The 113,113-nt window shown below is 38.3% G+C and overlaps 3 long non-coding RNA genes across 3 annotated transcripts in view; all 3 read left to right on the forward strand.

Annotated features, from left to right (window-relative positions):
- Positions 1–20,786, forward strand: part of LOC136886400 (uncharacterized) — a 31,393-nt gene extending 10,607 nt beyond the window's left edge. The window contains exons 2-5 of the long non-coding RNA XR_010861790.2: positions 1,268–1,300; positions 5,642–5,668; positions 19,417–19,437; positions 20,568–20,786. This is a non-coding gene — a long non-coding RNA (uncharacterized lncRNA). The remainder of the gene's footprint in view (positions 1–1,267; positions 1,301–5,641; positions 5,669–19,416; positions 19,438–20,567) is intronic.
- Positions 20,787–38,343: 17,557 nt separating this feature from the next.
- LOC136886029 (uncharacterized) lies at positions 38,344–109,823 on the forward strand. Its single transcript, XR_011019017.1, has 5 exons — positions 38,344–38,420; positions 43,808–43,840; positions 76,824–76,850; positions 108,511–108,537; positions 109,602–109,823. It is a non-coding gene; the product is annotated as an uncharacterized lncRNA (long non-coding RNA).
- LOC137503047 (uncharacterized) lies at positions 48,209–59,869 on the forward strand. Its single transcript, XR_011019021.1, has 3 exons — positions 48,209–48,312; positions 58,501–58,527; positions 59,649–59,869. It is a non-coding gene; the product is annotated as an uncharacterized lncRNA (long non-coding RNA).
- Positions 109,824–113,113: the final 3,290 nt, after the last annotated feature.

Consider the following 113,113-nt stretch of genomic DNA (forward strand, 5'->3'; position numbering starts at 1 on the left):
CTTTTTATCGCTGGCATGTGAGGAGTCGCGCTGCGACGCCCGAGTGCGCGAATTTCGATTTACCTGTATATAGCCTAGATTTAAAATGATTTGAAGGAATATGACGATGTTCTAATGGATGAGACATGCCATTCCTTGTTCATTAGTGTGTAATTTTACAAGTTGGATATAGTGTTGTATGTATTATATACAATTTATTTATTTTTTGGCAGAGACTGAAAACATGTATAGTTACATTTCTTCTTCTTCTTCTTCTTCTTCTTCTTCTTCTTCTTCTTCTTCTTCTTCTCAAACTGCTTACCCCCCAGGGTTGGCTTTTCCCTCGGACTCAGCGAGGGATCCCACCTTTACAACCTCAAGGGCAGTGTCCTGGAGCTTCAGACTCTGGGCCGAGGGGATACAACTGGGGAGGATTACCAGTACCTCGCCCAGGCGGCCTAAACTGCTATGCTGAACAGGGGCCTTGCGGGGGATGGGAATATTGGAAGGATAGACAAGGAAGAGGGAAGGAAGCGGCCGTGGCCTTAAGTTAAGTACCATTCCAGCATTTGCCTGGAGAAGTGGGGAACCACGGAAAACCACTTCCAGGATGGCTGAGGTGGAAATCGAACCCACCTCTACTCAGTTGACCTCCCGAGGCTGAGTTGACCCCGTTCCAGCCCTCGTACTACTTTTCAAATTTCGTGCAGAGTCGGGAATCGAACCCCGACCTCCGGTGGTGGCAGCTTATCACACTAACCACTACACCACAGAGGTCGACAAAGTTACACTTACAAAGTAGAACTAGAAAATACATCTTCCTTCTTAACAAAATAATGCTAGAATAATTCAAATATTCGAAAGGAATTATCGTATCAAATTGTTTTGAATTGCTAGTGATTCCCATGTCACAGCGGACATTCTTCAAATAAAATACTTACAGCACGTATTTATACAAATAGAGCAAGTTAGGAGAAGGAAGGTGGCAATACAGATATAATCTTGTGACGGGTTTTGAACCGCTAGAATATACATATATATATAGATCAAGTTAGGGCAAGAAATGTGGCAAAATGGCACTGTAGTACACATTTCTAAATCTTTCCACCTGTTTTGCTTCCGATCACTTCAGTTCCAGTTTGCTGGTTTGAACAGGTTCAGTCTTAATCGCATGTTTTTTCCAGTCAAGTACTCTCTTTATTTCTTGGTTTGAAAGGGAATTTGTAGTATTTTGTCAGTGGAAAAATATTATAAATACCACAAATATTTCTTTGTTTTGTTATTTCAGGCAGTTGCCACGCAGCAGAGTTATGCAAAGCCGGTAAGTACAGTTCATCCATTATGATAGAAATCGACACAGTTCTCAGACGTTAATACATGGCACACAATGAACGGAGATCAGATGTGAAGTAGAATGTTACCAATACATGAGATCAGCTTATACATACAAATTAAAATGCAAACTCAATGTGAATCTACCTCTTTCAGAACTCATAGCGCGGGTTAAGCAGATAATTTATCAAATATGAACTTTGTTCAGAAACGTACTGATCGCATTTCAAGGGGGAAAAACTACGTGTTTAAACATATCCCGTCTGCACCGACCATGTGCAGTCCTTCTGCGTCCAGTTACTAAACATGTCTAGGTGGAGCCCACCAAGTGTAATTCTCCGGCACACTCACTGAGAAACACGTGTTACTCCAATATCCGAAGCTGCCACAACACACAGGGCGTGTAATACTCCGGCACACTCACTGACAAAAGACCTGTTACTCCAATATTCCCCGCTGCCACAACCCGCAAAGGCGGATCTTCCTCTCCCTCCAGGACGGAAAGCAGACGTCAGAAGTTGTCTGCGCTAATCTCTGAGGCAGAAGACGGGGGATATTTAGACGTATGGCGCTGACTCTTTTGTGGCGGGGAAATGGTACGTTTTCTGGTAAGTGCTCGTGGACAATGCATTATCTGCGCACTTTTTAGCGGTAGATTTACAGCCTAGTGCTGAATCGGTCGACCTCGGCAATCTTCGAGATTCGTACTGACAACCTTTGTAACACAAACTATGAATCGCTTATGCATCGCTGTGCGACATCTGGAGTACACTTTACGTACTGATGCTTGTTATTTTAAGGGATGTAACATCGAAGGTCATCGGCCCACTTTACGTACTAGTACTGTTGTTATTTACACAGCAAAGTCAAACTATAGAATTTACTCTAGGAATACGATTCGTATCGAGAAATGTTGTATAATATTATATAATGTGTGTGTGACACAGTTGTTAGCGTAAGATAACAAAGGTTTAGAAAATTCATATCGATCGGTGATTTGATCGATTCACTTCAGATTTCATTTCCATTCGTTTGGTAGTCCTACCAGCACCGAGAGAGCTCCCTCCTTACTCCTCAAATACGGACACAAATCTGTCGCTAAAAAGTGTGCAGATTATAGTATCTACTCGGTCTTCCTATAAGCCTTTAAAGTGTGTAATAGGAATTTTAGGGCGTACCTGATTTAATTTTAACGAATTTCACACACGATAATCCTGAAAGACATAGAAAACATTTATATGTAGCAGCGATAAGATATGTCTCTTTTAGAGAAAATAAGGCCATTGGTTCTCAGAGCCATTCCCTTAAAGCAAGAATCAACTTTATTCACCTACTTCTTGGAGAATCTGGGGGTTACTTTTGAACTGTGTCCTAACAGCAACGTTATTCTTCTCTAAATCCATATCTCTAATGTTTCCAGTTGCTGTCTCCTGTGTTTCCCCGGTGTGCAGCTTTAATATTCATATGGAAGTACGCTCCAAATGTCTACTTGTTTCAATCTTTAGGTATTTGCCGCCTTGTACATGTTCCCTTGGTTCTGAAGGCTATCTCTTTCTCATATCATGGATACATCCGTTGTGAATGGCGAAGGCGCTTCCAAGATAATAAAGTTCGCTAACGTGATCATTTCTAGCATTGCCGATATTTTTTCTTTTACATGAGTTATATATAACCTCCCTTTAGACTTTACTTTGAGGTTTCTCTTAGAGAGGATTTCACCAAATATTGTCTTCATTGTCTTCGCAGTGTCAGCAACTATTAAAATTTCATTTGCTTATCTTAGGCAAATCTCCTGTTCCCCATTCATTTTATTACTAATTGATTTTCTTTCAACACTGCATTTTCCTCAACGTGGTATAGTCGCTCCAAGTTTCATATGATCCTCGCATTTTTATTTTATCAAAAATTAAATTATCATCAAAATATAATTCACCAGCCCAGTGGATACGCACAACAAACTTTATATTCACAGGTTCACTTGTTCTTGATACAACTTTTACTACAACGTGCACTAATTAACTTACTGAGCAACTATACGCTACAATTACTAGCTGCAGTACAATAATATGGAATGTGCAAAGTTATCTAAATCCCCAGCTAATTTCCGCCAATATTCATCCCTGTTATTTTCCTCGACCCACACCAGCAATCCCATTTATCGGAGATGAATGGCAGAAGAAGAGACAAATCGCATCACCACAATGGTCATTGTAATATTACTGTCGATCTGTTTTATGAGCTCTCGTTATTGTACCCTTTAACATTTCGTTTTCTTTTGACTGTGTTATATTAGGGCATCTAAAGTAAAGGCAGTCCTTCCTTCTTTGACGACTCTCTCTTGTATTATCGTTCACGTGATCGTTCCTTAATCATTTTTCCTATTATTATAATCAATTTCACAATTTCCCTTGCCTGCAGTATATGGACCGATGACCATGCGATTTTACGCCTTAAGATAATCACGACAAATACCATCGCCAATTAACATGACTGAACAATATTTCCACGTTAGCAATACTCGGAGCTGATACGGACTAACCAACAAACGTCTAAATTCATTGAATTATCATAGTTGGTATGTTAAAACTGTATGAGATATAAATGATAGGAACACAATATATTCTCTATAACCTTTTGTTACGGTAATAATACCTTTCAATAGGACCAATAGCGTACGCTTTTAAACAATTAAATTTTAGGCACCTTCCCCTAAATTACATATTCACCCGGCGTAAATAAAATTATTCATAGCCTAAACTCTAGTACCTTATTTCCAGACTTTACATGCAAAAATTTCATTAAATTCTATTCTCCTATTTTCTGGTGGATCGACCTCAATATGGACTTAAAAACAAAAAAAAAAAAAAATTCATTAATATCTCTGTTATCATAGCCGGTATGTACGAGACATAAATGATCAGAAATGTAATTGTAGGTAACTGTAGTTAGGACCACTAATAACATCAATATTTGAGAATTACATTTTAGGCATTCCCCTAAATTACCATTTCACTCAACATGAATAACATTATTTGTATCGTAGATTGTAGTACATAATTTCCCGACTTTAGATACCGATTTTCATTACAATTCCCTTCAGCCATTTTCGCATGATATCCGAACATACATACGTACAGACAGACATATGACGGAAAGTTAAAAAGTGCATTTCATTGAAACTGCGTACACGGCCGATACAACAATTCTGATTAATGTACAGAAACGCTTTCACTTTATATTTATATGGAATTAAGGTGACAGCCTTCCGGAGCATCCTTGTTTTGGTACATTTCTTGCATCAGATCTCCTTAGCTTTAATTTTCTGTTGTTTGCACGCATTCAGTACAAATTATTGTCCTTCAAGTGAGATGCTACCGCTTTTAAGTTTTGAAAGAGAATCTTACAACCTGTGACAATTAAGTTCGGTTAATGAAGTCAGAAGGGTCGATCCGGCAACACATGTGACACACAACGCTGCACCTGCGTAGCAGCAGGTTTTGACCACCTGCTCCCAACGTTATTCAGTTGAGCATCGTGTGTGTGCCGTGTATGATCTGTTTGACCCAGTGCGTGTTTAGTACGTTGGTTCTGAACTGCGAACAGGTACATGAACGACCAAAAGATCATTGTACAGTTTTGTTTTAAACTTGGCAAGATACCGAAAGAAACGCATGCGACCTGGTATGTGTTTATGAAGATCAAGCACTGCCCTTGATGTGTGTGTACGTGTGGTTCGCCAGTTTTCAAGGAGGCTGGGAAAGTGTTTCTGGCAACCCCCGTAGGGGAAGACCGGCGACCGCCGTCAGTGACGATAACATTGAGAAGGTGAGGACATTAATCACGAACGATCAGCGATTAACTATGCGCATGATAGCAGATGCACTGCAGATTAACCGTGATTCCGTGCGGAAAATCGTTACCTTGAAGTTAGGGAAGAGGATAACATGTTCTCGTGTTGTGCGACATCACTTGAGTGACGATCAGAAGCAGGCACGTTTATAGGTTTCACAGGATTACCCACGACTCAAACTCGCGTTGAAAGGAAAGAGATTTTTACGATGTTCCTTACATCCAACGAATCGTGACGATGCTTTTGAACACCATCCCAAAGGAAGCCTTCTTGCAAAGTTTCCAGGACATGTATCGCCGATCTCAGCAGTGCATAGTTATGGGAGGGGAATATTTCGAAGGACAGTAAGGTCACTGTCGTGCATTGTTCACCTATGTTGATAGTACAGGACTATTCACCGAACTTTATTGTCACAGGTCGTACAAACCAACGTCAGTATGAAATTTAGAAATAAAATGTTTGTTTGTTTTAATGTTTCAGGAAGAGTCTGCGAATCCTGGTGGCAATGTAAGTACAACGCAACAATTACAATAAAAATCGTACTGTAGACTAAACAGAGTGCTATTCCCGTAAGTTAAGGTATGACGCCCAAGAAACTAGGTTCAGAACTGAAGCATAATGTTGCCAGCGTATTAGAGGGCATTTATTAGACTCATAAATTTTTGGCATTAGAGGAGTATCAAGATAGGCACGTGGCAAATGACACACATGAATCCACACAAAATTCACATTCATTAAATCACAAAGCAATACTATTACTTAATTAAAAATTAATGGCTGTTAATTAACTTTTTGTCTTTGAAATCACACCTGTACAAATTTTTCATTGATTTTGTCGTCGATTCCTTTCCCCTTGAATTTCCATGCGACAGATTACGAACTGGAATTCAAATTAAAATTGCATTTATTGGATAGTAACCTAAATAACATATTAAGTTTCCTTAAGATTCTAAATGCTTTTGATTTTCATCAAAATTTGTTAGCTTTCTCAGAAATAATGTCTCAGTTCATCACAGCATGATGCTTGACTGTATCAGAATTAATAAACAAATTAAATCTTCGATTTTCCACCGAATCATTCCTAAATTTGAAATTTGAAATTTAAATTTATCTATCTGATATTATTAATATGCCTTTGCTGGCAGGACCTAGTGTTTACAGTGCACTATGTCTTCTGGTATAGGCTAGAGTAATTTTGTTACTTTCATAGATGTGTCTCTGTGTTATCCTTGGCTTTGACAATATGCAAGTGACTGGGGTGTGAGCGATATTAGTAATTCCAATCCTTGTGCAGCCAGTCCCTGCTATGAATGGTGTTAAAATGTCGCTCATAGGGTCGGTTGGAGTATGCATTTCAGTGGGCTTTGCAGAATGATATGTAATAGCAACTCTGTCTCGGTGAGGAAAGCAACGGGAAACTACCTCACTCCTCATTTCCCTAGTACGCCTCTTCAGTGATGCCTAGGCCATCTATGACAGCTGATGGCATGGCTTTTGAGGATTCCACCAGCGTTAGCGCTGACGGACTGAACATACATACATATTATTAATGATATAATTTCACTGATTTTCAAAATTGTACATTAAATAAATCGTAGTTAATGGTTAACATCACAACTCATATTTTCAACATTCATGAATTTATAATGTAATCTGTAAATTAATTCTTAATTAATTAATTGAATACTATTGCCTATTTCTTATTTGTTAAATTTTATTTCACATGATTATCAATTACATATTCTAATATTTCTTATACTTACGTCAATAGTTAACGATCGGTGTTTATTATCAAAATAATCAATTAAGAATTCATTATTTCAACGAATTATATTAGCCCAATTTATCTTAATTGATTATTAACCTCTCTAATTTTCTTGACTTGATTATTAATCTTATTTCGGCGAATAAAATTTTTATATTAATGGTCATTACCACCAAATTTAATACAGGCTTCTCATTACCTTCACTTCATTTCATTCTAATAGGAATATCGTCTTAAAATAGCATTGCTTACTAGCGATATCCTGGTTTAAATAATACGTGGTTATTAATTTACATTTTCTATTACAACTATATAAGATTTATTTTTTCTCATTTTTCATTGCCTTCACCTTTGTTTTCACTGCACTGTAACACGGTATTCAAATGCTCTCAACCTTACATCTACAAACTCTCCATCAGTGTAGCTATGCAATGTCCATCATTGGAATGCAATCAATTTCTTTTACCTCCCAAAAATTCCTATCTTCAACATGATCAGAAATCTTCCACCATGTCAGAACAAGTGAAGTTGAGAAATTCCACATAAGAACACATGGCAAATGCAACAACTGGTTATCCAAAATCAGCACACTAACAGCATTCATTTTGCTCATAGGTTCGGAAGATGCATGCATTTCAGTGGTCTCGGCGGATTGATCTGTAACAGCAACTTGTGAATCGGCGAAGACAGCAACGGGAAACTACCTCATTCCCCACTTCCCTAGTACCCCTCTGTAGAGATGCCTAGGCCATCTATGACAGCTGATGGCGGAGCTGTTGAGGATCCAAACAACCGTAGGGCTGACGATCGAACATACAATAGTATTCACACACAGACATGCAAATACGCATATATTAACGGACTATTTACTTGGACACTGGTTTATCTTTTTTATTTATTCATTGATTTATTCTTATTATTCCAATCTGACGATCTTAAAGATGACAATAACTTTTGTATACCTTAGTAGATTATTTAGACAAATCATCTTGTGACTGATTTCTACATATCATTCAGTAGAACTAGTCGTTGAATCCCGAAAACTCTGACATAGGAATTTATGAGGAGAAAATCAATCTCCTTTCCTTGATCATCATACAGTTCTTCGGGATTAAATATCTTAAATTATTTATACTTTTCAAGCAACATACTGTAACAGTAAATTGTCGTACTTTGTCTATGGCGAGCATAAGACCAGACGCAGGACGTGTATGGGTTCTGAATGGAGTGCTTACAGAGGGAGAGAGGTTTTCTTGAAATGATTCTTAAGTTCATTTAAACTTTGAGTTTATTAACAAAGTTCAAAATTCATATCATCTCTGTACAGATGATATACTGGTAAACGTTCTTTCCTCGTCCTGGGCTGGTGATGTACTCGAAATCCGTCTGTTCTCCTCGTACTACCATCAGTCTCCTCTCTGCACCATGGAACCACGATTTCTCCCACGATGGAAATTCTAGAGGTTCTCCAATATCTATTGTACCAGGAAAAGTTTTTGGTTAAAGGGCATGAGTAGGACCTCAGGGAGTGGAACTTGGTTTTGGAGCCGATACAGAGTAGGATAGGCTCGCAGAGCGAATAATAGATGGTTTAAAAAAATTTAAAACAATTTATTAATTCTTCACCCTGCAATATGATTATTGGACTCAAATCTGGCATTGAAATTAAAAGTTTGAACGTAATCTTCCTGAATTCTGTTCATGAAAATTAAATGAATATCACTGATTCCAAAGTCTTTCATATGTGAGAATATGAGGTATTGAATTTCCACCTAAAGTATTTCGAAACATAAGCACACACTTGTAATTGCAAATTGATATGAGAAATTAAATTTCTGTTAAAAGTTTTCAGTTTTCAGTTTGTAAACCTTGATATATAGCACACTTGAAAAGCCTAAAGTCTTTCTATGAGATATGAAAATTAAATTTGAAAATTAAATTAATCACTTCTGAGAAATTATGAGAACTCTGAAATATTTGTTCACACGCGGCACTGAAGTTTCCACTGTTCAAAACCAATGAGAAAATTTTAGTCAGTTTGTTACTACTCACTTACTGAAAGAAATGTTGCTACAAATGTCGAAGGATGGACATCTGGAATGTTCCGTGTAGAATCAGGATCGGCGATGTTCCCTTAACACACCATGTTGACGTTCCCCGATGAGGTGATGATAGCTGGAACTGGATCGTGTAGAATTTCAGCTCGTTGAGGTGATTTTGCACACACGAAGTATTCACTTGGTGCGAGTAGTTATCACTGACACTGTCATTTACTGTTGAACACAGTTGAACTTTAAGACGTTAAATGAATAATCACAGTCCTTTCTGTATGAAATACTACTCAAAGTCGTTACTGAAAACGTCCATAACAACACAGTTCACACTTGAAAAAGGCAAATCATAGTCTATAATCATAGCCTTTGAACACGGTCCATTAAGTCACTAAGTATTATTTTCTGATTAGCTGGTTATTATAACGTCATGTTACCTCAGAAAAAATTCTTAGTATTCACCCAGATTACTACTGTAAGTTCTATATTAATATGGCATGAACACTATGTGAATAAAGAAACACAGTTCGATGCTCGAAAAGAAATGAGTCCTGGTAATTCTACACATTAGGTTCTGTTCATGTTAGAAGTTCAATATCATGTGAAGTAAGCTAAGTCTACACGTAATGATATATTCTGTGAACGTTAAATATTTGGTATTTGCACTTCAATAAATTCACTCGTATTACATTCTCAAATGTCTTTAGAATTAGACCGTAGTCGCGACGTGAGATACTAAAGACAGTGCGACGTCTTTTATAATTTTGTCGGCGATATAACTTCGTGTTCCGGAAATGCGACGGCAAGTACTTTCACCGTGACTGCGCGGACATACTGTACGAGTCGGTCGCTAGTCTGTCTCGCTCACACACACATCTGTGTACTCGTACTTGTACTGCCCTGCTCCGCTTGTTCTGGCGCTGGGAGGGGTGGTTTCTCTTCTCCCTGTGACCGTGAGTGCGTAATTTCTTTTGGACTTTAAATTATTATAACTCAACAACCATGGGATGGATTAATTCGAAATTCACAGGGATTAAGTTTTATGACGTCCGCTACAATTCAGCGTTTGTCCCATTGAAATTGGTTCAGGCGTTGAAAACTTGCGAAAAGAAAATTATTTTCGAGAAATATCTCTAGGGGAGGTGAGCTTCGAACGACAGGTGACGTCACTTGACTCCGCCTAGTGCACTCGTGGAGTCTGGCACATACTGGAACATTCTTTACTTAGATGTTCGTACGTCGGTCGGATCTTTTATGCTGGAATAACGTTTCTTTCGATTGATATGGACCAGGACCTAGACTTTCCTGGTACACTATATGACCTCTGGGAGATCTGTACGTCGAGACATTGTTGTAGGAAAAATGATTCATGAATGCATACACTTTAAACTGGGACGTGCTAACACGGAAAGCGGTTTCTGCACAGAAGAAAGGAGACTTAGTAATGGGTTCAAATAAGGTTGAAAACACAAAAAATGGCTAACTGAAGAATTATCACACGGTAGAATGTTTACTAAAATCTATCCCGTGTTTTATCATTAATCACTTGAACTGAGTTCTGTGAGACACGACATACGATTTTAACACCTTGGAGATAATTCAACACAGTTGAATGTTAAAGGAATCGAACTCATAAACTAAAGAATCACTTGCAATTTAGTGTCATCAAATGTCAATAAAATTGACTAAATAAGTTTGGAAAATGTGACACTTGCAAGAGTCTGAAATTATTACACACGAAAAAAGTCTAACATTCTGTGAAATTTAAACTCAATCACTTGAAAAAAAAATGAAAATCTTCCGGAGGTGCACATGACTCTGAGGTTCACTCAGCCTACACCATAAATGAGGACAAGGTTAATTCCTGGGGGCAAAGGAAGCCGGGTGTAAAGCTAACCACTCTACCTCATCAAGTGTCGAGGTTACATTTCACCCCTCCAAGGGCCTTCAGGGGCTGTACGGAGATGACCTTGCTTCGCTTTGCTTTGCACTGCACACATTACTTCATCTAATCAGTGCTACACAAACACACTCTAAATTACCATCACCAAGTAAATATTAAGAGAAAAGGAATACTAGTCTTCTGCAAATTAACAGAAAATATTACTTGTAGAGACAAGATCATACAACAGTGTACTAAATTTGAAATAGTATGGTACAATTTGTTACTTATTCATAGCAAATGGGTTTCGATTTTCTGTCGGTCTTTCCTTGTGTGAGTTGATCATAAAATTGCTCCAGATACATGGCTGTGTTTGGTTCGTTGCTGAATCTGGTCAATCCGCTTCACAGACTCGGCTGCGTATCCATTTAGTAGGTCATCGGTAAAGCAATGTCCTCACGGTAAGATCCAGTTGTCCAATAAATGCTCCAGTCGATCTGAACATGGTATTCCTGCGATGACGTTGGTTATATCGAACAGATTTCACAGTTTTAATCACGTTCATAGCTGAAAACGACAATTGATTTGCACACTATTCAAAATGAACTTCTTGATTGCATGTTGAGCATGTGCAGACATGAAATATCTAATGAGATTCATGCCGCTCATTATTTGGCAGTTATGGCTGATGAAACGACAGATGTTTCTACATTGTAAGAAATGGTAATTGTTCATAGATATGAAGTGGGAGGGGTTCCGGTTGAAAGGTACTGGGGTTTTGTCAACCCAAAAGCTCAAGACGCGGAGACTATTTTTGGAATTGTTCATGCAGAATTAGAACGCCAAGTGGGGAGTCACAGACAGAAGGGTATTGGACAATGCTACGACGGAGCGGCAGTATTAAGTGGGGGTAGAAAGGGGTACAGCTAGAATAAGAGAGATTAACCCCCAAGCGTATTACATCCATTGTTATGCTCATCAGTTTAATTTAATTTTACAGAAAGCAGCATCTATAAGTAGTTCGTGTAGGCACTTTTTTCCAACTTAACAGCCTTTCCAGCATTCTTTTCTCGATCAGCGCAGAGAACGAAAGTTTTGGTTTCGTCGGTAGAGAAGAGGCTTCCAAAGACTATAAGCACCAGATGGAATTTCTCAGGTCGTTTAGTTCAAACCGTATATGAGAACACGGACAATTTAATAGAATGCCTCGAAGAAATTCGAAATTCATCTCATGTTGACGATGTTACGAAGCGGGAGAGCTTCGGGCTTCTGTACAGTTTGAGAGATACACAATTTAGGTTTTGGCTACAATTCTTTCACTGTTTGATGCCACATGCCGACATTCTTTTCAAATCACTAAAGCACTGAAATATCGATGCAGTTAAAGTGAAAGAACATATTTCAGAATTCCGAAGGCATGTTGAGAAAGTCAGGGACGGCACCACGGACTTGGACGCTGATATATCCTCCAGTGATCAACTCGCTCAAAAGAGGCGAAAAAACTCAGATAGTGCAGTAGCTGCTAAAGAAGTATCTGATGTAATAACTGTTCACATGGAAGAACGATTTTCATTCCGTTCTCACTTACTGGCTCCTAGTCTGGTTGGTGTGCGTGCGTTTGGTGTGTATTCATACTCTTTTCCAGAAAGAGAACTAAATACAGTGGTGCATATGTATCCCTGCCTAAATAAGACACAGTTGAAGACTGAACTAGAAGTATTTTATATGAGAAATGACTTTCAGAAAGCTGATCGGGCCATTTCCATGTTGCAGTTTCTGCTTGACAATGAACTAGAAAGGGACACATTTCCACAAGTATGCGAATTACTCCGAATTGTTGTCACAACTTCAATGAAGACAGCGGAGCCTGAGATGTGTTTTTCTACTTTGAAACGAATTAAAGCGCTTCTGAAGAACAGCATGACTGGAGAACAACGCGCTGGCTATGCTTGCTATTGAGAAGAGATTTGTCAACATCAGTGACTTCAATCGTAAAGTGATTGAGAAATTTGCGCGATTGAAGGACAGAAGGATTGCTTTCCTGTACAAATAATCAGCATTTACGTGAGTTGCTAATCTAAATCCTATCATTTAAATAAGCATGATCTAGTGTTGTTGGTTGTATTGCATACTAAATCGTTTAGAGTAGTGGCTATAATTTGCAAAATGAGAATAATTACCATGTGGTACAGTAGAACCCTGACTAACCGAGATAATGTGGAGACTTTTTGGGTCAATTCGGATATAATTATTTTAAAAATTTTCCGGTAAATGCGGCACACATTCCTTCTATGCTTCTCGTCATACCCAGCTGAACTTTGTGCTGTTTAAAAACCAGGAATAGTGCTCGCATCCTTCAGTGTTCGCAGTGCAGTAAAGCTATTATGAATTTTACTATTGTTCTACACTAAGAACGTGCCTACCTCTTACCCGGAGGCCCCGGGTTCGATTCCCGTCCAGGTCATGGATTTTAACCCGGATCTGAGGGCTGGTTCGAGGTCCACTCAGCCTACGTAATTACAATTGAGGAGCTATCTGAAGGTGAGATGGCGGTCAAAAAAGCCAAGAATAACGGCCGAGAGGATTCATCGTGCTAACCACACGACACCTCGTAATCTGCAGACCACCGAGCTGAGCAGCAGTCGCTTGGTAGGCCATGGGGTTTGGTTTGGTTCTACACTAACACCCAGTTGAACTTCGTACTGTTCAAAAACCAAGAATAGCGCTCGCATCATACAATATTCGCAGTGTAGTAAAGTTATTGTGAATTTTACTTTTCTTCTACGCTAACAAATTAGTCTCGTATAAAACTTATCCTCGGTTACAGGGGTTCTACCAAATTATTTGTGAAGAAGGAACCGTACAAGGAACTGTTAGTGAAATGATTTATGTATCTATGTTACTTTTTTGCTGATTTGAGACATGAACAAAAATGTTGTTGTGAACCCCCTAAAAATTCTGTCATGAGCCGCCACTGCTGTCACATGAGTATCAAAAATATAAAGTAGTATGTGAAAACTGCACAAAAAATTCCCCCATTCAATGAGTCTAACTCAATCTAACCCATAAATATAGGAGATACGAGAAGATTTCATAGGACCAACCAATTAGAACACTGAAAGAGGCGTCTGATGGTGAAGTCCGTTTGTAGATATGTCGTACAGTTTCAAAGCAGTAACTCTCCAAATAAAAGTCTGCACTTCTAGAGTGTGTCTGTACACTGACTGTTTTGGCTAAATTTCCGTACAGTTGTCAGTTTCCGTTGTAATAATGACCATCTAATATTTTTAGCTTTGGTGTCTGTTTGTCTGTGTGTTTGTCTATAACTTGGAAAATACTGAAAATATTTCCACCAAACTTCATATTTAGAATTCACCTGTCCTTGGTATATTTTAGGGCAAATATTTTTTTCTAAATCCCTGAACTGACTGGGTTTTATACGAAACCGAAACCGTGATTTTTCACTCCCTCAAAATATACACAATCAAACTTAATGGAAATCTACCTGCCTTAATGGAAATTAACTTCTAAACCTTTTTCCTCATGTGCATCATTTCGATACCAGGATTAATAAGTGAGATATCGTTAACGGACCATTTTTCGGTACAAGTCCCACCGGACTTAACTCAAGAGCGGGTGCGTGTAAAGCGTATTTCTTACAACTTGAAAACCACTAAAAATATTTGAATCAAACTTTATATTTAGCAGCCACCTGTCCAAAGGTGTCTTTTAAAGGTCAATAACATTTCATGTTCCCGGAATAGACTGGCGATTTATAGGGAACCGAAATGGTGATTTTACTCTTCGAAAATATATACAGCACAAGACCAACCTGACGGGAAATCGACCAAAATTAATGGAAATCCATTTCTAAAATTTTTTCATGTGCATTTTTTCGACAAGAGAAATAATAAAGATGTCATGAATGATCGTTTTGCAGGTTAAATGCATCGGAAATAGCCTAAAATGTGCTGTACGTGGAGCAGATTCCTTATCTATCTATATAAACAAAATCGTAACGACTGTGTACATGTACATTGTCTATTTTGGCGAAATTTTCGTACAGCTACCCGTTTAACGGATAATAATGACAATCTGCATATTTTTTGGTTTAGTTTCCTGAAAGTCCGAATTTTTACCCTCCTCGCCCAAAATCCAGATTGCGGCATAATCTGTCAGACGAACAAGAAAGTTTAAATTTGACAAAATTATACGTTTTAGCCTGTAACGGTCGGAAAACTTCCAAGATCTTTAAATTTTTCTCTTTTTATCCCCGAAGAATATCGAAATATGGAGGCAATTTGAATGATGGTTCAGACCTTCGGGAAGTCCTATCACATAACGGATGGCACAGTCCCCGTTCAATTTGGAGTGATCTACAACCTTGGTCTTATGACTTTTTGTCGTATCTGTATCCCTTTTACATTTGATTTTTCTCTATTTCTCGATGGTGAGTAAATTTGGACTTTCACATGCATAATTCATACTTTCAATCACTTATAGGAAAGATAGAGTCATCAAACTCTACACGAAAATTGGCCCACTCAGTAGCCATAAATGAGCCAAATGCTATGTATGTAGCTGTCACATAATTATGTGAAAAGTAAAGCAATGTGAGATAATCTTACAAAAATGTTACCCTATTCAACGTTTCTAATTTATTCTGACCCATGAATAGATGAGATACTATAGGACCAGCCATTTAGGCCGCTAAATCCGGCGTCTTATGGTACAATACTTTGTCGATATGACGTACCGTTTTCAGCAGTTAATCTGTAAATGAAGGTCTGCAATGTTGTAAACATGCATATACTTTCGTATGCCCATCTATATATATTCAATGATGTCGATTTGTAGCGATCGTGAAAGGGTGTGTCTGCTATTGTAATCAGTACTCCCCACACCGACATTCACTCGCAGTAAGAATAGGGTCCTTCTCCAACTCCTGTCTAACTGGCATTAGTAAGGAAGTTCTACCATTGTAATGAATAATTCACTTCTCTATTTGACATGCAGAAGGCAAGGGAGCGTGCAGTTTTATTTAAAACTCTCTAACCCGCTTGTGTTTGGCTGTAGGCCAGGGTGCCCGCCATTATGAACAAATGTGCCCATCTAAAATGTGACTGGCATTAGGCATAGTGGCCTGCTATTTTGATGTGAACTCACCAACTTTATGTGACTGTCAGCAAGTTGGCTGGAAGTAGGAAAAGAGGCATGTCATTATAATGATAACTGCACAACTCAATTTCGACTGGTAGTAGGAAAGTTGCCTGGCATTATAATAAAAACTCGACTGTATTCTGTCTGGAAGTAGGAAAGGATTCCTCCCCAAATAGATTGTGACCGCGCAGTAGGCAATGGAGCCTGCAATTATAATGCAAACTTCCGAACTCGATTGTGAATGGCAGTAAGCAAGTGAGCCTTCTGTTATCATCACAAATCCGTAACAAACACTTTGCATTGGAAACGACGTATGGGGACCTCCCCATGCTGTTTCCCAGATAACGCTAAGAGACATGCAATTTTAAAACAATCGTATTTACTGCATGTACAGTATTTACTTCGATATTCCAATACATTATAGAATACCGTAGCGAAGCTAGTTATCTTAATAAATGGACTATAATTATGAACGTTTCAATTTTTTGTGGAAATAAGTTGCGATAACATTTTCGACCAAATTTATGAAAGTTCAATAACAATATTTGAACATTTCTTGACATAGAGTATTTTACCAATTATCACGATTATAATCTAATTTGTACCTATATGCTGTGGGTAGTGCGTGTAAACAAATTATTCACGTCACTGGAGTAGTTTCAGAGTTTACCCTAGCTTAGAGTGTACTTGCGTCACAAAATCATTGCATGGAATTAGCTGTCATCAAAAATCAACAATAAATTTTAACCAGTAACTAATAACCTAAACCATATTTTACAATGTTAATTCATTGCACATTTGTACCTTTACTTAGTCTGTTATTAATTTCAATCATTCAATACTGATCTGCATTTAGGGCAGTCGCCCAGGTGGAAGATCCTCTATCTGTTGTTTTCGTATACTTTACTTAAATGATTGCAAAGAAATTGGAAATTGGAAATTGGTAAGTTATTCCTATCCCTAACTCCCCTTCCTATAAACGAATATTTGCCCCAATTTGTCCAGTTGCATTCCAACTTTATCTTCATATTATGATCTTTCCTACTTTTAAAGACACCACTAAAACAGATTCGTCTACTGATGTCATTCCATACCATCTCGCCACTGACAGCTGGGAACACATCACTTAGTCAATCAGCTCTTCTCCTTTCTGCCAAGTTTCCCCAGCCCAAACTGTGCAACATTTTTGTAACGCTAATCTTTTGTCGGAAATCACAAACAACAAATCGAGCTGCTTTTCTTTGGATTTTTCCAGTTCTTGAAACAAGTAATTCTGGTGAGGGTCCCATACACTGGAGCCATACTCTAGTTGGGGTCTTACAGAGGCTTATATGCATTCTCCTTTACATCCTTACTACAACCCCTAAATACCCGCGTAACCAAGTGCAGAGATCTGTACCCTTTATTTACAATCATATTTATGTGATTACCCCAATGAAGATTAAAACTGAGAGGACTTTTCCTATTTGTGAAACTCACAACCTGACTCTTACTCCGTTTATCATCATACCATTGCCTACAGTCCATCTCACAACATTGTCGAGGTCACGTTGCAGTTGCTCACAACCTTGTAACTTATTTATTACTCTGTACAGAATAACATCATCTGCAAAAAGCCTTCTTTACACACATCATTGATATATATATAAGAAAATATAAAGGTCCAATAATACTGCCTCGAGGAATTCCTCTCTGAATCGTTACAGGGACAGACAAAGCTTCGCCTACTCTAATTCTCTGAGTTCTAATTTCTAGAAACTTAGCCACCCATTCAGTCAGTCTTTCTTCAAGTCCAATTCGACTCATTTTAACCAGTAGTCTTCCAATACATTGTACATTATGTCCATCACCATTTCCTTTATACACAGCAATACTACAGCAACTCTCCATTCATTTGGTATAGCTCCTTCCTGCAAACAATAACCAAATACTTACAATCACATGAATAGAACCAGATGTTGGGTGGTTAAGCCGTGTGCATTTTGCAGAGTTTCGCCCAGACGTGCCATTTGTCTCATCAGCTGAATTGGCACGCCTCTCCAGGACTCTACTTAGCAGTGGCAGACCAAGCGTATGGTCTCGCCGTGTTAGCAAATAGGGATTGCTAACCTGCTAAAGGAGAATTGAATTTTCCGTTTCCAAAAAAATTTTACCCCCATGGAGTTAGAACATCATAAATGGCTTTCATGGTCGCATATCTTATAATCACATGAATAAAACCAGCTTTTCGGGTGGTTAGGCAGTGCGCATTTTTCAGAGTTTCGCCCAGATAATCAAATAAATACTTTAGATATGGTACTATATCCCAACCCATTCTCTTTAGTATATCCCCCAAAACCTTATCAATTCCTCTCTGAATCGTTACAGGGACAGACAAAGCTTTCCTACTCTAATTCTCTGAGTTCTAATTTCTAGAAACCTAGCCACCCATTCCAACACTCTTTTTTTCAAGTCCAATTGCACTCATTTTAACCAGTAGTCTTCCTTGATCTACCCTATCAAATGTATTAGACAGGTCAATCGCGATACAGTCCATTTGACCTCCTGAATCCAGGATATCTGCTATATCTTGCTGGAATCCTACAAGTTGAGCTTCAGTGGAATAACCCTTCCTAAACACAAACTGCCTTCTATCAAACCAGTTATAAATTTCGCAAACATGTCTAATATAATCAGAAGGACTGCTTTCCCAAAGCTTACATGCATTGCATGTCAAACAGACTGGCCTGTAATTTTCAACTTTATGTCCATCACCCTTTCCTTTATACACAGGGGTACTACAGCAACTCTCCGTTCATTTGGAATAGCTCCTTCCTGCAAACAATAATCAAATAAGTACTTTAGATATGGTACTATATCCCAACCCATTGGCTTTGGTATATCCCCGAAACCTTATCAATTCCAGCTGCTTTTCTAGATTTTAACTTTTGTAGCTTACTGTAAACGTCATAATTGATTTTAATGTGATAATTTGTATCAACCTGAAATAATTATTTTGTCCAAATTATGTCCAAAATATTTTCTTCTACTTTACTGTGGTCTTCACAACCATGTGACCTTAATATTTATTCAGAATTATATTTAAGTATCATGAAAATCGAATTCACCTCTCATGTGGACAGAAACAAGAAACATTATATGTATAGGTTCACTTGTTCCTTATATCGTAGAACGAATACTACATTGTCCGCTCATAAACGTATTGTGCGATTATATACTGTATATATTGAAAATGTAAGCTGACAGATATCTGGCCTGTCCTCATTTTGTTACTTCAACTACTACTCATATGCCATTCCATTTATGTTCTACACTTTCATGGTTTGAAAGAGTATTTCCATGCCCGCCGTCAGAACAAATATTTATAACTAAAACACTTCTCTCTTTCTTGTTTCAGATTCCAAATTGTGGTTCCTTTGTAAGTACACTACGCCAATTACAATCATTACCATAAAATATATAGGGTGCCTTTCTTGTAAGTTATGACACCACACCAAAGAAACAAAACTCAGAATGGAAATAGAATGTTACCAATACACCGTTCCTTATAAAATAAAGCTAATCTTTGCATGCTAAGCAACGTTACCATATTCGTTCATGTCGCATTATGTTATGAATCATATGCTGTATACAAACACCTTTAAACACAATGTAGATATGCATCTCGTGAGCACAGTGAATTTGCAGACTCAAAGTAAATCTTTACACTTCATAAAAACTTCAGAAAGTATCTTTATGGAATTTAACACACACACACACACACACACACACACACACACACTGAAACAGGCTTCAGTGGTCCAGCAAGAAAAGATTTTTTCTCTGGAACCAATAGATTTTCCAATAAAGTCTCCTCCTTCAGCGGTCACCTCACACCGCGGTCAGCGGTCAAAGACATTTCACAAATTGAGCTGAATTAAGCCGCCGGTCATGACCGCCCCGAACACATTGTTCAGTCCTGAGACAGACTATTACAGTCAACCGTTTTCACATCTACCCATCAAAGCAGTATGCAGTTCTCTTTTCTGGTCCATTATAAATACTTTCCTCGGCTTTATCCTACGTTCTCCATAGCCCAGCAATAAACAATGCTGTAAATTGAGCGGGGCCGAATGGGTGCCGTTCTTGATAAAAGTTCTCAAAAGCGAACAAATTTAAAGATAATTTGTTTGGAATAATGTTCGAAAAATTAAGGCCCGTACCTTTCATCGCTAGTACGAAGAGAATACAACCTCGCATCTGAATAGACGTTTGTCATTGTTTGAAACTTGTGTCACTAAAAAGAAACTAGAAAATACTGCAATAGAAACCACACTAAATATTGTCCAGTATAGTTCTAATATACCTAGAGTACAGTATCGGCACACACCGGGGTTTTGTATCTATTAAACGTAATGCTCGTTTTATTGTACGGTAGGCCCTACTATTTATGTATTTCATTATTTCATTAGTTATTAATTAGTTCATTTATTTACTCATTAGTTATTTAATGATTACTGATTAATTTATTTACATACTTAATAATATTCTCACTGTTCTTCTTTCTAGGGTGATTGGGGATGCGAATAAAACTAAATGGATCCAGTACTCTTGCAAGTATCGAAGTGTCTAAAGAATGATCCACTACTTTCGAAGAACTTTCCTATACCTACTAACATCATGATTTATGTTGATTGTTTGCACTGGAGAAGAGCTTTGCTTGTATAGTTCTTCAGTATAAAAGAAAATTGTGCTTATCTTAACGAAAAATAAACAAGAATTTAAAAATATCTATGTTCATATAATACCTCTATTTACATAGTTTACCTAGCACCGCGTAATAAAACAAGCGCTTGGAAAAATTACTGTGCCTTTAATGTCACCCAGATCCACTGTCTGCCATAGTGGTGCTCAAAAATGTAATTAAACGCCACAAACCTGCAATGAGCTGCAGCTACTACTGAACTCTTCGTTGTCTGCTTATTACATAACATATAATTATATAATGTCTATAGAATATATCTATTAGGAGGCCATGACTATATCATTACATTTATGAGAAGCTCTGTATTAGTACTATTATAGTTCTGTTTTTTCTGAATTGATATAGATTTGATGCTGTTGTTATGAAACTTAAAAGTCATCTTTGTAATATACACTTACTGGTGTCCTGAATTTTATAGTAGTTTTTTGGGAAATATGAAAATTATGGTGCTGTGAAGGATTAGTGACAGTTGCTATGGTTATTATAAATAAGTCCTTTATATTCTTTGAAGATTGAAGTTTCCTTATACGTGAATATTTTAAAATTTTGAAATTTTATACACTTTATATGTTTTTATCTATACCATGAAGAACTTGGCATATTAACCTATTTGTTATTGTTCTGTATATTATCCAAAATTAACTTTATGTGGAATACATAACCACTCCTGGCAATGAAAATTGCAGTGAAATGGACAAACATTGGAAGAAGAAAAATACTCTTAGATATGCTACCTCGAATGTACAAGGTATCTCACACAAAGATGACAGGCTGGAGGACATTTTAATTGCAGCAATTTCAGAAACAAAAGAAAGCTTCAGGGATCAAAAGAGACAGTAAATTATTTACATTTTTCAGTGGGGTTGACAGAGATACTAGAGCACAGGCGGGTGTACTGCTCATGGTACACAAAAGATTAAGATCAACAATTGATAGCTACACTTTTTGGAATGAAAGGATTATCCAATTGACTAAAACTATTAAGGGGTTATCTTACAGTTATAGGGGTATGCGCTCCAGTGGAGGGCAATTCAAACGAAAATGATGGGTTCTATAATGATCTGCAAAAGATAGTCAATAAAATTAACAAGCAAGATATACTGGGAGATTTCAATGCCAGAGTTGGCAATGAGAAAATTCAGAATCACATAGGAATCCATGGAGAAACAACCCGTAATAACAATGGAACGAAATTAATAGATTTCACTGTCTTCAATCAGTTAAAGATTAGGAACACAATGTTCCCACACAAGGACACCCACAAGTATACGTGGTCTGCACGAAATCAGAAATCGATTATAGATTATATAATTTGTAATGGTAAATTGGCAGATTTAGTCTTGGGTACAAGAGTCTATCGAGGCCCTGAACTGGAAACTGATCACTGTCTATTAGTAGCACCTATTCGCCTGAGGCCTAGATGGTATAAAACAAACAAACAAACAACACAAGAAATTAAAACTTCTTACAAGGTTAACCTATTAAGAGACCCCAGTATAAAATGGCTGTACCAGAACAGACTTAATAATCTTACACAGATGACACCAGTTAGTGACAACGTGCAAATGGAGTGGTCTAATTTGTGTTCAGTTTTAAAGCAGTCTGCTTTTGAGAGTTTGGGAATTAAGAAAAAATGGCAGAGGAAAAAGCGTTTAAGAATCAGGGATGAAGGGATGGAAAAGTTATTTCAGACAAAAGAAATGCTTGTAAAATTTTTTTGTCAACTGGCAAATTAGAAGATAAAATAGAGTATCACCACAAGAGAACAATAGCAAAAAGGGAAGTGCGGAAAAAAGCACAAAAAGATTTGGGAAAACTTTGTTTCACAACTGGAAACTGATATAACAAGATCACAACCACAGACCTACAAAATACTCATGAAACTGAATAATGATGTAAAAGAAGACATACGCATTAATGCAATACCTCTAACGGAGTGGCTCATTTATTTTTGGAACCTTTGGAGAGGTTCAAATATTGAGCCATTTCTTCTGCCAACATCTCCTAACAAGTCTTCGGAAACCATTACACTCGAAGAACTGGAGCTAATACTCAGAAAACTTAGAAATAGAAAAGCATCTGGAGAAGATTCAATAAATGCAGAATTATTCAAGTACTCCAGTGACATCTTCAAGCAAGGATTTCTCAAATTCATCCATTTAATTTGGAATGGCAGCAGACCACCAGAGAATTGGCAAGAAGCTATAGTTATTCCTCTTCATAACAAGGGCAGTATGAAAGATTGTGGAAATTACAGAGGGATAAGTACACTCAACTCAGGCTACAAAACTTACTCTAATATTGTCAGAGAAAAATTATTCAGTTATTATGAAAATGTGATTGGAAATGAACAACATGGATTTCGAAAGGGGCGCTCATGTGCTAATGCTTACTTTACCTTGAAAATCTTAGTCGAAAAACGCAGGGAATATAACTTGGAAACTCACATAGCATTTGTTGATTTTAAGAAAGTCTTTGACCTAGTTAACAGCAACAGATAATAGCTTAGCAGAAGATAATATCCTACAACACTTAATAGAAAACATATACAACATGTACAGTGACAACCTTATTGCAATAATGTTAGGTAATCATCAGACTGAATGGAAACCGATCAGCAGAGGTGTGAGACAAGGTTGTGGACTTCCTCCCTTGTTGTTCATAATCTATATGAACAACATAATACAGGAATGGAGGCATGAAAGGCATGGATCAATCTCAGTAAACATATATCTCACACATCTAGATGCCATACTCTTTGTTGATGATGTTGCATTGGTAGCATCATCAGAAGATGATCTTCAGTGGTCAGTATTAATCTCCAGAAAGTCTCTTCAAAATCCGACATGATCATTTCACCACAAAAGAGCAAAATAATGGCCTTTAAGGGGAAGGACCCTATCCCGAGTAAAATCTGTTTAGATAATAAAATTTGGAAAGAGTCAACGAATTCAATTATCTGGGATACAATTTATCTTACCAAGGGGAAATTGATATCTCTGTAAAAATAACCAAATTTATCAGAACAACAGGAATCATAAATCATATCATGAAGCCATCTCTTGTCCAAAAACACATTCGCTTACGTCTTTATAACACTTTAGCCAGACCAACCCTTTGCTACGGCAGTGAGGTATGGACAATAAGAACTCAAGACATTTCCAGAATTACAGCACGTCAAATGACGTTCATGCGCAGAACAGCAGGCTATACGAAATGGGATCGTATAAGAAATGAAGATGTGCTTAAGGGACTGAATGTGAAATCAGTAATCAATTACGTCTATGATTACCAAGAAAACTGGAAACGTCATGTTCAAAAGATGGAATTTGGAAGACTACCAAAGGAGATCCTACGCTATCAACCAAGAGGACATAGATCTATAGGACGTCCAATGAAGCGATGGAAAGAAAATAAAGACCGTAACGGGCCACATGGCCCAGTACTTGGAAGGATGATGATGATGATTATTATTATGACATAACCTCTCTTGCCCAAAGATGAAAAAACCTGTTCCCACAGATGAAGCCCTGTCGACAGAGTCACGGCGGTATTACCGTTACATCCTTTATGGAGGAAATGCTGTAATTTCAGCTAGTTCATTAGCTGAGAGATGGCAGCCCCACCAATGGTCTTACTTCCTTCAGGCTAGCAACCCGTCGGAAGGACATTTGATTGCTATCAAGTCTTGCAAAAAGTAAAATACAAGACCGTAACGGGACACATACCCCAATACTTTGAAGGAAGATGATGATGATGATGATGATGATGATTATGATGATTAATATTTATATTTGTGAAAGTATAATGAACAGCTTACCTTAAATTAATCAGTGTATGGGCCCTATACTGAAAGGCTTGCACTTAACTGCTAATTTAGTGTATACTTCGCACGATACAATTAGAGTATTGAATTATTCTGGCGATCATTTCCCTTTTGTGGTTAATGCACGGAGACGAAAGGTTATAGACATGTAAACGTGTGGACACAGGTTCTTCACGCAAACTCTTGCCAGCTTGCACTGACAATGCTCCCCTTCAAGAAATATTCAGCTACAGATAACGATTTATAGAAGAATTCGCTTGTTTAACAACTCAAAAAATTCGTTTGTGGAACATTAGAAAAAACATTGTTGTCAGGATGGTACGGGATATCTGCACACATAGAGCACGCTACAAATTTCTTATAGCCTTTTGTGAAAAATCCTATTCTCCTCCTTCTTCTTGTTGTAGTGCCTTCTCCATTATTGAAGGTTGGTCACAATCAGGGAAGTCTTTACGATGCTTGCCTGTCCTCGTCAGTCTAGTCGAATCTAGTCCAGTACAATCCCGTGAGCCAAGTGTGCGTCCTTCGATCGCGATCCCTACGTCCAAAAATTTTACCCTGCATAATCAATAGAAACACAGTTAGAGGAAGAACAATATGGCTTTAGACCGACTAGATCAACAATAGACTAGATATTTACAGTGCGAACGATAATGGAAATACATCTGGAAAGGAACAAGAAAATAATCTCCGTATTTTTAGATTTGGAAAAAACTTATGATACAGCTTAGGAAAATCATGTATGGGAATGACTACTGAAAAGGAATGTACCAAAATCATTAATTAACAAGATAAAAATGTTGTATCATGAGAGTAAAAGCAGTGTACAAGTGGCGAGTAAATGACTGAAACATGTTATACAAAAAAAGTTCTCAAGCAAGGAAGTGCACTGCCGCCATTATTGTTTACTATATTGTTGGACGAAATCATAAAACGTGTAAAACAGAGTATCAGTAGTGATGGAGTGAATGCTTTGGTATTTGCAGATGATATTGTGATTTGGGGAAAGGGAGAAAAGGAAGTACAAAGGAGACTGGACATTTGGAATGACAATCTGAAGGAGTTTGGAATAGTAATTATTAAAAGAAAGCGAGCTCGATAGCTCACTCGCTTATGTGTGACCATTATCTAGTAATGGGAAGATGGTGGGTTCGAACCCCACTGTCGGCAGCCCTGAAGATGGTTTTCCGTAGTTCCCATTTTCACACCAGGCAAATGATGTGGCTGTACCTTCATTAAGGCCACGGCCACTTCCTTCCAATTCCTAGCCCCTTCCTATCCCATAGTCTCCATAAGACGTATCTGTGTCGGTGCGACGTAAAGCAAATAGCAGAAAAAGTAAAAAGAAAACTGTAGTCATGCACTGTGGAAAAGAGCAAAAAGATAAGCCAAGTGAACATGGACGGAGAACGGTTAGAGAATGTAGAACAGTTTACATACCTGGGTAGCACTATTAATGGAAGTAATGAAATCAATCCTGAAACTAATATCAGACTAAGTAACGGTACAACATCTCATCATCAAGTGAGAGAGCTTTTATGTGATGACAAAATACCCAAGAGAACGAAATTAACATTATATAACTTAACGAATATTTCGTACAATTGTAACATACAGACTAGAAACGCTGGTAACTAATAAGATACAAGATAGTAAGATCCAAGAAGTAGAAATTAATTTTTTAAGAACATCGGTTAAACGACACGAAAAAATAGAATTCAAAATATTAAAATCAGAGAATAACTAACTATAGAACCGTTAATACAGAACATACAGAAAGCAAGACTGAGATGGTTCGGATATGTAAAAATAATGGGAAAGGAACGGCTATCAACAAGTGAATTGGAAAGGGAACTTAAGGGAAAAAGAGCAATTGGAAGACCAAGATGTAGGTGGAAATCATGGAGCAGGAAAAGTGGAAGGACAGAAAGGAGTGGAGGAAGCTTGTTAACCACACGCGGGCTACTGGAGTGGGACATTGATGATGATAATGATGATAATCACTTTTAGCATGTTGTGGTTTTCGTTCCTGATACTATGCCCAAGGTAGGCTGTTTCCCTTTACTTGATTGTACACATCAACATTGGTTCCCTCCTCATGCATCTGAATACGACAGCACTGGAGACGTGGTCAGTTCACAAGATCCGTAACATCCTTCGGAACATCCATATCTCGAAGGCATTTACTTTCTTAATGATGTTACATTTTAGAGACCATGTTTTAACGCCGTGCAGAAGCGCTGTATATACTTAGCATCTGACGAGTTATGACGTGTCCCCAACCTGAGTTATCTGCCACACAGTGGATTCCTCCTTTACGGGAAGCTAATACGAGCCAATTCTATACGTGCACGGGTCTCTAAATCCGGATCTATGTCCTCAGTATTCCAGCTGCCAAGGTGCATAGATTTCCGCACTAGTTCAACATGTTCCCCATAAATATTCATAAGATTGTGCATGATACCAGTTCTGGAAATTGCCATCACTATGGTCTTGTCGCTGTTAATTCTGAGTCCAAGTTTACCCCCTTCTGATAGGATACTGTCTACCAGACGTTGACGACCTTCGATAACAGTGTCATCTACATACCTCAGATTGTTGGTCAGCCCACAGTTAACTGTTTTCCATCTTACGCCACTTGAAGAGCAGCTCGTAAGTTCTGCTCAGAGTACAGATTAAACAGCAGGAGAAATAATACACATCCTTGCCGTACTCCCTGTTTGATTCTGACAGCGCCTGGCTCGCAGTTTCCGATTCTTTCGCAGGCTGCTTAATGTTCATGCAGCTTCGCAGACTTCGTAGGATTTCGGCATGTTTGACACAATCGAATGCTCGGATTTCGAGCGTGGGTAAGAGAACGAGAAGGTTCAACATTGACACCATGGGAGATGAGGTGGTCAACTGCTGCTGCGCTGGTGAACTGGAGACGGATTAGGTAGGTGGGGCCTTGGGTGTTATAGATGCGAAACGCCCTCCAGATGGGTATGCCTTGACAAGGAAGTTGATGGTGAACTTCCGTTGGCGAGATGAGGGGGTCGACGCCGCGATCGACGCAACTGAACATTACGGGTGGAGTTGATGTCGATGGCATTGAGCGGTTGGCGGCTGCTGCAGGTGCGGTTGAAGATGGTGGTAGCACTGTTGATGGCGGTAACGGAGGTTGACGGGCTGTTGCTGATGACACTGTGGATGGCGGCAACGAAGGTTGACTGGCTACTGCTGGTGCGGCTGAAGATGGAGTTGGCGTAGACAGTCGGTAGATGCGCTGAGGGTCGGGGAGGAATGTTGACATAACAAGCGATGGATGGGACGATGTAGTAGTGGTGAGGGAATGGGAAGAGTAGGTGTGATAACAGAAGGCTATGGTGGTGGTGATTGTGGTTGTAGACATGGTGTTAAGGTATTAGGGAGGCTAACGTCCAACGAGGAGTCGGCCTATATGCTTTGTTGCCTCGGCGCGAGCCAATAGTATAGATGTGTAGCCACCTGGCCGATCAAAAATAGCAGGAGAATCTTTGGCGACGAGTTGTGTGTCCACTTGAGAGACGTCGATGAAAGACCTCCGAAGGTGAACTTATCAGATGTCCATTATAAGAGGCACAGTCTGATAACTGCATACGAGAGATAAAACTCCACAATGGAATTAATGCCCGCCTAGCAATTCCGAATGGAAATTCTTGATTCCCTTGGAGGGAAATAGATATTTTTTCCACCAATAGAGTATATAAAAATCAGAATGAGGATACTTATATCTCAAAGACTAAGATGTTACAGACGTGAAAATCGGTATTTTTAATCTCCTTTAGAAATAAAGAAACCTTTTTTTCCCTTTTTCGACTTGAAAGAGGACTGTTGCTCACATTAGAGTTCCTTGTCGCATGTTCCAGATTTAGCTCTGCCAGTAGCCTGGACATCTTAGCCCCTGAAGGCAATGCCACAATCGTGGTTTACAAAGAGGTTCTGGGGTAAATGAAATGCTATTTTTCGGTGAGGTTTTATCTTTAGAGATTTCCAGATAATGTCTTAGTGCAGTAAGAGGAACAATTAATTGTTATCAACTTTCCAAATCCTCGCGAGTGAAGCCCCGGGTGACAGCTAGTCTTGGATAAAATATGACCCAATGACAGTTGAATTACTGTATGATTGAGATTATATGTTACACAGGTTTGTTTGTCTGGAGTATTAGGATTCATACGTGCTCGAATCCATTTAGGACATACTCTTGAATTAGCTGCGTGTACTATGTCAGCAGCAAAGAGCATCCGATAGTGACACAACTTCATAGTATTTCGCTCAATAATAAACTGTTTAAAAGGTCTCCTATTCACTTGATTTCAAAGCATATAATCATAGGTTCTATGTAATTATTTTAACAGAAAGTTGGACAATGAGTAATGTGAATATAAGTAACCATGGCATGTACAAGTTGAATACAATTGGAGGGGGTAGATAAAAGATATGATCGTGTTGTATTATTAGTTTAAAATGGTTAGGACCATGAAATGGTAATTGTTGACTATGATGACTTTAACTTTATCACAGATGTAAAATTAACTATGATAGCAAGAAAGTAGCTATTACAGGAGAATGTAAATAACAAACTGTAGCTCCTCGGTGAGTTTTATTGTTATATTCTTGCGAGATGCCATGTTGAGACTGAACTGATAGAAGGGGACACAAATATAGACGTCGAAAATCCACACGACTGTGAAGAAAATCTCTTAATTTTGCAAGCAAACAATATTCTGTCCTAAACATACCATACCAGCACAGCAACGGGTACAAGAAGAATAATCTGGTCGTTTTAATCCTGTCTTGATCATGCTCTGATTAAAAGTAGATTGAGAAATGATGACATTCTCGCCATCATCTCTTTAAGTAAAATTTTTATCATCATCCTATAATAGTAATCCTCAACATTCAACATGCCTTCGTCTCACGTATTATACAAAATTTTCGACTTAACTCTTTCAAAATAGATCATATATTGCTAAAAATAATTTGAGTAAAATAAAATGGGGAGACATGTTTCATAGTAGTGATTTAAATATTGAAATTGATAAATTTTTTAACACGATTAGAAGATTCATGAGCCTGTGCACTCTACAATTGAAATCAAAGCCAGTTGAAAGAACAGAATAGATTTCTTACAGTTTGGTGAAATCTATTCACACAAGAGCCCGACTTGATCAACAATATTTAAAAAATTAATTGTACGTAAGTGGATCAAAATGTTAGTTGCACTAACGCGATGCAGCAGCGCGCTGAGTGTCACAAACGTGGGCACAGCAGAGAAAAAGTCAGACACTGCCCTTACGCCTGTTAGGCAGGTCGCTGTGGTGTCTCGTCTAGTATTGTGTGAATAGCGGCCAAATGCAATGGCGCGTCAACTGGACGTTCACTCCAAATATGAGGTGCGTGCGACAATCCGATTCCTATGGGCCAAAAGGAAGAATTGCACGGAAATTCATCGTGAAATTAGTGATGTGTATGGGGAGCAGGCCATTTCCCGGCAAGGTATCGTAAAGTGATGTCAGCAATTCGAAGCCGGACGCACGGATATCACGGACAACCATCGCGAAGGCAGGCCCGCAACGTCCAGGACCCGTTCAATGGTCAACAGTGTGAATGCGATCATTAGACAGAACCGGCGCATTAAATTGAGAGAAATCCCGACGCAGCTGAACATGTCGTATGGCAGTATGTTCGCCATTGTTCACGAGGACCTTGGATATCGTAAGCTGTGTCAAAGATGGGTCCCACGTCTACTCGCCGATGAGCACAAGGGACAACGTTTCCAATCCTCCCTGGCATTTTTGCAACGCTATGCTGCAGACGGCAACGGGTTACTGCGACGAATCGTCACAGGCGATGAAACGAAGAGAACATCAATGGAATGGGTGCACCCCTCATCACCACAATGGAAGAAGGCCAAGGTTCAACCTTCAGTCGGTAAAGATATGGCGACAGTGTTCTTTGACATTGAGGGTTTGCTGCACGTAGAATTCATGCCGAAAGGAACGACGATCAACGCGGCGTCGTATTGTCAAACGTTGCACGGGTTGAGTAAAGCGATTAAAGAGAAGCGCGGGGGGAAATTGAGCGCCGGTGTGATTTTTTTGCACGATAACGCAACACCTCACAAGGCCCGCCAAACCAAAGAACTGCTGCAGCGTTTCAAGTGGGAGGTCTGGCAACATCCACCCTACAGTCCCGACCTAGCGCAATGCGACTTTCATCTGTTTGGTAAGCTCAAATCCTTAGCCTACAAGGAATATAAAGCCTACCCAATAGCCATTCATAGCTGTCCGCCCTGTGGATGCTATTCTTGCCGCTAGAGGCGCTGCAATTCAACCTCACAAGAATACCTCGGTTGGCGGTTTTTCTACACGTTGTATGCTTACTGGTGACGTCTACTACGAAACTTGAATGTTAATACCGATAGAAATAATTAAACTCAATAATGATTTTGTTTTGTCCGAATCCTTGGCTGAATGGTCAGCGTTGAGGCCTTCGGTTCAGAAGGTCCCGGATTCGATTGCCGGCCGGACGGGAGAATATAATCATGTCTAATTAATTCTTCTGGCTCGGGGACTTGTGTTTGTGTTTGTTCCAACACTTTTCCTTTCATATTCAGACAACACACAACACTTCCAACCACCACAGGATCTTGATATAGTGATTACTAGACCTCGGAATTTTAGGTGGTAAAATGTTATTTTAGCTACCTAAAAAGGCTCTCAAATAGGCTCTACTGTATTTTTGGGCAGCTGCCGTTTATTATTTTACTAGGAAATGTGCCCGTGCTTCGCTACGGTACTCTACATTGTATACGGATATCGAAGTAAATTAGTGCACATTAAGTGAATAAGATTTTTAAATTGGGTTTGTCTTGGCTTTATCCGAGAATCAGTATTGTGAAAACCACAGACGTTGTTTCCAATGAAAGTGTGATTTGGGGAATTGCGATGATAACGGCAAGTCCACTTGTTTACTGCAATTCACAACGAAGAAAGTAATTTTCATGTAACGGCAGACCCCATTGCCTAGTGCGCGGCCAAAATCGATTTGGGGACGTTTCATTACAATGGCAGACCCCATTTCCTACTTCCAGATAGATTACAGTTGAGGAACTTTTATTATATTTGCAAGGATCTTCCTTACTGCCAGTCAAAAGTGAGTTGCGTTCTTATCTTTATAATGGCAGACGCATTTTCTAATGCCAGTCAGCTTCCTGCCAGTCACACCGAGTGGGTGAGATTCCATTATAATAGCAGGCCACTATGCCTATCGTCAGTCACATTTTAGATGGGTCAATTTATTTATAATGGAAGACACGCTCCCTAGAGTTCTGCTAGTCGAATCGAGAAGGGACTTATGCATTAAAATAGTGCACAAGAGATGTAGGACGACCCCATTCTTATTGCCTGTCAAAGTCGATGTGGGGAGGACTGAAAACAATAGCAGAAGTCCTCCTTCTGACAGTCACTATCGATTTGCAATGTATTTAATACCAATGGCAGACAAACCCTTTCTAGATTGCTACAAATCGACGTCAATGAAAGAACATAGCCGTCATACGGAAGTATAAGGATGTTAACCATCATTTACAGAATAACTCCTGCTAAACGGTACATCAAATCGAAAAACGGATTGTACGATAAGACGAATTTTCTGGCCATATCTTGGGGTCATCAGTTTCCCCCGTACCAAGTTTCAAATTTCTGAGATTTCTGGAAGTGCCTCATTAATTCACGTCCTTTTTCATTTTTAAATATTTATATATACATCGCTCCAGCCCGACTTGCTTTTATATATATAGATGACGGATAAGCATGAGCACGTTGAAAAGTGCAGACTTCCACTTCGAGATTCATATCTCCTAAACAGTTTATGATATTATGAAACGGTTTGCGCCATCAGACGCCCTATTTATCGCCCTACATGTTTGTTTCTAAACCATATCCTCGTATCTCCATATTAGGGGGTAAATTGAGTTCAAATATTGAATAGGGTGAAATTTGGGTACATTTATAACATTTTACATTACTTTTTGCCTACTTATGTATAAGCTAGAATCATGAAATTTGGTCCACATATGTCCCTTAATAGTAAAAATGTGCGCACCCAACGTGATGATCCTATCATTCTTATAAGTGTATCAAACAATGAAATATACTTGTAAAATTCACCAAATTTACGAACAATCCAGAAATACGGCCAAACTTAACGTATAAGGGAGAGAGATACGACAAAATGTCACAGGAGCAAAGTTGTAGATCACTCCGAATTGAAGCGACATTGTGCCATCCGTTTTGTGATACGACTTACCGTTTATCCAAAAAATAGCTCAAAAGGAATGTCTGCACAGTCATTAAAATTGCCTCTATATTTCGATATCTTTGGGGGTAAAAAGTGAAAAATTTGAACATCTTGGAATTTTCCCGTCGGTTAGGGACCAAAAGCTATAATTTCACCAAATTTCAATTGTCTACCTCGTCTGGCAGGTTGTGCCGCCATCTTGATTTGGAGGATGGGGGATAAAAATGAAGAAATTCCCGAAAATTTTTAAGCCCACGAAACCTATAGGTTATCGTTTTGGGTATACTATACGACTGTGTTCTTATGCTGAGCCCAACAATTGAGTCCCCCCAGCGTGCCCCCTTCAGGGAATTTTGAGTATTTACGATGTTTCTAGGGATCCTGGGGTCATCAGTTTCCCCCGTACCAAGTTTCAAATTTCTGAGATTTCTGGAAGTGCCTCATTAATTCACGTCTTTTTTCATTTTTAAATATTTATATATACATCGCTCCAGTCCGACTTGCTTTTATATATATAGAAATACCTTGTTGATTTTGCTAAATTGATAATCATTCGTTATGGGGATATATAAAACATGTTCCACTCACCTCTGTGCTGCAAACGTCGTAGAATATAATTATACCATCCGATGTGAAACGGGTAAATTCTTGTAAATTGAGGATGAATTGGAACCTGACAATTTCGGCTTATTTCACACACTGACCAAATGGGAAAAGGGTATTGTTAAACTACGTCAATCATATTACAATGGTGTACTGTTTCGTACCGTGCTGTAAACAAGGCTCCAGAAATAAAGTTCCTGAAACTACAGTAGTTTCCATGAATTCCCTTGCTAAGAGCCAACTAGGGAATTATGGATTAAAGCAAGTGGCAGACAAGGTATGGTACAGTAAATACGCAGACCATGTGACGGCAAAAATTATGTTGCTTACAATATTATTGCTCCTGTTCTGATGATAATAATATTATCTTCGATGTAAATGTCCTTGCCCGAGAGACGGTGCCACCGTCTAGGAAACCCGCCTCCCTCTTCAATGTGAGGAATGAAATCATTTACTAGTTACATGATCCGTCATCATTAGCAGATTATTTGGGAAAGTATAAGAGCAATGCCAGACACCTTGGGTGCCATGGCAATCGTATTTGGCACAAATATTGGAGTAGGTACCCCAGGACTTGAAGGCTCTCTCATACTTTCATTATTTCCGTGGTATACTCTACATGAAACTCACATTGAGAATTGCCAGTGTCGAAACTGTGATTTGAACCTTGGAATATTCGAAGAGTGCAGCTGCCCATTCTTAACACGGAGAGTAAGTTTAATGTGCTCGTCTATGCAAGAGGAAAAGAGGAATAGTTGTGGAACGTAAAGTGACATAATATGTAAGTAGTTCCATTTTACCTTTCAGTTTTTGTGAAAAATAACCAGAAAAGCCATAAATGGTCTCCTATAAGCATCTAAATGGTTTTCTTCCAATTTTTCGGAACAAAATAAATAGAATGTATCTTTCCCAAATTTTGCAACCGATAGTTAGTGAACAAATCGCACACGCGGACGGACTGGCAGGAACGAATCCTGGATTAGCAAGAAATTTTCAAACACAACTGATAAGGATCGAAAAGGAAGCCGAAGGAGCACGCACGATGGGTTTCTACAGTATATTGTGTGCTGCAATGGCATATATTGAAGGGTATTTGGTAAGAGTTGTCGAAGACCACATACCATGTCAAGAGTGTGGATAAAATGAGAAGTATTCAGAGTCCACCTCCAGTAACGTCATTAATAAAAATCAAAGACAGAGATGGTCTCAGGTATTCAAAGCCAAGTTTTGTTTCACTGCTGATGAAACTGGGTCAAGTAACGGGCGAAATTAAATCGGTAACGCTGGGAAAAACATTAACCGAAATACTGTTGTCACATGTTGCTAAAACACCTATACTACAGTATGGGAAAAGTGATCATCCTGTGGAACTAGGCAGAATAATTCTGCAGAATGAAAATTAACAAACAAAATTAGGCCTTTACTGCCTTAAAAAAATTAAAGTATTTAACTGAAAGACTTCAATAAAGGTTTGTACAAAATTTGTAGACAGCTTTCTCGCTTATTATTCCACAGAAAATTTGCTTAAGGCTTCATGAATTGATAATAAGCCCAACACGTGGTCAAAGTTGAATTCTGATGAATCTCAGTATTTAAAGTGTATAACATTCATTAATAACACCAGTAGAAGCTTTAGTGAAAATCGAAATTGATTCCAAAATGTTATTATTATTATTATTATTATTATTATTATTATTATTATTATTATTATTATTATTATTATTATTATTATTATTATTATTATTATTATTATTATTATTATTATTATTATTATTATTATTAACAATAATCCCTAACCTTGTCTGTGTAACATCTTGCTTTATCATCACACAAACGCATTTTCCAACTAGCGTATTTCACTAAGTAATCCTTATGGCAATTATAATTCACATTTTAAAAAAATAATTTTTCTTCAATTAATTATTATTACACATTATCACTAGAATTCAAGTCTATTATGTCACTTGTAAATATTTGATTGTATCTTGCATAGCATTCAAAACTTCAAATTATTTTGAAAATATTTCGGAATTTGTATATTGTATTGAAAAATTTATTACCCACGTATGAGTTAATTGAAAATTAATTTACAAATCGCTTGCCCTTGCGGAAAAATAACGAGACGATCTTTTCCTTAAATCTTAATAAACAGCAAATTAAATTCTATTCTAGTCTTACTTGACACTAATCTTATTAAACATTTCCTTAAGGTGGGCAAAATAAATCTTTAAGGGGGCAAACAACGTTGAACAAAATCTGTGCCGTTGCCATAAATGCACGACCAGATTAAATCACATTGAATAATCAAATGACACGTAAAATATTCATATTTACAACACACACACACACACACACACACACACACACACACACACACACACACACACACACACACACACATTCATACAAGGTAACGCGTATTTTTTTATATACATTATTTTACAGCGAATCCCGCCTTTTTAACTTTACCCATTATTTTAAGCATGGTCACATCGATGGTTTCCTGAAGACGAATTCGTGTACAAAAATACTCTTTCTTCAATAGTGGCTAGTGATCGAAATTCGTGATATCACTTAGGTTGAAATATTGCTCAAACAACGATGGAGATTAATTTACATTTCTGAAATTTATTTGAAGATTCCACAATCATCACCATCACATGGGTTACAAGTCGCAACTATCGCGTTCGTGAGCCTCAATCGCATTACTACTATTATTCCTTATTCGTGAAATATAAATACACAACGTGTGCTCCACCAATAATAAATCTCATTGTGCTCCCACAAACACAACAACAAGTTATTCACCAATAATAAATTCTCCACTTAATAAATTACTTAATTATTATCCCGCAGGATAGCCGTATTCCAGGCACATCATGAACTGAGCACATTAAATCTCACATATGAGGAATCTAAGGTAATTTATAGCTCACGACCGTTTAATTCCATTTTAACCCGATCTTTACTTGATTTCATTATTATTAAAGTGATTATTATATCTATCAATATTCATGAAATATCGTGAAATTAGATGACTCGATCCTAAAGAATACAAGTGATCCTAAAATGACACTAGGTTCAATCCTATCTCACAAATTTTACACGTCCCTTCAATCCAGATTAATTCCAATATTACAGGTAAATAACTAAAGTTTATCGCGTGGTCAGTCATTTTAGATATAAAACTCCTATGTATGGGAACTCCCTCAAAGATAGACTACACATCTAATCTAATAGGTTCCAAAATTCTGTCACACACACGCATGTAACTCGACTACCATGACACCTCAAGAAAATGAAAATGAAATGCTTCTATCTACAACAACTAATAGAGGTACGATTTAAAAATCCTCTAGTTTTACAAAGATGAGAAAGAAAATATACTTTTAGATGGTATTCACGATGTTGGAGCAACAAGTACACCGCTCCACTGCGCAACGCATAATTATAAAATTTCTTGCTCATGAAGGAGTTACAGCGGCGGAAATTTGCCAGAGATTGACTGTACAGCTCGGTGATCAAACATTTCAAGGACACATGTGTTTGCCTGGGATAAAAAGCTTAAGGAAGGACGAGAACATGTGGAAAATCAGCAACAGGATCGCCGTCCTTGGACCAGCATTACAGATGAAAAAATTCGTGCGGTTGGAGACATTATTGACGCACAATCAATGCTGCTTACTATTGCGAGCTCTTGAACAAGGCGAGGGTTGCATATCGCCGCAAAAGCGAAACCAACCGATTCGAAAGGTCAACATTGTCCGCGACAATCCTCGGCCCCATACTGCAGCCCATTTGTTCGGACCGCTTAAAGAAGCTCTAGGAGGGCAACGATTTGAAGATGACGAGAATGTGGAAGACGTCGTGCGCAACTGGCTAGTGACACGACCCTGTTCTTTTTAACGGCAGGGCATCAAAAAGCTGCTCATACGCTGGGATAAATGCATATCCAAAACAAGAAAATGTGAAGAAAAATAAATTGTAATTGCCATGTGTTTTCCAATAAATAAATTTAAATAAAAATAATATCCCGTTTATATTTGAATCCACCCCACCCGTCGTAATTGACGACCATCGGAAACACGCCCTTCTTCCGCTCCATCCAGTTCTGTATCGTCTCGGGAATCGATTACAGGAATGAGGGATACCGCACGATGGACATCTCACGTCGACAAGAGTGAGTTTCGTTGTATCACCGGTGGACTTGAACGTAGCGAACAAACAAAAGGACACGCATAATCTGCATCGCCATGTTATGGATATGCTCGGGCTTCACTCCGCGTCTGCGTCGTCAACGAATTTCAATCGTAGCCATCATAAACGGAGCGCCGTGCTCGGTCGTGAACGTACGCGGTTCATCGAGGTGGGTACTTGGGAATGAATGCTATTCCGCACCGTTCGTCGTACAACACACTGATCGCTTTCCCATGCCGGGTTCGAGTTCTGAATAATTCTCTACCATCCACAACGGAGTGGTTTCTTTGCGAGAAACAATTTGCGTAGAATTTCGCTGTCGTAGAATTTTGCCTTCTTATAGAAGCGTATATATGGCGCTCCTAACAAGTTGTACTTGGACGACGACAACCGGTTGGCGTGGTTTCAAAGGCCTTGGAAAGCTGACGCCACTACTTCCAGATAGAACCCCAGTCCAGGCGCCAATTAAGCTGAGGAAAAATAATTAACTACATGTTCAAGCAATTTCCTAATCTTTTCTTTTTCTTTCAGCCTTATCGACATATTTGCATGTGAGCCTCTATTAACACTGCACGAACTCGATAACAAGTCTCATGTTGCAATAAACATTCAGGTATATATTAATCAGGGGAGCACCAAGCATTGTCAGAATACGCCTTGTATCAGTATGAGGATCATCGTTGCCTTCTGTGTCCTACTGCTCGTGCTGGTAAGATTTTTAACTTAGTTCCTTGTTTTTCAATTTTCTGGCCACTTTTCATAATTTTGCACTGTACTAGCTCCAGTACAAAGTTAACTCCCAAGCTAATTTCGGGCAATATTCAGGCGGGCTGGTTTACTCATCTATAGGAGACGAGTGGCAGCAGAAGAGACAAATCACAACTCAACAAACAATGGTCAATATAAAATTACTGTTGATCAGTTTTATGATATTTCGATATTTTAACCCTAATTCCATTTCACTAGAGCCAAGAAGGGCCTTGGTCTATCAAGCGAACGCTGTTCAGCCCGAAGGCCTGCAGATTACAAGGTGTTGTGTGGTCAGCACGACGAATCATGTCGGCCGTTATTCCTGTCTTTCTAGACCGGGGCCGCTATCTCACCCTCAGATAGCTCCTCAATTCTAATCACGGGAATGGCCAGGAATCAACCCAGGGCCACCGGCTAAGAGGCAGGCACACTACAAATACGCCATGGGGCCGGCTTTCGATATTTTAGGGCTTCACATTTCGTTTCCTTACGACTCCGTGACATAAGGGCTTCTAATACAAAGCGAATCCCTCCTTGTCTTGTCTTCTCAAGCGATCGTTCCTTTTACGATTTTTTCTCACTTTGTATAATCATATTCACAATTTTCTTTGTCGATACCGACCGATGACCAAACAGTTTTGCACACAATTGAACAGTATTTCGCTGTTGTCCGGCCCCGTGGTGTAGAGGCAACGCGTCAACCTCTCACCCGGCGCCCCCGGGCTCGACTCCCGGGCGGGTCAGGAGTTTTTAATTGTAAATGATTAATATCCATGGCCTGGGGACTGTGTGTTTGTGTCGTCCTAAACGGTCCTTTCCTCACATTCAACACTTTACACGTCCGCTATTTCCAAATACACGCAGTTTCCTCACATATGGTGCAGGTAGGGGCAAAAGACGTTTCTAGCATTAAAAAGAAAGCTCGGTGATGATATAGATTGTCGTACGGTAAAAACTGTATAAGTCATAAATGATCAGAAACTTTATTCTCGATACGATGTTCGATACGACCAATAACAAATGTATTCAAAAGATAAATTTTATGGACCCTCCCCTAAACTACCATTTTAGCCAGCGAGTATATAATTATTAATAGCCTAGACTGTACTGCCTTATGCCCCGACTTAACATGCCCATTTTCATTAAATACTGTTCTCACATTTTCTCATAGTTCGGCGGTGATATGGACTTAGTGTCTGACTCGTTGGCTGAACGGTCAGCGTGATGGCCTTCGGTTCAGAGGGTCCCGGGTTCAATTCGCGGCCGGGTCGGGGATTTGAACTTGAACCTTAATTGGTTAATTCCAATGGCACGGGGGCTGGGTGTATCTGTTGTCTTCATCATAATTTCATCCTCATCACGACGCGCAGGTCACCTGCGGGAGTCAAATAGAAAGATCTGCACCTGGCGAGCCGAACCCGTCCTGGGATATCCCGGCACTAAAAGCCATACGTCATTTCATTTCATGGACTTAGCAACGAAAATTGAATTTTATGAACATCTCTGTTATCATAGACAAAACCGTAAAACTGTATAAGACATAAGTGGTCGAAGGTTTTATTTATTTATTTATTTATTTATTTATTTATTTATTTATTTATTTATTTATTTATTTTTCATAAGTCTGTACAGAGATTCTCCTCCATATTCAACAGACAATATGCGTATGGCTACATGAATGCATGAATGAGTTCATTAATGAATGATTCCATGACTGAATTGTCATCCATGAATGAATGAATGAACACTTCTCGCAGGCACGGATAACCACCAACTGAGGAGAGAGCATTCGTATGGAAGGGTAAATGCATGGGTGGATTTATGACTAAATGCATGAATAACTTTAAAATCTACATTAATATGTGACTCCTCATACGGGCGGAAAACCATTCCACATGGAAGGGCCACACCTATAACTACATGTCCTTACGATTTTACATGGCTTCATAAATTAATGACGAAAGTTTAATTCTATATAATTAATGTAGAATTTTTCGATAGGATCGTTAATAATATAGATATTTGGGAATTACATTTTAGGCCTTTCTCTCAACGATCACTTCACTCAGCCTGAATAAAATTATTTATGGACTAGATTGTAGAGCCTAATTTCCCGATTATACATAACGATTTTCTTCAAATTCTCTTGAGCCATTTTCTCACGATGCGCGTACATATATCCGTACACACAGACAGACAGACAGACAAACAGACAGACAGACAGACATGAAGGAAAATTAAAAAGTGCATTTCCTTGTTACTGTGGACATGACCGATACAGAAATAATAACATTCTTTATAAATTCTGAGCAATGTACAAACAAAATGTTATTATACATAATTATAAAGATCTATGAGCTCTACCAGTAGAAATGCTGACGAGTCGATAATTTTCCTTGTTATATGAATTCCTCTAGCGGCTAGTTAACGAGTACTGTCTCACTGCAATGCGATTTTGAGTGTTCAAGCACTGAAGAGCCTGTCGATACTTAGAAAACGATTTAACTCCTACAATCGTGTGTTTTAGTTATGTTCTAAATATGGCTATGACAGTATGAAAGTTTTCAGGTAGGGGTGGTCTTGAGCAGAACTACGCATTAGTGCTGCAATAGCACTTCTGATCAAGTGAGGAAGCAAAGGGAAACTCTCCTATACCTCATCTTGCCTAGAATACCTCATAGCATAGGCTTAAGAGGTGCTACTTGAGGATCCCCCAGCTACCAGGCTAATAACCAGACAGACACAAAGCTATCAGCAGCTAGTTTAATTTAATACATTACTTAAAGGGAAGGCATCGAATCTAACGCAGCCGAATCTTGAAGCAAATTGCGTTTTGTTATCCCCAAAGAGCCAGGGAAAATGGAGAGAGAGCATCCTCCCCTTATAACCAAAAACGATGTAGTTAGAAATAGATCATATTGAAAAATCCAAATACCGTCTAATACTCCCAATAGTAATGATAGCGGGTGAGTTGGCCGGGCGGTTAGGGCTTCGCGACTGTGAGCTTGCATCCGGGAGGTAGTGGATTCGAACCCCACTGTCGACAACCCCGAAGATGTTTGTCCGCGTTTTCCTATTTTCACACAAGGCAAATGCTGGCGTTATACATTAGTTAAGGCCAAGGCCGCTTCCTTCCCGTTCCGATGCTTTTCCTATCCCATCGTCACCATAAGACATATCTGTGTCCGTGCGACATAAAAAATTTCAATAATAATAATAATAATAATGATAATAATAATAATAATAATAATAATAATAATCATAATCATAATCATAATAATAATAATACAGTTACTCCAAACGATGTTGTTGGCTATGTTTATTGAAGCAGAAGCCTGTTGCGTAGACACAGTCTCGGTCACAAGCAAAATGTGACCGAGAAGGGTCGCAGGTAGTTATCTGGAAAAGAAGAAAGACACACACTCCACTGACTTCTACGTCTGAATGTGCTATTGCTAACATACCGATGCCCGATGAGGAACGGAAAGGTGTTTCACTTCATTCATTAGAAGAAAGACTTTGCTGAGAAAAGCAATGACAACTGAGAAGTAAGAACGCGCTGTCTGTGACAGAGAGGCAAGTCCGCTCAAAAATCAAAACAGAAATCAAAAGTAACTCTGTTTCGCGCTAATCAAACGTTACGCTGCACGAACAAGTCAAGCTACTTGCTAAATGATGCTGGTGTAACTTTAAAGCATCTCAGTGTATCGAAAATAATGATGTAGCATACCCGTAAGTAATACACACTATTAAAACAAAAATGATATGTTTCGTCCTAGAACAGCATCCTCAAGATATATCAGATCGTATGTATGTATATACACTATTGTATACGTTGGGCGTCTCTACCTCTCAGTTGTCATTACAGCTTCCTCTGTGGATCAGCGGTAGAGTGTCGGCCTCCGGATCCCAAGATGGCGGGTTCAAACCTGGCAGACGTAGTCGGATTTTTGAAGGGCGGAAAAAAAGTCCATTCAACACTTCAGGTTGTACGATGTCGGCATGTAAAAGATCTCTGGTGACACATTTGGTGTTTACCCGACAAAATTCATTAAATCTCAGCCGCAGACGCCCAGGAGAGTTTCGGTTTACTCTGTCTGTTATCTAGTGGGCCTAGAGTAAAACGGAACGTCAAATTGACGAGCAGAGAGCCAGATGGCGTCAAATTGAAATGTCTGCACACGGTAGCTGAGGCCATACAATTATTATTAAGTTGTCATTATATTACTCAGAAATGTCTTAATTCTATTTACTGATGAGAAACACCTTTCTCGTTCCTCAGTAGCATGTTGCGTATATTTGGTGAAATTTTGAGCAGGTTACTGCAACTGTAGAACGGACGCAGTTGCTGAAGGTGACGGACGATTGATCGGCAGCTTGGACAAGAATAGAAGCTTTTCTGTATATAATACGGTGACAATCTTCTTTTATTACTTATTCATAATATCTTCAACTCTCAATCATTAACAATTTTACGGAACGTACACACACACACACATATATACATGCTAGATTTAAAATGATTTAAAAGAATACGACGACGCTCTAGTGGATGAGACATGCCATTCTTTTAGACATGATACTGTATAGGCGTTTGGGCTTATGCCGTGTCAAAAGAATAACGTGAAATTCTTTACGTTTCGCAGAGAACTGTGCTCTGCGTCATCAGAAGAAAATCTCGACTGTCCACGAGAAAGGCTTCTTAAACAAAATTCTCTGCGAAACGAAAAGAATTTCACCTTATTTTCTTGACAGCCATAAGCCCAAACGCCTATACAGTATCATGTCTATAAGTACGGGCCGTGAAAGCTACAATGGCAACATGCCATTCTTAGTTTATTAGTGTGTATTTTTACAAGTTTATTATACTGTTGTATGTGTTACAATGTATTTATTTTTTGTCACAGACTGAAAACATGTAAAATAACCCTTACAAAGTCGAACTGGAAAATAAAGCTTCCTTCTTAACAAAATAATGCTCGAAAAATTCAAATGTTCCAAAGGAATTATCGTATCAAAGTGTATCGAATTGCAAACACAAAATTGCTAGTGATTCCCATGTCACAGCGGACATTCTTCAAATAAAATACTTACCGCACGTATATATACATAGAGAGTAAGTTAGGAGAAGGAAAGCGGCAATGGTACTGTCGTTCATATTTCGAAATATTTGTACCTCTTTTGCTGCCGGTCACTTCAGTTCCAGTTTGCTGGTTTGAACAGATTCTGTCTTAATCGTCTGTTCTTCCAGTCAAGTCCTCTCCTTATTTCTTGGTTTGAAAGATTATTTGTAGTATCTTGTCACTGCAAAAATATTACACATATTTCTTTGTTTTGATGTTTCAGGCAGTTGCCACGCAGCAGAGTTATGCAAAGCCGGTAAGTACAGTTCATCAATTATGACAGAAATCGACACAGTTCTCAAACGTTAGTCTATGACACACAATGAACGGACATCAGATGTGAAGCAGAATATTACCAATGCATGAGGTCAGCTTATACATACAAATTAAAATGCATATACAATGTGAATCTACCTCTGTCAGGACTTATAGCGGTGTTCAGTAGATATTTTATTAAATATGAACTACGTCCAGAAAGGAACTGATCCCATTTCAAGGAAAAAACCACTATGTGTTTAAATATATCCCGTCTGCACCATCCATGAGCAGTCCTTCTGCGTCCAGTTACAAGAACATTTCTGCATGGAAACCACCAACTGTACCTGCTTGTAGTACCTCGGCACACTCACTGAGAAACACCTGTAACTCCAATATCCGCAACTGCCACAACCCACACTGAGCGTTTAATACTCCGGCACACACATTGAGAAACACCTGTTACTCCAATACCTGACGCTGCCACAACCCACACAGGGCGTGTAATACTACGGCACACTCACTGAGAAACACCTGTTAGTCCAATATCCACCGCTGCCACAACCCACACAGGGCGTGTAATACTCCGGCACACTCACTGAGAAACACCTGTTAGTCCAATATCCACCGCTGCCACAACCCACACAGGGCGTGTAATACTACGGCACACTCACTGAGAAACACCTGTTAGTCCAATATCCACCGCTGCCACAACCCACACAGGGCGTGTAATACTCCGGCACACTCACTGAGAAACACCTGTTAGTCCAATATCCACCGCTGCCACAACCCACACAGGGCGTGTAATACTACGGCACACTCACTGAGAAACACCTGTTAGTCCAATATCCACCGCTGCCACAACCCACACAGGGCGTGTAATACTCCGGCACACTCACTGAGAAACACCTGTTAGTCCAACATTCGCCGCTCTCACAACCCACACAGGCCGTGTAATAATCCGGCACACTCACTGAGAAACACCTGTTACTCCAACATTTGCCGCTGTCACAACCCACACAGGGGAAACTTCCTCTCCCTCCAGGACGGGAAGTAGACACATGACGTCAGATGTTGTCTGCTCTACTCACTAAGGCAGAAGACGGGGGATTTTTAGACGTGTGGGGCTGATTCTTTGGTAGCGGCGATGCGGTACGTTTTATGGTAAGTGCTCGTGGTCAATGTAGTATCTACTCTGTCTTCCGATAAAACTTTAAATTGTGTAGTAGGAATTTTAGGGCGTACCTCATATAATTTTAAGGAATGCCACTAAGGATATTCCTGAAAGACATAGAGATTATTTATTTGTAGCAGCGATAACAAATGTCTCTTTTACTGAAAATAAGAACATTGGTCCTCAGAGCCGTTCCCTTAAGGCAATAATCAACTTTATTCGCCTATTTCTTGGAGAGATGGGTGTTACTTTTGATCTGTGTCCTAATTGCTTCGTTATTCTTCTGTAAATCACTATATCTAATGCTTCCAGTTGCTGTCTTCCATGTTTCTCCGGATGCAGCTTTAATATCCATATGGAAGTTCGCCCCAAATACTGTATCTACTGTACTTGTTTTAATCTTTAGGTATTTGCCGCCTTGTACATGTTTCCTTGGTTATGGAGGCATTCTTTTTCTCACATCATGGATACTTCTGCTGTCAATGGTCAAAGCACTTCCGAGATAATTAAGTTCGCTATCCTGTTCATTTCTCCCATTGCCGTTTTTTACTTGAGTTATATATAACTTTGCTTCAGTGTTTACTTTGAGGTTAGAATTAGGGAGGATTTCACCCAGTACTCTCTTCATTGCCTTTGCATTGTCAGCAACTGTTACAATTTAATTTGCTTATCGTAGGCAATCTTCCTGTTTCCCATTCATTTTGTAACTAATTGTATTTTCCTCTTCTTGGTTTAGTCCCTCCTGATGTTATAGGATCCTCGCATTTTTATTATTAAATTATCATCAAAATATAATTCACCTCTCATGTGGATACCAGCCCAGTGGATACGCACAACAAACTTGGTATTTACAGGTTCACTTGTTCTTGATACAACTTATACTACAACGTGCGCTAATTAACATACTAAGCACCTGTACGCTACAATTACTAGCTGCAGTACAATCTTATAGAATTTGCAATGTTATTTAAATCCCCAGCTACTTTCCACCAATATCAGGCATGTTATATTACTCGACCCACAGCAGCAATCCCATCTATCGGAGATGAGTGGCAGCAGAAGAGACAAATCGCATCACCACAATGGTCAATGTAATATTACTGTCGATCTGTTTTATGAGCTCTCGTTATTGTACCCCTTAACATTTCGTTTTCTTTCGACTCTATTGTATTAGGGCATCTAATGTAAAGGCTGTCCTTCCTTCTTTGACGACTCTCTCTTGTATTATTCTTCAAGTGATCGTTCCGGTACTATTTTTCTCATTTTTATAATCATTTTCACATTTTCCCTTGCCTACAATATTTGGACCGATGACGCCTTAAGATAATCACGACAAAGATCGTCGCCAATTAACATGACTGAACAATATTTCCATGTTAGCAATGCTCGGAGCTGATACGGACTATCCAACAAACGTCTAAATTCATTGTATTATCATAGTTGGTATGTTAAAAATGTATGAGATATAAATGATCAGAATATAGTATATTCTCTAGAACTTTTGCTACGGTAGTAATACCTTTCAATAGGAACAATAGCATACGTTTTTAAACAATTAAATTTTAGGCACCTTCCCCTAAATTACATTTTCAGCCGGCGTAAATAAAATTATTTATAGCCTAAACTCTAGTACCTTATTTCCAGGCTTTACATGCCAAATTTCATTAAATTCTATTCTCCCTTTTTCTCGTGGTTCGTCCTTGATATGGACTTAGAAACAAAAAAATAAATTAATTAATATCTCTGTTATCATAGCCGGTACGGAAGAAATTTATAAGACATAAATGATCAGAAATGTAATTATAGGTAACTGTAGTAAAGCAATATTTACTGATAGGCCCACTAATAACATAAATATTTGAGAATTACATTTTAGGCATTCCCCTAAATTACCATTTCACTCAGCGTGAATAACATTAATTGTATCGTAGATTGTAGTGCATAATTTTCCGACTTTAGATACCGATTTTCATTACAATTCCCTTCAGCCATTTTCGCATGATATCCGAACATACATACATACGTACAGACAGACATATGACGGAAAATTAAAAAGTGCATTTCCTTGTTAATGCGTACACGGTCGAGACAGCAATTCTGATTAATGTACAGAAACAGCTTTTATTTTATATTTATATGGATTTAAGGTGACAGCTTTCAGTCTTTTCCTTGTTTTTGTATGTTCTTTGCATCAGATATTTTTAGTTTCAGTTTTCTGCTGTTTGCACGCATTCAGTACAAATCACCTGTCCTTCAAGCCTGATATTACCATTTTGATGTTTTGAAAAAGAATCTTACAACCTGTGACAATAAAGTTCGATGAGCGGGGCTGTACCTTAATTAAGGCCACGGCCGCTTCCTTCCAACTCCTAGGCCTTTCTCATCCCATCGTCGCCATAAGACCTATCTGTGTCGGTGTGACGTAAAGCCCCTAGCAAAAAAAGAAGTTCGGCGAAGGGGAAGTCAGAACGGTCGATTCGGCAACACTGGCGACAAACAATGCTGCACCTGCGTAGCAGCAGGTTTTGATCACCTGCTTGCAACGTTGTTCATTTGAGCCTCATGTGTGCCGTGTATGACCTGTTTGACACAGTGTGTGTTTAGTGCGTTGGTTCTGAACTGCGAGCAGGAACATGAACGACCAAAAGATCAATGTACAGTATAGTTTTAAGTTTGGCAAGGCACCGAAAGAAACGCATGCGATGCTGGTTCGTGTTTATGAAGATAAGCACTGTCCTTGAAGTGTGTGTACGAATGGTTCGCCCGTTTACGAGGAGGCCGGGAAAGTGTTTCTGACAACCCCCGTAGCGGAAGACCGCCGTCAGTGACGAAAACATTGAGAAGGTGAGGACATTAATCACGAAGATCGGCGATTAACCATGCTGTCGTCTTGTACCACATCACTTGACTGACGATCAGAAGCAGGCACGTTTAGAGGCTTCACAGGATATCTTCCTATTCCCACGACTCAAACTCGCTTAGAAAATAAAGAGATTTGACGATATTCCTGACATCCGACAAAATGTGACGAGGCTTTTGAACACCATCCCGAAGGACGCCTTCTTGCAAAGTTTCTAGGAATGTATCGCCGATCTCAGCAGTGCATACTTATGGGAGGGGACTATCTCGAAGAACAGTAAGGTCACTGTCGTGCATTGTTCATCTATGTTGTTAGTACAGGACTATTCACCGAACTTTATTGTCACAGGTTGTACAACCCAACGTCAGTATGAAATTTATAAATAGAATGTTTGTTTGTTTTAATGTTTCAGAAAGAGTCTGCCAGTTCTAACGGCGAAGTAAGTACAGTGCAACAATTACAATAAAAATCGTACTGTATAGTAAACAGAGCGCTATTCCCATAAGTTAAGGTATGACACCCAAGAAACTAACTTCAGAACTGAAGCACAATATTGCCAATACATTATATGGCATTTATTAGAGTCATAAATTTTTGGCACTAGACATGTATAAGGATAGGCACGTGGCAAATGCCACACATGAATCCACACAAAATTTACATTTATTAAATAACAAAGCAATACCATTGCTTAATTACAAATTAATGGCTGTTAATTAACTTTTTGTCTTTGAAATCATCGTGTACAAATTTTTCATTTATATTGTCGACGATTTATTTCCCCTGAATTTCCATGCGACAGATTTACGCACTGGAATACAAAATAAAATTGCATTTACTGGATAATAACATAAATAACAGATTACATTTTCTTAACATTCTAAATGCTCCTGACTTTATCAAAATTCGATATCATTCTCATAAATAATGTTTCAATTCCTTACAGCATGATGCTTGACTGTATCAGAACTAATAAACAAATTAGATGAATACTTTTGAGCGGTGTCTTTAAAAGTAGGAAAAATCGCAATATGAAGATAAGGTTGGAATTCAACTGGGACAAATATTCGTTTATAGGAAGGGGAGTCAGGGATTGGAATAACTTACCAAGGGAGATCTTCAATAAATTTCCAATTTCTTTGCAATCAGTATTGATTGATTGATTGATTGATTGATTGATTGATTGATTGATTGATTGATTGATTGATTTATTGATTGATTGATTGATTGATTGATTGATTGATTGATTGATTGATTGATTGATTGATTGATTGATTGATTGATTGATTGATTGATTGATTGATTGATTGATTGATTGATTGATTGATTGATTGATTGATTGATTGATTGATTGATTGATTGATTGATTGATTGATTGATTGATTGATTGATTGATTGATTGATTGAAATTAATAACAGACTAAGTAAAGCTACAAATGTGCAATGAATTAACATTGTACAAAATGGTTTAGGTTATTAGTTACTGGTTAAAATTTATTGTTAATTTTTATGACAGTTAATTCCATGCAATGATTTTGTGACTGCAAGTACACTCCAAGCTAGGGTAAACACTGAAACTACTCCAGTGACGTGAATAATTTGTTTACAGACACTACCCACAGGATATATGTACAAAGTACACTATAATCGTGATAATTAGTAAAATAGTTATTGAACTTCCATAAATTTGATCGAAAATGTTAGAGCAACTTATTTCCACAAAAAACGATACGTTCATGATTATAGACCATGTTTAAGATAATTGTGCACCAAAACAGTGCTCCATATTCATTTAATGGCTACAAAGATAGTAAAATGAATGTTCTAAAAATACACCTTTACAGGAGTGCAATATAGCTCAAAAATATATAAGTCCAGTATATCACCAGGTGCTAATGATAGAACAATGTAATTTGCCAGACTGTTTTGGTGTAAAATTGTCCTAATCGTGAACTACACTCATGAATGTAGCTCTTTATTTATGAAAAATAGGTAATGAAATTTCACAAAATTGGAATAGCCAAATTTGTAATTTTCCTACAAATGCTCTTTTCACCAAATATCATGATTTTAGTGTACCTACATGCTGTGGGTAGTAACTGAAAAAATATAATTCATGTATCGCATTAGAAGTTTCCGTGTTTGCCCTTCCAACAGCTCGGAGTGAATCTCCAGCCTTCAAAAACATCGCAAGGATTAAACCGTCATGAGAATTAAATATGAAGTATAACCAGTAACTAATGAACTGACAACACTACAATGTTCATTCATTGCACATAATAATATCTGTCTACCTACAATAAGTCTTTCCGTCCAAATTATGATGGCAAAAATAGTGATTAATCACAACTCTACTATGGTCACTACAGACACTGTTGCGGTACATTGGTATAATTAAATATGAGTATGTATTTCCAAGTACTTGCAGCAGTCGCTTGGCAAATATCAACGAAAGTTCGATATGAAGGAAGCGAAAGACTCCCAGTAATATGTGCTGGTATGCCGCACAGAGAACTTAGCAAAGCAGAGCGCAGGGAAACGTGTAGCATGGGGTAATGGCACTATTCAAATGTCATGCTTCAAATAACCACAATCAGTACAGATAACATCCCAAGCCATGTGCCGATTACAATTATGGGCCTTTTCCCAAGGGGAATTTCCGCGGTAGGTACATACTAAGCAAAACGAAAAGGAACACAGAAATGAGAACTCCCAAAAGCACAGGTTTAGAAAAGATGAACATATATATTGAAACAACTTCAAAGAGATAACAAATGTTTTCACAACAGAGAGTAAAATTGGACCATTTGATACACCATAGAAAAAGGGAATCATACAAGTTATTGACAGGTCTTATTTTGGTTCATACAGGCACTAAAAAGGGTAACCACACAAATTACAATAAATCTTTGGTATACTCAGGTACGAGATAAGGGCTATAGGAATAAATTAATGTTCTCATTACATTCAAGTTCCAATATGACAACGTTCACATGAATGCCGCGCAAAAACAGCAAGAAATTTTGAAAAGGAACAAGTAAAAATTATACATGTCAAAGGGAACTTTCCAGTACCTAAAATGGTACGCAATAAAACGACATCATATCCCCCAAAAATCTAACACACACTTGTTTAAGACAGGAAGATACTAGAACATTCGAAATGTAAACAGCAGACGCAGTGCGAAATTGGCAGACCACAATGTTACCAAATTTCATTAGCAAATTATGAGAAAATACGAATGGGAGACGAAAAGGAGAATGGAAAGAGGAGCAGGAAAAGAAAACCAAGAAACAAACAGCAGGGAAAGGGAAATGATCAGGCTGTCAAGTCCCACTTCAAAACGAGGGAAGGCAAAGTTCATGCACAACACATTAGAAGTTGAAGGTCACCATAATATCGCTAGTCCAGTACACTTCTTCCTTCACATTTCCACCACAAGTCTAAAGCCAATAGTTTGGCACAGCGTAATTTCGTAGAGTCCTGAAGGGACTAGAGTTCGAAATCCAAGCATTAGCCAAGCCCATATGGAGAAAGAGAGGGCAAAATTGAATGGATGACAATAATAATTATAAAAGTCTGCTCACCCAGTACGTAAAGAAGAATGAAGTAAAATTGAAATGCACACGGTCCAGCCGCGTACACTGCTCAAGCTCCCACCGCCGATTACAACATATCAATCACACCTGATCACCGGACAAGAGAAAGCGGCGAGTATATATACGGAAGCGAAGCGAGCTCGAGAAAACACTGGAACCGGGTGACGTCACGGTGATTGCGCGTGGAGAGGCAACAGTCCAAGCAGTGGTGAGACAGACTTGTAAGCTGAAAGTTCGTGAAGCAGCGCAATATAATGTGCACTAAATCGGAGCGGAGAAGTATGCATAAGGTAAGCGAAGTTGAGCTCGTAACATACTCCCACCACCAGAAGAAATCCGAAGGATTGGTGTCCAAAGTTGACGAGACGGCACGACGAGAAGCTGAGGGTGGTGAAAGCAGTGTTTAGTGCAAAAATTAATGGGAAATAGGTGAATTGCCCATGACGTGTGAGATTGTAATAGTGTCCTGAAAGATCGAAGTAAATGAGTAGATTATTTGCGAAATCCTCTCTAGGTGGAACCTCATAGTCATCAGCATGGCAACCCAAATAACTGGCTCTCAAATAAAATCTGGAATCACGGAAACTGAACACGATAGCCAACATTATTATCTGGTAATTATTATCACTAGTAACCGAGAGGTGAGAAAAAGAACAGACATTGCTAAGAGGGACTTCAAATGCAAGGAAATATCTACAGTGCAGCAAGTACATAAACACTCCAAAAAGGTGTGCATTTGTGTAGGCCTGTGTTTGGAGTGTACTTCAGTGCCAACGTTAAAGCTGCACACCGGAGAAACACGAAAGACAGTGATTGGAAGCACCAGAGTTATGGATATAGAGGAGAATGAAGGGGTGATTTCGAGACAGATCAAAAATAACACCCAGGTTCTCCAAGAAACAGATTAATGAATGTGAATCTTGCTTTAAGGGAATGGCTCTGAGCACCCAAGCTCGTATTTTCTGCTGGCAAAAAAGGAAATAAACCGCATCTATGTGTTTGGGTAATAACCTCTTCTGGCATTCGTTAACATTATTTCAAGCATGCACTGTGTGTACCTAAATTCCTTATGGACACTTCGGCGTCTTATATGAAGACCGTTTAGTTACTATTTTGAATAGCGTAGGAAGCATTGCTAAAAAAGTACCACTTACATACGATTTAAAAATCCGCCACCATAGTTTAAATATCCCTCGTCTACTGCCTCAGTGATTACAGCAGAGAACTTCTGATGTCACGTTTCTAATTCTCATCCTGGAGTGAGAGAAAGATCTTCTTGCCTGGGTTGTTGTAAGGGCGGACGTTGCACTACCAGGTGTTTCTCAGTGACTGAGCCGGAGCATGACCTTCAGCTACAGTGTTTGTATCGATGTGAGCGATTTCCACGTACATACGTTCTTACAAGCTGACGTAGAAACTCAGCATGTGGACGGAGCATACGTAGCTTATTTATTTAAGCGGACTCTGATGTTTCTCTTGTAACGGGAAGAGTACGTTTCCGGACATGGTTTGTGTTGAAAAGAATGTTCTTGGCGCCAGTATAACACCTCATCGTAATAGTTATATATTGTACCCGTCTAAAATGGTACATATTTCATTTAGAAAGAAAATATTACATTTCTTGCATTAGTCATTATTTTAGTAGTAATGCATGATTTCGTATGAGAGTGAGACGAGATGCGAACAGATGGAAGCTCGACCTTGACTGTGTTCGAGGTGAGATAAAACAAGCCCGCTTAAGGCTAGTAACTTTTTGTTAAACTACCTCGCCACAAGCAAGGGAGGAATAATTACGCTACTGATTCGAGCGTGCCCACATGGAAACTAACCAAACTATTCTAGAAATATCTAAGGAGGCCAGCAATGAACAAGTGGTAATTTGGAATTGATTTACTGACCAATGATAGTGCATATTAGTATACACGCCTACCTGTGCTATAGACAATAAAAGACGTGTGCAGGCGAGAATCGCTTTCTGACTCTTATGACTATATACTCTGTGGCTCTACTCTGATATTCTACGTCAATTACGGCGTGAATGTTTACCACGCCGGAAACGCTTGTTGAAGAACATTCTGAAGCCACGTCGCCAAGACTTTCGTGATATTTATGATATTTATACGAGAAACGTTAACTTATGAAGGAATCGTAATACAATAACCGTGTGTTAGATGATGATGATATTCCTATGTCCTATAGAATAGTGCAGTGAAAATTTATGTGGCGATTTGACACTTGATTCATCAGTTATATGTAGAGTATTATGCAATCGACACTCAATAACATATTTTGTTCATTTTATGTGCAAATTAATTCTCAGTCTTTGATATGAACGTGATTAAACCTGTGAAATCTGTTCGATATGACCAACGTAATCCAAGGAATAACATGTTCAGATCGACTGGAGCATTTATTCGGCAACTGGGCGTTACCGTGAGGGCATTGCTTTATTGACGATCTACTAAATGGATACGCAGCTGAACCAAACACAGCCATGTACATCGAGCAATATTATGATCAACTCACACCAGGAAACACTGACAGAAATTCGACACCCATCTGCTATGAATAAGAAACAAATTGTACCATACTATTTCAAATTCAGTACACTGTTGTATGATCTTGTCTCTCGATGTAATATTTTGTGTTAATTTGCAGAAGACTAGTATTCTTTTTCTCTTAATCTTTACTTGGTGATGGTAATTTAGAGTGTGTTTGTGTAGCACTGATTAAGTAATGTGTACAGTGCAAAGCAAAGCAAGCTCATCTCCGTACAGGCCGTGAGGGCCCTTGGAGGCGTGGAAGGAAAAAGGCTTCAACAATCCTTAACCTCGGCACTTGATGGGGTAGAGTGGTTAGCTTTACACCCGGCCTCCTCTGCCCCCACGAATTAACCTGGTACTCATTTTGGTGTAGGCTGTGTGAACCTCACAGCCAATTGCACTTCCGGAAGTGAAAAACTCTTTTCTGAAATTTTAAGACATCCTGACAAATTTCAAACCTCGTCCTTTATCGACTCTGCCAGGCAGCCCCTAGCGTGTGCAGTGATCATCTAAAATGATAAGTTCCTATTATATCGGAAGATAAGTTTCATAATATAATAATAAATTTATTCAATAAATAATAACAGAATTACATTTCTCGAATCACATTGCAATTCTGGTCGTTATTACAGGTTCCATGTCTAAAGGGTTAGCATGCTGGCCTTTGGTCACAGGGGTACCGGATTCGATTCCCGGCAGGGTCTGGAATTTTAACCATAATTGGTTAATTCCCCTGGCACGGGGACTGGGTGTATGTGTCGTCTTCATCATCATTTCATCCCCATCCCGATGCGCAGATCGCCTACCGGAGTCAGATCGGAAGACCTGTACCTGGAGAGCCGAAGTCCTAGGACACATGCCGGCACAAAAGCCATGCACCATTTTTTTATTATTGCATTTATGTTATGTGAATGAATTTCTTCATTTACATTTTATCAATGTATCAACTTATTACATCAGTCGTCTACTAATATCGTAGACATTTAGAGAATAATATTATGGATTTAATAAAAAAACTCATAGTTTTATGTAGGATAAACTGAATAATGCTGTTGAAGTAATGAATGCATTTATTTGATAGAAGTGATTGACTAAGATGCGAAGAGTGCTCAATTCGCGTAGTAAGCGGAATGGCAGAGTCTATTTGAGAATTAGGAGCCTAATAATTTTGGTAGGAATTAGAATATATGAGCACGTGTTGCCATCAGAAACGTTTTCTGTATTAAATGTAAAAAGCATTCGGTATGTTGCTTGAAAACTATAAATAATTTAAGATATTTAATCCCGAAGAACTGCATGATGATCAATGAAAGGAGATTGATTTTCTCCACATAAATTCCTATGTCATGATATTCGGGATTCAACGACTAATTCAACTGAATGATATGTAGAATTCAGCCACAAGATGATTTTTCGAAATAATCTACTAAGGTACACAAAAGTTATTGTCATCTTTAAGATAGCCAGATCGGAATAATAATAAGAAGAAGAAGAAGAAGAAATAAATAAAAACAGAGAAACCAGTGTCCACGTAAATACTCCGTTAATATATGCGTATTTGCATGTGTGTGTGTCTGAATGTTATTGTATGTTCGATCGTCAGCCCTACGTCTGATTGGATCCACAACAGCTCCGCCATCAGCTGTCTTAGATGGCCTACGCATCACTGAAGAGGCGTACTAGGGAAGTGGGGAATGAGGTAGCTTCCCATTATTTTCATCGCCGATTCAGAAGTTGTTATTACGTATCAATCTGCCAAGCTTACTCTTCCGAAACTTTGAGCAAAATGAATGATATTAGTGTGCTGATTTCGCACATCCAGTTGCTGCATTTGACATGTATTCATATGTGGAATTTCTCAACTTCATATGTTCTGACACTGTGGAAGATTTCAGATCACTTTGAAGATAGGAATTTTTTGGAGAGGAAAGAATTTATTACATTCCAATGATGAACAATGCATTGCTACACTGATGGAGAGTATAGAGATGTAAGGTTTAGATCATTTGAATACCGTGTTACACTGTAGTGAAAACAAAGGTGAAGGCAATGAAAATGAGAAAAATTCAAACTTCTGTAATTGCAAAGGAAAATTTAAATTAATAACCACGTGTTATTTAAACCAGGACATCGGTATTAAGCAATGATAATTTGAGACGATATTCCTATGAGAATAAAATGAAGTGAAGGTAATGAGAAGCCTGTATTAAATTTTGGTGGCGATGATTATTAACATAAATATTTATTCATCGAAATAAGTTTAATAATCAAGCCTAGAATAATAGAGAGATTAATAATCAATTAAGATAAATTGGGCTGATATAATTTGTTGAACTAATAATTCTTAATTGTTTATTGTGATAATAAACACCGATAATTAACTATTGACGAAAATATAATAAATATTAGACTATTTAATTGATAATCATGTACCGTAATATAAAACTAATAAGAAATTGGCATTAGTAATTAATTAATTAAAAATGAATTTACAGACTATATTAAAAATCCATGAATGTTCTAAAAATGAGTAATGATGTTAATCATTAACGACGATATATTAAATGAGCAATTTTGAAAATATGTGAACTTATATCATTAATAATATGTATGCACGTTCAGTCCGTCAGCGCTAACGCTGGTTGGATCCTCAACAGCTACGCCATCAGCAGTCATAGATGGCCTAGGCATCACTTAAGAGGCATACTAGGGAAATGAGGAGTGAGGTAGTTTCCCGTTGCTTTCCTCACCGAGCCAGAGTTGCTATTACATATCAGTCTGCAGAGACCACTGAAATGCATACACCAACCGACCTTATGAGCAACATTTTCACACCACTTTACAACATTTTTGTAACGCTACTCTTTTGTCGGAAATCACCCAGAACAAATCGAGCTGCATTTCTTTGGATTTTTTTCAGTTCTGGAATCAAGTAACCCCGGCGAGGGTCCCATACACTAGAACAGTACTCTAGTTGGGTCTTACCAGAGACTTATATGCCCTCTCCTTTACATCCTTACAACAACTCCTAAATAACCTCATAACCCAGTGAAGAGATCCGTAACCTTTATTAACAATCATATTTATGTGATCTCACCAATGTAGATCTTTCCTTATACTAAAACCTAGGTACTTACAATGATTCCCAAAGGGAACTTCCACCCCATCAATGTGGTAATTACAATTGAAAAACTCACAAATTGACTTTTAATCCCGTTTATCATCATACCATTGCCTACTGTCCTTCCCACAACATAATCGACGTCATTTTGCAGTTGCTCACAATCTTGTAACTTATTTATTACTCTGTTCAGAATAATATGAATCTGCAAAAAGCCTGATTCCACTTCTTTACACATAAAATTGATATATATATATATATATATATATATATATATATATAAGAAAACATAAAGGCCCAAAAATATCCTAGAAGAATTCCCATCTTAATTATTACAGGTTCAAATAAAGCTTCGCCTACACTATATCTCTGAGATCTATTTACTAGAAATATAGCCACACATTCAATCACTTTTCATCAAGTCCAATTACACTCACTTTTGCCAGTAGTCTCCCATGGTATACCCTATCATATGCCTTAGATATGTCAATCGCGATACAGTCCATTTGACCTCCTGAATCCAGGATATCCGCTATACCTTACTGGAATCCTACAAGTTGAGCTTCAGTGGAATAACCTTTCCTAAACCCAGACTGTCTTCTATCAAACCAGTTATTAATTTCGAAAACATGTCTAATATAATCAGAAAGAATGCTTTCCCAAAGCTACGTGCAATGAATGTCAAAATGACTGGCCTGTAATTTTCAGCTTTATGTCTTTCACCCTTTCCTTTATACACAGGGGCTACTATGGCAACTCTCCATTCATTTGGTATAGTTCCTTCATGCAAACAATAACCAAATAAGTACTTAGATATGGTACTATATCCCAACCCATTGTCTGCAGTATATCTCCCGTAATCTTATCAATTCCAGCTGCTTTTCTAGTTTTCAACTTTTATAGCTTACTGTAAATGACATAATTAATTTTAATGTGATAATTTGTATCGACATAAAATAATTCCTTTGTCCAACTTATGTCCAAAATATTTGCTTCTATTTTACTGCGGTCTTCACAGCCATGTGTCCTTAATATGTATTCAGAATTATATTTATCATCAAAATCTAATTTACCTCTCATGCGGATACAAACAACAAACATTATATTATAGGTCCACTTGTTCCTTATACAACGTATACAACAAAATGCCCTCATTAACGTATTGTGCGATTATATACTGTATATACGTATATATTGAAAATATAAGGTGACAGATTTCTGGCCTGTCCTTATTTTTTTCTATAGCTACTAGTCATTTGCTATTCCATGCATGTGCTACATTGTTTTGGTTTGAAAGGATATTTTAATGCCCGCCGTCAGAACAAAAATGTATAAACTAAACACTTCTCTCCTTCTTGTTTCAGATACCAGAGGGTCTTTTCTATGTACCGGTAAGTACAGTACGCCAATATCATATCATAAAATGCATAGAGTGACTTTCTTGTAAGTTATGACACCACTCCCGAGAAACAAGACTCAGAATCTAAATAGAATATTAACAGTACTCTGTTCCTTTTAAAATAAAGCCAATTTTTTCATGCTAAGCAATGTTATCATATTCGTCCATGTCGCTTTATGTTATTAATCATATGCTGTATACAAACACCTTTAAAAACAATGTAGATATGCATTTCGTGAGCACAGAGAATTTGGAGACTCAAAGTAAATCTTTACACTTTATAAAAACTTCAGAAAGTATATTCATAGAATTTAACACACACACTGAAACAGATTTCAATGGTCCAGCAAGAAAACATTTTTTCACTGGAATCAATATATTTTCCAATAAAGTCTCCCCCTTCAGCGGTCACCTCACACCGCGGTCAGCGGTCAGCGGCCAGAGACATTTCACAAAATGAGCTGAATTAAGCCGTCGTTCACGACCGCCCCGAACACATTGTTCAGTCCTGAGACAGACTATTACAGTCAACCGTTTTCACATCTACCCATCAAAGCAGTATGCAGTTCTCTTTTCTGGTCCATTATAAATATTTTTTCGGATTTATCGTACGTTCTCCATAGCTCAGCAATAAACAATTCTGTAAATTGAGCGGGACCGAGTAGGTGCCGTTCTTGAAAAAAGTCCCCAAAAGCGAACAAATTTAAAGATAATTTTGGTTGGAATAATATTTGAAAAAATTAAGGCCTGTACCTTTTATCGCTAGTACGAAGAGAATACAACCTCGCATCTGAATAAACGTTTGTCATTGTTTGAAACTTGTGCCACTAAAAATAAACTAGAAAATACTGCAATAGAATCCACACTAAATATAGTCCAGTATAGTTCTAATATACTTAGAGTACAGTATCGGCACACACCGGGGTTTTACTGTAATTTATATCTATTAAACATTATGCTTGTTTTATTGTACGGTAGGCCCTACTATTTGTGTATTTCATTATTTCATTCGTTATTAATTAGTTCATTTATTTACTCATTAGTTATTTAATGATTACTGATTTATTTATTTATTCACTTATTTAATAATATTCTCACTGTTCTTCTTTCTAGGGTGGGTATGTACCCAACTAAATCTAAATGGATCCAGTACTCTTGCAAGTATCGAAGTGTCTAAAGAATGATCCACTACTTTCGAAGAACTTTCCTATACCTACCAACATCATGATTTATGTTGATTGTTCGCACTGGAGAAGAGCTTTGCTTGTATAGCTCTTCAGTATAAAAGAAAATTGTGCTCATCTTAACAAGAAATAAAGGAGAATTTAAAAATTGTCTATGTTCATATAATACCCCTATTTACCTTGTTTACCTAACACCACGTGATAAAGCAAGCGCTTGGAAAAATTACTATGCCCTTAATGTCACCCAGATCCACTGCCTGCCTTTGCGGTGCTCAAAAGGTAATGAAATGGCACAAACGTTCAATGGGCTGCAGCTACCACTGAACCCTTCGTTGTCTGCTTTTTACATAATATTCATAATTAATGTTTATATTTGTAAAAATATAATAAACAGCTTACCTTAAATTAATCAGTATATGGGCCCTATACTGAAAGGCTTGCACTTAACTCCTATTTTAGTGTATACTTGACACGATGCTGGCGATCAATTCCCTTTTGGGTTTAATGCACGGAGACAAAAGGTTATAGACATGTAAACGTGTGGACACAGATTCTTCACGCAAACTCTTGCCAGCTTGCACTGAAAATGCTCCCCTTCAAGAAATATACAGCTACAGATAACAATTTATAGAGGAATGCGCTTGTTTAACAACTCAAAAAAATCGTTTGTGGAACATTAGAAAAAACATTGTTGTCAGGATGGTACAGGACATCAGCACACTTAGAGCACGCAACAAATTTCTTACAGCCTTTTGTGAAAAATCCTATTATCCTTCTTGTTCTTATTCTTCTTCTTCGTGTTGTGCCTTCTCCATTACTGAAGGATGGTCACAATGAGCGAAGTCTTTACGATGTTTGGCTGTCCTCATGAGTCTAGTAGAATCTAGTCCAGTACAATCCCGAACGTTACTCAGCCAAGTGTGAGTACTTCGATCGCGATCCCTACGTCCATAAATTTTACCCTACATAATCAATAGAAACTCAGTTACAGGAAGAACAATATGGCTTTAGACCGACTAGATCAACAATAGACTTGATATTTACAGTGCGAGCGATAATGGGAAAGCATCTAGAAAGGAACAACGAAATCATCTTCGTACTTTTAGATTTGGAAAAGGCTTATGATACAGCTAAGAGAAAACATGTATGGGAATGCCTACTGAAAATGAATGTACTAAAATCATTAATTAACAAGATAAAAATGTTGTATCATGAGAGTAAAACAAGTGGCGAGTGATGACTCTGAAACATTTTATACAAAAAAAGTTCTCAAGCAAGGAAGTGCACTGCCGCCATTATTGTTTATTATATTGTTGGACGAAATCATGAAACGTATAAAACATAGTAGCAGTAGTGATGAAGTGAATGCTTTGGTATTTGCAGATGATGTGGTGATTTGGGGAAAGGGAGAAAAGGAAGTACTAAGGAGACTGGACATTTGGAATGAAAATCTAAAGGAGTTTGGAATGGTAATTATTTTTTAAAAAGCGAGCTCGATAGCTCAGTCGCTTATGTGTGACCAGTATCCAGTAATGAGAAGATGGTGGGTTCGAGCCCCACTCTCGGCAGCCCTGAAGATAGTTTTCCGTAATTCCCATTTTCACACAAGGCAAATGATGGGGCTGTACCTTAATTAAGGCAACGGCCACTTCCTTCCAATTCCTAGCCCCTTCCTATCACATCGTCGCCATAAGACGTATCTGTGTCGGTGCGACGTAAAGCAAATAGCAGAAAAAGTAAAAAAGAAAACTGTAGTCATGCACTGTGGAAAAGAGAAAAAGGCATGCCAAGTGAACATGGACGGTGAACGCTTAGAGAATGTAGAACAGTTTACATACCTGGGTACCATTATTAATGGAAGTATTGAAATCAATCCTGAAACTAATATCAGACTAAGTAACGGTACAACATCTCATCATCAAGACAGAGAGCTTTTATGGGATGACAAAAAACCCAAGAGAACGAAATTAACATTATATAACGAGTATTTCATACAAATTGTAACATACGGACTAGAAACGCTGGTAACTAATAAGATACAAGATAGTAAGATCCAAGAAGTAGAAATTAATTTTCTAAGAACATCGGTTAAGAAGAAACAGAATTCAAAATATTAAAATAAGAGAAGAACTAACTATAGAACCGTTAGTACAGAACATACAGAAAGCAAGACTGAGATGGTTCGGACATGTAAAAAGAATGGGAAAGGAACGGGTAACAAGAAGGGAATTGGAAAGGGAACATCAGGGAAAAAGAGCAACTGGAAGACCTAGAAGTAGGTGGATGGATCAGATTTGGAAGGACATTAGAGAAGCTGGATTGAATGTGTCGGAAATCATGGAGCAGGAAACGTGGAAGGACAGAAAGGAGTGGATGAGGCTTATTAACCACACCCGGGCTACGGGAGTGGGACATTGATGACGATAATGATAATAATCAGTTTTAGCATGTTATGGTTTTCGTTCCCCATACTATGCGCAAGGTAGGCTGTTTCCGTTTACTTGATTGTACACATCAACATTGGTTCCCTCCTCATGCATCTGAATACGACAGCACTGGAGACGTGGTCAGTCCACGAGATACGTAACATCCTTCGGAACATCCACATCTCGAAGGCATTTACTTTCTTAATGATGTTACATTTTAGAGACCATGTTTTAGCGCCGTACAGAAGCGCTGTATATACATAGCATCTGACGAGTTATGACGTGTCCCCAACCTGAGGCATCTGCCACACAGTAGATTCCTCCTTTACGGGAAGCTAATACGAACCAATTCTATACGTGGACGGGGCTCTAAATCCGGGTCTATGTCCTCAGTATTCCAGCTGCCAAGGTGGATAAACTTCCGCACTAGTTCTACTTGTTCCCCATAAATATTCATAAGATTGTGCATGATACCAGTTCTGGAAATTGCCATCACCATGGTCTTGTCGCTGTTAATTCTGAGTCCAAGTTGACCCCCTTCTGCTAGGATTCTGTCTACCAGACTTTGACGACCTTCGATAACAGTGTCATCTACATACCGAAGATTGTTGATCAGCCCACAGTTACCTCTTTTCCATCTTACGCCACTTGAAGAGCAGCTCGGAAGTTCTGCTCAGAGTACAGATTAAACAGCAGGAGAAATAATACACATCCTCGCCGTACTCCCTGTTTGATACTAATAGCGCCTGGCTCGCAGTTTCCGATTCTTACGGAGGCTGTTTAATGTTCATGCAGCTTCGCAGACTTCGTAGTTTTTCGGTATGTTTGACAAAATCGAATGCTCGGACATAGTCAATGAAGCAGATATATACATCTTTACACTGGGCTCTACAACTTTGTAATAGTGTCAGTGAAGATGAAAAAAGCCTCACATGTTCCAAAGCTCTTACGAAAACCAAACTGTGCGTCACCTTTGCCCAGTTCATATGTTTTATGAATTGTGAAATGTATTATATTTAGAAAGGATTTTAGAACTTGACTCACGAGGATAATTAGTTGGTATTGGCTATATCAACTTCCACCAGATAGTTTTTTAAGTGCTTTATAAAAGTTCCCATGAAAACTGACTGTCCATTTTCCTCGATTAATTTATCTGTTGGTGACCAGAATTGATGAGCTCGAGAAACATTTTTGTAGCTGTGAAAAGTAATGTATGTTTCTTTTTTGTATCTTCTTTATGTGACGCCTATTCATACAATTCACACTGCGACGTAGACATTGGACTGGATAGGAAATGATTGCTATGATAATGGGAAAACAGAGAGAATCACCTATAGGTCTGCCTATTATGGAACATCTGCCGAATACAAGCTAACTGTTTCAAAGCTCGATCCACGTAGCCAACACGCTCGGTAATGGGACGTTTATCCTCATTCTTCTGTGTTTCAGTATCAGACTACCGCAATTTTGGTAGCCAGTGAACTGATATTTCTAAAGAATCTTGTCTAAATATTCTTAGTTAAATTTCGCACACAATACATCAATACATATTCTTGGCAAAAGTTCTGAAATTTCTACCGTTGAGTTTGAGTTTACCATAGAAACTGTATTTGTGAATTTATTCGAAACTAATTCCGTCATTATAATTTCACCTCATTTCATTCAAAAATGTGTGCTAATGTTTCTTATTACTTTTTCACTTAATTTCCTGTTTAATTAGGGGGATAATTTTTTCATTTCAAAAAATTATTAACATGGTCTCGGATGTCTCGAAAATCTTACCCCGTCATGTATCTGTAAATTTTGTTTCTATGTAATGGCTGATCACAGGAACTACTGCATCGATTCTAAAAATTATTTCACTAATAGAAAGATACATTATCCTTGAGTGCTACAGACTGGATTTTATTTTAAAAACTATTCGATGGAGGAGGGGGGTGGCGACGTGGTGAGATATGAAAATACTACGCAAATCTAGGCGGAATATCGGATATGTCCTACAAGGACGAGAAAAGACATTCATTTCAAGCCGTTTGACGCAGGAACAAAACTCGGTAAGCCCTAGGGTCCCGGAAACCATTTTTAAAGGCCCTAAAGCCAACCGTTATTGAGATATTGGCACCAAACTACCCCCTGCTCTAGGAATCGGTTAAAGAAATGATCTGCCATAACTATGGCGACGTTAGCTCCAGTATTCTTACAGGAGCAATATTTTCTACAATATATCACAAAAACGTAACATGTTACAGACATGAAAACTGGTATTTGTAATCTCCTTTAAAAATAAAAGAACACAATATTTTTTGTTTTCAGAAAATTCAGTTAAGGGGTGAAGGGGGGAAGAGTGAAAAGAAGTGAGGACGAAGTTGAATTCTTTATATGAGGATACATTCTCAGTAATTGAATATATTACAGAAAACTGGTATTTGGAATCTCTTTTAAGAATAAATGAACCCAATTTCTTTGGGAAAATCCACTTAAGGGGGTGAGATAATAAAAATAGCAGGTGAATTTTTTAAATGAGTACCTTCTTCTTCTACCACTTTCCCCACACCTGTGGGGTCGCGGGGGTGAACTGTGTCGCACATGTGGATTTAACCCTGTTTTACGGCTGGATAATCTTCTTGACGCCAACCGCGTGTGTAGAGAGGTAATTAATATTCCATGTTTCTGTTATGGTTGGTAATGTGGAGTGTTGAGTGAATATGAAGAGGAGAGTGTTGGGACAAACACAAACAATCTGAATTAATCACACGCGATTAAAATACCCGACCCAGCCCGGAATCGAACCAGGAACCCTGTGAACCGAAGGCCTCAACGCAGACCACTCAGCCAAGGAGTGGGGCAGTTTTTTAAATGAGTATATCTACAGTATATCTCATAAACTTAATATGTTACAGACGTGAAAATTGGTACCTGTAATCACCTTTAAAAATAAAGAGACAGGAAGATCAACTTAAGCTGGGGATCGAAAATATGTTAAGGAGTTGAATTATCTTTATGAGGACACTTATATCTCAAAGACTAAGATGCTACATACGTGAAAATCAGTATTTGGAATCTCGTTTAGAAATAAAGAAAACCCCTGTTTTTTACTTGAAAGAGGACTGTTTCTCACATTAGAGTTCCATGTCGCATGTTCCAGATTTAGCTCTGCCAGTAGCCTGGACATCTTAGCCCCTAAAGGTAATGCCACAATCGTGGTTTACAAAGAGCTTCTTGGGTGAATGAAATGCAATTTTTCGGTGAGTTTTTATACTTTAGGGATTATTTAGTGCAGAACCGAGGAACAATTAATTTTATCAACTTTCCACATCCTCGCGAGCGAAGCGGTGTGTGACAGCTAGTCTTGAATAAAATATAACTCAATGTCAGTTGAATTACTGAATGATTGAGATTATATGTTACATAGTTTTGTTTTTCTGGAGTTTTAGGATTCGTGAGTGTTCGAATCCATTTAGGACATACTCTTGAATTAGCTGCGTGTACTATGTCAGCAGCAAACAGCCTCCGATAGTGACACAACTTCATAGTATTTCGCTCAATAATAAACTGTATAAACCGTCTCACATTCACTTGATTTCAAAGCATATAATCATAGGTTCGATGTAATTATTTTAACAGAAAGTTGGACAATGAGTAATGTAAATATAAGTAACCATGCCATGTACAATTTTAATACAATGGGGGAGGGGGGCGGTAGATAATGTGATCGTGTTGTATTATTAGTTTTAAATGGTTTGGACCGCGAAATGGTAATTGTTAACTATGATGACTTTAAATTTATCACAGTAGTAATTAACTATGACAGCAAAAAAGTAGCTATTACAGGAAAAATGAAATGGCGTATGGCTTTTAGTGCCGGGAGTGTCCGAGGACAAGTTTGGCTCGCCAGATGCAGGTCTTTTGATTTGACTCCCGTAGGCGACCTGCGCGTCGTGATGAGGAAGAAATGATGATGAAGACGACACATACAGCCAGTCCCCGTGCCAGCGAAGTTAACGAATTATGGTTAAATTTCCCGACCCTGCCGGAATCGAACCCCTCTGACCAAAGGCCAGCATGCTAACCATTTAGCCGTGGAGCCGGACGCTATTACAGGAGTATATGTGTCGCAAGTAAATCACAAACAGCGGTTTCTCAGTGAGTTACATTATTATATTCTTGCCAGATACCATGTTGAAACCGAACTGATAGTAGGGGACACAAATATAGACCTCTAAAATTCATACGACTATGAAGAAAATCTCTTAATTTGGCAAGTAAACAATTATCAGTCTTAAATATACCACCCCATCACAGTAACTGGTACAAGTAGATCGAACTAGAACAACAAACATGTAGGGAAGCATAAGTGAATATTCTTAATTATACCAGCAGATATGCCTTTACTTATCATCTAGTAAAAAGATGACTCGCTCAAGCTCCTGGTCACCGGTTTGTATGGGATGATCATGTGTCTTACTGGTTGCAAATGTGGATTCATCATCAGAACGTCAGCTTTTCAGGGAATGGTATAGAGTCTCATCAGCGAGAGAGAGATAAATAACTTCACAGTTGTACTACTACCTTTGACGAACGAAGGTAGGTGAGTTATTTTCATTAGACTGCACCTTCCCCAGAAGAGAATGTAAACCTAGCTACAAATAACCCAGTAAACAGTAAGTGTTAGATCCTTAAGCTGGATTCTCAGGCGCCAGGCTTCCTATCTGGGTGAGTTGAGTAGAACAAACCCTATTCCTGTCTGTTTTCACGTCTTTCCTGAAACATACTTTTTACACTGTTCTAGGAAGAAAATAAAACCATTACATTATTCACATGATACAGGTTTTTTGGGCTTATGCTGTGTCAACAAAAATAAGGTGAAATTCTTTACGTTTCGCAGAGAGCTTTGCTCCATGTATTCACAAAAAACTCTCGGCTGTAAACGTGGAAGACTTCCCCAATAATGAATGTTTTAATTCAGCCGTTAGTAATAGGAAGTGGTACGTTCATTCGTCACCAGATGGCTCGCCGTACCATGGCACTGCGCTAGCAATTGAAGTGGTAGTTCACGGTACCATCAGATTTGGTCTTGGAGGGGGGCATATAAGGTGTACATACGTATGAAAGTATGACACTTCCACAAACCTGGAATAGAACATCTGGTGATGAAGAACGTACGAATTTGAAAAACACCGAAACGAAATAACAATAGTGAAAGGACAGGGAAGGGAACTACCTACGTAAATCCTTAATGGTTGGCAACCAAGCATGACTTAGTTGATAGCCAGTGACGCTGTTGAAATTGTTAGGCTTTCTGTGAATTTCCACTGCTTCCCGTATAATTCTAGGCCTGTATTGTTTAGTGTGGATAAGAGCTCGAACATCTTGGAACACGGCAACATGAGCCGACGATAGGGCGTGCTCAGCTACTGCTGATTTGTCTGGCTGGTAGAGACGAATATTACGTTCATATTCCTTGATACGGTACCAATGGACCGGCATTCTTGGCCAATATGTACCTTGCCGAAAATACAACGAATTTTATACACCCCAGGGTGTAATAGTGGGGACAATTTGTCCTCGATTTTACCTAAACTGTGGGCAGTTTAAATGACGGCGCCAAACACGACTTTTATATTGACCTTGCGGAGGACCTTGGACATTCGATATGTGGTATTGTGAATGTAAGGCAGGTGGCACTTCCCTTCACTTCTTCATGTCTACAATTCCGGGTCGTGAAAGCATCAAAGGTAAATTTAAATTTACTGCGCTACACGGAATAGTACAGTATCATGGATATATTTTTGGGATTAGAATAAGATAGAGCGAGCATCCACGTTTGTATGTTCGAAGTTAAGAAAACAGGAGATTTGCTTACGAAGGTCAATCGAATATAAACGGGATTTTTGATCCTGAACAACAACAGTTGGTAGGACTGGCCCACTGGTTCTGCTATGCTTAGGCGGGACCGTTAGGAGTGGGGAGAGCATGATGTTAGATATTACCCGCGTCTTTGTCAGTAACTCTCACGATGTTGGAGCAACAAGTGCACCCCTCCACTGCGCAACCCATAATTATAAAATTTCTTGCTCATGAACCATTGATGAACCATTGTCAAGGACACATGTGTTTACCTGGCATAAAAAGCTTAAGGAAGGACGAGAACGTGTGGAAAATCAGCAGCACGATCGCCGTCCTTGGACCAGCATTACGGACGAAAACATTCGTTCGGTTGGAGACATTATTGACGCACAATCATTGTTGCTTACTGTTGCGAGCTCTTGAACAAGGCGAGGGTTGCAAATCGCCGCAAAAGCGAAACCAACCGATTCGAAAGGTCAACATCCTCCACGACAATGCGCGGTCCCATACTGCAGTTCTGTTGTCTTCATCATAATTTTATCCTCATCACGACGCGCAGGTCGCCTGCGGGTGTCAAATAGAAAGATCTGCACCTGGCTAGCCGAACCCGTCCTGGGATATCCCGGCACTAAAAGCCATACGTCATTTCATTTCATGGACTTAGCAACGAAAATTGAATTTTATGAACATCTCTGTTATCATAGACAAAACCTTAAAACTGTATAAGACATAAGTGGTCGAAGGTTTTATTTTTTATTTATTTACTTATTTATTTATTTATTTATTTATTTATTTATTTATTTATTTATTTATTTATTTATTTATTTATTTATTTATTTATTTATTTATTTATTTATTTTTCATAAGTCTGTACAGAGATTCTCCTCCATATTCAACAGACACTATGCGTATGGCTACATAATGCATGAATGAGTTAATTAATGAATGATTCCATGACTGAATTGTCATGCATGAATGAATGAATGAACACTTCAGAAATCAGTACTGATCTGCATTTAGGGCAGTCGCCCAGGTGGCAGATTCCCTATTTGTTGTTTTCCTAGCCTTTTCCTAAATGATTTCAAAGAAATTGGGAATTTATTGAACATCCCTCTTGGTAAGTTATTCCAATCCCTAACTCCCCTTCCTATAAATGAAGTACTTCTCGCAGGCACGGATAACCACCAACTGAGGAGAGAGCTTTCGAATCGATGAGTAAATGCATGGGTGGATTTATGACTAAATGCATGAATAACTCTAAAATCTACCTTAGTATGTGACTCCTCATACGGGCGGAAAACCATTCCACATGGAAGGGTCACACCTATAACTACAAGATCTTACCATTTTATGGCTTCATGAATTAATGACGAAAGTTTAATTCTATATAATTAATGTAGTATTTTTCGATAGGATCATTAATAATATAGATATTTGGGAATTACATTTTAGGCCTTTCTCTCAAAGATCACTTCACTCAGCCTGAATAAAATTATTTATGGACTAGATTGTAGAGCCTAATTTCCCGATTATACATAACGATTTTCTTCAAATTATCTTGAGCCATTTTCTCACGATGCGCGTACATATATCCGTACAGACAGACAGCCAGCCAGACAGACAGACAGACAGACATGAAGGAAAATTAAAAAGTGCATTTCCTTGTTACTGTGGACACGACCGATACAGAAATAATAACATTCTTTATAAATTCTGAGCAATGTACAAACAAAATGTTATTATACATAATTATAAAGATTCATGAGCTCTACCAGTAGAAATGCTGACGAGTCGATAATTTTCCTTCTTATATGAATTCCTCTAGCGGCTAGTTAATGAGTACTGTCTCACTGCAGTGCGATTTTGAGTGTTCAAGCACTGAAGAGCCTGTCAATACTTAGAAAACGATTTAACTCCTAAAATCGTGTGTTTTAGTTATATTCTAAATATGGCTATGACAGTATGAAAGTTTTCAGGTAGGGGTGGTCTTGAGCAGAACTACGCATTAGTGCTGCAATAGCACTTCTGATCAAGTGAGGAAGCAAAGGGAAACTCTCCTATACCTCATCTTGCCTAGAATACCTCATAGCATAGCCTTAAGAGGTGCTACTTGAGGATCCCCCAGCTACCAGGCTAATAACCTGACAGACACAAAGCTATCAGCAGCTAGTTTAATTTAATACATTACTTAAAGGGAAGGCATCGAATCTAACGCAGCCGAATCTTGAAGCAAATTGCGTTTTGTTATCCCCAAAGAGCCAGGGAAAATGGAGAGAGAGCATCCTCCCCACTTATAACCAAAAACGATGCAGTTAGAAATATATCATATTGAAAAAACCAAATACCGCCTAACACACCCAATAGTAATGATAGCGGGTGAGTTGGCCGGGCGGTTAGGGCTTCGCGGCTGTGAGCTTGCATCCGGGAAGTAGTGGAATCGAACCCCACTGTCGACAACCCTGAAGATGTTTGTCCGCGTTTTCCTATTTTCACACAAGGCAAATGCTGGCGTTATACATTAATTAAGGCCAAGGCCGCTTCCTTCCCGTTCCGATGCTTTTCCTATCCCATCGTCGCCATAAGACTTATCTGTGTCCGTGCGACATAAATAAATTTCAATAATAATAATAATAATAATAATAATAATAATAATAATAATAATAATAATAATAATAATAATAATAATAATAATAATAATAATAATACCGTTACTCCAAACGATGTTGTTGGCTATGTTTCTTGAAGCAGAAGCCCGTTGCGTAGACACAGTCTCGGTCACAAGCAAAATGTGACCGAGAAGGGTCGCAGCTAGTTCTCTGGAAAAGAATAAAGACACACACTCCACTGACTTCTACGTCTGAATGTGCTATTGGTAACATACCGATGCCTGATGAGGAACGAGAAAGGTGTTTCACTTCATTCATTAGAAGAAAGACTTTGCTGAGAAAAGCAATGACAACTGAGAAGTAAGAACGCGCTGTCTGTGACAGAGAGGCAAGTCCACTCAAAATTCAAAAGAGATATCAAAGGTAACTCTGTTTCGCGTTAATCAAACGTCGCGCTGCACGAACAAGTCAAGCTAGGTGCTAAATAATGCTGGCGTAACTTTAAAGCATCTCAGTCTTTCGAAAATAATTATATAACACTAAAACATACCCGCAAGAAATACACACTATTAAAACAAAAATGACATGTTTCGTCCTAGAACAGCATCCTCAAAATATATCAGATCATATGTATGTATATACACTATTGTATACGTTGGGCGTCTCTACCTCTCAGTTGTTATTACAGCTTCCTCTGTGGATCAGCGGTAGAGTGTCGGCCTCCGGATCCCAAGATGGCGGGTTCAAACCCGACAGAGGTAGTCGGATTTTTGAAGGGCGGAAAAAAAGTCCATTCAGCACTTCATGTTGTACGATGTCGGCATGTAAAAGATCTCTGGTGACACATTTGGTGTTTACCCGACAAAATTCATTAAATCTCAGCCACAGACGCCCAGGAGAGTTTCGGTTTACTCTGTTATCTAGTGGACCTAGAGTAAAACGGAACGTCAAATTGACGAGCAGAGAGCCAGATGGCGTCAAATTGAAATGTCTGCACACGGTAGCTGAGGCCATATTATATTTCTCAGAAATGTCTTCGTTCTATTTACTGATGAGAAACACCTTTCTCGTTCCTCAGTAGCACGTTGCGTATATTTGGTGAAATTTTGAGCAAGTAACTACAACTGTAGAACGGACGCAGTTGCTGAAGGTGACGGACGATTGATCGGCAGCTTGGACAAGAATAGAAGCTTTTCTGTATAAAATACGGTGACAATCTTCTTTTATTACTTATTCATAATATCTTCAACTCTCAATCATTAACAATTTTACGGAACGTACACACACACACATATATATACATGCTAGATTTAAAATGATTTAAACGCTCTAGTGGATGAGACATGCCATTCTTTTAGACATGATACTGTATAGGCGTTTGGGCTTATGCCGTGTCCAAAAAAAAAGGTGAAATTCTTTACGTTTCGCAGAGAACTGTGCTCTGCGTCATCAGAAGAAAATCTCGACTGTCCACGAGAAAGGCTTCTTAAACGTAGTTCTCTGCGAAACGAAAAGAATTTCACCTTATTTTCTTGACAGCCATAAGCCCAAACGCCTATACAGTATCATGTCTATAAGTACGGGCCGTGAAAGCTACAATGGCAACATGCCATTCTTAGTTTATTAGTGTGTATTTTTACAAGTTTATTATAGTGTTGTATGTGTTACAATGTATTTATTTTTTGTCACAGACTGAAAACATGTAAAATAACCCTTACAAAGTCGAACAGGAAAATATAGCTTCCTTCTTAACAAAATAATGCTCGAATAATTCAAATGTTCCAAAGGAATTATCGTATCAAAATGTATCGAATTGCAAACACAAAATTGCTAGTGATTCCCATGTCACAGCGGACATTCTTCAAATAAAATACTTACAGCACGTATATATACATAGAGAGTAAGTTAGGAGAAGGAAAGCGGCAATGGTACTGTCGTTCATATTTCGAAATCTTTCTACCTCTTTTGCTGCCGGTCACTTCAGTTCCAGTTTGCCGGTTTGAACAGATTCTGTCTTAATCGTCTGTTCTTCCAGTCAAGTCCTCTCTTTATTTCTTGGTTTGAAAGATTATTTGTAGTATCTTGTCACTGCAAAATTATTACAAATATCTCTTTGTTTTGATGTTTCAGGCAGTTGCCACGCAGCAGAGTTATGCAAAGCCGGTAAGTACAGTTCCTCAATTATGACAGAAATCGACACAGTTCTCAAACGTTAGTCTATGACACACAATGAACGGAGATCAGATGTGAAGCAGAATGTTACCAATGCATGAGGTCAGCTTATACATACAAACTGAAACGCATATACAATGTGAATCTACCTCTGTCAGGACTTATAGCGGCGTTCAGTAGATATTTTATTAAATATGAACTACGTCCAGAAACGAACTGATCCCATTTCAAGGAAAAAACCACTATGTGTTTAAATATATCCCGTCTGCACCATCCAAGAGCAGTCCTTCTGCGTCCAGTTACAAGAACATTTCTGCATGGAGACCACCAACGGTACCTGCTTGTAGTACCTCGGCACACTCACTGAGAAACACCTGTTACTCCAACATCCGCCGCTTCCACAACCCACACAGTTCGTGTAATACTCCGGCACACACATTGAGAAACACCTGTTACTCCAATACCTGACGCTGCCACAACCCACACAGTTCGTGTAATACTCCGGCACACTCACTGAGAAACACCTGTTAGTCCAATATCCACCGGTGCCACAACCGACACAGGGCATGAAATACTACGGCACACTCACTGAGAAACACCTGTTACTCCCACATCCGCCGCTGCCACAACCCACACAGCAACACACTCTCTGAGAAACACCTGTTACTCCAACATCCGCCAGTGCCACAACTCACACAGGCCGTGTAATAATCCGGCACACTCACTGAGAAACACTTGTTACTCCAACATTTGCCGCTGTCACAACCCACACAGGGGGAACTTCCTCTCCCTCCAGGACGGGAAGTAGACACATGACGTCAGAAGTTGTCTGCTCTACTCACTAAGGCAGAAGACGGGGGATTTAGAGACGTGTGGGGCTGATTCTTTGGTAGCGGCGGTGTGGTACGTTTCAAGGTAAGTGCTCGTAGTCAATAAAGTATCTACTCTGTCTTCCGATAAAACTTTAAATTTTGTAGTAGGAATTTTAGGGCGTACCTCATATAATTTTAATGAATGCCACTAAGGATATTCCTGAAAGACATAGAGATTATTTATTTGTAGCAGCGATAACAAATGTCTCTTTTACTGAAAATAAGAACATTGGTCCTCAGAGCCGTTCCCTTAAAGCAATAATCAACTTTATTCACCTATTTCTTGGAAGAATGGGTGTTACTTTTGATCTGGATCCAAATTGCTTCGTTATTCTTCTGTAAATCATTATATCTAATGCTTCCAGTTGCTGTCTTCCATGTTTCTCCGGCGTGCAGCTTTAATATCCATATGGAAGAACGCCCCAAATACTGTATCTACTGTACTTGTTTTAATCTTTAGGTATTTGCCGCCTTGTACATGTTCCCTTGGTTATGGAGGCTTTCTTTCTGCTGTCAATGGTCAAGGCACTTCCGAGATAATTAAGTTCGTTATCCTGTTCATTTCTCTCATTGCCGTTATTTACTTGAGTTATATATAACATTGCTTTAGTGTTTACTTTGAGGTTAGATTTAGGGAGTATTTCACCCATTACTCTCTTCATTGCCTTTGCATTGTCAGCAACTGTTACAATTTAATTTGCTTATCGTAGGCAATCCTCACGTTTCCCATTCATTTTGTAACAAATTGTATTTTCCTCTTCTTGGTTTAGTCCCTCCTGATGTTATAGGACCCTCGCATTTTTATTATTAAATTATCATCAAAATATAATTCACCTCCCATGTGGATACCAGCCCAGTGGATACGCACAACAAACTTTATATTTACAGGTTCACTTGTTCTTGATACAACTTATACTACAACGTGCGCTAATTAACTTACTGAGCAACTGTACGCTACAATTACTAGCTGCAAAACAATCATATAGAATTTGCAATATTATTTAAATCCCCAGCTACTTTCCACCAATATTCAGGCATGTTATTTTACTCGACCCACAGCAGCAATCCCATCTATCGGAGATGAGTGGCAACAGAAGAGATAAATCGCATCACCACAATGGTCAATGTAATATTACTGTTGATCTGTTTTATGCGCTCTCGTTATTGTACCCTTTAACATTTCGTTTTCTTTCGACTCTATTGCCCTAATGGGCATCTAATGTAAAGGCTGTCCTTCCTTCTTTGACGACTCTCTCTTGTATTATTATTCAAGCGATCGTTCCGTTACTATTTTTCTCATTTTAATAATCATTTTCACATTTTCCCTTTTGTACACTATACGGACCGATGACCATGCGGTTTTACGCCTTAAGATAATCACGACAAAGATCATCGCCAATTATCATGACTGAACAATATTTCCATGTTAGCAATGCTCGGAGCTGATACGGACTAACCAACAAACGTCTAAATTCATTGTATTATCATAGTTGGTATGTTAAAACTGTACGAGATATAAATGATCGGAACATAATATATTCTCTAGAACTTTTGTTACGGTAGTAATCCCTTTCAATAGGACCAATAGCATACGTTTTAAAAATTAAATTTTAGGCACCTTCCCCTAAATTACTTTTTCACCCGGCGTAAATAAAATTATTTATAGCCTAAACTCTAGTACCTTATTTCCAGGCTTTACATCCCAAATTTCATTAAATTCTATTCTCCATTTATTTTCTCGTGGTTCGTCTTTGATATGGACTTAGAAACAAAAAATAAATTCATTAATATCTCTGTTATCATAGCCGGTATGTATAAGACATAAATGATCAGAAATGTAATTATAGGCAACCGTAGTAAATTAATATTTACTGATAGGCCCACTAATAACATAATTATTTGAGAATTACATTTTAGGCATTCACCTAAATTACCATTTCATTCAGCATGAATAACATTACTTTTATCGTATATTGCAGTGCATAATTTCCCGACTTTAGATACCGACTTTCATTACAATTCCCTTCACCCATTTTCGCATGATATCCGAACATACATACATACGTACAGACAGACATATGACGGAAAATTAAAAAGTGCATTTCCTTGTTAATGCGTACACGGTCGATACAGCAATTCTGATTAATGTACAGAAACAGCTTTTATTTTATATTTATAAGGAATTAAGGTGACAGCCTTCCGGAGTATCCTTGTTTTGGTACGTTCTTTGCATAAGATATTTTTAGTTTCAGTTTTCTGTTGTTTGCACGCATTCAGTACAAATCATCTGTCCTTCAAGCCCGAAGCTATCATTTTGATGTTTTGAAAAAAATCTTACAACCTGTGACAATAAAATTCGGTGAAGGGGAAGTCAGAACGGTCGATTCGGCAACACTGGCGACAAACAACGCTGCACCTGCGTAGCAGCAAGTTTTGATCACCTGCTCACAACGTTGTTCATTTGAGCCTCATGTGTGCCGTGTATGACCTGTTTGACACAATGTGTGTTTAGTGCGTTGGTTCTGAACTGCGAACAGGAACATGAACGACCAAAAGATCAATGTACAGTATAGTTTTAAGTTTGGCAAGGCACCGAAAGAAACGCATGCGATGCTGGTACGTGTTTATGAAGATAAACACTGTACATGAAGTGTGGGTACAAATGGTTCGCCCGTTTACGAGGAGGCCGGGAAAGTGTTTCTGACAACCCCCGTAGCGGAAGACCGCCGTCAGTGACGAAAACATTGAGAAGGTGAGGATATTAATCACGAAGATCGGCGATTAACTATGCTGTCGTCTTGTACCACATCACTTGACTGACGATTAGAAGCAGGCACGTTTAGAGGCTTCACAGGCTATCTTCCTATTCCCACGACTCAAACTCGCTTTGAAAATAAACAGATTTGACGATATTCCTGACATCCGACAAAATATGACGAGGCTTTTGAACACCATCCCGAAGGGAGCCTTCTTGCAACGTTTCCAGGACATGTACCGCCGATCTCAGCAGTGCATACTTATGGGAGGGGACTATTTCGAAGGACAGTAAGGTCACTGTCGTGCATTGTTCATCTATGTTGATAGTACAGGACTATTCACCGAACTTTATTGTCACAGGTCGTACAACCCAACGTCAGTATGAAATTTAGAAATAAAATGTTTGTTTGTTTTAATGTTTCAGGAAAAGTCTGCGAATTCTGATGGCAACGTAAGTACAGTGCAACAATTACAATATAAATCGTACTGTATACTAAACAGAGCGCTATTCCCATAAGTTAAGGTTTGACACCCAAAAAACTAGCTTCAGAACTGAACCACAATATTGCCAATACATTATAGGGCATTTATTAGAGTCATAAATTTTTGGCACTAGACGTGTATAAGGATAGGCACGTGGCAAATGCCACACATGAATCCACACAAAATTTACATTTATTAAATAACAAAGCAATACCATTAATGGCTGTTAATTAACTTTTTGTCTTTGAAATCACACGTGTACAAATTTTTCATTTATGTTGTCGACGATTTATTTCCCCTGAAGTTCCATGCGAGAGATTTACGAACTGGAATTCAAAATAAAATGACATTTACTGGATAATAACACAAATAACAGATTAAATTTCCTTAAGATTCTAAATGCTCCTGATTTTATCAAAATTCGTTATCATTCTCAGAAATAATGTTTCAATTCCTTACAGCATAATGCCTGACTGTATCAGAACTAATAAACTAATTAGATGAATACGTTTGAGTGGTGTCTTTAAAAGTAGGAATATGTGGAATTTCTCAAATTCGCATGTTCTGACAATGTGCAAGATTTCAGATCATGTTGAAGATAGGAATTTTTGGCAGAGGAAAGAATTTATTGCATTCCAATGATGAACAATGCATTGCTACACTGATGGAGAGTTTAGAGATGTAAGGTTTAGATCAATCATTTGAATACCATGTTACACTGTAGTGAAAACAAAGGTGAAGGCAATGAAAAATGAGAAAAATTCAAACTTCTGTGATCGCAAAGGAAAATTTAAATTAATAACCACGTGTTATTTAAACCAGGACATCGGTATTAAGCAATGATAATTTGAGACGATATTCCTATGAGAATAAAATGAAGTGAAGGTAATGAGAAGCCTGTATTAAATTTTGGTGGCGATGATTTTTAACATACATTTTTATTCATCGAAATAAGTTTAATAATCAAGCCAAGAATATTAGAGAGATTAATAATCAATTAAGATAAATTAGGCTGATACAATTTGTTGAACTAATAATTCTTAACTGTTTATTGTGATAATAAACACCCATAATTAACTATTGACGAAAATATAATAAATATTAGACTGTTTAATTGATAATCATATAATATAAAACTAATAAGAAATTGGCATTGGTAATTAATTAATTAATTAAAAATGAATTTACAGACTATATTAAAAATCCGTGAATGTTCTAAAAATGAGTGATGATGTTAATCGTTAACGACGATTTATTAAATGAGCAATTTTGAAAATATGTGAACTTATACCATTAATAATATGTATGCATGTTTAGTCCGTCAGCGCTAACGCTGGTTGGATCCTCAACAGCTACGCCATCAGCAGTCATAGATGGCCTAGGCATCACTTAAGAGGCATAATAGGGAAAGGAGGAGTGAGGTAGTTTCCCGTTGCTTTCCTCACCGAGCCAGAGTTGCTATTACATATCAGTCTGCAGAGCCCACTGAAATATATACACCAACCGACCTTATGAGCAACATTCTCACACCATACATAGCCAAAGTTTACAACATTTTTGTAACGCTGCTCTTTTGTCGGAAATCACCCAGAACAAATCGAACTGCTTTTCTTTGCATTTTTTCCAGTTCTGGAATCAAGTAACCCCGGCGAGGATCCCATACACTGGAACCGTACTCTAGTTGGGGTCTTACCAGAGACTTATATGCCCTCTCCTTTACATCCTTACAACAACTCCTAAATACCCTCATAACCCAGTGCAGAGATCTGTAACCTTTATTAACAATCGTATTTATGTGATCACACCAATGGAGATCTTTCCTTATGCTAAAACCTATGTACTTCCAATGATTCCCAAAGGGAACTTCCACCCCATCAATGTGGTAATTACAATTGAAAAACTCACAAATTGACTTTTAATCCCGTTTATCATCATACCATTGCCCACTGTCCTTCCCACAACATAATCGACGTCATTTTGCAGTTGCTCACAATCTTGTAACTTATTTATTAATCTGTACAGAATAAGATGAATCTGCAAAAAGCCTTATCTCTGATTCCACTTCTTTACACATACCATTGATTTATATATATAAGATAACATGAAGGTCCAAGAAATAGCCTAGAAGAACACCCATCTTAATTATTACAGGTTCAAATAAAGCTTCGCCTACTCTAAATCTCTGAGATCTATTTACTAGAAATAGCCACCCATTCAGTCACTTTTTATCAAGTCCAATTACATTCAGTTTTGCCAGTAGTCTCCCATGATATACCCTATCATATGCCTTAGATATGTCAATCGCGATACAGTCCATTTGACCTCCTGAATCCAGAATATCTGCTATACCTTACTGGAATCCTGCAAGTTGAGCTTCAGTGGAATAACCTTTCCTAAACCCAGACTGTCTTCTATCAAACCAGTTATTAATTTCGCAAACATGCTTTCCCAAAGCTACGTGCAATGCATGTCAAACTGACTGGCCTGTAATTTTCAGCTTTATGTCTTTCAACCTTTCCTTTATACACAGGGGCTACCATGGCAACTCTCCATTCATTTGGTATAGTTCCTTCATGCAAACAATAACCAAATAAGTACTTATATATGGTATATATCCCAACCCATTGTCTGCAGTATATCTCCCGAAAACTTATCAATTCCAGCTGCTTTTCTAGTTTTCAACTTTTGTAGCTTACTGTAAATGACATACTTTTAATGTGATAATTTGTATCGACCTAAAATAATTTCTTTGTCCAACTTATGTCCAAAATATTTGCTTCTACTTTACTGCGGTCTTCACAGCCATGTGTCCTTAATATGTATTCAGAATTATATTTAAGTATCATCAAAATCTAATTTACCTCTCATTCAGATACAAACAACAAACAAACACTTGTTCCTTATACAACGTATACAACAAAATGCCCTCATTAACGTATTGTGCGATTATATACTATATATACGTATATATTGAAAAGATAAGGTGAGAGATTGCTGGCCTGTCCTTATTTTGTTTCTATAGCTACTAGTCATTTGGCATTCCATGCATGTGCTACATTGTTTTGGTTTAAAAGGGTATTTTGATGCCCGCCGTCAGAACAAAAATGTATAAATAAAACACTTCTCTCTTTCTTGTTTCAGATACCACAGGGTCTTTTCTATGCACCGGTAAGTACAATACGCCAATATCATATCATAAAATGCATAGAGTGACTTTCGTGTAAGTTATGACACCACACCCAAGAAACAAGACTCAGAATCTAAATAGAATATTACCAGTACTCTGTTCCTTTTAAAATAAAGCTAATTTTTTCTTGCTAAGCAACGTTATCATATTCGTCCATGTCGCTTTATGTTATTAATCATATGCTGTATACAAACACCTTTAAACACAGATATGCATCTCGTGAGCACAGAGTATTTGGAGACTCAAAGTAAATCTTTACACTTTATAAATACTTCAGAAAGTATATTCATAGAATTTAACACACACACTGAAACAGACTTCAATGGTACAGCGAAAAGATTTTTTCACTGGAATCAATATATTTTTCAATAAAGTCTCCTCCTTCAGCGGTCACCTCACACCGCGGTCAGTGGGCAGAGACATTTCGCAAAATGAGCTGAATTAAGCCGCAGTTCATGACCGCCCCGAACACATTGTTCAGTCCTGAGACAGACTATTACAGTCAACTGTTTTCACATCTACCCATCAAATCAGTATGCAGTTCTCTTTTCTGGTCCATTATAAATACTTTTCTCGGATTTATCGAACGTTCTTCATAGCTCAGCAATAAACAATCCTGTAAATTGAGCGGGACCGAGTAGGTGCCGTTCTTGAAAAAAGTCCTCAAAAGCGAACAAATTTAAATATAATTTTGGTTGGAATAATATTTAAAAAAAATAAGGCCTCTACCTTTTATCGCTAGTACGAAGAGAATACGACCTCACATCTGAATAAACGTTTGTCATTGTCTGAAACTTGTGCCACTAAAAAGAAACTAGAAAATACTGCAATAGAAACCACACTAAATATTGTCCAGTATAGCTCTAATATACCTAGTAGAGTACTGTACTCTCCTTGTTCAGTATCGGCACACACCGGGGTTTTACTGTAATTTATATCTATTAAACATAATGCTAGTTTTATTGTACGGTAGGCCCTACAATTTATGTATTCAGTTATTTCATTAGTTATTAATTAGTTCATTTATTTACTCATTACATATTAATGATTACTGATTTATTTATTTATTTATTTATTCACTTATTTAATAATATTCTCACTGTTCTTCTTTCTAGGGTGGGTATTTACCCAACTAAATCTAAATGGATCAAGTACTCTTGCAAGTATCGATGTGTCTAAAGAATGAACTACTACATTCGAAGAACTTTCCTATACCTACCAACACCATGATTCATGTTGATTGTTAGCACTGGAGAAGAGCTTTCTTTGTATAGCTCTTCAGTATAAAAGAAAATTGTGCTTATCTTAAGAAGAAATAAACAGTAATTTAAAAATTATCTATGTTCAAATAATACCCCTATTTACCTTGTTTACCTAACTCCACGTGATAAAGCAAGTGCGTGGAAAAATTACTGTGCCGTTATTGTCACCCAGATCCACTGTCTGCCATAGTGGTGCTCAGAAATGTAATTAAACGCCACAAACCTACAATGAACTGCAGCTACCACTGAAGTCTTCGTTGTCTGCTTATTACATAATATATATAATTAATGTTTATATTTGTAAAAATATAATGAACAGATTACCTTAAAATAATCAGTATATGGTCCCTATACTGAAAGGCTTGCACTTAATTAGAGTCATGAATTATTCTGGCGATCATTTCGCTATTGTGTTTAATGCACGGAGACGAAATGTTATAGACATGTAAACGTGTGGACACAGATTATTCGCACAAGTTCTTGCCAGCTTACAGTGTCTATGATCCCCTTCAAGAAATATTCTGTTACAGATAACAATTTATGTAAGTATTCGCTTGTTTAACAACTCAAAATATTCGTTTCTGGAACATTATAAAAGCATTGTTGTTCTGCACACATAGAGGACTCTACAAATTTCTCACAGCCTGTTGTGAGAAATGCCATTCTCCTTCTTCTTCTTCTTCTTGTAGTGCCTTCTCCATTACTAAAGGTTGTCCGCAATCAGTGAAGTCTGTACGATGTTCGGCTGTCCTCATCAGTCTAGTCGAATCTAGTCCAGGACAATCTCGTACGATCCTCAGACAAGACTAGTGTGTTTCCGTCGATCGCGATCCCCACGTTCATCCGTTTTACCCTGCATAATCAATATAAACACAGTTAGAGGAAGAACAATATGGCTTTAGACCGAATAGATCAACAATAGACTTGATATTTACAGTGCGAACGATAATGGAAAAGTATCTGGAGAGGAACAACGAAATCACCTTCTTATCTTTGGATTTAGAAAAAGCCTATGATACAGTTAAGAGAAAACATGTATGGGAATGCCTACTGAAAAGGAGTGTAAAACGTCATTAATTAACAAGATAAAAATGTTGTATCATGAGAGTAAAAGCAGTGTACAAGCGGTGAGTGATGACTCTGAAACAGTTTATACAATAAAAGTTCTCAAGCAAGGAAGTGCACTGCCGCCATTATTGTTTACGATATTGTTGGACGAAATCATAAAACGTTAAACAGAGTATCAGTAGTGATGAAGTGAATGCTTTGGTGTTCGCAGATGATGTGGTGATTTGGTGAAAGGGAGAAAAGGAAGTACAAAGGAGACTGAACATTTGGAATGACAATCTGAAGGAGTTTGGAATGGTAATTACAAAAAAATGCGAGTTCGATAGCTCAGTCGCTTATGTGTGACCAGTATCCAGTAATGGGAAGATGGTGGGTTCGAGCCCCACTGTCGGCAGCCCCGAAGATGGTTTTCCGTACTTCACATTTTCACACCAGGCAAATGACTTGGATAGATAGATAGACATGATTTATTTTAACTGGCAAACTTAGGGACACGTGTCCCTATCTTACACTTAACCAGTGAAATACATAATTAACATAAAAATATATAACATACTGAATAAATGAAAAAAGAGACAAACAAATTACTACGGTACTATGCTATCCTGCTGTACATAAAAATAACTATTATAATACATAAATATAAATTAACATTTTGCTTCCTGCGAAGAAATTAACATACAAAAAATTTCAATAATAATAATAATAATAATAATAATAATAATAATAATAATAATAATAATAAAAGTAAAAGTGAACTCTTATCCTCATCTCGAGGTGGTGCAGCTCTTTTTCAGGCACACCCCCATTGGAGGTGAGCTGCATGTACCATTTCAACCACATACCAGCCCTCCTCCCATTCTTAAATTCCTGGCAGTACCGGGAATCGAACCCGGGCCCCCGAGGACGGCAGCTAATAACACTAACCATTACGCTACGGAGGCGGACATAATAATAATAATAATAATAATAATAATAATAATAATAATAATAATAATAATAATAATAATAATAATAATAATAATCCTACAAATATTTACAATTAATTTGTCCAATTCCAGAAGTATATCACATAGACGAATGTTCAGTTTTCATGTGTTTACTGGGGGTGAAAAACATTGCAAAATGTAAGGGGTAAGGATAACTATGCTGGAAAACCACAGCTGAGTACTTTCTAACACTACTGATGAATAATAATAATAATAATAATAATAATAATAATAATAATAATAATAATAATAATAATGATAATAATAATAATAATAATAATAATAATAATCAATAATGATCAACAGCAATGGTCAACAGTGTGAATGCGATCATTAGACAGAACCGGCACATTAAATTGAGAGAAATCCCGACGCAGCTGAACATGTCGTATTGCAGTGTGTTCGCCATTGTTCACGAGGACCTTGGATATCGTAAGCTGTGTCAAAGATGGGTCCCACGTCTTCTCGCCGATCAGCACAAGGGACAACGTTTCCAATCCTCCCTGGCATTTTTGCAACGTTATGCTGCAGACGGCAACGGGTTACTGCGACGAATCGTCACAGGCGATGAAACGTGGGTCTATCACTTCACCTCCGAAACGAAGAGAATGGAATGGGTGCACCCCTCATCACCACAATGGAAGAAGGCCAAGGTTCAACCTTCATTCGGTAAATATATGGCGACAGTGTTCTTTGACATTGAGGGTTTGCTGCACGTAGAATTCATGCCGAAAGGAACGACGATCAACGCGGCGTCGTATTGTCAAACGTTGCACGAGTTGAGTAAAGCGATTAAAGAGAAGCGCGGGGGGAAATTGAGCGCCGGTGTGATTTTGTTGCACGATAACGCAACACCTCACAAGGCCCGCCAAACCAGAGTACTGCTGCAGCGTTTCAAGTGGGAGGTCTGGCAATATCCACCCTACAGTCCCGACCTAGCGCCATGTGACTTTCATCTGTTTGGTAAGCTCAAAACCTTAGCCTACAAGGAATACAAAGCCTACCCAATAGCCATTCATAGCTCTCCGCCCTGTGGATGCTATTCTTGCCGCTAGAGGCGCTGCAATTCAACCTCACAAGAATACCTCGGTTGGCGATTTTTCTACACGTTGTATGTTTACTGGTGACGTCTACTACGAAACTTGAATGTTAATACCGATAGAAATAATGAAACTCAATAATGATTTTGTTTTGTCCGAATCCTTGGCTGAATGGTCAGCGTTGAGGCCTTCGGTTCAGAAGGTCCCGGATTCGATTGCCGGCCGGACAGGTGAATATAATCATGTCTAATTAATTCTTCTGGCTCGGGGACTTGTGTTTGTGTTTGTTCCAACACTTTTCCTTTCATATTCAGACAACACACTACACTTCCAACCACCACAAGATCTTGATATAGTGATTACTAGACATCGGATTTTTAGGTGCTAAAATGTTAATTTAGCTGCCTAAAACAGGCTCTCAAATAGGCTCTACTGTAGTTTTGGGCAGCTGCCGTTTATTATTTTACTATCAAATGTACCCGTGCTTCGCTACGGTACTCTACATTGTATACGGATATCGAAGTAAATTAGTGCACATTAAGTGAATAAGATTTTTAAATTGGGTTTGTTTTGGCTTTATCCGAGAATCAGTATTGTGAAAACCACAGACGTTGTGTCCAATGAAAGTGTGATTTGCGGAATTGCGATGATAACGGCAAGTCCACTTGTTTACTGCAATTCACAACGAAGAAAGTAATTTTCATTTAACGGCAGACCCCATTGCCTAGTGCGCCGCCAAAATCGATTTGGGGAGGTTTCATTACAATGGCAGACCCCATTTCCTACTTCCAGATAGATTACAGTTGAGGAACTTTTATTATATTTGCAAGGACCTTCCTTACTGCCAGTCAAAAGTGAGTTGCGTTCTTATCTTTATAATGGCAGACGCATTTTCTAATGCCAGTCAGCTTCCTGCCAGTCACACCGAGGGGGTGAGATTCCATTATAATAGCAGGCCACTATGCCTATCGTCAGTCACATTTTAGATGGGTCAATTTATTTATAATGGAAGACACGCTCCCTAGAGTTCTGCTAGTCGAATCGAGAAGGGAATTATGCATAAAATAGTGCACAAGAGATGGAGGACGACCCCATTCTTATTGCCTGTCAAAGTCGATGTGGGTAGGACTGAAAACAATAGCAGATGTCCTCCTTCTGACAGTCACTATCGATTTGCAATGTATTTAATACCAATGGCAGACAAACCCTTTCTAGATTGCTACAAATCGACGTCAATGAAAGAATATAGTCGTCATACGGAAGTATAAGAATGTTAACCATCATTTACAGAATAACTCCTGCTAAACGGTACATCAAATCGAAAAACGGATTGTACGATAAGACGAACTTTCTGGCCATATCTTGGGGTCATCAGTTTCCCCCGTACCAAGTTTCAAATTTCTGAGATTTCTGGAAGTGCCTCATTAATTCACGTCTTTTTTCGTTTTTAAATATTTATATGTACATCACTCCAGTCCGACTTGCTTTTATATATATAGATGACGGATAAGCATGAGCACGTTGAAAAGTGCAGACTTCCACTTCGAGATTCATATCCCCTAAACGGCTTATGATATTAGGAAACGGTTTGCGCCATCAGACGCCTCATTTATCGCTCTACATGTTTGTTTCTAAATCATATCCTCGTATCTCCCATATTAAGGGGGTAAATTGAGTTCAAATATTGAATAGGGTGAAATTTGGGTACATTTATAACATTTTACATTACTTTTTGCCTACTTATATATAAGCTAGAATCATGAAATTTGGTCCACATATGTCCGTTAATAGTAAAAATGTGCGCACCCAACATGACGATCCTATCATTCTTATAAGTGTGTCAAACAATGAAATATACTTGTAAAATTCACCAAATTTACGAACAATCCAGAAATACGGCCAAATTTAACGTATAAGGGAGAGAGATACTACAAAATGTCACAGGACCAAAGTTGTAGATCACTCCGAATTGAAGCGACATTGTGCCATCCGTTTTGTGATACGACTTACCTTTTAGCCAAAAAATAGCTCAAAAGGAATGTATGCACAGTCATTAAAATTGCCTCCATATTTCGATATCTTTGGGGGTAAAAAGTGAAAAATTTGAACATCTTGGAATTTTCCCGTCGGTTAGGGACCAAAAGCTATAATTTCACCAAATTTCAATTGTCTACCTCGTCTGGCAGGTTGTGTAGCCATCTTGATTTGGGGGGATGGGGGATAAAAATGAAGAAATTCCCGAAAATGTTTAAGCCCACGAAACCTATAGGTTATCGTTTTGGATATACAATACGACTGTGTTCTTATGCTGAGCCCAAAATTTGAGCCCCCCAGCGTGCCCCCTTCAGGGAATTTTGAGAATTTCCGATTTTTCTAGGGATCCTGGGGTCATCAGTTTCCCCCGTACCAAGTTTCAAATTTATGAGATTTCTGGAAGTGCCTCATTAATTCACGTCTTTTTTTCATTTTTAAATATGTATATATACAACGCTCCAGTCCGACTTGCTTTTATATTTATAGAAATACATTGTTGATTTTGCTAAATTGATAATCATTCGTTATGGGGATATATAAAACATGTTCCACTCACCTCTGTGCTGCAAACGTCGTAGAATATAATTTTACCATCGATGTGAAACGGGTAAATTCTTGTAAATTGAGGATGAATTGGAACCTGACACTTTCGGCTTATTTCACACACTGACCAAATGGGAAAAGGGTATTGTTAAAATACGTCAATCATATTACAATGGTGTACTGTTTCGTACCGTGTTGTAAACAAGGCTCCAGAAATAAAGTTCCTGAAACTAGTTTCCATGAATTCCCTTGCTAAGAGCCAACTAGGGAATTATGGATTAAAGCAATAGGCAGACAAGGTATGGTACAGTAAATACGCAGACCATGTGACGGCAAAAATTAGGTTACTTACAATTATTGCTCCTGTTCTGAAGATAATAATATTATCTTCGATATAAATCTCCTGGCCCGAGAGACGGTGCCACCGTCTAAGAAACCCGCCTCCCTCTTCAAGGTGAGGAATGAAATCATTTACTAGTTACATGATCCGTCATCATTAGTATATTATTTGGGAAGGTATAAACAATGCCAGACTCCTTGGGTGCCATGGCAATCGTACTTGGCAGAAATATTGGAGTAGGTACCCCAGGACTTGAAGGCTCTCTCATACTTTCATTATTTCCGTGGTATACTCTACATGAAACTCACATTGAGAATTGCCAGTGTCGAAACTGTGATTTGAACCTTGGAATATTCGAAGAGTGCAGTTGCCCATTCTTAACACGGAGCGTAAGTTAATGTGCTCGTCTATGCAAGAGGAAGAGAGGAATAGTTGTGGAACGTAAAGTGACATAATATGTAAGTAGTTCCATTTTACCTTTCAGTTTTTGTGAAAAATAACCAGAAAAGGCATAAATGGTCTCCTATAAGCATCTAAATGGTTTTCTTCTAATTTCTCGGAACAAAATAAATAGAATGTATCTTTCCCAACTTTTGCAACCGATAGTTAGTGAACAAATCGCCTACGTGGTTGGACTGGCACCAACGAATCCTGGATTAGCAAGAAATTTTCAAACACAACTGATAAGGATCGAAAAGGAAGCCGAAGGAGCACGCACCATGGGTTTCTACAGTATATTGAGTGCTGCAATGGCATATATTGAAGGGTATTTGGTAAGAGTTGTCGAAGACCACATGCCATGTCAAGAGTGTGTTGATAAAATGAGAAGTATCCAGAGTCCACCTCCAGTAACGTCATTAATAAAAATCAAAGACAGAGATGGTCTCAGGTATTCAAAGCCAAGTTTTGTTTCACTGCTGATGAAACTGGGTCAAGTAACGGACGAAATTAAATCGTTAACGCTGGGCAAACATTAACCGAAATACTGTTGCCATATGTTGCTAAAATCCTATTCTACAGTGTGGGAAAAGTGATCATCCTGTGGAACTAAGCAGAATAATTCTGCAGAAAGAAAATTAACAAACAAAATTAGGTCTTCACTGCCTTAAAAAAATTAAAGTATTTAACTGAAAGAGTCCAAAGACTTCAATAAAGGTTTGTAAAAAATTAGTAGACAGCTGTCTCGCTTATTATTCCACAGAAAATTTCCTTAAGGCTTCATGAATTTATAATAAGCTCAACACGTGGTCAAAGTTGAATTCTGATGAATCTCAGTATTTAAAGTGTATAACATTCATTAATAACACCAGTAGAAGCTTTAGTAAAAATAGAAATTGATTCCAAAATTATTATTATTATTATTATTATTATTATTATTATTATTATTATTATTATTATTATTATTATTATTATTATTATTATTATTATTAGTATCATTATTATTATTATTATTATTATTATTATTATTATTATTATTATTATTATTATTAACAATAATCCCTAACATTGTCTGTGTAACATCTTGCTTTATCATCACACAAACGCATTTTCCAACTAGCGTATTTCACTAAGTAATCCTTATGGCAATTATAATTCACATTTTTAAAAAATTCTTCAATTAATTATTATTACACATTATCACTAGAATTCAAGTCTATTATGTCACTTGTGAATATTTGATTGTATCTTGCATAGCATTCAAAACTTCAAATTATTTTGAAAATATTTCGGAATTTGAATATAATTGTATTGAAAAATTTCTTATCCACGTATGAGTTAATTGAAAATTAATTTACAAATCGCTTGCCCTTGCGGAAAAATAACAAGACGATCTTTTCCTTAAATCTTAATAAACAGCAAATTAAATTCTATTCTAGTCTTACTTGACACTAATCTTATCAAACTTTTCCTTAAGGTGAACAAAATAAATATTTATGGGGACAAACAACGTTGAACAAAATCTGTGCCGTTGCCATAAATGCACGACCAGATTAAATCACATTGAATAATCAAAAGACACGTAAAATATTCATATTTACAACACACACACACACACACACACACTACATTCATACAAGGTAACGCATATTTTTTTATATACATTATTTTACAGCGAATCCCGCCATTTTAACTTTACCCATTATTTTAAGCATGGTCACATCGATGGTTTCCTGAAGACGAATTCGTTTATAAAAATACTCTTTCTTCAATAGTGGCTAGTGATCGAAATTCGTGATATCACTTAGGTTGAAATATTGCTCAAACAACGATGGAGATTCATTTACATTTCTGAAATTTATTTGAAGATTCCACAATCATCACTATCACATGGGTTACAAGTCGCAACTATCGCGTTCGTGAGCTTCAATCGCATTATTATTATTATTCCTTATTCGTGAAATATAAATACACAACGTGTGCTCCACCAATAATAAATCTCATTGTGCTCCCACAAACACAACAACAAGTTATTCACCAATAATAAATTCTCCTCTTAATAAATTACTTAATTATCATCCCGCAGGATAGCCGTATTCCAGGCACATCATGAACTGAGCACATTAAATCTCACATATGAGGAATCTAAGGTAATTTATAGCTCACGACCGTTTAATTCCATTTTAACCCGATCTTTACTTGATTTTATTATTATTCAAGTGATTATTATATCTGTCAATCCTCATGAAATATCGTGAAATTAGATGACTCGATCCTAAAGAATACAAGTGATCTTAAGATGACACTAGGTTCAATCCTATCTCACAAATTTTACACGTCTCTTCAATCCAGATTAATTCCAATATTACAGGTAAATAACTAAATTTTATCGCGTGGTCAGTGATTTTAGATATAAAACTCCTATGTATGGGAACTCCCTCAAAGATAGACTACACATCTAATCTAATAGGTTCCAAATTTCTGTCACACACACACATGTAACTCGACTACCATGACACCTCAACAAAATGAAAATGAAATGCTTCTATCTACAACAACTAATAGAGCTACGATTTAAAAATCCTCTAGTTTTACAAAGATGAGAAAGAAAATAAACTTTTAGATGGTATACACGATGTTGGAGCAACAAGTACACCCCTCCACTGCGCAACGCATAATTATAAAATTTCTTGCTCATGAAGGAGTTACAGCGGCGGAAATTTGCCAGAGATTGACTGCACAGCTCGGTGATCAAACATTTCAAGGACACATGTGTTTACCTGGCATAAAAAGCTTAAGGAATGACGAGAACATGTGGAAAATCAGCAACAGGATCGCCGTCCTTAGACCAGCATTACAGATGAACAAATTCGTGCGGTTGGAGACATTATTGACGCACAATCAATGCTGCTTACTATTGCGAGCTCTTGAACAAGGCGAGGGTTACATATCGCCGCAAAAGTGAAAGCAACCGATCCGAAAGGTCAACATCGTCCACGACAATCCTCGGCCCCATACTGCAGCTCTAACTGTCTCCATGCCACAGGAAACGCACTGGAATACAGTTGATCATCCTCCTTACAGCCCTGGCTTATCGCCCTGTGATTCCCATTTGTTCGGACCGCTTAAAGAAGCTCTAGGAGGGCAACGATTTGAAGATGACGAGAATATGGAAGACGTCGTGCCCAACTGGCTTGTGACACGACCCTGTTCTTTGCAACGGCAGGGCATCAAAAAGCTGCTCATACGCTGGGATAAATGCATATCCAAAACAAGAAAATGTGAAGAAAAATAAATTGTAATTGCCATGTGTTTTCCAATAAATAAATTTAAATAAAAATAATATCCCCTTTATATTTGAATCCATCCCACCCCTCGTAATTGACGACCATCGGAAACACGCCCTTCTTCCGCTCCATCCAGTTCTGTATCGTCTCGGGAATCGATTACAGGAATGAGGGATACCGCACGATGGACATCTCACGTCGACGCGAGTGAGTTTCGTTGTATCACCGGTGGATTTGAACGTAGCGAACAAACAAAAGGACACGCATAATCTGCATTGCCATGTAATGGATATGCTCGGGCTTCACTCCGCGTCTGAGTCGTCAACGAATTTCAATCGTAGCCATCATAAACGGAGCGCCGTGCTCGGTCGTGAACGTACGCGGTTCATCGAGGTGGGTACTTGGGAATGAATGATATTTCGCACCGTTCGTCGTACAACAGACTGATCGCTTTCCCATGCCGGGTTCGAGTTCTGAATAATTCTCTTCCATCCACAACGGAGTGTTTTCTTTGCGAGAAACAATTTGCGTAGAATTTCGCTGTCGTAGAATTTTGCCTTCTTATAGAAGCGTATATATGGCGCTCCTAACAAGTTGTACTTGGACGACGACAACCGGTTGGCGTGGTTTCAAAGGCCTTGGAAAGCTGACGCCACTACTTCCAGATAGAACCCCAGTCCAGGGGCATATCTAAGTAAGAAACCTCCACGTGCCAATTAAGCCAGGAAAAATAATTAACTACATGTTCAAACAATTTCCTAATCTTTTCTTTTTCTTTCAGCCTTATCGATATATTTGCATGTGCGCCTCTATTTACACTGCACGGACTCGATAACAAGTCTCATGTTGCAATAAACATTCAGGTATATATTAATCAGGGGAGCACCAAGCATTGTCAGAATACGCCTTGTATCAGTATGAGGATCATCGTTGCCTTCTGTGTCCTACTGCTCGTGCTGGTAAGATTTTTAACTTAGTTCCTTGTTTTTCAATTTTCTGGCCACTTTTCATAATTTTGCACTGTACTAGCTCCAGTACCCAGTTAACTCCCAAGCTAATTTCGGCCAGTATTCAGGCGGGCTGTTTTACTCATCTATAGGAGATGAGTGGCAGTAGAAGAGACAAATCACATCTCAACAAACAATGGTCAATATAAAACTACTGTTGATCAGTTTTATGATATTTCGATATTTTAACCCTAATTCCATTTCACTAGAGCCAAGAAGGGCCTTGGCCTATCAAGCGACCGCTGTTCAGCCCGAAGGCCTGCAGATTACAAGGTGTTGTGTGGTCAGCACGACGAATCATGTTGGCCGTTATTCTAGTCTTTCTAGACCGGGGCCGCCATCTCACCCTCAGATAGCTCCTCAATTCTAATCACGGGAATGGCCGGGAATCAACCCCAGGGCCACCGGCTAAGAGGCAGGCACACTACAACTACACCATGGGGCCGGCTTTCGATATTTTAGGCCTTCACATTTCGTTTCCTTACGACTCCGTGACATTAGGGCTTCTAATACAAAGCGAATCCGTCCTTCATTCATGACTCCCTCCTTGTCTTGTCTTCTCAAGCGATCGTTCCTTTTACGATTTTTTCTCAATTTGTATAATCATATTCACAATTTTCCTTGTCGATACCGACCGATGACCAAAGAGTTTTGCACACAATTGAACAGTATTTCGCTGTTGTCCGGCCCCGTGGTGTAGAGGCAACGCGTACTCCTCTCACTCGGCGGCCCCGGGCTCGGATCCCGGGCGGGTCAGGAGTGTTTAATTGTAAATGATTAATATCCATGGCCTGGGGACTGGGTGTTTGTGTCGTCCTTAAATTGTCCTTTCCTCACATTCAACACTTTACACTTCCGCTATTTCCAAATACACGCAGTTTCCTCACATATGGTGCAGGTAGGGGCAAAAGATGTTTCTAGCATTAAAAGAAAGCTCGGTGATGATATAGATTGTCGTACGGTAAAAACTGTATAAGTCATAAATGGTCAGAAACTTTATTCTCGATACGATGTTCGATACGACCAATAACAAATGTATTCAAAAGTTAAATTTTATGGACCCTCCCCTAAACTACCATTTTAGCCAGCGAGTATATAATTATTAATAGCCTAGACTGTACTGCCTTATGCCCCGACTTAACATGCCCATTTTCATTAAATACTGTTCTCACATTTTCTCATAGTTCGGCGGTGATATGGACTTAGTGTCTGACTCGTTAGCCGAACGGTCAGCGTGCTGGCCTTCGGTTCAGAGGGTCCCGGGTTCGATTTTTGGCCGGGTCGGGGATTTGAACTTGAACCTTAATTGGTTAATTCCAATGGCACGGGGGCTGGGTGTATCTGTTGTCTTCATCATAATTTTATCCTCATCACGACGCGCAGGTCGCCTGCGGGTGTCAAATAGAAAGATCTGCACCTGGCTAGCCGAACCCGTCCTGGGATATCCCGGCACTAAAAGCCATACGTCATTTCATTTCATGGACTTAGCAACGAAAATTGAATTTTATGAACATCTCTGTTATCATAGACAAAACCTTAAAACTGTATAAGACATAAGTGGTCGAAGGTTTTATTTTTTATTTATTTATTTATTTATTTATTTATTTATTTATTTATTTATTTATTTATTCATTTATTTATTTATTTATTTATTTATTTATTTATTTATTTATTTATTTATTTATTTATTTATTTATTTATTTAATTTTTTATTTATTTATTTATTTATTTATTTATTTTTCATAAGTCTGTACAGAGATTCTCCTCCATATTCAACAGACACTATGCGTATGGCTACATAATGCATGAATGAGTTAATTAATGAATGATTCCATGACTGAATTGTCATGCATGAATGAATGAATGAACACTTCTCGCAGGCACGGATAACCACCAAATGAGGAGAGAGCTTTCGAATCGATGAGTAAATGCATGGGTGGATTTATGACTAAATGCATGAATAACTCTAAAATCTACCTTAGTATGTGACTCCTCATACGGGCGGAAAACCATTCCACATGGAAGGGTCACACCTATAACTACAAGATCTTACCATTTTATGGCTTCATGAATTAATGACGAAAGTTTAATTCTATATAATTAATGTAGTATTTTTCGATAGGATCATTAATAATATAGATATTTGGGAATTACATTTTAGGCCTTTCTCTCAACGATCACTTCACTCAGCCTGAATAAAATTATTTATGGACTAGGTTGTAGAGCCTAATTTCCCGATTATACATAACGATTTTCTTCAAATTCTCTTGAGCCATTTTCTCACGATGCGCGTACATATATCCGTAAACACAGACAGACAGACAGACAGACAGACAGACAGACAGGAAGGAAAATTAAAAAGTGCATTTCCTTGTTACTGTGGACACGACCGATACAGAAATAATAACATTCTTTATAAATCTGAGCAATGTACAAACAAAATGTTATTATACATAATTATAAAGATTCATGAGCTCTACCAGTAGAAATGCTGACGAGTCGATAATTTTCCTTGTTATATGAATTCCTCTAGCGGCTAGATAATGAGTACTGTCTCACTGCAATGGGATTTTGAGTGTTCAAGCACTGAAGAGCCTGTCGATACTTAGAAAACGATTTAACTCCTACAATCGTGTGTTTTAGTTATGTTCTAAATATGGCTATGACAGTTTGAAAGTTTTCAGGTAGGGGTGGTCTTGAGCAGAACTACGCATTAGTGCTGCAATAGCACTTCTGATCAAGTGAGGAAGCAAAGGGAAACTCTCCTATACCTCATCTTGCCTAGAATACCTCATAGTTTAGCCTTAAGAGGTGCTACTTGAGGATCCCCCAGCTACCAGGCTAATAACCTGACAGACACAAAGCTATCAGCAGCTAGTTTAATTTAATACATTACTTAAAGGGAAGGCATCGAATCTAACGCAGCCGAATCTTGAAGCAAATTGCGTTTTGTTATCCCCAAAAAGCCAGGGAAAATGGAGGGAGCGCATACTCCCCTTATAACCAAAAACGATGTAGTTAGAAATAGATCATACTGAAAAATCCAAATACCACCTAATACACCCAATAGTAATGATAGTGGGTGTGTTGCCCGGGCGGCTAGGGCTTCGTGGCTGTGAGGTTGCATTCGGGAGGTAGTGGATTCGAACCCCACTGTCGACAACCCTGAAGATGTTTGTCCGCGTTTTCCTATTTTCACACAAGGCAAATGCTGGCGTTATACATTAATTAAGGCCAAGGCCGCTTCCTTCCCGTTCCGATGCTTTTCCTATCCCATCGTTGCCATAAGACTTATCTGTGTCCGTGCGACATAAATAAATTTCAATAATAATAATAATAATAATAATAATAATAATAATAATAATAATAATAATAATAATAATTACATACATACATTATCATTATAGACTGTTATGCCTTTCAGCGTTCAGTCTGCAAGCCTCTGAGAGTTTACTAAACGTCGCCACAATCCTCGATTTGCAACTAGTGTTGTGGCCTCATTTAGTTCTATACCTCTTATCTTTAAATCGTTAGAAACCGAGTCTAACCATCGTCGTCTTGGTCTCCCTCTACTTCTCTTACTCTCCATAACAGAGTCCATTATTCTCCTAGGTAAACTATCCTCCTCCATTCGCCTCACATGACCCCTCCACCGAATCCGGTTTATGCGTACAGCTTCATCCATCGAGTTCATTCCTAAATTAGCCTTTATCTCCTCATTCCGAGTTCCCTCCTGTCATTGTTCCCACCTGTTTGTACCAGCAATCATTCTTGCTACTTTCATGTCTGTTACTTCTAATTTATGAATAAGATATCCTGAGTCCACCCAGCTTTCGCTCCCGTAAAGCAAAGTTTGTCTGAAAACAGACCGATGTAAAGATAGTTTCGTCTGGAAGCTGACTTCCTTCTTACAGAATACTGCTGATCGCAACTGCGAGCTCACTGCATTAGCTTTACTACACCTTGATTCAATCTCACTTACTATATTACCATCCTGGGAAAACACACAACCTAAATACTTGAAATTATCGACCTGTTCTAGCTTTGTATCACCAATCTGACATTCAATTCTGTTGGATTTCTTACCTACTGACATCAATTTAGTCTTCGAGAGGCTAATTTTCATACCATACTCATTGCACCTATTTTCAAGTTCCAAGATGTTAGACTGCAGGCTTTCGGCACAGTCTGCCATTAAGACCAAATCGTCAGCATAGGCCAGGCTGCTTACTACATTTCCACCTAACTGAATCCCTCCCTGCCATTTTATACCTTTCAGCATATGATCCATGTAAACTATAAACAGCAAAGGTGAACGATTAAAGCCTTGTCTAACTCCTGTAAGTACCCTGAACCAAGAACTCATTCTACCATCATTCTACCATCAATTCTCACTGAAGCCCAATTGTCAACATAAATGCCTTTGTTTGATTTTAATAATCTACCTTTAATTCCATAGTCCCCCAGTATAGCGAACATCTTTTCCCTCGGTACCCTGTCATATGCTTTCTCTAGATCTACGAAACATAAACACAACTGCCTATTCCTCTCGTAGCATTTTTTAATTACCTGGCGCATACTGAAAATCTGATCCTGACAGCCTCTCTGTGGTCTGAAACCACACTGGTTTTCATCCAACTTCCTCTCAACGACTGATCGCAGCCTCCCTTCCAAGATGCCAGTGAATACTTTGCATGGTATACTAATCAATGAGATACCTCGATAGTTGTTGCAATCCTTCCTGTTCCCTTGCTTATAGATAGGTGCAATTACTGCTTTTGTCCAATCTGAAGGTACCTTACCAACACTCCACGCTAATTTGACTACTCTATGAAGCCATTTCATCCCTGCCTTCCCACTGTACTTCACCATTTCAGGTCTAATTTCATCTATTCCTGCTGCCTTATGACAATGGAGTTTATTTACTATCCTTTCCACTTCCTCAAGCATAATTTCACCAACATCATTTTCCTCCTCCCCATGAGCTTGACTGTTTGCAACACCACCATGATGATTTCCTTTTACATTGAGAAGAAGTTCAAAATATTCCCTCCACCTCTCCAGTGATTCCCTGGGATCTGTTATGAGTTCACCTGAATTACTCAAAACACTGTTCATTTCCTTTTTCCCTCCCTTCCTTTCTTTATTACTGTCCAGAAAGGTTTCCCTGCTGCTTGACCTAGCCTTTCCAGGTTATTACCAAAATCTTCCCATGACTTCTTTTTGGATTCAACAACTATTTGTTTCGCTCTGTTTCTTTCATCTACGTACAAATCCCTGTCTGCCTCGGCCCTTGTTTGGAGCCATTTCTGATAAGCCTTCTTTTTACGTTTACAGGCTGCTCTCACTTCATCATTCCACCAAGATGTTCGCCTTTTCCCATCTTTACACACACTTGTTCCTAGGCATTCCCTTGCTGTTTCTACTACAGCATCCCTGTATGCCACCCATTCACTTTCTATATCCTGAACCTGCTTACTGTCAACTGTTCGAAACTTCTCACTAATCATATCCATGTACTTCTGTCTAATTTCCTCGTCCTGGAGATTTTCTACCCTTATTCGTTTGCAGACAGATTTCACTTTCTCTAGCCTAGGCCTAGAGATACTTAGTTCACTACAGATCATATAGTGGTCTGTATCATCGAAAAATCCCCGAAAAACTCGTACATTCTTAAAATATTTCCTGAATTCAAAGTCTGTTAAGATATAGTCTATTATGGATCTGGTACCCCTAGCCTCCCATGTGTAGCGGTGAATAGCCTTATGCTTGAAGAATGTATTCGTAACAGCTAAACCCATACTAGCACAGAAGTCCAGCAAACGCTTCCCATTCCCATTAGCTTCCATATCTTCCCCACATTTACCAATCACCCTTTCGTATCCTTCAGTTCTATTCCCAACTCTCGCATTGAAATCGCCCATTAGCACTATTCTATCCCTGCTGTTGACCCTGACCACGATGTCACTCAATGCTTCATAAGACTTGTCAACTTCATCCTCATCCGCACCCTCACATGGTGAATACACGGACACAATTCTTGTCCTAATTCCTCCCACTGACAAATCTACCCACATCATTCGCTCACTTACGTGCCTAACAGAAACTATGTTGCGTGCAATGGTATTCCTGATAAGGAGCCCTACCCCAGACTCTGCCCTTCCCTTTCTAACACCCGTCAAGTACACTTTATAATCTCCTATCTCTTCCTCCTTATCTCCCCTTACCCGAATATCACTTACTCCTAGCACATCCAGATGCATCCTCTTTGCTGACTCAGCAAGTTCTACCTTCTTTCTTCCATAAGCCCCATTAATATTGATAGCTCCCCATCGAATTCCATTTCGTTCGCCAAGTTGTTTCCAAGGAGTCCCTCGCCTGTCAAATGGGAGTGGGACTCCATTACTCCCATAGGTCCGAGGCTTGCTTAAAGTGTTCTGAGATCGGTAAATGCATGAAGCAGGATGCTGCCCTACTTGCACATAGTCCAAGTGAGGATCTCTCCTCTAACGGGTTATGGACCACCGGTGAATTGTGTAGTCCTTGCCGCCTGAGCACAAGGAGGGCCACGACTCAGAATATGTCCGAGATGCCCACTCCCATTCCATAGCAACTGGTATCCCGACACTCAGGGCCACTTACTAGGCCACTCAGCCGTTGCCCATGGTTCACGAACTAGGACGTGACTACAGTAACCCACAAACATGAAATAATAATAATAATAATAATAATAATAATAATAATAATAATAATAATAATAATAATAATAATAATAATAATAATAATAATACAGTTACTCCAAACGATGTTTTTGGCTATGTTTCTTGAAGCAGAAGCCTGTTGCGTAGACACAGTCTCGGTCACAAGCAAAATGTGACCGAGAAGGGTCGCAGGTAATTCTCTGGAAAAGAATAAAGACACACACTCCACTGACTTCTACGTCTGAACGTGCTATTGCTAACATACCGATGCCTGATGAGGAACGGAAAGGTGTTTCACTTCATTCATTAGAAGAAAGACTTTGCTGAGAAAAGCAATGACAACTGAGAAGTAAGAACGCGCTGTCTGTGACAGAGAGGCAAGTCCACTCAAAATTCAAAAGAGATATCAAAAGTAACTCTGTTTCGCTTTAATCAAACGTCGCGCTGCACGAACAAGTCAAGCTAGTTGCTAAATAATGCTGGTGTAACTTTAAAGCATCTCAGTCTATCGAAAATAATTATATAACACTAAAACATACCCGTAAGTAATACACACTATTAAAACAAAAATGACATGTTTCGTCCTAGAACAGCATCCTCAAAATATATCAGATCATATGTATGTATATACGCTATTGTATACGTTGGGCGTCTCTACCTCTCAGTTGTTATTACAGCTTCCTCTGTGGATCAGCGGTAGAGTGTCGGCCTCCGGATCCCAAGATGGCGGGTTCAAACCCGGCAGAGGTAGTCGGATTATTGAAGGGCGGAAAAAAAGTTTATTCAACACTTCATGTTGTACGATGTCGGCATGTAAAAGATCTCTGGTGACAAATTTGGTGTTTACCCGACAAAATTCATTAAATCTCAGCCGCAGACGCCCAGGAGAGTTTCGGTTTACTCTGTCTGTTATCTGGTGGGCCTAGAGTAAAACGGAACGTCAAATTGACGAGCAGAGAGCCAGATGGCGTCAAATTGAAATGTCTGCACACGGTAGCTGAGGCCATACAATTATTATTAAGTTGTCATTATCTTTCTCAGAAATGTCTTCGTTCTATTTAGTGATGAGAAACACCTTTCTCGTTCCTCAGTAGCACGTTGCGTATATTTGGTGAAATTTTGAGCAAGTAACTTCAACTGTAGAACGGACGCAGTTGCTGAAGGTGACGGACGATTGATCGGCAGCTTGGACAAGAATAGAAGCTTTTCTGTATATAATACGGTGACAATCTTCTTTTATTACTTATTCATAATATCTTCAATTCTCAATCATTAACAATTTTACGGAACGTACACACACACACACACACACACATATATACATGCTAGATTTAAAATGATTTGAAAGAATATGACGACGCTCTAGTGGATGAGACATGCCATTCTTTTAGACATGATACTGTATAGGCGTTTGGGCTTATGCCGTGTCAAAAAAATAAGGTGAAATTCTTTACGTTTCGCAGAGAACTGTGCTCTGCGTCATCAGAAGAAAATCTCGACTGTCCACGAGAAAGGCTTCTTAAGCATAGTTCTCTGCGAAACGAAAAGAATTTCACCTTATTTTCTTGACAGCCATAAGCCCAAATGCCTACACAGTATCATGTCTATAAGTACGGGCCGTGAAAGCTACAATGGCAACATGCCATTCTTAGTTTATTAGTGTGCATTTTTACAAGTTTATTATAGTGTTGTATGTGTTACAATGTATTTATTTTTTGTCACAGACTGAAAACATGTAAAATAACCCTTACAAAGTCGAACAGGAAAATATAGCTTCCTTCTTAACAAAATAATGCTCGAATAATTCAAATGTTCCAAAGGAATTATCGTATCAAAATGTATCGAATTGCAAACACAAAATTGCTAGTGATTCCCATGTCACAGCGGACATTCTTCAAATAAAATACTTACAGCACGTATATATACATAGAGAGTAAGTTAGGAGAAGGAAAGCAGCAATGGTACTGTCGTTCATATTTCGAAATCTTTGTACCTCTTTTGCTGCCGGTCACTTCAGTTCCAGTTTGCTGGTTTGAAAAGATTCTGTCTTAATCGTCTGTTCTTCCAGTCAAGTTCTCTCTTTATTTCTTGGTTTGAAAGATTATTTGTAGTATCTTGTCACTGCAAAAATATTACAAATATTTCTTTGTTTTGATGTTTCAGGCAGTTGCAACGCAGCAGAGTTATGCAAAGCCGGTAAGTACAGTTCCTCAATTATGACAGAAATCGACATAGTTCTCAAACGCTAGTCTATGACACACAATGAACGGAGATCAGACGTGAAGCAGAATATTACCAATGCATGAGGTCAGCTTATGCATACAAATTGAAATGCATATACAATGTGAATCTACCTCTGTCAGGACTTATAGCGGTGTTCAGTAGATATTTTATTAAATATGAACTACGTCCAGAAACGAACTGATCCCATTTCAAGGAAAAAACCACTATGTGCTTAAATATATCCCGTCTGCACCATCCATGAACAGTCCTTCTGCGTCCAGTTACAAGAACATTTCTGCACCTGCTTGTAGTACCTCGGCACACTCACTGAGAAACACCTGTTACTCCAACACCTGACGCTGGCACAACCCAAACAGGGCGTGTAATACTCCGGCACACTCACTGAGAAACACCTGTTAGTCCAATATCCACCGCTGCCACAACCCACACAGGGCGTGTAATACTCCGGCACACTCACTGAGAAACACCTGTTAGTCCAATATCCACCGCTGCCACAACCCACACTGAGCGTGTAATACTCCGGCACACACATTGAGAAACACCTGTTACTCCAATACCTGACGCTGCCACAACCCACACAGGGCGTGTAATACTACGGCACACTCACTGAGAAACACCTGTTAGTCCAACATCCGCCGCTTCCACAACCCACACAGTTCGTGTAATACTCCGGCACACTCACTGAGAAACACCTGTTAGTCCAGTATCCACCGGTGCCACAACCGACACAGGGCGTGTAATACTACGGCACACTCACTGAGAAACACCTGTTACTCCCACATCCGCCGCTGCCACAACCCACACAACGGCACACTCACTGAGAATACTCCAACATCCGCCAGTGCCACAACTCACACAGGCCGTGTAATAATCCGGCACACTCACTGAGAAACACCTGTTACTCCAACATTTGCCGCTGTCACAACCCACACAGGGGGAACTTCCTCTCCCTCCAGGACGGGAGGTAGACACATGACGTCAGAAGTTGTCTGCTCTACTCACTAAGGCAGAAGACGGGGGATTTAGAGACGTGTGGGGCTGATTCTTTGGTAGCGGCGGTGTGGTACGTTTTATGGTAAATGCTCGTGGTCAATAAAGTATCTACTCTGTCTTCCGATAAAACTTTAAATTGTGTAGTAGGAATTTTAGGGCGTACCTCATATAATTTTAAGGAATGCCACTAAGGATATTCCTGAAAGACATAGAGATTATTTATTTGTAGCAGCGATAACAAATGTCTCTTTTACTGAAAATAAGAACATTGGTCCTCAGAGCCGATCCCTTAAAGCAATAATCAACTTTATTCACCTATTTCTTGGAGAGATGGGTGTTACTTTTGATCTGTATCCAAATTGCTTCGTTATTCTTCTGTAAATCATTATATCTAATGCTTCCAGTTGCTGTCTTCCATGTTTCTCCGGCGTGCAGCTTTAATATCCATATGGAAGAACGCCCCAAATATTGTATCAACTGTACTTGTTTTAATCTTTAGGTATTTGCCGCCTTGTACATGTTTCCTTGGTTATGGAGCCTTTCTTTTCCTCACATCATGGATACTTCTGCTGTCAATGGTCAAGGCACTTCCGAGACAATTAAGTTCGCTATCCTGTTCATTTCTCTCATTGCCGTTATTTACTTGAGTTACATATAACATTGCTTTAGGGTTTACTTTGAGGTTAGAATTAGGGAGTATTTCACCCAATACTCTCTTCATTGCCTTTGCATTGTCAGCAACTGTTACAACTAAATTTGCTTATCGTAGGCAATCCTCACGTTTCCCATTCATTTTGTAACAAATTGTATTTTCCTCTTCTTGGTTTAGTCCTTCCTGATGTTATAGGATCCTCGCATTTTTATTATTAAATTATCATTAAAATATAAGTCACCTCTCATGTGGATACCAGCCCAGTGGATACGCACAACAAACTTTATATTTACAGGTTCACTTGTTCTTGATACAACTTATACTACAACGTGCGCTAATTAACTTACTGAGCAACTGTACGCTACAATTACTAGCTGCAAAACAATCATATAGAATTTGCAATGTTATTTAAATTCCAAGCTACTTTCCACCAATATTCAGGCATGTTATTTTACTCGACCCACAGCAGCAATCCCATCTATCGGAGATGAGTGGCAACAGAAGAGACTAATCGCATCACCACAATGGTCAATGTAATATTACTGTCGATCTGTTTTATGAGCTCTCGTTATTGTACCCTTTAACATTTCGTTTTCTTTCGACTCTATTGTATTAGGGCATCTAATGTAAAGGCTGTCCTTCCTTCTTTGACGACTCTCTCTTGTATTATTCTTCAAGCGATCGTTCCGTTACTATTTTTCTCATTTTAATAATCATTTTCACATTTTCCCTTGTCTACACTATACGGACCGATGACTATGCGGTTTTACGCCTTAAGATAATCACGACAAAGATCATCGCCAATTAACATGACTGAACAATATTTCCATGTTAGCAATGCTCGGAGCTGATACGGACTAACCAACAAACGTCTAAATTCATTGTATTATCATAGTTGGTATGTTAAAACTGTACGAGATATAAATGATCGGAACATAATATATTCTCTAGAACTTTTGTTACGGTAGTAATAGCTTTCAATAGGAGCAATAGCATACGGTTTAAAAAATTAAATTTTAGGCACCTTCCCCTAAATTACTTTTTCACCCGGCGTAAATAAAATTATTTATAGCCTAAACTCTAGTACCTTATTTCCAGGCTTTACATCCCAAATTTCATTAAATTCTATTCTCCCTTTTTCTCGTGGTTCGTCCTTGATATGGACTTAGAAACAAAAAATTAAAGTCATTAATATCTCTGTTATCATAGCCGGTATGTATAAGACATAAATGATCAGAAATGTAATTATAGGTAACCGTAGTAAATTAATATTTACTGATAGGCCCACTAATAACATAAATATTTGAGAATGACATTTTAGGCATTTACCTAAATTACCATTTCTCTCAGCAGGAATAACATTACTTTTATCGTATATTGCAGTGCATAATTTCCCGACTTTAGATACTGATTTTCATTACAATTCCCTTCACCCATTTTCGCATGACATCCGAACATACATACATACATACGTATAGACAGACATATGACGGAAAATTAAAAAGTGCATTTCCTTGTTAATGCGTACATGGTCGACACAGCAATTCTGATTAATGTACAGAAACAGCTTTTATTTTATATTTATAAGGAATTAAGGTGACAGCCTTCCGGAGTATCCTTGTTTTGGTACGTTCTTTGCATCAGATATTTTTAGTTTCAGTTTTCTGTTGTTTGCACGCATTCAGTACAAATCATCTGTCCTTCAAGCCCGAAGCTATCATTTTGATGTTTTGAAAAAAATCTTACAACCTGTGACAATAAAATTCGGTGAAGGGGAGGTCAGAACGGTCGATTCGGCAACACTGGCGACAAACAACGCTGCACCTGCGTAGCAGCAAGTTTTGATCACCCGCTCACAACGTTGTTCCTTTGAGCCTCATGTGTGCCGTGTATGACCTGTTTGACACAGTGTGTGTTTAGTGCGTTGGTTCTGAACTGCGAACAGGAACATGAACGACCAAAAGATCAATGTACAGTATAGTTTTAAATTTGGCAAGGCACCGAAAGAAACGCATGCGATGCTGGTACGTATTTATGAAGATAAGCACTGTCCTTGAAGTGTGTGTACAAATGGTTCGCCCGTTTCTGAGGAGGCCGGGAAAGTGTTTCTGACAACCCCCGTAGCGGAAGACCGGCGACCGCCGTCAGTGACGAAAACATTGAGAAGGTGAGGATATTAATCACGAAGATCGGCGATTATCTATGCTGTCGTCTTGTACCACATCACTTGACTGACGATCAGAAGCAGGCACGTTTAGAGGCTTCACAGGCTATCTTCCTATTCCCACGACTCAAACTCGCTTTGAAAATAGACAGATTTGACGATATTCCTGACATCCGACAAAATGTGACAGGGCTTTTGAACACCATCCCGAAGGGAGCCTTCTTGCAAAATTTCCAGGACATGTTTCGCCGATCTCAGCAGTGCATACTTATGGGAGGGGACTATTTCGAAGGACAGTAAGGTCACTGTCGTGCATTGTTCATCTATGTTGATAGTACAGGACTATTCACCGAACTTTATTGTCACAGGTCGTACAACCCAACGTCAGTATGAAATTTAGAAATAAAATGTTTGTTTGTTTTAATGTTTCAGGAAAAGTCTGCGGACTCTGATGGCAACGTAAGTACAGTGCAACAATTACAATAAAAATCGTACTGTATACTAAACAGAGCGCTATTCCCATAAGTTAAGGTTTGACACCCAAAAAACTAGCTTCAGAACTGAACCACAATATTGCCAATACATTATAGGGCATTTATTAAAGTCATAAATTTTTGGCACTAGACGTGTATAAAGATAGGCACGTGGCAAATACCACACATGAATCCACTCAAAATTTACATTTCTTAAATAACAAAGCAATACCATTGCTTAATTACAAATTAATGGTTGTTAATTAACTTTTTGTCTTTGAAATCACACGTGTACAAATTTTTCATTTATGTTGTCGACGATTTATTTCCCCTGAAGTTCCATGCGAGAAATTTACGAAATGGAATTCAAAATAAAATGACATTTACTGGATAATAACACAAATAACAGATTAAATTTTCTTAAGATTCTAAATGCTCCTGATTTTATCAAAATTCGTTATCATTCTCAGAAATAATGTTTCAATTCCTTACAGCATAATGCCTGACTGTATCAGAACTAATAAACTAATTAGATGAATACGTTTGAGTGGTGTTTTTAAAAGTAGGAATATGTGGAATTTCTCAACTTCGCATGTTCTGACAATGTGCAAGATTTCAGATCATGTTGAAGATAGGAATTTTTGGCAGAGGAAAGAATTTATTGCATTCCAATGATGAACAATGCATTGCTACACTGATGGAGAGTTTAGAGATGTAAGGTTTAGATCAATCATTTAAATACCATGTTACACTGTACTGAAAACAAAGGTGAAGGCAATGAAAAATGAGAAAAATTCAAACTTCTGTGATCGCAAAGGAAAATTTAAATTAATAACCACGTGTTATTTAAACCAGGACATCGGTATTAATCAATGATAATTTGAGACGATATTCCTATGAGAATAAAATGAAGTGAAGGTAATGAGAAGCCTGTATTAAATTTTGGTGGCGATGATTTTTAACATAAATTTTTATTCATCGAAATAAGTTTAATAATCAAGCCAAGAATATTAGAGAGATTAATAATCAATTAAGATAAATTAGGCTGATACAATTTGTTGAACTAATAATTCTTAACTGTTTATTGTGATAATAAACACCGATAATTAACTATTGACGAAAATATAATAAATATTAGACTGTTTAATTGATAATCATATAATATAAAACTAATAAGAAATTGGCATTGTTAATTAATTAATTAAAAATGAATTTACAGACTATATTAAAAATCCATGAATGTTCTAAAAATGAGTGATGATGTTAATCGTTAACGACGATTTATTAAATGAGCAATTTTGAAAATATGTGAACTTATATCATTAATAATATGTATGCATGTTCAGTCCGTCAGCGCTAACGCTGGTTGGATCCTCAACAACTACGCCATCAGCAGTCATAGATGGCCTAGGCATCACTTAAGAGGCATAATAGGGAAATGAGGAGTGAGGTAGTTTCCCGTTGCTTTCCTCACGGAGTCAGAGTTGCTATTACATATCAGTCTGCAGAGCCCACTGAAATATATACACCAACCGACCTTATGAGCAACATTTTCACACCATACATAGCCAAAGTTTACAACATTTTTGTAACGCTACTCTTTTGTCGGAAATCACCCAGAACATATCGAACTGCTTTTCTTTGCATTTTTTCCAGTTCTGGAATCAAGTAACCCCGGCGAGGATCCCATACACTGGAACCGTACTCTAGTTGGGGTCTTACCAGAGACTTATATGCCCTCTCCTTTACATCCTTACAACAACTCCTAAATACCCTCATAACCCAGTGCAGAGATCTGTAACCTTTATTAACAATCATATTTATGTGATCACACCAATGGAGATCTTTCCTTATACTAAAACCTAGGTACTTACAATGATTCCCAAAGGGAACTTCCACCCCATCAATGTGGTAATTACAATCGAAAAACTCACAAATTGACTTTTAATCCCGTTTATCATCATACCATTGCCCACTGTCCTTCCCACAACATAATCGACGTCATTTTGCAGTTGCTCACAATCTTGTAACTTATTTATTAATCTGTACAGAATAAGATGAATCTACAAAAAGCCTTATCTCTGATTCCACTTCTTTACACATACCATTGATTTATATGTATAAGAAAACATGAAGGTCCAAAAAATAGCCTAGAAGAACTCCCATCTTAATTATTACAGGTTCAAATAAAGCTTCGCCTACTCTAAATCTCTGAGATCTATTTACTAGAAATAGCCACCCATTCAGTCACTTTTCATCAAATCCAATTACACTCATTTTTGCCAGTAGTCTCCCATGATATACCCTATCATATGCCTTAGATATGTCAATCGCGATACAGTCCATTTCACCTCCTGAATCCAGAACATCTGCTATACCTTACTGGAATCCTGCAAGTTGAGCTTCAGTGGAATAACCTTTCCTAAACCCAGACTGTCTTCTATCAAACCAGTTATTAATTTCGCAAACATGTCTAATATAATCAGAAAGAATGCTTTCGCAAAGCTACGTGCAATGCATGTCAAACTGACTGGCCTGTAATGTTCAGCTTTATGTCTTTCACCCTTTCCTTTATACACAGGGGCTACCATGGCAACTCTCCATTCATTTGGTATAGTTCCTTCATGCAAACAATAACCAAGTATGTACTTATATATGGTATATATCCCAACCCATTGTCTGCAGTATATCTACCGAAAACTTATCGATTCCAGCTGCTTTTCTAGTTTTCAACTTTTGTAGCTTACTGTAAATGACATAATTTTAATGTGATAATTTGTATAGACCTAAAATAATTCCTTTGTCCAAGTTATGTCCAAAATATTTGCTTCTACTTTACTGCGGTCTTCACAGCCATGTGTCCTTAATATGTATTCAGAATTATATTTAAGTATCATCAAAATCTAATTTACCACTCATTCAGATACAAACAACAAACATTATATTATAGGTCCACTTGTTCCTTATACAACTTATACAACAAAATGCCCTCATTAACGTATTGCGCGATTATATATGCTGTATATACGTATATATTGAAAATATAAGGTGAGAGATTTCTGGCCTGTCTTTATTTAGTTTCTATAGCTACTAGTCATTTGGCATTCCATGCATGTGCTACATTGTTTTGGTTTGAAAGGGTATTTTGATGCCCGCCGTCAGAACAAAAATGTATAAATAAAACACTTCTCTCTTTCTTGTTTCAGATACCAGAGGGTCTTTACTATGTACCGGTAAGTACAGTACGCCAATATCATATCATAAAATGCATAGAGTGCCTTTCTTGTAAGTTATGACACCACACCCAAGAAACAAGACTCAGAATCTAAATAGAATATTACCAGTATTCTGTTCCTTATAAAATAAAGCTATTTTTTCATGCTAAGCAATGTTACCATATTCGTCCATGTCGCTTTATGTTGTATATGCTGTATACAAACACTTTAAACACAATGTAGATATGCATCTCGTGAGCACAGGGAATTTGGAGACTCAAAGTAAATCTTTACACTTTATAAATACTTCAGAAAGTATATTCATATAATTTAACACACACACTGAAACAGACTTCAATGGTCCAGCAAGAAAATATTTTTTCACTGGAATCAATATATTTTTCAATGAAGTCTCCTCCTTCAGCTGTCACCTCACACCGCGGTCAGCGGTCAGAGACATTTCACAAATTGAGCTGAACTAAGCCGCCGTTCATGACCGCCCCGAACACATTGTTCAGTCCTGAGACAGACTATTACAGTCAACCGTTTTCACATCTACCCATCAGAGCAGTATGTAGTTCTCTTTTCTGGTCCATCATAAATACTTTTCTAGGATTTATCGTACGTTCTCCATAGCTCAGCAATAAACAATTCTGTAAATTGAGCGGGACCGAGTAGGTGCCGTTCTTGAAAAAAGTCCTCAAAAGCGAACAAATTTAAAGATAATTTTCGCTAGTACGAAGAGAATACAACCTCGCATCTGAATAAACGTTTGTCATTGTTTGAAACTTGTGCCACTAAAAAGAAACTAGAAAATACTGCAATAGAAACCACACTAAATATAGTCCAGTATAGTTCTAATATACTTAGAGTACAGTATCGGCACACACCGGGGTTTTACCGTAATTTATATCTATTAAACATTATGCTTGTTTAATTTACGGTAGGCCCTACTATTTATGTATTTCATTATTTCATTAGTTATTAATTAGTTCATTTATCTACTCATAAGTTATTTAATGATTACTGATTTATTTATTTATTCACTTATTTAACAATATTCTCACTGTTCTTCTTTCTAGGGTGGGTATTTACCCAACTAAATCTAAATGATCCAGTACTCTTGCAAGTATCCAAGTGTCTAAAGAATGATCCACTACTTTCGAAGAACTTTCCTATACATACCAACATCATGATTTACGTTGATTGTTCGCACTGGAGAAGAGCTTTGCTTGTATAGCTCTTCAGTATAAAAGAAAATTGTGCTTATCTTAACAAAAAAATAAACAAGAATTTAAAAATTATCTATGTTCATATAATACCCCTATACACCTTGTTTACGTAACACCACGTGATAAAGCAAGCGCTTGGAAAAATTACTGTGCCTTTATTGTCACCCAGATCCACTGTCTGCCATTGCGGTGCTCAGAAATGTAATTAAACGCCACAAACCTACAATGAGCTGCAGCTACCACTGAACTCTTCGTTGTCTGCTTATTACATAATATATATAATTAATGTTTATATTTGTAAAAATATAATGAACAGATTACCTTAAATTAATCAGTATAAGGTCCCTATACTGAAAGGCTTGCACTTAATTAGAGTCATGAATTATTCAGGCAATCATTTCGCTTTTGTGTTTAATGCACGGAGACGAAATGTTACAGACATGTAAACGTGTGGACACAGATTATTCGCACAAGTTCTTGCCAGCTTACAGTGTCTATGATCCCCTTCAAGAAATATTCAGTTACAGATAACAATTTATGTAAGTATTCGCTTGTTTAACAACTCAAAATATTCGTTTCTGGAACATTATAAAAAGCATTGTTGTTCTGCACACATAGAGGACTCTACAAATTTCTCACAGCCTGTTGTGAGAAATGGCATTCTCCTTCTTCTTCTTCTTGTAGTGCCTTCTCCATTACTAAAGGTTGTCCGCAATCAGTGAAGTCTGTACGATGTTCGGCTGTCCTCATCAGTCTAGTCGAATCTAGTCCAGGACAATCTCGTACGTTCCTCAGACAAGTGTGTTTCCGTCGATCGCGATCCCCACGTTCATCCGTTTTACCCTGCATAATCTATATAAACACAGTTAGAGGAAGAACAATATGGCTTTAGACCGAATAGATCAACAATAGGCTTGATATTTACAGTGCGACCGATAATGGAAAAGTATCTGGAGAGGAACAACGAAATCATCTTCTTATCTTTGGATTTAGAAAAAGCTTATGATACAGTTAAAGAGAAAACATGTATGGGAATGCCTACTGAAAAGGAGTGCAAAACGTCATTAATTAACAAGGTAAAAATGTTGTATCATGAGAGTAAAAGCAGTGTACAAGCTGTGAGTGATGACTCTGAAACAGTTTATACAATAAAAGTTCTCAAGCAAGGAAGTGCACTGCCGCCATTATTGTTTATGATATTGTTGGACGAAATCATAAAACGTTAAACAGAGTATCAGTAGTGATGAAGTGAATGCTTTGGTGTTGCAGATGATGTGGTGATTTGGGGAAAGGGAGAAAAGGAAGTACAAAGGAGACTGAACATTTGGAATGACAATCTGAAGAAGTTTGGAATGGTAATTACAAAAAAATGCGAGTTCGATAGCTCAGTCGCTTATGTGTGACCAGTATCCAGTAATGGGAAGATGGTGGGTTCGAGCCCCACTGTCGGCAGCCCCGAAGATGGTTTTCCGTACTTCACATTTTCACACCAGGCAAATGACTTGGATAGATAGATAGACATGATTTATTTTAACTGGCAAACTTAGGGACACGTGTCCCCATCTTACACTTAACCAGTGAAATACATAATTAACATAAAAATAACTACTATAATACACAAATATAAATTAACATTTTGCTTCCTGCGAAGAAATTAACATACAACAAATTTCAATAATAATAATAATAATAATAATAATAATAATAATAATAATAATAATAATAATAATAATAATAATAATAATAATAATAATAATAATAAAAGTAAAAGTGAACTCGTATCCTCATCCCGAGGTGGCGCAACTCTTTTTAGGCACACCCCCATTGGAGGTGAGCTGCATGTACCATTTCAACCACATACAAGCCCTCCTCCCATTCTTAAATTCCTGGCAGTATCGGGAATCGAACCCGGGCCCCCGAGGACGGCAGGTAATAACACTAACCGTTACGCTACGGAGGCGGACATAATAATAATAATAATAATAATAATAATAATAATAATAATGATAATAAGAAGAGGAAGAAGAAGAAGAAAGACCCTGGGGAGAAGAAGAAGAAGAAGAAGAAGAAGACTGTCGAACTACGAGCTCGTTTCATAGAGATATTTTGAACTCATACTTTTAAATCTTCCGTGGTTTGATATACCTCTGACCTGCGGAAGGAAGTTCCATTCACGGCTGGCCACAACAGTGAAGGAATTGTTGTAGGTTGAGGATTTATGCTTAGGAATAGCGAGCAGTGTCGAGCTCAGCGCTCTGGTGTTTTTATCATGGTGTTCAGAAAGGCTATGAAATCGTTAATACAGGTAAGATGGGGATTGTAAGGTAAGGATTCGGTGCAATTAAGTCAGGGTATGCAGCTTGCGTCTGTCTTCAAGGCGTAGCCATCCGAGTTCGACGTAAGACTGGGTAACATGATATGAAAATTTCAGATTACATATAAATCTTACACAGGCATTCTGTGCACGTTGTAGTTTATCTCGAAGCTCGGTTTTCACATCTTTGTAAACTACGTCACAATAATCGAATATTGGAAGAACAGGGTTTCAACTAGTTTCTTCTTTAAACTGAACGGAAAAGTAAATTTGAAATTGTTTAATGTGTGCAACGTAGCAAAAACTCGTCTACTCACAGATATTACCTGATCCGTCCACGAGAGGTGCTGGTCAATGGTTACTCCGAGATTTTTTACGCTCTTGCAAAAGGGCAAAACTTGATTTTGAAGTTGTACGTCGGGGATGGACATGCGGAAATTGTCGGAAATAAATCTTAGGTGGGCAATTACTATAGTTTGGGACTTTTTTGGGTTCAAAATAAGTCCATGCTGGTAAGACCCTTTACTTATGGCCTCTAGATCCATGTTAATTTTCTCGATTGCTGTCAAAACGTCTGTTGGTTTTGCATAGATGTACAATTGTACGTCGTCAGCATAGATGTGACGTTTACAATGTGTCAGCTGATTAGCTAGGTCGTTGATATAGACAGAAAATAGCAAAGGAGCAAGGGTTGACCCTTGTGGGATACCTCGTTTTACATATTGCCACGAAGAAAATGCACCTTGATTGGTGACACGTTGTTGCCTTTCGTGTAAATAAGCTCCCAACCATCTCAGAGTACTGTAGGAGAACCCTAGGTGATAAAGTTTGGATAGGAGCAACTCATGATCTACAGAGTCAAATGCTTTGCTGAAGTCCAATAATACTAGGATAGTCAGTTTTGGCTCGTCAATAGCCTGTCTTATATCGTCAGTCACGCTTAGTAAGGCAGTACATGTACTGTGATTGCGTCGGAAACCTGACTGGTGTGGGTCTAATATGTCGTGGTCGTTGAGATAGTTGGTGATTTGATTATGCACTATGTGTT

Source organism: Anabrus simplex, chromosome X, assembly GCF_040414725.1.
Source record: "Anabrus simplex isolate iqAnaSimp1 chromosome X, ASM4041472v1, whole genome shotgun sequence".
Taxonomy (NCBI): domain Eukaryota; kingdom Metazoa; phylum Arthropoda; class Insecta; order Orthoptera; family Tettigoniidae; genus Anabrus; species Anabrus simplex.